The sequence below is a fragment of the Solanum stenotomum genome, chromosome 8, assembly GCF_019186545.1.
Source record: "Solanum stenotomum isolate F172 chromosome 8, ASM1918654v1, whole genome shotgun sequence".
NCBI lineage: Eukaryota > Viridiplantae > Streptophyta > Magnoliopsida > Solanales > Solanaceae > Solanum > Solanum stenotomum.
This window is the reverse complement of record NC_064289.1, coordinates 19,685,166-19,804,763: the sequence shown is the minus strand read 5'-3', so window position 1 is coordinate 19,804,763 and position 119,598 is coordinate 19,685,166. Positions and strand designations below refer to the sequence as shown.

The window sequence follows — 119,598 nt, the reverse complement described above, 5'->3', positions numbered from 1 at the left end:
AGCTGGACCATTAGGATTGAATTGTTGTTGACAAGCACCTTTTCTGGTGATTGTGCGGTGACAACCTCACTCACTAAAAACAAGTTTTGTGGAAGCAAAAAATTCCATAGAAATTATTTCAACTAGTTGGGACTAATATTTAGAATTATTACTGGTGTATATGGTAACATAGAGATAAGTGTGAGATTTATACCTCATTTGCTTGCAGTTAGTGAAGGTCTTAATCTTAATTATTTAGGTCTCAGTCATTAAGTCCATTTGTTTTTTAGGTCTGAATCTTACTCATTCAAATCTTAATCGACAAGTATTTTTTTTTAAAAATGTTTCAACCACTTATTGGTTTGAATAAATTTGAATTATTAAGATATGCAACAAAAGTCTAAGTATCATTAAAATATGTAACAAATAGTTCACCAATTCCATCTATTTACTGCTACCGCCACTGTCCACCATTCTCAACTATTGTTGTTGCTGCCCACCGTTATCAACTACGTACCGCCACCTTCGGCCACAATCACCATTGTTGTCAATCACTACAATCAATTGTCACTACCACTAGCTATCATTTACTATCATCATCATCAACCACCATTACTTGAATTTTTCTCTCTTTGAATGAATGTATGATTTGTTGTTTGCCATGTTGATTATATCAACCAAAAAGAATTATTAACCGTTGGACAAACAACCTCGTCCATTCTGATTAGTTTAGTACGCTGACGACTTCACCAACCTCTGACACGACAACTTTCCAACTGTATAGCACATTGACCTGGACGAGGACACTCTGCAGAGGACCGGGTCCCTGGATTTGTGAGGATCATCAAAACATCTGGAAACATTAAGACTTATCAGATACTATAATAGACAATCTATCAAACAATATAGCAAAATCTATGCAAGCACTTCTATTAAATGTTTAAAGATCAAACAATATGGAAACAAAGTTTTACATTCTTGACTTCTTGGTGAAGAATGAAGTGTTTTTTCAAAGAACATATATGCAAAAGAAATATTTTAATAATAATATATTTTGAAGTGATATTCTAAAATTAAAAATATTAAAAATTAACCAAACCGTACCGATACTGAAGAGAAACCGATATGATTGGGATGGTTTGAAAAAATCTAATTTTGGTTATACATTCTAAAATACCCAAAAAATTGAGATGATATAATTTTTAAAAAAATAACCAATCGAACCATTCCATTGGCACCCCACTCCTAATACGTCCTTCCAAGCTAGGATCAACACAAAGATATGCTTATAATACTCTTTTAAAGCTAATTTCACCCTAAATTGCTATTATACTTTCCAAACTAGTTTCACCCTACATTGAGATGAGCTAAATTAATGGATTGACACAAAGCATGTGAGAGTTCTTCTAATATATTTTCGTGTTATGGAAAAATGTGTCTTGACTAATTAAGTTAACAGTCAAGCTGGCAGAGCAAATAAATTTTATTAAGAGTTAAAAAAAAAATTTAACTGAATATACATATTAGATTAGACCTTTAACTAATGTGTTGAACGTTAATTTATTTTCTACACTATTTTTCTTTTTACCATTACTGCTTTATTATAACCTTGATAGGTCAATTTAGAGTCAACCTAAATGACTAATCTTTAGTTATATTGAGTATTAATCTTTTGTTATATATTGAGTACTTAATTAGCTCACCAAATTGTCAATCTTTGGACATGCTTGTCATGTTACATAAACTTTGGGGCAACATTTGACACTCTAGAGAAGATAATAAATGACTTATGACTATTCTTCCTTTTTAAGACATTAATTTCTTGATTAAACCAATTAACTCTGGATTGATTCCTCCAAAGTAAATACTCCTATAATTTAGTGTTATATTATAGTACTAGTATTGTTTTGATAGAAAAAGTCAACCAGATTAGATGAGCCAAACTAAAAGTGTAGACATTAGCTAACTAAACTTAGGGACCACAAAAAGAGTAAAAACAAACTAAAATTGAAAATTGATTAGCCGAAAATAGTTCATGAATTACCACCAATACCTATAAATATTAGTAAATGTTCCCTTATAATTCTTTCTTTTTTTTAAGAAAAGAGGTCAAAGGGCTAATTAGTTACTTTCGAAAGTCATTTTGATATCACGTCAAGCGAAATGACATAGATAAGATCATTGCTTAAAGAGTTTTATTGACAAATATTATATGTGCATATCTTAGATTAAAAGAAATTAGAAAAACAATCAAATATTATTTATTCAATTAAAGATGACATAGTTTTAGAGTAGAGCAAGTAATGCAATTCGATTTTAGAAATATTATATATCTATCTCTTACTTTTTTAAAATAAATCAAAATCTATACATATAAAATTATATAAATTGACTATGTCAAGCCAAGAATAGTAACAATAATTACTATTATACCTTAATTCCAACCTCGATAACGTTTTTGTTTATCTAAATTAAGAGATTACAATTAGAATAATATATAATTAACTCCGATCTCTCAATTTAATGTAGTCATTTTTTTTAATACCAGTTACTATATATATATTAAGAAACCCTTTCCTTACACTATTGGCATAATAAATTATTATTGATAATATGCTAAAATTAATAAATAATTAAAAATATACCATGTTTACAATTAATTATTGCTATGTAATTAAGGGTTTGCTAGTAGGATCTGTTAAAAAATAATGTATATATTAACTATGCGTATATTATTAACAGAGATGAATCTAGAAATTTAACTTTATGAGTTCTGAATTTTACTATAACTATTTTAATGATAATAATTGAATACTAGTTTAATATTCATGCATATTTAATAAACTTATTAATACTATTTAAGCAATATCTAGTGGATTTGACCGGTCGGCTACTAGCTTATTGCACCTATTATATACTTTTGTAACCTATATATAATTAATGCACCTATTAATTATATATTTAATTTAATTATGCTATGTATATAACTAATACATGAGAAACTCACTGTATTAGCAATATAAGAGATTTTAATGTATGCATTAGCATGATTAAAGGTAGGGGTGTGCACTATTCGGATTAAACCGAATAACCAAACCAAATCAAACCGAATTTTTATTTGGATTGGTTTTTTGGTTTTTCAGATTGGTTTTGGATTAATAAATTACTTTGTTTGGTTTTTTGGTTTGGTTTTGGATTTTAAAAATAAAAACCGAAAAACCGAAAAAAACCGAATTTTATATATATATATATATATATATATATATATATATATAATGTTCAGGCATAGAATTAAGTTGGAGTTAACCACTTTTGTCCCTTTTTGGTTATTGCCTTTCATAATGATTATGTTTATATTTTATGTTTGAATTACATCTATAATAGGTATACTTATAAGTATTGTGTTTTAAGTTTTACTTATGATTTATATTAGAAAGTATATTTAAGGGATTAAATATTATTACTTTGGTTATATATGTTATTAATTATTGACATAACCGAATAACCAAACCGAAAAAAGCCGAACCGAATAGAGGAAAACCAAACCAAACCAAATTTATTTTGGATCGGATTGGGTTACATTTTTACAAAACCAAAAACCAAAAATCCAAACCGAATAGTATAAAACCAAACCGAAAAACCGAATGCACACCCCTAATTAAAGGCATAATTATCTTTCAAAATTGTTATAACATCCTTTTTAATTTTTACCATATTTATGAAGGTATTTTATGAATAATATTTTTATTCAAATTATGTAATGCATATTACTTTAATACACTAAATCAAATAATGCATCAAAAATAATCTAAACGCAATTTATACAAATATAAATAAATTTTATCAATACGTCATATTTAATATTATTCTTATACGTCATAGCCCTAAAACTCTTGACGAGTATACAAATATCCCCTCAATACAGTATAAAAGGACACAAATAAATTCACATTGTTGTATATATATTTATTCATTTCCGCCTCTGTCCTGCTGCTTCTTCAACCTCTGCAATCCCTCCTCACTTTCTCCTTAGCTGCCATTCCGCCATTGACACACCTCTCTTTTTTTAATTCAGGTCCTTTTTTCCCTTCGATGTACGCTTCTGATTTTGTTGTTTTCAGTAATTCCCAATTTGCTTACCTTTGTTTTATCTTTCGGCTTTGTTTTGCTTGCTTTCGGTTTAGGTTTAGGCTTCCGCTTGATGTGGATAATTAGGTTTTTTAATTTCTGATCCTTTTTGGAATGAGGGGTTTCTTTCCTTACTCGTTAATTGTGTTTTAACTTATGGGGTTTGGTTATTCTATTGATTGAGTTTGGAATGTCTATAATTTTATGGATAGATTAATGTGAATAGGGTTATCAGAACTCAGAAGGTGTTTTTAATGTGGATGTTCAGTTTGAGGAATTTTAGGTGATGTTCAGTCATTGATGAATATTTCCGTAGGGGTTTGAAAATTGAACTCAGCATTTGCTAGATGTTAGCTTTTTTAGTGCTAATACAATGAGGGTGACTGATTTTATTAGATAATAAGATCATTTATCGTGGTCTGTATATTGCATTGCTCTTTTTGCTTATGAATTGAATTTTGCGTAAATGTAAGCGGAAGCTTTAGAATTTTTGTGTAAAGATTAGTTAATTTGTAGTGGAGTTTAACTTGTTTGTAATGAAAACAGGTGAAGTTGGTGGAGTGAGAAATGGCTTCAAGCGCAAGTGAGGAGGCAGGAATAGGGAAGTCTCTGGAGGAAGTGTCAAAGGGGCAGCAGCGGTGCCAATCTAGTGAAACATTGGCGGAATGGAGGTACTGTGAGCAGATGGAGAATGGAACTCCGTCAACATCACCTCCATACTGGGACAGTGATGACGACGATGATGGTGGTATGATGTTTCTCTTTTTTGTTTTTTTGCCAACTATCCTTAGAAATTCTTTTTGATCCTTGACAGATGAGGGAGTAGTTTTATGTTGTTTGATTTGGTACTATTTGTTTCGCTCTTGAATTGCTATATTGTTTCCATTAAGATGCATTTGTGGGAAATGAGATTTTTTTAAGCTGAGAGCTCATAGGCTGGGGGAGATTTGAACTTGATTATGATAAGCTGGACCATTAGGATCGAATTTTGTTGTTGACAAACACCTTTTCTGGTGATTGTGCAGTGGCAACCTGACTCTTTTTGGTATCCTTTGTAGCACACATCTCTTTTCGACTGCTACTTCAGTCTTTGCTTGCGACTAGGTTCCAATATGGGAGCTTTTGCTTACAGATTCTGGTTATCAAACTTATCTGGCAAGAATGTGGTGATCTAAATTTTTCGGCAACTCTTTGACAGATTCTCGAGATTTGATTCAGATTCCCTAAAAACAAGATTTGTGGAAGCAAAAAGTTCCATATAAATGAGACCAACTAGTTGGGACTAATATTTAAAATTATTACGTTGCGTGTATGGCAACATATGGATAAGTGTGAGATTTATGTCTCATTTGTTTGCACTTAATGAAGGACTTAATCTTAATTATTTAGGTCTCTGTCATTTAGTTTATTCGTTTTTTATGTTTGAATCTTAGTCATTCAAATCTTAATCATTAAGTGTTTTTTTTTAAATGTTTCAATCACTTAATTGGTTTGAATAGATCCGAATGATAAGATATGTAACAAAGTTTTAGTATCATCAAGATTTCTATTTAAAAATTTCTATAAAAATGATAGTTCACGAATTCCATCTATTTACTGCTACAACCACCGTCCACCATCATCAAGTATCGTTGTTGCCGCCCATCGTTATCAACTATGTACTGCTAGGGCTGGGCGTTCGGTCGGTTCGGTTCGGTTTGGTTTTTTGGTTTGGCAAAAATATGAAACCAAACCAAGCTGAAATAAATTCGTTTTGGTTCGGTTTGGTTATTACAATTTCGGTTTGATTTTCGGTTTAACCAAATTTAATTAATGTGGCCTGTGGGCTGTGGCATCTGGATAATTTTCTGCTTGCTTGATTATAAACTGATCAAAATCTGACTTTCTTAGCCTTAATCTATTTCACCAAGTCTCAACTCTCAACCATTCAAGTTGTTTCTTGGCAGTTAAACAAGCTGGAGAGCAAGATAACCTTCTTTCATGACATGGATAATGTGGTTATTAGGGTGAGAGAACTGTTGGAGAGGTCAAAACAGGGGCTTCTCCTTGAACATAGTCAAATACTTCTCCTTGGCCACTACTGCACTAGTAAAAGATAGTTTGCTGGGTATGATCGTATGAGTCTCTTAAAACTGCAGGGATTCCAAGAACTCCAACATTACATCAATGTCATTAGCAAAAGAAGCATTACACTGAAAATTTTAAATTCCGGATACATCTATTTTAGGTTCTTACATTTCTTTTTCAAAATAACTTCTCATGGACAGTGAGCACTGACCTTCGACTTTTGAGTTGCGAGCACAAGAGATGAGAGATGACTGATGAGAGTTGAGAGACGAGCTGCGGCATACGCAAGTTGTAACTGAGACGAGAGTTGAGAGGTGAGAGTTTGGTTTGTGTTAGGAAAATCAATTTAGGGATTTCTGAATTCTGATTGGAATTTGGGATGGGCATGGGCTGAGATCAGTATTTTAATTAAGGTTGTGGGCTATCAGCTATGGGCCGGCTGGGCAATGGGCATGGGCTGAGATTAAATGAAGGGGGTAAAGAATAGATATATATAATTTCGGTTATTTCGGTTAACCAATTTTTTTAAGCTAAAAACCGAAAACCGAACCGAAAAACTGAAATATTGAAAATCGAAACCGAAACCGACAGAAATAACTGAAAAACTGAAACCGAAATTTAAAAAAAATCTGTTTGGTTGGTTTTTTCGATTTTAACAATATTATGCCCAGCACTATGTACTGCCACCCTCATCCACAATTACCATCATTGTCAATCACTACAATCAAATGTCACTACCACTACCTATCATTTACTATCATCACCCCCAAGTCACCAACCACCCGTCGCCACAGACAATCACAACCATCAATCACCACGTTATATATTGTCAACCACCATCATTATTCACCACAACCACAACTATTACGTCATCCACTATCACCAACTACTAGCATCAACCTCTACTCCCCACCACCATCGCCATTAGCTACTACCCATAACTTACTATTAGCTAACATCTTCCCCAATTGATATATAGTATTAGATTAATTTAGTATTTATTGAATTTTATAATTGTTAATCTTTGAATAGCAACCGTTTATACATTTTAGTGTTAAAAAAAACAATCTTAATTAATTAGTATTTAAATCTTAATACAACATCTTAATATCCAAATGTGTAATTAGATTCACAAATCTTAATCTTAATGCACATCTTAATATTCAGATATGTATTTGGGTTTAGACACATCTAATGCTTAATGAACATCTTAATATTTCAGATGTGTATTCAATTTTAAATATCTTAATCTTAATAAAAACAAAATGAGGCCTTAGAAATCTCTTCATTTAGAGCTCATAGTTTTTCTTTTTTCTCGTTTTTAAACAATGGCAATGGCACCCAAGGGTGTAACCTAGTGGGCAATGAAGTGATTTAGAGTCATGAGGTTTTAGGTTCAAATCCTAGCAGAGACAAAAAACACTAGCTGATTCTTCCCATCTTTTCTAGCCTTGTGGATAGAGTTATTTGGTACATGTTGCCGGTGGGAGGTGGGCAGGTATCCCGTAGAGTTAGTCAAGGTGCGAAATTTTACTGGACACCATGGTTATAATAAAAATGGGCATGTCTACGCCAACTCTTAAGTTATAAGACCAATTATTTAGTATTGGAATGAAATGGGTGTAAATACAGCAAGATGGATGTAGATGATTCATATAACCCATTTAATTTGGGATTGAAGCGCGTGATTGTTTTCATGGTAAGCTCTTTAGCTATCATTTTGGGGACTATTTACTCTCGCTATTTTTTTTTAAAAAAAAACTGAAGTAGTTTCTCGAATTTGAGTGTTAACTGATATGGTGAAGACTTCATAAAAAAAAACTGATATGGTGAAGTGTTAAGCTATGTTGTTCTGACTCTCCAAAAATGTTGCTACATCCATGTAGGATCCTCCATAATTTCACTACTTTTGGAGGATTGACATGCACCCGACGATATTCTTGAAGAGTCTGAGCAACATAGGTGTTAAGTGCTTCAAGTTTCATGTTTTGAGATAAGATTGTCCCGCAATGGACTAATATTATATGTATTGTGTTGACACCTATAATAGATGAATATTGTATTCATTCATTATACCATAAAGTATCAGTATATTATACTCTTCTGTTCTCTTAGTTTCTACACAAGAAGTAAATTGCAAATAGCATGTGGTATTTTTATCTATTAGATATACTTAAAGTATACTTGGATAATTCCCCGTGGGAAAGATATCATCATTAATTGGTATAGAGATAGTACATTAGTACATAATTACCCCCTCCAGTTATAACACTTTTTTCAAAGAGACATTGGAGGTTTGCGAGGGTCCTAGTACCCCTTAAGCAATTTAAAAGTGGTATAAATACCCCATTTTCCAGTCAACCTTACATATAAGAAAAGAAGTGCAAATTACGCACCAATTATTGCTTGCCATGTGTCAAATTTATTTAATTATCTAATCTGTATTTTAATTAATGTTTTTTCTTGTTTTATTTTCCTTATATCTTCTTTTCTCTTTCCTTCTTCAATCTTCATCGTATGCTTGTAATCCCAACCCTTTGTTGCTCATCGCTGGCCATCCTCCGGCGTAGCTACCATCACCACCACTGCCATAATACCACCTCCACTGGTTCTACCACCAAATCAAAATTAACATCGAAAATCAAAATCACTGCCAAATTATACTTTGAAAATTAAAAATCACCACCATCTCCAGCTCCTTACCCCATTACAAAATGATGCATCGTAACTCCATCAGGATGAAGTTTAATAGTACACTTTTACTGCAATATGATGAATTGAAGTTCCTTAATTAACTCGCTACAGAACTCCATAACAAAAACCATAGGAAAAAACAAAGAGAAATGATGGATTAGAGAATAGGTTCACGGAAAAAAACCCTCGAAGAAACAGAGCAGAAGGTAGAAAAGGTAAAAGAAAAAAAAAAGAGAAGCAAGAAGATTACGAAAAAAATGATAAGAGGATGGGCGAGAACCATATTCACTCAAGTCAACAAGAAGATAATGAGATGCACAATTCCGAAACCAAATTGGGTCTTCTGGATCGAAAAAGAAAAAGAAAGAATTGAAAAACTTAAATGAAATAGATAAAGTTAAAAAAGGATATTTCTAATAAAAAATATATATTAAAAATGCTGGAATTTTTTTTTCGCTTATCTCACTCACTGTTGGAGAGTGAAATACACTCTATGCCCCACCTGAGCTCATAAGGTGGTGATAAATACAGATCAAACAACAATAAGAGTGTACTAAGACCTTAGCAACGTTTCAATGTCTCTTTGAAATAATGTTATAATTTGAGGGGGTAATTATGTATTATCTCAATTGGATATGTGGAACATATGTTGATTTTGGTAGTGTTAGCCTCTGCGCTAACTTTCAGAGAGACAACTACCTGTTCCTAAGATGAAGTTTCTTCCTTATACTCCTTATACTTCACCAGTTTTCTACTTGTTCCCTATTTTATGTGCCTTATTTAAAGCCCTTCGCTTTATTTATTTTCTTAACCTTTTCTATTGTCTCTCAGGACCTAAACCGGTTGAGCTATATCAAAAATGTACCTGGAAGATTGATAAGTTTTCACAAATTAACAAGAGAGAACTTCGGAGTGATACTTTTGAGGTTGGCAGCTACAAATGGTATTATTTCTTTGGGAAGAATTGTCTTGTGAAATATACATGTGGAATTGACTCTATGATCTCGTCTTTTAAATGCTTAGAAGGTATAGCCAGATGTGTTTCCCACTTCCCATGCAGTTGTATTGATTTGGAAAAATCATGCATCAGCTGCTGATCTATGTTTATGGCATTCAACTGTTAATTGACTAAACTCTTTTACTTATGTTTTTATTATGTTGAAGTTATTCTACATGGTCATAGGACCACTTAGTCTTTTCTATCTTTCCTATTTGGCTTTCTCTTTTAAGAGGTAAAGAGCAGAGAGTTGCTGAAAAGCTTTATGTGCATTCCTCTTTATTCCTTTAGGCAAAGGGGAGATGTAAGGGTTGTGTTTCTTTTTTAGTCTAGAAGTAGGAGAGGAAAGCTGTGTAACTCCTCCACTTCATCTTTTTCAATTTGTAAAAGGATAAAAACAATGAAGTAAATCCTTTTATTTCCCCTTGAGCTGTTCGGACACAAATGAATTGATTCATATATGACGTGCCCCCGCTCCTTCTCTTTGTCGAAACAAAATATTCTTTAAGTGCTGACTACCATGCTCTTGTTATACTAATATAAAGTAATATGTGTAGTTTTGTCTTTTGTGAGAATAAACTTAAGAGTTTAGATCTGAGATCCATTTTGCTACTTTTGTAACTTTTAGTCGACATTGCCAATTGGCAGGAATAACAGTAGCATCTTCTGTATTCTTATATGCTTGTTTCTCCTCTCATCGAATGACAATTATCAATTTATAAATTAAGAATTTACTGATAAAAGTTCTCTTATCCAACTGTTGGATGCAGGTATATTTTGATTTATCCTCAGGGATGTGATGTCAGCAGTCATCTCTCTTTGTTTCTTTGTGTGGCTAATCATGACAATCTTCTTCCGGGTATGATAATGCTGATAGTGTCTGTCACAGCTATTTTGAAAATGATGCTTTAGCTGAGCTGATGTTTTTCCTTTCTATCTTCATAACACAGGCTGGAGTCATTTTGCACAATTTACTATAGCTGTGGTTAACAAAGATCCGAAGAAGTCCAAGTATTCGGGTGAATTTATTAGACATTGCTTGTGTGATGGACTTCTTGGTTCCCTCCTATCACATTAATATGCTGTTGCAAATTTTTCTGCAGATACATTGCATCGTTTCTGGAAGAAAGAACATGACTGGGGATGGAAAAAATTTATGGAGGTTTCCAAAGTTGTAGATGGATTTCTTGATTCTGATACCCTCATTATCAAAGCTCAAGTTCAAGTCATCAGGTTTATCTCGACTCTTTCCTCTATATAGTTTGGTTTTCCCATTTAATGAATAAATGGGGGTCTATTCATATAGGTAGTTTTACACTGTTTAGTCTATAACACCTTTTTCTGATGTATATCTAATGAGTGTCAACTTAGACATCGGTTTCAACATGGACAGGATGAATTATTAGAAGTACCCTTACTGCCTAGTATTAAGTATGAACCAAATAGTAACTTAAATGAATGTGGACCAAGGAAATAATATCTTTAGTTGGAGGCCTCTATTTATTTTAATTTTTCGGTTTAACTTTTCTAATCAGCTTGTGGACATCCAATCCTCCTCTGTATTCTTCTCTTTGAGCATAAAATTCCATTTCATATAAAAAGAAATTGCTGTCTTCTTAAGTATCTAGTCTTGAGCTCTTGAGCTGTCTCATTTATATTTTTATGGATCTTAAACAGTGATTATCAGATTCTACGGAGATATTTGTGATGCTAACCATTTTGACCTATGTTGTTTATTTGTAGGGAGAAAGCAGAGCGTCCTTTCCGTAGCCTTGATTGTCAATATCGGCGAGAACTTGTTAGGGTGTATTTAACGAATGTTGAGCAAACTTGCCGTCGTTTTGTGGAAGAGCGACGAGGAAAGCTTGGGAAACTAATAGGGGATAAAGCTAAATGGTCGAGGTAGGATGCAAATTTTCTTAGCTGTTTTCCATGTTTTGGAGATTATTGGTGTGATAGCTTCTAGCTTCTTTTTCTATGTTTTTGTTCTGTAATATTTTAGCTATATTATTGGTGGCTACTGACTCATACTCATATATAAGATATATGTTGAATAAGGTTTTGTTCCTCTTGCCTTCTGTTGGTCACTGCCTAATGTCATTTATGGTCTGAATTGTGTTAATTCTTAAATCTCCGTGCTAAACTTACTGACTGCTTATGTATGATGGTGTTTCAGTTTCTGTGCTTTTTGGCTGGGAATAGACCAAAATTCTAGACGCCGCATGTCCAGAGAGAAATCAGATCGGATTTTGAAAATGGTGGTCAAGAACTTCTTCATAGAAAAAGAGGTTACGTCTACTCTTGTGATGGATTCGTTGTACAGTGGGCTTAAAGCTCTGGTAGACCAGAGTAATGGACAGACAGGTAAAGGGAAACATTTAGATGCAGTGGAACAAACAGTTCCTATTGTTTACCTGGAGAAAGACATGTTTGTCTTGGTGGATGATGTCTTGCTTTTGCTTGAGAGGGCTGTTTTGGAGCCGTTGCCTCCGAAGGATGAGAAAGGTCCTCAGAACCGTACAAAGGTGAGTTGCATAATTGCATTCTTGAAACTATATGCAAATATGTCCAACAATTATAGCCCTTGCAAAAAATGTCTAACAATTCTAGTGTTAATTGCGTCACTAGCTTTTAAGTTACTTTTACCATTACTTTTTCATTTTAGGATGCCGCTTCTGGGGAGGACACGAACAGAGATCCCATTCAGCGTGATGAGAGGCGCTTAACTGAACTAGGTCGGCGAACTATTGAAATATTTGTCCTTGCGCATATTTTCAGGTAAATTTTTAAATGAGTTAGTTGCCTTTTCTTTGTCATTTAACTGCGAGGCAATGCAGAAACTATTTCCAGGTCTTTATGGATCTGCAAGGAAAGGAGAGCGAGCGCTCATGTTATATGACATAACTGAGATTGCATTGAATTTGACTCTGCATATCTCTCTCTGAGTGAGCTTGATCTTCATATTACATTAATAGATTGTTGTGGTGGATTATTAGTTTTGCCAGCAGAATAGGTTGGCGCCCCTTGCATTATTAACTGCATTTTCTGCATCAGAGAGGGGAGATGTTGTTTGTTTCTTCTAGTTACAAGTTATGAGTTTTGCTGCTTCCTTTGGCTAGTGGTATTTTGTTATTGACTACAGCTTTTAATAGTTAACAGTCACTTAATTGCTTACATTCTGCAGTAAAATAGAGGTTGCATATAAGGAAGCTGTTGCATTAAAGAGGCAAGAGGAACTCATCCGTGAAGAGGCTGCTTGGCTGGCTGAAATTGAGAAGAAAGCTAAACGAGCATCTGAGAAGGAAAAGAAGTCAAAGAAAAAACAGGTATTGATTTGCATTGAGTTTCATTACAAAAATTGCATGAAGAATCAGATTCATTAATTATACAATTAATCGGCACATCTGAAAGTGATGATACTAGGTCAGTTTCTGTGGCTGGTGGCTCAGATGCTACTAGGTTCATAGCAGACGTACTTACTGAGCAGAGAGCGAGACTAACATACCCAATAGAGAGAAAAGCAAGAGTTACCCCCCTCCCCCCATACACACACACAGGAAAAAAAGTTCCTTTGGATTTTGTTGGCTGTTTTTTAATGGGAGGTTTAGTATACAAAACTAAGTATTCTATCATTAGTTTGCATTAATGACCTGTCACAAATGGATAGAATCCCTATGTTGAGTTTAGCATGCGATAAAATCACTCTCGCCAACTGAGTAGGTCAAGAATTACAACAACATACCCAGTGTAATCCTACAAGTTGGGTCTAAGGAGGGTGGTGTGTGCAGCCTTAACCCTACCTTCTGAAGGAAGGACAATTGTTATATATATATATATATACACATATATATCGCTCTTGCACAATGTAGCCCACAAGCCCCTTGATGTCATTTAGGATAAGAAAGATGATCCATAACTTATCCAGAGAAGGTTAAGCAAGATGCTTCAATTGGAATTTTTTTAGAAAGTATATATGGAATGCTGTACTAAGGAGCTCTTTCATGTATGACCCTGGGTATTTATCCTTGGTGCAAATTTATTTTTTTAATTTTGATTAGCAAGATCATTTGTAGGTTCTGGTGCTATACAATGTAATTGCTCACATCACTGTCTTATTGCTTCGCCTTTTGTGTTATTTAGAGATTTCATTTGTTGCTTGACCAGTCAGAAACTGATTATGCAGAAAAGTGATTATTTGCTAGAAAATACTCAAATGCATGCTACATACAAGCAAACTTAATGTTGAAAATCACTTATTTTCATTTAACAACACATTGAGCACAGTAAAATTTTATCGCGTTTAGTTGCTTACTTTGTACTTCAGTCTAAACAGAAGCGGAATATCCGGAAAGCAAAGGATAAGGAGAGAGATGAAAAACCTGATGTTATGGTGCATGATGAGACTGAAGTTGATGGTCCCATTGGTGAAGGAAATGAGTACATGGCTGAGGTGCCAGGACAAGTACTTGGTAAATCAGATGTACTGGAAGAGGTTTCTGATATTTCTGATTCTCTAGACTCCATAATTCATCCTGATTCAGAAGACAGAAATGCAAGTCCTGTCAACTGGGATACTGATAGCTCAGAGGTGCATCCATCTGTGGAAGCTGGTTGCAGCAGGTTAATTGGCCTTTCAGCTTCGCAGAATGTGATAGCAGGAAGGATAAGTCCTTCCATGATGGATGATAGTTCATCAACGTGTTCCACTGACTCAATTGTTTCAGTAGTTATTAATGGAACCCACAGAGGTTTTCCTTTGATCCAGAAAAAACAGAACTTACCTAGCAGGTAAGGTTTTCTGCTTCCGTTTAAATATCTTTTAAAATGTCTGTCTTTACTTATAATTCCTAGTATTTCAACCTTTTAGAGGGAGAAATGAACGAAGCAGGTCAACTTGTAAGGCAGCTGATTGGGCTAGTGAAACACTTGGTCAGACGTCGGATGTTGTTTCAGATGATGGTCAGATAAGTGATACATCTGTAAGCTGTGGGGCAACAGGATCTGAGTGTCAGGCTACTGCACTTCCTTCGTGCGAACAGCAAGCAACTAACAAGGTTTTCATCTTCTCCCTGTACCCATTCCTTGTTTGCCCCTCCAGACAGAGTGGATATAATCCTGTAAGTGTGGTTGCTGAACACTCAGCAAGTTGAAGCACCTAAATCATGTGTTTCTCTTAGTTCTAAACTGCCTTCTTTTGATAGTTTCCTCTAGGTTTTTTTGACGACCCTCTCCTTTGCACATTGTGGTGAACATTAGATGCTCATCTCCTTCCACCAGTGTTGTGAAAGGCGGTCGCCTCATCGCCAATGGCGAGAGGCGAGGCGAGGCAACCCTTCATCGCATTTTAGCATTGTAGCGAGGCGATCGTCAAAAGGCGACGCCATGGCGACAAAGGTGAGAGGCAAGAGGCGAGAAAGGGGCTGCCTTTTGTATTTTCTTTAAAAAAAGGCGACCAATTTAGGGTTTTAAATGTTAAAAGGTAATTTTAAGATTTTCGTCTAGACTCCTCAAGCGACTAGCTAGACTTTTTTCGACGACTCCAAAATCTAACCAATATGTATTTCTTCTTTTATTCTTCAGATTTCTTCTTCCTCTATTTCGTTCTCCTTCTTCTTCATAGTCACTTCTACCTCTGTTTTTTTTCTCACTGTTTTGACTTTTGTTCTGTTTTTTTCTCATTCAAGTTCCAAGTATGTATTATCTATTTTCAGCTTTTGAATTGAAATATTTTCTTATATGTTATTGCTATTGAGATTTTGATTATTGTGAGAAGAGTTTGAGAGAGAACTTAGCTTGATTATTCCCACAAGCTATTGGGGTTTAAATAGCTAAGTATACATGTCCTAAAAAGGAAAGGAAATCAATACCTAATCACTACAAATCAATATCAAATCAAGCTACCTACTATATTTACATATGCTATAGAAATTAGAATATTCCTAGGATTCTAACATTACCCCTCAAGCTGGTGCATACAAATTATATGTACCAAGCTTGTTACATATATAACTTGTTTTGGGACCAGCTAGGGACATGGTGAATATGTCTGCAAACTTATCACTTGACTGCACGAACCTTGTGACTATGTCTCCTGAAAGTACCTTTTCTCTAACAAAATGACAATCAATCTCTATGTGTTTGGTCCTCTCGTGAAATACTGGATTCGATGCAATGTGAAGTGCAGCTTGATTATCGCACATAAGTTCCATTCCTTTAGTATCTCCAAATTTCAACTCCTTCAGTAGTTGCTTGATCCATATGAGTTCACATGTTGCCACTGCCATAGCCTGATATTTTGCTTTTGCACTAGATCTAGCAACCACATTTTGTTTCTTACTTTTCCAAGACACCAAATTTCCCCCAACTAGAACACAATATCCAGAAGTGGATCGTCTGTCAGCTGGTGACCCTGCCCAATCTGCATCTGAATATCCAACAATTTTCTCATGTCCTCAGTCTTCATAAAGAAGTCCTTTCCCTGGAGCAGATTTTATGTATCGAAGAATGCAAATATCTACATTCCAATGACTATCACAAGGAGAGATCAAAAACTAACTTACGACACTTATCGAGAAGGTAATATCAGGTTGAGTCACTGCGAGATAATTCAACTTTCCTACCAGCCTTTAATATCTTTCTGGATCGCTAAGAGGTTCCCCCAATCTGGTAGGAGCTTAACATTTGAATCCATTGAAGAATCAATAGGCCTACACTCTATCATCCCTGTCTCTTCAAGAATAACAAGTGCATAATTCCTTTGTGAAATGGCAATTCCTGATTTGAATTGAGCAACCTCAATGCCCAAGAAGTACCTCAATAGACCAAGATCCTTAGTTTGAAAGTGTTGGAAAATGTGATGTTTCAATTTTGGTAATTCCCTCATTATCATTGCCTGGGATAACTATGTCATCAACATACACTACCAAATACATGCACAAACCTGGAGCAAAGTGACAATTAAACACAGAATGATCAGCTTCACTTCGAACCATGCCAAACTCTTAAATAACCATGCTAAACTTCCCAAGCAATGCTTGAGGAAACTGCTTCAGGCCATATCCATAAAGTGCATCAATCTGTCCATCAGGCCCAACCTTCACTGTATATACCCACCAACAACCGATTGTAGATTTATCTAGAGGTAGAGGAACAAGCTCCCAAATACCACTAGAGTGTAAGGCAGACATCTTCATCAATAGCTTCCGTTGCCCAAGTTGGTAATCCTGTTGCTTGTATCTCACAGTCCATCGGGCTTGGCCCTTGGGTTATGGACTAAGGTGCTTCTGACCACATTTCTGGTAACAAATCTTTATTGTATAATATTACTTACTCTCATTCCCTTCCCACTCATTACATTAGCTAATGGTTTTCAGACCATGGCAGCCAGGGTCAGTCAAGCCAATCCCTTACCTTTCTTGACTCTAAATAATGTTCTTTTTGTCCCTAGTTGTCCCTTTAGCCTCTTGTCAATAAGTCGTTTGGCTAAGGCTTTAAATTGTTTCATCTCATTTTATAGTGAATTCTTTGTCATACAGGACCTCAGTACAGGAAGGATGATTGGCGAAGGGCATGAGTCAGATGGACTTTATTATCTCAATTCTCACAAATCCACTACAGTTTGCTCAATCTTAGACTCTCCAGATTTAATCCACAAACGATTGGAACACCCTAGTTTATCCAAACTTCAAAAGATGGTTACCTAGCTTGTCCAAATTGTCTAAGTTAGATTGTGAGTCATCTCATTTGGGGAAGCACACCCAAGCTACTTTTCCACGTAGTCCTATTAATCGTGCATAGTCTCTTTTTCATTTAGTTCATTATGATATTTGGGGCCCTAGTAGAGTCAGTTCTACATTGGGTTTTAAGTATTTTGTTTCTTTCATTGATGATTACTCAAGGTGCACTTGGATGTTCTTAATGAAAGATCGTTCTGAATTATTTCCCATATTTCAAACTTTCTGTGCTGAAATAAAAAACCAGTTTGGTGTTTCTATTCGCATTTTTCGTAGTGATAATGGACAAGCTAGGTACCATCTTTTGAAGTTTTGATAAACTAGGGTGTCCCAATTGTCTGTGGATTAAATCTGGAGAGTCTGAGATTGAACAAACTGTAGTGGATTTGTGAGAATTGAGATAATAAAGTCCATTTGACTCATGCCCTTCGTCAATCATCCTTCCCGTACTAAGGTCCTGTATGACAAAGAAGTCACTATAAAATGAGACGAAACAATTTAAAGCCTTGGCCAAACGGCTTATTGGCAAGAGGCTAAAGGGACAAAAAGAACATTATTTAGAGTCAAGGAACGTAAGGGATTGGCTTGACCAACTCCGGCTGCCATGGTCTTAGAACCATTAGTTAATGTAACAGTGGGAAGGGACTGAGAGTGTAATATTAGACAATAAAGATTTGTCACCAGAAATGTGGTCAGAAGCACCTGAGTCCATAACCAAAGGGCCAAGTGTGGTGGACTGTGAGATACAAGCAACAGGAAAACCAACTTGGGCAACAAAAGCTAGTGATGAAGATGCCTGCTTACTTGCTTGATACTGAATAAAGTCAGTGTATTCTACCTCAGACAAAGAGAACAATTGATTGGTGGGATTACATGTGTATTCAGTTTGAGCATTCTTTGGTTTACCACGTAGAGAGTAGCACACCTCACGGGTATGACCCAATTTGTTACAATGAGCACATCTTGGTCGTCGTTTCCCATGCCGATTTCCGGTCTGAGATGCTAGGACAGAAGAATATGCAGGTGAAACTAGACGACATAGGTGGTGCAGCTAGTCGTAACAATCGAGCAAACAGGTCATCCATAACAGGATCGGTAGAGCTAGCCAAAATTTGATGTCGCACTGAATCANTGATACTGAAGAAAGTCAGTGTATTCTACCTCAGACAAAGAGAACAGTTGATTGGTGGGATTACATGTGTATTCAGTTTGAGCATTCTTTGGTTTACCATGTAGAGAGTAGCACACCTCACGGGTATGACCCAATTTGTTACAATGACCACATCTTGGTCGTTGTTTCCCATGCCGATTTCCGGCCTGAGATGCTAGGACAGAAGAATATGCAGGTGAAACTAGACGACATAGGTGGTGCAGCTAGTCGTAACAATCGAGCAAACAGGTCATCCACAACAGGATCAGTAGAGCTAGCCAAAATTTGATGTCGCACTGAATCAAGATCAGATGGAAGTCCAGCAAGTGTAACAATTAGAAACATCTTTTGACGCTGCTCTAATTGCTTTTCAACATTTGGAGTAGTGGGCATTAACTCATTAAATTCCTCCTGAACCTGTCCAAGATAAGTTGACATATCCAAGTCCTACTTTTTAAGGTTAGTCAACCGAGAAATCACATTATAAAAAGGGGATATGTCATTTGTATAGCCCAGGAGCCTTTTCCCAAACTAAGAAGCAAGTTTGGTTGGTTGAAACAATGGCATCAACTTTGAATCAATGGATTTCCGTAAAGACTACACAATGGAGCATCAATCTTCTCCCATTTGTCCCTATCTTTTTCAGTATTATCCTTGGCTTGTGTATCCAAGTGTTCCTTGTCCCTTGCACCATAATTGAACAGAGGAAGACCAAGATAAATAGTTTGCACTACCTGTCAAAGGTTCTGTGGTGATGCCATGGTTTGGGCTGGTGGAACTCACAGATTTAGTGCTAAACATATCGGATCTGAGAGACATAAAAAACAAATCTATTAGTGTTCAAAAATAAAGTAAATTCTGGGGAAAAAACTGAAGAACAAATCTGGAAAACAACTGGAGACGATCTGGAGAACTGCTTACCGTCTTGCCTGAAAAAGTTGCTGGAAAAAAAAAGAACTGCCAGAAAAGTGGCTGAAAAACACAACCTGTGAGGATTCCAATCGTAATGGTGGTACTGGTATACGCACAATACCCCTGGAGAGTGTCGGAATCGCAGAACAGTGAAGGTTTTGCTGGAAAAAAAAATTCAACAATTTTGTTCTCTTATTATTCTTGTTTTCTCACTAAAGAAAGCGTTGATACCCTGTGAAGATGGATCTTGAGCCTAACTCAACCTCAAAAGCTAGCTTATGAGGGGAGGATTGTCCAAGTCCATACAAGGAGACTAAATTCCCATCCCTTTTCCGATGTGGGAATTCTTAACAATTATTTATATATGCAATTAAATTATTATTTTTTGGGTATTAATTGGGCCGAACTTCAAAAAGGTGAGCGCCTTGCCGCTCGCCTCGCCTTGTGGCAAGGCAAACCCTTGTCGCCTTTCGTCGTCCGAAACACTGCCTTCCACTAATGTTTCTTTATAGAACTATGAACAAAGAAATGGAAAAAAGAAACTTGTGGAAACTATCCCGTCTTTTAAGGATGTTCTTCTGGAATATTATTTATCTAGAAAAATGTATTTCTGAAATATTGGTTAATTGCATAGGCTTTTGAATGTTACTTGTTAACTATATTCATCTTTTTGTTTATATGCATATGGTGAGATGCCGGCCTTTCCAATTGATTGACTACTTCAAGGGTGATTACTCTGTAGGTGCTTTGATTATGTGCATATTTGAATTACAATTATCATGCAACGTCGTTTTCTTGCTGTATGCAGAAAGTAGCAGTTTTGCAGCAGAGAAATCTAGTTGATGATAGAGAGAGATCTTCCATATTGAAGCCCAGTGTCCAGTCTCCTCCTAGAAGCCCTCAAAAAAGTACAGTATCTGATGTTCAGTCAAAGGAAAATTTGAAAATCTCGGTCACTAGTGATCCTATCTTGGTCAAAAGTTCATTTTCAGATAGCCCTAAGCTGACTGATAAATCAGGTCCGGTGGTTGTCTCAGCTGAAACTTCCGTGATGTTGAAGGCTGATCCTCATAAAGCTGTAGAGGTAAAACCCTTGAAGAAGCCCTTGCTACAGCCTGCTTCAATTTCAACTGAGAAGTCCCTGTCTAAACAAGTGACTACTTCTGCCACAGCTGAAAGGTCTATCTCTAGACAAGTGCCTGCCCAGTCGAGACCGTTGAGTGCTCCTCTAGCTACTGATCCTAGGCCTGCTTCCCCTGTTGTTTCCATGGTTCAGGTAACACAATTATTACCTCGTTCAGTTAGTGCAGCTGGTCGATTGGGTCCTGATCCTTCACCAGCAACACATAGTTATGTTCCTCAGTCCTATAGAAATGCAATTATGGGCGGTCTTGTTTCTGGAAGCCCAGTTGGTTTTAGTCAGCCACATTCTCCAAGTTCAGCCGTTAATTCACCACATCCATACTCTCAATCACCTTCACTGACTTCTGGTCTAATGTTGTCGCCTGAGGGCCCGGAAAGAACAGAACATAGATCTGCTGGACCAAGCTTTTCTTATGGAATGGCGAATGAGGATACCTCATGGAATGGACAGAAATGGGAGAGTTCTGCAAGTTATAGTAGGTCAGTATCACATCCTTTCGTCTTAAATGACATCCAGGAATCTGATATGTTAAAGCCTGTTAACAGCAGGACCCATGATCATCTTCCATCTGAGCTTCCTGCCTGCATTTCTGGTTGTCAGTCCCAGAGTGTATTGGCAGATGAATTTCCACATCTTGATATAATCAATGACTTGCTGAACGATGAGAATGGAATTGGAAGGGCTTCTGAACCAAACTCAGGCTGGCAAAGATATAGCAACCATCTAAATCGTCAGTTCAGTTATCCGGGTGATATTAGTGTGGCAACTGATCTAGGTCCCTCAACACGCTCTTGTAGGTTTGAGCGAACAAGAAGCTATCACGATGAGCTACAGCATTACTATTCTGGAGGCCTTTATAATAGTATTAGGAATATGATTCCGCAGCCTAATCCACAATTTGTAAATGGGCAGATTGATCAGTTAGTTCATGACCAGTGGCAATTGATGCGTTCTGATCCATCTTTTCTTGGAATGAGAAATGGTCATACTGATACTGGTTACCTGTACCACACCCCTGATTATTCAAATATGGCGTGTGGTGTAAATAGGTATAGAGTATTTAGGCCTTCAAATGGGTTTTGAAAGCTAGCTATTTAATGAGGGAGCTTAGTCCCGAAACATTTGACTGTTCTCTGCCGTAATGTGTCTTTAGGTTTGGAGGCGAGGTTGTAGCCCTTCTGTAAAGAGTGATTCTGCCCTCATATTTTTTAGCTTTTGAAAACGCGTATTGGCTTTTTGATGTTTTAAAAGTTGGTGCCTGACGTCTAATATATATATATATATATAAGCACATTATCGGTAAGGTCTTGACATATAATATATATAGTTGTATAATCTCCAGTTTTTATGATGTTGTCAATGTGAGGATTGAAGCAGGTTCCATTGTGGTAGAGAGCATCTGAAGTGGATGATGCTTCATTCTTTTTCACTGAGAGAATTACCAACCAACTACTCCGACTCTTTGGAAGAATCAACTTACATCTCCCTCCTTCATTTCTTTCTATCATCGTTGGAATTTCTGGTTCGATCAAGACTTAAATAGTCCCATTCGTCTGTGTTATTATGTCTTTTTCTCCTTTTAGTCTTTTGACCATGAAATATTTAACGGAAAAAGATCAAAATTGTCCTTGAACTATGCGAAATAGATCACGTATACCCTTCGTTGCATTTTAGGATCAAAAACACCCCCGCCGTTATCCCAAGAGATCACAAATACCCTTCAAGAGTTAACACCCAAAAAATTTAATGATGTGGCAAGTCATGTGGACTTATCCCTCCACTTAAGCTGCCAACTAGGATTCCCACGTGTAGACCACCGCATCTACACCTCCTGATTCCACCACTGCCGGCACCGGCATCGGCTTCGGTACCATAGCCGTCGGATCAAATCGAACGTCTGCCACCTCTTTTTTGTTAACGACGTAACTCATCGAATCAATTATTGCGCTTTATTTCTAGTTCCTACCATGCCTCTGTTGGAATCAACAATCCTTGCTTCCATTGTGGTTCAATTTTATTAAATCGTTAACTTTTCCAATCGTTGCTCAGCCAACACTATCGATTTTCCGTTGTGAACACAAGAAAAATTATGGATTACTGTTAAAATTTGACTCTAAAAACACAAGAAAAAAAAATCATTTCTATATAATCTTTCTTCTTCTACCGTTTAGCTTCTAATTTTCTTGTCAAATAAAATATTGAAGGAACAAATGGTGGAGCGACCAATTATTGGTACTAAAAATATGATTACGGCAACAACAAAGGCCAACGTAAGATGAGTGTTCACTTTCTCAATTCAATTAATGGAGCCTTCGGACATTACTTGAAACTTTGATGGAGAAGATTCATTTTTTTCTCTCAAAACTAGGGTTTAATTTGGGAGGATGAATTAGGATTTGATCAAGAATAAAAGGGAAAATCCCAGTTGGTAGCTTAGTTGGAGAGATGAGTCCACGTGGCTTGCCACGTCATTAAAAATTTTGGATGTTAACTCTTGAGGGGTATTTATGATCTCTTGAAATAATGGCGGGGGTATTTTTGCTCTTAAAATATAACAAAGGGTATAAATGATCTATTCTGCATAGTTCAGGGGTAATTCTTGCCCCTTTTCCAAATATTTAATAAGCTACTTATAGTGGGAATTAAGCACTCGTAAACAAAAGAGCAACAATAATAATCAATTAGGTTCAGGTGCACATTGTTTTTGACGGGATTACAAAATTGATTGGATTAGAAATGTTTTTTTGTAGTTAAATTNTTAAAAATTTTTGGTGTTAACTCTTGAGGGGTATTTATGATCTCTTGAAATAACAGCGGGGGTATTTTTGCTCCTAAAATGTAACAAAGGGTATAAATGGTCTATTCTGCATAGTTCAAGGGTAATTCTTGCCCCTTTTCCAAATATTTAATAAGCTACTTATAGTGGGAATTAAGCACTCGTAAACAAAAGAGCAACAATAATAATCAATTAGGTTCAGGTGCACATTGTTTTTGACGGGATTACAAAATTGGTTGGATTAGAAATGTTATTTTGTAGTTAAATTGGTTTAAGATAAGTAAACTATATATTTGGAATTAGTAACTAGTGATAAACACGAGTATCCCGGAGGGTGATTTGTTTTAGGTAGAGAACTGAGTGTAGCTTAGTCATAATCTCATAGAATATACGATTTACATCTTGAAAGTGTAATTGAACTCGAAAGAAGGTTTATTGTGAACCTAACCTTAGGAATGTCTAGTGGCGTAGCTACATAGAGTGAAGAGTGGTCAGTTGAACATCTTTCATTAAAAAGTTATATTGTATATATAAAGATATTGTTTTGTATATAAATTAAAATCATGTATATGCATATATATATATATATATATAATTTTGAATATCTAATCTATCTAATAAGATGCAATGAACCAATAGTGGGATTTTTTGCTAAATGGGAAATTTAAAATTCTCAGGGATGGAAATGAGGGAATATCTACAAATACCTGGATTTAATCATATACAATTTGAAGGATTTTGTAGGTTCATTGATCAAGGTTTGACGGAAGAACTTTATAAGTTTCCAAAAATTGAAGATACAAATCAAGAAATAGAATTTCAATTATTTGTGGAAACATATCAATTGGTCGAACCCTTGATAAAGGAAAGAGATGTTGTGTATGAATCACTCACACATTCTTCTGAATTATATGTATCTGCGGGATTAATTTGAAAAAAAAATAGAGATATGCAAGAACAAACAATTTTTATCGAAAACACCCTTAATATAATTTCTGATTTCGCCGCCTAAATTCAGAAATTCAACTTTGGTGTAAAAGTCCAAAGGTTAGACTAGCCTGAATCTTACCAAAAACCACTAGTTCATTACCAAGAAACTTCCCCAACAGGAATTGCCGCAGCCAGCCTAATTAATGTTTCCCGGAAGCTAGTAGGAAGACACCATGACGACACGGACTCAGGATTTAAAATTTATTCATTCTTATAATAACGACCTCAAATTATTAATACATTGCCTGATAAAAGCAAGTATGTTTTTTCTATCGAACTATTATAAATATTCAATGAAAATTTCCATACATACAAAGCCCAAGCAAAATTTACCAAGTTCACGTGACCCATAGCACTAAACTTTATCATCATCAACTACGTGGTACATACATAATCCCACTTAGCTTTATCTCGTACTAATATATTTATAATACGAAATACCAACAAATAAACCTTGAATTTCCTAGTCAATAGTCAAAAACCATAAGAAACCTTGCCTATAAATATATGTTCCCTCTCTCCTTAATTTTTTTAAAAACACAACATTAATTCTTCTTTAATTGTAAGATGAAGAATCTTAAAAAAACCAATTTATTGGTATTCTTAACCCTTATTGTCCTAATTATGTTTTTCCAACCAGGTAAAGGTACTAGGTTGTTACATGAAAAAAATTTGATGAATTTACAATCTCTTCAAAGAGGTCCAGTTCCTTCATCTGGACCATCTGGTTGCACAAATATCCCGGGTAATAGTGGCTCCGGGTCGGGTAATTGCCCACCCATTAATGAAATGCACTTTGCTGGTCATATGTTAAGACCTAGTACGGTTATCGTTGTGTGAGCTTGTTCACATTATCTGTCTCATATATGTTCGAAAAAAAGAAATTGTGGCTGGTAAGCAGACAATAAGGATTCATATCGCACACGTAAAATTAATTAGTGGACATATTAGCAAGATGGTGTCTTGTTTGTTTTGTTTTTTTTATTTTTATATTATTTACTTTGCATTTTGTGGGAATAACTCCTTTTTGGATCGTCTTTTGGGAGGATTTCCAATGTATTCATTTGTTAGTAAATTATGTACAGAGAGATATTCATTTGATAATGTTTGTATCTATATAGTTAATAAATAAATATTTACCAATTTGTTAATTAATAGTATAAAAATTCTTCTTTATATTTCTTGGATCTTCTCCAAATGTGGTAATTACGGTCTACAATTTAGTTGACGGTGACATACAAAATGCATATAATTAATTAACTTAATTTGATCATACACCTATGTAAAATAAATAACTTTTCTATAAAAATACATCTGATCGTATAAAAGATATTTACACGTTGATGATATATACAAATGAAATATTATGCGCAACTTCAGAGAGTTTAAATCGAGGCATGACATTGAAAATTTAAAACATAGAGATCTCACCAAATTTTTTCGTGTTACACGTAAATTAATTAATCTGCGAATGTAGAAGCAACAAAATTGACAAATTCAAACTCTTATACCTAACTAGCATTAATTCTAAATTAAGGTTCTCAAGAATATTAAAACAGTAGATACAATTAATATGGAGTATTACTATTGGATAACATTGATTTAATGAGTCTTTGTTTTTTTGTGGAAGATGACTAAGCATGCAACACAAAAGTTTACTTGCGTATTCAATTTAAAGAACAAAGTCAGATGACAATCAAGAATTGGTAGCTCCATAGTCCTTAATTATTAACTACAATTATTATGAAAACACCAAATTTAAAAAACATGAATTCTTTTTTTGGTGTTAACATGTTAGGGGTCTTGCTTGGACCTTGTCTTGTCCATTCAATCGATGAAACAAATCAGTTTATAGAAGGAGAATAGATCACATAATTGAAAGAATCATTAGCAACAAATTGAATCTGGTATGACATGGTGTACGTAGATAGTAAATGTAATTATTAATTAAACCGCTCTTATTTATAGAATATAACATCTTAGTACATATAGATATTTATATAATGAGTGAGCCTTTTAAAAAAATTAGGAGTAGGGGAAAGAGAAATGGGGTTGGAAATCAAACTCGCATCAACAACGTGAAAATTAGATAACCAACCAATTGAGGTATTAAAATTTCGTGAGCTACAACGTTGTTTTTTGTGTCAACAAAAAACACGAACTCAATCACATCTAACAACATCATTGATCCATTAATAACAACATTTTCTGTCACCAAACGGTTTTTAGTAAATGGGTTTTGTAGTATTGGCTTCAAAGTCTCCTTAGAAAATTTTCTTTAACAAAATAAAAAGATAAAATTCAAGGGAATTGCTTGTAATATAGAAACTCTTTAACTTTATTACGTGCCCAAAATTACTTCCTTTTATTCCTCATTTTTTGTTATGGTAGGACTTTTCATTGGGAATACTTTGATATGTAAACTGGCAGTATCAATTAATTGATAGTAGAAAAATGCAATCCCTTATCTTAAAATAAAGTTTTGAGAAAATAAGACACTTGAAAATTAAAAAATAATTTGTTGCGATTGATTATGATATGAATTAACATCTATCTAATAGCTTGTTTATTGAGGTCAAGATTATTATTGTCTAGATATGTGAGTACGAACGTTAATGTTTAAATTTGGGAGAAAGAATGGTTTTTTTTATCTTGGTCACCAAGTTGTATTTTTCTCACTTAACAATAACAACAAAACCAGTGTAATCTCACGAGTAGGAGGTACATAGAGACCTTACATGTATGTTGAGTCTTTAGCTCGATTATTATATTATCTTGTTGTTGTTTCTGCTTGTTGCCATTGTCTTCTTTTACATCTTTCTTTGAGCTTAAGATCTAATACTCTGGGAATGGGAAAGCAATACACCCGACTACCTATTTAACATTCTATTCTAATTCTCGACCTCCACACCCTCCTCCTATCAAGGGTCATGTCCTCGGTGAGCTGAAGTTATATCATGTCTTGTCTAATCATCTCTCCGTGATACTTCTTAGTTACCTCTACCCCTCTTTAAGCTCATTACAGTCAACCTTTGCACCTCCTCTCTTCATATGGCCAAACCATTACAACCTCATTTCCTGCATCTTATATCCTCCAGGGGGTCGCAACTCCCACCTTAATCCCCATTTACTTGTCTATGAGTTTATCATTATTTGTTGTAGTTGGACATAATGGTAAAATCAGCCTTTTGAACATTAATTCTATATATTATGCCAGTAAATCTCACAAATTTTGTAACAACAAATCCATTAAGGTTCATAGTCCTATCAAAAGGACTAACTAGTGACAAATAGAATAACAAACATACATGAATTTCTCACGAGAGTGATCAAAGTAACTGCTAAAAAGAATATAAAGAATGAAACCAAGCCCCAATGGGGCTGGCAATTCAAGATTTGGTGAAACTGGTGGCAATGGGGATGATGACTATCAGGATCAGAATTAGGAGAACTATAACTCCAATGAACATACATTTCCTGCTGCTCTTTTGATACTTCTTTGCAGTCTTGAGGTTCTTGGCTCCATCATTAACATACTGGGCTGCATTCACCACATGGTGTTCAATATCATCCATTTTCTCTCCTTGTGCCTCAACCATCACTGCCATGTCCAAGAATATCTGGTGCAGCTCAAGCAAGCTCCTTTCTATCTCCTTTGCCGCGTCATGACGGTCCTGTATCTCCACCACTGTTTCCAACACCTTCCCCCTCCCATGCTCCTGCACCAATCAATGTTTGTCAGCCAACTAAAAATCATGGCTTTTATTTTTAATCATGGAATTTGAACTAGCAACAATTTGAGGAGTAAGCTCCAAAAAACTCTATAATTAGGAGTTGCCACATAAATTCTAACTATTGATTTGGTGTCAGCTATATGAATTCTCACTATTGGATTTGGACTAGTACAACAGCAACAATAATATACCCAGTGAAATCCAACGAGTGGGGGGTGTGGGGTGAGATAGAGTGTAGACAGACCTTACAACTATGAGTGTTGTTTCCAAAACACGACCTTCGGTCAAGTGCAACAAATCCAAGTACAAGGTAGAAATTTGGACTAGTTATACTCCAAAATTCAATAATCTAGTGTGGGCTACATGAATTCTCACTATTGATTTGGAACTCCACAATTCTATAATTTGGTGTCAGCTATATAAATACTCGCTATAGATTTGGACTAACAACAATCCACAAACTAAGTTGTTAATCCCTTAAATCTTGAAATATAAAACTTAAAAAATAAGCTACCAAGAAACAGTTCAACAAAAAACAGAGCATTGTTCTTCTGCAGATAGAAAAATTGGGGAATAAACAGAGACAAATTGTTTATGCATACCTGAATTGCTCTAGAAAGAAATTCTTCACCACCTTGACCATTTCCACTAGAAATGATCTTGTCAATAACCTCTTCATCTGGGTGTTCACCAGTCACAGTAAAATATCTTCTTCCAACAGTTTCCTTATACTCAGTCATCATCCTCTGCCTCAGTCCCTGAAAATCCATCATCAGTTCCTTAAGCTTCTTCCTAAGCCCATTAGTCACAGCAGATCGAGTCCTATCGACCAATGTCCCTTCTTTACACCCAGAAAGCCGCCTGTTAATCGCATTGGATCGGTCCATCTCTTCCAGCTGAGATCTAATAGCTCTAGCCTTCTTCAACACAGCTACAATATCTGAATTTATGCCATCACGCATCGATTTCAAAGCTTCAGGTTTGTGCAGGGACTTGCTTTCTTCATTAGTGTCCTGTAACCGACGAAGAATCTCCTTGATTGAATTCATCTCCAATTTCACCTTTTCTGCTTCTTCTAAGAAAGCAGTGAGATTTTGATCCATTTGGGTCATACCCATTTCCAAATCTGGACTAGCTTCAACATCTTTCATGGCGGCTTTCTTCAGATCAATGTAGCTTGTGAAAGATTTTGTCATCAAATCATTCATCTTGAATTGTTTTTTTTTAAGAGAAATATGAAGTAAAGGAAGGAAATTTGGACAAAACAGAGTGAATTTTGCAGTGATTGAAAATGGTTATGGACAATCAATAGGCTATAAAGAGGAAGATTGAGTCATGGGGTGAGATTAAGGAGAAAGATAGCCGTTGGAGGATCTTTTGTGTAACGGCTATATTTTGTTTTGAATAAAATAAGGTTTCTTGGATCCTCATATGTTGTATCCATTTGGTCATACATATTGCAGTCACTTTTTTTGGAAGCCATAAAGATTTGTCTAGTTTAGAATTTTTATTATTTTTAATACAAAAAAACTAAAATCCCAAAAGAGGTCGGTTTTGAACAAAAAAAATAATAATTGAGTTCTATTAAAAAATTTAAAATTTACCACTCTATCTATTTATTGTACAACTAATTATCTATATTTTTCCTTATTAAACGTTCTCCTCTTGTCGAAATGCATAGTCCTTGCGAAAGAAGTTGTTTGAAGAATGTGGAAAGATAATATCGGGAAAAAAAAGGTTTGATATACCTTTTAATTTTGCGGTATAGAATTTATATATCACGTCTTACTAAAGTGGCTCACATATATACTTACTTTATTGTTACATAAATGACCTGAATTAACCTTATTGTTACACAAATAGCCAAAATATACCATTTTCGTCTAGTAAAAGTGAAAACAATTTTTTTTTTTAATTAAATAATATTCATGCAAGGGTACATTAGATCTTTCTAGTTAAGTCACGGGTATATTTGATCCTTCTAGTAAAGTTACGAATATATTTGATCTTCTCACACGTGAATTTTTTCACTTCTTTGATTGAATAACTAATTTGAGTTAGGTTTATGATTATTGAGTTTTTTGTTATTGTTTCATTTTTAGTGTGAAAATATGAGAAATAAAAATAAGTGTAAATGGGAAAAGAAAAAAAAAGGGATAAGGGTCTGAAAAATACCCCAACTTTGGTCGGATTTGTTGTTGCGATACTAAACTTTCATGAGGACCTATTACCTCCCTAGACTATTTAATACCGTATTTTAAACATATATATTTGCCCACGTGGACATAAAAATAATGCAAAATTATAAATAGTATATATACCTTTAAAATACACTATTAAATAGTGCATGGGTAAAAAATACGGTATTAAATAGTCTAGGGAGGTAATAGGTCCTCATGAAAGTTTAGTATTGCAACAGCATATTTGACCAAAGTTGAGGTATTTTTCAAACTCTTATCCCAAAAAAATGTAAGAAACAATTTAAGACCATTTTTTGCGGTTATATTGTTCTTTATTTTTGTATCAGTGAAAAAATCAGGACATCAATGATAAATTTTACAAGAAGATGAGTGAAGAAATAAATTTGATCATCAAAATAAAGTTTGGTCGATGTTAAATACAAAACTTTGTCGAAAGGAATTACATTAGCATATTATGTTACACTTTGTTTGGATGGTTGTTATGTATTGTATTGTAATGTGTTGTATTGTATCGTACGGTATTGTTTTAATGAATATAATGTTTGGATGGATCGTGTCGTCCTCCGTTGTTACATAATGTCACATATTCATAATTTGAATGATAAATCTACAGGAAATTGTAGGGTGTGGTAGAGCTTCTATGAAAAGGTAGGGTAAATGATAAATAGAATTATTAAATAATACGTGAGGATAAAATGAGAAGAAAATATTAAGGTAACGACGCGATCACACCAAATGGGTCATTACACAAAATGAGTCTTTTCGTCGTTATCTAACGATGAATTTAAACAATACGATATAATAAAATTTAAGTAACAATCAAAACAATATAATACAATACAACGGATAACAACCATCCAAACAAGGTGTTAGTGTGCAAGTTACACTCCAATTTTATTCGAAAAAAATAAAAATATAATTGGTTCTTATTTTTTTAAAATTGGAGTCAAATAAATGTCGTAAATGATAATATTGTTGCTTCATGATACTCCAATTAATACTCGTCTAACCTATCTATACTCTTCAACAAGGGGCTTTGAAGTAAGGGGCAATCTGTATTCTCAAGCTAAATATACCATATAATATGAATGGAGGGGTCTTAGTAGTTATTCATATCTAACTGCAAGATATTACAAGAATCTGAGGCACCAAAATAACCACCATCTAATGTCACATACTAATCACCTAGACTTGAAAAGCCTACTCATGGTAATGTAAAGACATTCTAATAAAACTAAAGTTAGGTCGGTGATAGGGACAAAATTTCTTCTTAAGAAGATTTTAAAAAATAACAAAAGTAAACACGCAACAAAGACAAATTATACAATATCTTTTATAAACAGTATAACCTTTTCGAAGTTCAGATGAACCTCTTGTTTGAATTTGTTTTGATTTTCTTACCTTCAAAAGTGAGAATGACATTACAATTTCCAAACATGCAACTCAATTCCAGAAAAATTGCTCTGGACTTCAACTATACACAGAATTTAGTACAAATACCTTGGAAGATAGGGAGGAGTTGAGATAATACAACACAAAAGCCAAATGATTGAAGTATTCACTAGTTCAAACAGTGTGTATACATATCCTCATTCAGTCATTCTCCATTAGAAGAGAAGTATAATTAGAAGCAGTTAGATAAAGAAGCAAAAAAACAAGGATAATTAAAGATGCTGTAAATGGTGATCCTTAGATATTTACTTTCTCTTTCGACCACGACCACGACCCCTTCCCGCTGGAACATCTTTTGAAGTGCCAACATCATCCTTTTTTGATGAAGTGCCAACATCTTCCTTCTCCACTTCTTCCCCACTCATTTCCTCGTCACTTCCCTCATCAAAGGTCTTAGTTCTGTCTGTAGATTGTGCGTCCTCTTCTACTGGCTCTTCAACAGCAGTTCCTTGTTTCGAGAGCTTATCCCGAAGTTCTCTGAGTTTTTTCTTCTTTGAGTTCAGAACTCCAAGAAACTGGAAGTAAAAGGAACACAGGTCATGATCAATCATGGAAGAACCTTTGGGGTGTTCAGCTCCTAAGCCTAAATAAATCATTCCAGAACAAATGGTAGCAGAAAGATCTAGGGATACATATACAACGTTAAAAGAAAGAGCAAAATCAAATAAATCTGAACAAACCCGTGAAAATAATAAACAGAGCTTAGTGCTTGGTCTGAAAACAGCACCTTTGCATATATTGCAGATTCGAATTCTTCTTTCTCTCTGCTGAGTTTCTCGCTTTGTGTTAAACATTTTTCTGCCTCCACCTTCATCCTCTCAAATGACTCAGTTTTACTGACAACTTCATCCTATTTGTATCAAATAAACTCGTGAGAATTTGAATCAAATAAACTTGTGTGAATTTTACCATGTACCTATCTCTTCAGATGAAACAAACAGATAATTAATATTTTTCAAAAAGTGAATTGTATACAACCTCGTTCCATTTCAATCAAATTAAAAAAACTGTAAAAGCATACCACACAAAAGAACCACATAGATTGTTGTTTAGTTGGAAGGCAACTTAAGTGGTAAGATTTTCTAAAGCAGAGATAACAGAAATCATATAGATTGCTGTTTAGATGGAAGGAAGAAGAAGTAACAACATTTTCTAGAGCTGAGATATCAGTAAATCAAAATGAAAGGAAAGAAGACATTCAGTTCACCATGTTAAATATGATACATATAAATGCAGGAACCAATTGTAGTAACTTGCATATTCACTCTGTGTATACTATCTTTTCCTTGCACTGGTGAGAGGTAGGCTAACACCACCTACAACAAAAAATGCTTTCAAATTGTTCTCTTAATATACAAATATTCATAATGGGATGGACTTAGAGCTCTCCGGAAAGAAGGCTCATATGGGACAGATTCACAATTTTTTTACAAAGTCTAGGCATATTAAGGAAAAGCATGGCAACATAGCGTCCACTAAGAATGACACTAAACAAAATTCCAAGTATATTCATTGTTGGTGACTATCATCTAGAAGCTGCAGACCAAGATGATTCCACTTTCATGCTCCAAGATAAAAATGGGCACCAAGCTCAAATGAGAGGCAGATCTTAGGAAACCAATCACTGCAGCAAGCCAGCAACAGCGCAACCAACTATTGCCAGACTACCTAAATCCATAGAGGGTATGAAAGGGAACTGTAGGCACGGATACTGAACTACTACATCCTCCACCAACATTTCTAAGAACAGATATCCTAAAATTCATGGCAAAAACATTAATACTGGCTGTAATGCATATTATGCATAAAAGCTCCTGATCACTTAAGTTCATCTGATTATCAGAGAGTAGATTTTAAGACGGCAGTTTGATAAAATTCAAGTAAACTGAATATGTGCATGGAGTAAATTGTAACTTTAAATAAGACACAGCACAGCAATCAAGATCATTACACTCAGTCTAATATTTGCATCCATGAGGAAGTCCAAGATATCAGCTGTAGTTTTTTTGCTATTAGAAGACGGTTGGCATTTCCACCGCCATTCCAGCTTTGTGCCTTCTTTCTCAAATGTCCATGAGAGCTACAAAGATCAAAGGAAAATAATGGGCTACATGGAAAGCACATCATAGCTTTTCAAACTTGCAATAATACCATAAAGATATATTGATTGCATTGACTCCACCTTAACTAATTTTTTTGCTCTTTAGGACATTCGTTAAGCAATTAAAAGCAAAGATGTGCTAGAGTTGACTAAAAAGCTGTAGAGCACCACAATAGACTTTAAAAAGCAAGAATAACAATCTAAGCAGTTAGTGCACATGGCTAAAATCATATTTTTGGTCAAGGCTCCAAGCTGATAACACACACCCTCTTGCGCTATTGCGCTTAGAGATGGCAACAGTGCTGTGTGACCGTTTGGCAGTTTGACAATTTAGTTAAAAAAATCATCCAACTCTTTAGCTTCATTATGAACACAATGTACTGGGTTTGAATTTCAACTCTGATTGACTAGATCTTCCAGAATAGGAAAACTCAACTCGTCTATGTAGATTTAGAGTCAATTGGAATAGATATATGAAATGTGCACCTCACAACTGCCCTGCTAAGAATTTAAAAAATGACTGTTTCAACCCGCACCCCCCCCCCCCAATCCTGTTCGTTGCACCATCCTGCTAGTGTGTTCCCCGCCCCACCATGCTCTCCGTTGGCTCAAATCCACCCCACCCCACCCCATTGTCATCCTAATTGTCGCTCGAGTAGTATGAAGGTCTTCTGATCGGTGCTTAATGAGAGCAAACTGAACAGCCCTAGGAATCAACTTATCTAATAAGGCTAATGCAAAATCTCAAATCAACTCGAGCAACTCATGAATCAAAAACAACAAATGTGAACCAATTGTTCCTATTACATGCTCAAATTAACATTCATAATGATAAATATCTCTTACAATAATAATACAATATGGGGTTTCATCAACAAGTCAAAGGCCACTGAATGTCACATGATTAAGCTAAAATCTCATCTTTAGGGTGCCTTCTGTTCTTTTAACAAATTACTCAAAAGAGGAAATAATCAAATAATTGAAAATGTGCAATAAACTAGGTTTAAATAAAATCAAGAAAAGCTGACCCTTTTATGCCCAGTACCAGCATCATCAAACCCATAAACAGAACCGGGTTGTTGAAATCCTAAATACTTTTCAGCCAAATCAATATACTCCGAAACGGGTTGATCCCACTGAGATGCTCTCTCTTCAACCTCTTCCTCCGACGCTGCAAAAAAACCCCAAAAATTACACAGTAAAAAATGAAGAATCCTAATTAAACTAAGGTCAGCAAAACAATTAGGAATAGAAAAATACCATGGCAAGTCCAAGTTTTAAGGCCATCAGTGATGAAGAGGTCAAAGTGAGAAGAGAACCATGTGCCTTTCACAAATATTTGTTCCTTATTAGAAATTACCAGTTTGAGGCATGTGTGTTTCGGACTTGCTGACCCCATTAACATGAATGGCTTCTCCTTCTTCAACTCACTCTGTGGCTTCGTGCTATGGAAGCTTTGACAAAATTGAAACTCCCCGCGCCTTATTATTTGAGTCACATTTTGTTGCGAGAAAGCCTTTTAAAAAAATAAATAAATTCGTGATATAAACATATTTGTATTTTATTTGTGATAAGTGGTGAATGTCTATTTTATTTAGTTGGAGAAAATATTAGAGCTAATTACTTAAAGTGAACATGATTTCATGATGGAAAAAATGTAATTATTCCTTGATATTTTTGTCTGCTAACAAGTGTATAGATTTTGTTTATTAATTTGAGGAATCATTCACTTGACCGTTCATGATTCATATTTGTTTCAGAAGAAACAATGTTGTGAAAATGGATATTGATAATTTAAGTTTCATATTTATTGATGGGTAAAAATGATAATTTATAAGAAATGTGTGATCACTAGAACTGAAAATGTTTTTATAGATTTGTTATAATTACGATTGAAAATATGTTAGACAAATTTTGTCTACAATATTTTCATAGCTTGATTTGTTTTCAAAGTAGAAATATTTTTAAAAAGGTTTTAAGCTATTACTATAATTTAATATGATTAAAGCACGTTTAGATTATTGTGTTTGAAATAAAATTAATACCAACTAGTGATCTTAAGGAACCACTGCAACCTAGGACCTAAGTGCGTCAAGCGATACTCTTTCACCGGAAAATTAAGAAAAAGTATTTGCTTGCTTAGCTTAGAGGATCCTTTTTCTTTGCTAAGGGATTCTTTCATTAGCTACGTACATCTAGTAATTCAGCATTTCAGCTAACCATATATTACTCTCATTGTATATACTTGTTTTTTGCTTATAGATGAACCTGATTATCCTACTATGATCAACTCAATTCTACTATTCTCCATACCAAGAAGAATGAAATCCATAATTGATGTGTTATTATGTGATTTAGAAAAAATAAGTTGATTTTTTACTTATTTTTTAATATTTGATAAGTAAGAAAAATATATACTATCTGAAAAATATTTATATGTAATCTAGCAAAACACTATGTGAGGAGATGAGATAGGAAGTGGAGGTTCAAGGGTGATGGGGATGGAATGGTCGAGGGGTGGGGACTAGAGATGTTGGATGAGTATGGGAGAGGACAATAAACTTGGAATGTCACTTATGATTTGTTTTTTTTACTTTCATTAAAGAAGTCACTTTCTTCAGTTTTAAGCAGCTTGTCTTTCGAGAGAAAATATTTTGATCAACCAAACATGATGAAATTGAAAAAAAAAATAGAAAATATCTTCCTCCATACCAAACACACTCTCGGTCTCTTTAGGAGATTGCCTTGCAATTCACACTTCAATTTTTTTTTGAGGATTCGTGCATTTATAAACAATGATAAGAGACTCGTGTAGATAACGTGTTGTTAAATTAATGTAAAAATTAGTATAATATATTAAAAGATGAAAATAAGAATAACAAAGAGAAACAAGAGGGCAGATCTTTCTTATTTCTTCTAAGTATTTTTCAATTCTTCAAGTATTTCTCAGGTGTGTATAGTATGAACTCTTGTAGTGTACATAAAAACATGTAAAAGAATAGTATAAACATGATATTAACCATAAAATTTACGAGGGAAGAAGATTAAGGAGAAAAATTACGAAGATATGATTATTTCTTAAACCGTGGGCATTCACAATTATTAGTTTCATAACACTCCAAGATTAAAAATTATATACATTTTTTTTATACTTAGTATAATAAGGTTCTAACCAGACTAAAGAACTTTGGTTATATATTGGTATAATTAATGGTCCACAGACATTTCTTATGAGATAATTGTTAGTGGAACTCCCTCTTAAATATATATATTTTTTAAAAGAATTAAAAGAGTAATTAGAATAAAATGAAAAGAGTGGGGTTGAAAAATTAAAATTAGCAAGAGGTTGTGAGACTTTATCAAAAGGGTTAGCAAATAGTAATCAAAGATTGGAAACAAATTAAAGCAATGATTTCTTCGACCTTCTAACTATTTATGGTTAAAGAGTCAAGTTTTGGGAATTTTAGCTGTAATCAACTTGGGTTTGGAAAGATTATGCTAATATTATTCATTTGTTTCTTAATGAAAATCTAATAAGTAAATCAGGAATGTAAATCGCACTAGACAATTCTATGCAACAGGTTCGATTCGAAAGATATTAGATATTGAGAGAGATTGATTTCAGATCATCCGTAAGTCATCTAAAAAAACAATTATTTTATTTAAATAATATAATATTTTGATAAAGATAATTTAATCGAACCTTCATAATAATTATATTGCCTCTGACCACAATGCGGATACAATACCCCTTGCTAAATATGTGTATATTTCAACAAATAAAGAAAGCATTACAAGTACATGTATTATTCAAATATATTTTACTTTGATTTAATTATAATATGTATTTTTGGTTTCTATTAAAATATATTATATTTAGATTATTTTCAAAATTATATCATTCTTAAATATAAAATAACAATTCAAATTAGCATAACACATCAATAATTAAATATTCACGACAAATTGGTTTAGAGGTGTCTCTATACTCTATGGTAACTAATAGAAGATTAAATATGTTAAATAAAAAATTTAAAATGATGAAAAACAATTTTTTTAATATTTGAGTGATTAAAAACACAAATTTTCTGTGGATATTGAAAGGTGATTTGACAATTTAATTCTCCTTAATTGGTTTTATTATAATAATAATAATACTTTAAATTACTTTTGTCTTCTTCAATCAAGTGATACAAATCATCAATAATTGGTCTTCCCTACTCATTTTTTTAGCTATTCTTTTTTTTCTAAAAATAAAATTTGTTTTTGAATCCATAAATAAAAATAGTATAAAAAGCTCCTTTTTTTTCTTGTTCTTTCTTTTACCTCCTTCTTTCTGCTATATAAATAAATATTTTCTTCTGTCTATTTGTATTGTAATAAAAAAAACTGCATATATTTTCTGGGTAAGAAGAAGCAGCAAACAAATCGATCTTTTCAAAGGTGAGATTTCTCAAAAATCTTTGTATTGATATTGTTATTTGTGAGATTTTTTAATTTTTGTGAGACTATGATCTATTTGTATTATTCGATTTTGGTTATGATGTTATGTACATTCTGCAGATCTATATAAGAAATCTATTACATTTTCAGCTTTACTTACATATTCTTCGTTAATTTTTTCAATCTTTGTTTTAAGGATTTGAGTTGTAATTTGGTGGGTGTGATAATCTATTGAAATATATGGATGTTGCATTTTGAAATGCGTTTTGAGTTTGATTGCTAATAGTTGATATTTTGGTTGATTAGAATGTAAACATGAGAGTTTGAGATAGAGGTAAAAATATGAAATAAATGGGGGGTGTTGAAAATTCTTAAAATTGGGTTCTAAAAGGATATGAAGATGTCTGATTCTGATTTTCTGTATAAAAACTTGCATTCAGCGCGACCTACAGGGAGAGGGAGATTCTTTATATTGTGTTCCAGGATATAGGTTGTCTTGGTTCCGTAACATGGATCTTTTGCTCACTTTTCACTATTTGTCCATTTTTTTGTAAATTTATGTTTCCAAGTGATGATATTCCAAAGTAAGACATAGTTGTATCACTGTTGTACCTTTTCATTTTTCAGTTAGGTGCTCATTGAATCATTTTCTATGTAATGCATCATGTAGTTTGCAAAATATCTGTTCTGTGATTGTCATTTATACAGACCCCCTTTACACTATCTTTATTCATATGTGTTTACCTGTAGATTTAGGTTTCTGTATGACACCCCACTGGGGTCTGGCCCTTTCTGGACCCTGTGTGAACGGGGGATGGTTTGTGGACCGGGATGCCTTTTTATATGCATCTGTATATGTTGTATAAATAATATAGTTTCTGCTTATAGTTTTGGACTCACCAATGTGTGGAGGTGTTGTGGAGTCTACTTTCCCTTCTGAAGCTTTATAGTATATATGTTCTCCTTGTTTCATTAATTATTGAGAAGCAAAAAGTTCTGGCTCTTTCTTCGTCTTATTTAGTAGTAGGACGCCAAACCATTGATCTTTAACTGCAGTATCCAGCATTATTTTAGTATTACAAGGCTTCTCCATTGCTACTTTTGTTAGAAATGTGTGATTGAAATGATCTAATTTTTTTTAAAAAAATACAGTAGCAATTACCAGATGCTGGAGAAAGCTACTCAGTAACTTATGCTGGAGCGAGGGTCATGTTATACTGAAAGCAAATGTTTTTGTGGAATAAGATAAAACCTGGATCTTAGTGAAATTTGGTTTACTTTCATGAGATTTCTTTGTGTAACAATCAAGGTTTTTAATGGATATCAAAAGGCTTCAATCAGTAATTATCACAGAAATTATATAGAGCATTTGTTTTCTTGGAACAATATGATTTTTCCACCTTGTTTGACAATGTACATTTGGCACGTCAGTATGCTGATTCCTTGTACCTAAGAGTTAATCTTAGCCCTTTTTGCTACTTCACTGAGAAGCGTAACATGCTTCTGGAGATGGGTAGCTTTAAGTTCATTTTATGCACAATTTAGTTCGTCAAAGCGAGGATAAATGTTCCTCTAACTGCAAAATTCACAGTTAACTGTTACCAGATTTTGCCTAATTATTATTTTTTACAAGTATAAGTCCAAGTTTCCATGCACTTGCTTATTCAGTATGCATATGTTGTTTAAATAATAAATAGAAACCTTGATAGCAATATATAATTGAGTCTGCAGAAAAGAGGAAATATTCAATTATTATTTTGATAAATAACTATTTGATTAGTATTGAGAGGTCCTATTTCTAAAGCAGGAGTCCTTTTGATACTAGAACTTCAAATATTTCTTGCTTCACCAACTCCAATGGGACCATTCAAACCTGTTTTGATAAAGAAATTTATGTAGTTTTTGTGCAGAGTCATTAACACAACGGACTGGCAATTTTTCTAGGAAAACAAATAAATCAATTTACTTTACCAATTCTGATGATGGACTCAAAAGATATTCTAGCATGATTAAACCCTTAGTTGTAAATAATGCTTTCTTATTTTATTGATGTTTTTTCAGAGGTTGATGGGGTTAGAAGTTACAGATACCTGTATGGAAAAGGAGCAAGGTGTTTCTCCGGATTCAAGTTACATGAGAGATGGTAATCAAGATGTGTTGCAGTCATCTGAGCATGCCATTGGGGAGCAGAGAACTGATATGCTGAATGAGAATGTTGAAACAGAGGAGCATGAAGGGAAGGACTGCACAGCTGAAATGTCAGTTGATAGCAGACAGGAACAAGATCGACCAAGCTCAAAGGTAAAAGATGATAACGGGAGATCAAGATCTTCCGTGAAATCAATAACCAAATCTGTTGCTGGAAGCTGTAAAACAAAGTGCACTGTTCCCCTGCCATTTGCTCTGGCAACTGAGAGGCGCGCTTCTCATGGAACACGTCCTGTTAGGAATGATGCAGGTGACGTGAGTGCTGCACATAAGCCATCTGAAACAAATAATTTGCAAGCCCCGAGATCTGTACAAAACCAGGTTATTCCCCTATGCTTTATGTGCGTTTTGACCACTGTCTACTGGGTTATGTCATTAAAGGATGAATCCGAAGCACTTGATCTTGCAAAAATGACAAAGTCCTCATTTTTTATTTTACTTCCGCTTTTGGTGAATGAGAAAACTCACTTTTCACTGAGAAGTCAATGCATAATATTGGAGTTAGGTTCTATAGATCATACAGCATGTTCATCTGTGGCTATGATATTCTCTTTCAGGTTTCTTCATCAGTTGCACTTAAGAAGCCACTGCAATCTGATAATAAGAAATATTCTGATGAGGAAGACTCGTCAATTGCCTCTTGGTATGATCTTTCTCCTTTGATCTAACTTTACAAAGTCTTCACTTTCTCTGATGTGTGCCCTTATTGAATTCTGCTTTGCCATTTGATGGTTTCCTCAACAATGAGAAGTGATGTGATCTCAGCAAGAAAATCCAGGGTCACTGTAGCGGCAGCCCCAGTATTTCGGTCCTCTGAACGTGCAGCAAGAAGGAAGGAGGTAGCTGTCGATTTGCACTTCTGCTTAGGACTATTGAAACTGCTAGTTCTAATTCTTCACCTCATTGTTTACCCCTACTTGTCCCCTCTAAATGATCAAAACAAAAAACAACATAACAATAGAAAAGGAACTTCAAGTTCTCCTTGAAATGAAAAATCTAAAGCTTGACCAATTCTGTCTTGCTTTCTGTTTTTCCCCTTCTTGCAGTTTTACTCAAAGTTAGAGGAGAAGCATCAAGCTTTGGAGGCTGAGAAAATTCAATGTGAGGAAAGGACAAAGGTACGCACCGCCTTATGTTGCTGTCACCTGATCCTGGATGTAATTGTGGAATACAGATCAATCAAAGTTATCCTACAAAAACTGAATTAATGAATGTGTTATCAATCAATATATTTTTGATTTCGTTCTACCTTCCTAACTTAGGAAGAGAGAGAAGCAGCTATGAAGCAAATGAGAAGGAATTTGTTGTTTAAGGCAAACCCAATGCCGAGTTTCTACCATGAAGGACCTCCACCTAAGGCTGAACTGAAAAAGGTACTGCATTTTCATCAGCAGTAACTTACAGTAACATCAACTTCTAGTTGAGGTTTACCATAAATTTAATCTGCTGTATTATTGTGACGTTTTTTACTGCTTTTGTAACCTTTGAGCATGTTAATGAAAGTTCACATTAGGTTACTGATCTTTTGACATCCCCTGCTATTTTTCAACTTAACCACCTTATTGTTTTAAGTTCCTTTTCTTTGTCCTGCAGCCACCACCAACCCGTGCAAAATCACCAAAATTTTGCAGAAGGAAGAGCTGTGGTGACACAGGTGACTTGGATAAAGATGTAGGAGCTTATGATAGAGGAAATCAGCATATTCTTGATTACGATGCAAATACCACCTTTGCTTCTAGAAATAGTAAAGACCGTCTCAATAACCGACGGGGTTCTGCTACTTACAACTTTAACAATGAGTCCAATCACGCAGGGGGGACAAATGAGTCATATATGACTGAGAAGCAAGACGACATGAATATGGATATTAGCGTTCATTCTTGAGCCTTTGGTGAGTCATACTTTAATAAAGTGAGAGCCATTGTTTTCTTGTATTTTGCCTCTTGTGACAGCTCTAAGGGTTGTCCATTGACTTCTTATTTAAACTGCAAAACCTTTTTTTTGCAGTAGTCTGTAACATTAATTTATAAGTGTAAATTTCTGTAAGTTATCCCATTACTGTGTAAAGAGACTCATCTTTTATAAAATTTTATATGATTTTTAGTATATTGGCTAAGGTGCACTTGTTACTTATTTAGAATATCCATATTTTGTATTGTAATTTGAAAAGTAGCATTTGCATATTCTTGCTTCTGTCTCGGCATAGTAGTGATTCACTGTTACTTGTTTTCGTCTAATCTTAGAAGTCATTTGCAGTCCAGCCTCATAGCATGTCTGGCAATGAGACTCCAAAAGGAAGGTTGTGAAGGAAGTTTGATGATTTTTTCCATATCCAGTGCGCGAACACAAGGTGAGTGATTGTACTTAGTGAGGGAAAACAAAATGAGAGGCACAGGGGCCATGAAGATGTGCTTTAGTGGTGCAGTAAACTTCTGTTTTCCTCAATTTGGGTAGGAGTAATGATGTAAAGTTTGGAAAGCAAAAGGGGAAGATGTAAATGGAGCGTAAAGCAAGTTATGCTCAAGTGTTCGTGTAGATATTCTGCAAAATGTGACTTTTTAGTTAGAAAGTGACTTACATATGTGGAACCAAAATCACAGTCAAAAAGGTCCAAATCTTAAAATTTGTGTATGCTTTTCAAATCTTGAAGTTAGTGTGACTTTTAAACTTGGTATATATTAGTATTTATATTTACAATTTCAGTTTTATAGTATTGGATTTCTTAAGAGTTGACTGTGGCCTATAAAAAAATTACTAGTATCTGAATCTTGTTTCTCCTTCTAACTGTAATTCCCGAACTAAGGATACAGTGGCGTACACAGGATTTCGTAGCTCAATAACCTTCTTGCAAGGAAAGAGAAACTAGTCAGATCAGATTAGTGCCTATAGAAGATATGTCATTCTTCTTGACTCTATTTACATTTCTTTTTCTTAACCTTATATATGGTGGAGGCCAAAAAAGAAATGTTCTAATATTAATCAGACTATTTACACCAAATACAACCTCATATTCAAATTAAATTATTGTTGAAGTTGACTACACTTGTGTAAAAAGATTCAAAAGTAAATTGAAAACAGTGAATACCTTTTAACACAATTAACATTACTTATTAATATACCCCTCTTCATGGAATATCAACTTTTCATTTCTTATGTCACTTATGGGATAAGCAAAAATATTCTTAATTGAAAACATAAGGGGAGATTGTTATGAATTTAAAATGGAAAAGGAATGTCACATTAATGTTTAACAATACTATAAAGCAGCTAATTACTGGTATATTACTGTTACTTTGATTATTAAGTATATATATAAGTAAATAATAGTCAAACTTATATTTCAATAAACCCCTAATAAATAGTTTCTTTATCGAGTAACTAGATATTATGGATAGATTATAATACATTAGTTGTGTCGATTATTAGGATAGAAAAACTTTCATATTGAAAAACTTGTCAATATAGCCACAAAATGAAACGAAGGTAGAAGAAAAACATTAAAATGATTTTGTAAACGCTTTTTATGCGTTTTCCCAATTTGATATTTTGAAATACAAACACACCTTTAATTTTGTGTGTCAAAATCATAATCATGAATATTTGGCATAATAAAAGTAAAGAGGAAACTGCAAATCATCTGAGTCGCAAAAAAAAGACAAAGTCCGTTGCTCACGTCACGTTATACAAAAAGCCAACCAATATGAATTATGGTAGAAACGTTACGATTCTTCGGTTCTTAATCAGAGATTTTGAGTTTAAATATCTAGGAAAAAAAAATTATATTATGAGTGTCGTATTCAAAAATAAACCCTACAATATGTAAATTCATATTTGATCGAGTTTTAATGTAAATACTCGATGATGAAAAAACAATATAAAAAGCTAGCTATATATATGTGAAACTAAAACTAATGAATGCATGTCCGTTAAGTAACCAAAATAAAGAAGCTCTATTTTTCTTCTATCTATCTCTCTACTCTATATAATTCATAACTATATATTATATATATATCGTCCCCCCGTCATTCTTCTTCGAAAGAAAGAAAACATTTGTTGAGGGGAATGTTGTTTGGTTCGAAATCATTCAACAAATTAAAGTCCATCTCGATGAATTGAATGATTTCGGACCAGGCTTCATTCCCCCCAACTCAAGTTTTTGTTTCAATCTACATATTATGCAGCCAGTTTGCCTATAGTTTGAAGTTGATGATCCCCATTGTCCTCTCTCACAGGTAAAGTGCGGATCTAAGATATATAGTTCTATTCTATTCAATTGAATTCATTATTTTCATCTCAAAATATGTATATTTTTTTTGTGCAAATATAAGATCATGATCTTTACATTTATTTTCGCTTTAAATTTTAGATTCATCTCTATAAGCAAACACACATAGACATAGTTGTTTTGTAGCAGGTGATCAAACTCCGCAATTTAGGCTTTGGGGTTCTTTTTCTATTTGTCAAATTGAATCAGGTGAGGATTGTTCAAGCATTATAACGAGTTCATGTTTTTTGTTTTTCATCAATGTGGGATTCGTTTCATTTATTACTTTTGATGTGTTTTGTGATAGTAATAGTGGTTGTTTATCATTTAAAAAAGAAAACAAATGTGATATTCTTTTGTGAAGAATACAACTTTAGTCTTCTATCTTTCACCAAATTCGTTGAAAAATTCGGTGTGAAAATATGACTAATTAAGTGAAGAAGAAGAAAAAAACAATTTTTATATTATTAGAATAAACAAAGTTAGGTTTTTCACCTTTTAATACATTAGTTGTGGAAAGATGTTTTAAATGGACTTTGCTTGTAGAGAGTTGCAAAGAATATACTATACCACCAAAGATACGATATGAGATTGTTTTTTTCTTAATTAAAATTTAGAAATTTTGAGTTTGAGCTTTGGATATGAAATTTTTTATTAGGGAGTGTTTTTCTCCGAATGAGGTACGAATTTAAAATAGTCGAATTTTAATGTGAATATAGAACGCCCGGAATATATATTATATATGTTGTTTGATTTACGGCTTTCCTAATTATCTCTATTGCACTTTTATGTAATTTTGCATGTTATGGTCTTTGACATGTTATTGCAAGATTTTCTTGCTTAAGAGGGTTGTCCTTTATGTTTAGTTATTTAGACCTCATTACTAATTCCAAAAAGAAGTCATCATTTTCATTTAAATTACGAATCATACCCTAAAAGTGAAATGTCATGGAGTATGGTAGGACCCACGCATTGAGCTTTCCAACTGACACATAACACTTGTGTTGTAATTTTCTTCGTATATTTTTCATTTCCATTTGAATTTGGTGAAATATAATTACTTATTTGTATAGTGTATGATTAGTATTTTTTTAAGTGTTTAAATTAACTCCATATATTATTCATTTGAATCTCGTGAAGGATAATTACTTATTCATATCCAAGTGTATTTGAAGTGTATAAGTTTATTATAATTAAGTAATTTAATGAGTTAATATCGTTCTTAGAAAAATGAATCATTTTCATCAATACGTAAAATAGTATACTTTATACGTACAAGTATCATTTTTAGTATTTAATGGTATAATGTTTTCATTTCATTTATATAAATGATTTATCATTTGGCAATCATCCACCATTCATGAATCAAGAATTTATTCAATTTTAAGTATGCAATACTATGTGTATATGGTCAGTAACTATTTAGGTGTGTTCGGTACGATGAAAATCATTTTTTTAGAAAATGATTTCTAGAACAATAAGTAAGTTTCTTACTTATTTTCTTGTATTTGATCATGCACAATTTTAAAAAATTATTCTAAGAACTTTTGTATACAATTTAGACAAATACTATGAGAGATATGAATTAGATGGAGGATAATGTAGTGGTGGTGGGGATGGGGATGGGAAGTTCAAGGGATGAGATAAAGCTGAGGTGTGTTAATGTTAAATGGGAAAGAACAAAAAACCAATTATCTTAAAGAAAACATTTTTCAAAGATTTACACCAACCAAATATGAAAATATTAATATTCCCTATATCGATTACACCCTTAGATGCATCAACTTTTTTCCTCTAATTTCACATTTAATATTGTTTTAAAAAAACGTTTAATAATATTGGGATCGTGCTGACATAGGCCACCACTACTACTTAACTATAAGTGTGGATAACCACATAGGTGGCGGTAAACATGCCTGCTTCACATGTGTGGTTCCAGACCTACATATACATTTTTGTCTACTTTAATTTGTTTGTCTTATTTTTTAATTTTTTTTTTATATTTAAAAATTGCATAAAAATACTATAAATCATGATAATTGATAACTTCAAATATTTTTTAAAAAAACACATAAAAATTCAATTGCTTATAAAAAAATTTGATTGATTCATAAAATTAATATATTTATATCACATAAAATGGGACAAAGGAAGTAACATGTATTATTTAATTTGAAAACTACGTAAAAAGCATTGCATATCTCAATAATTAACAACATATTGACTCTTGAAACTCTATTTGTGCTACATATATTGGGACAAAAGAAGTAACATATAATATTTCAAAATTACATAAAAAGTACTATAAATTACAATAATTAACAATTTAAAATATTTAAAAATCATATTAAAAATTTAATTCTCTCTAAATTTATCTATGTCACATAAAATAAAATAAAAAAATAATAGATATTGGGTCCATGCTAGCACGGGTGCTTGTGTCTAGTATATATATATATATATATATATATATATGCGCTCATAAAAAAATAAATGTTCACTTATATATGTAGCATAATTTCTTTATATTCAGTATTATTAATTTTTTCGATAAACAGTATTCAATTGATCATTATTAGCTTTATGTACTTTATCAAAAATGATTTTTAGCGGCAATTAATTTGGGGTAATAGTGTAATTGCTGCTAAATATGTAATGTTCTTTTAGAAGTAATTAGCATTCGTTGTAAATATCCCTAAAGCCTATAATAACGTTGGATCAAATGACAATTAACTAATACTGGTAAATAATTTAATACTCTTTGTTAATGTACATATTATTGCCGCTAAAAACTATTTTTGATGTAGTGATGTGGCTAAACCACTGCTTTGGAGCTAGTTTTGGCTATTGTAGGTGTTAAAAAAGTTCTACAAGTATAATTTTATACTATAGATAAACTATTTGAAGGGTAAAATAGAGAATGTCCTCTCCAACCCACCTCCATATTACTTTCTATTCTTCATTTATAGAGATGTAAATAGTAGTTCTCCAAATTTGGAGAATTGTTGAGGTTTATTTAATTGTTCAAAGTTCAAAATTTATGTTTAAATTTTTTTTCATAACTTGCCCTTTCATTTATTAAAGTTAAATATTTTTTAGGAGTAAATTACACTACTTACAAACTTATATTTATAATTTCACAAAGGGTAATACTGAAAATTATGATTTTTTTTCTTAAAATGTGTAGATTACCTTACAAATTCAGTTAATATGGAATAAAGAGAGTAGTGTTCAATTTTAAAAAACATTTATTATATAGGTGTAGTTTAATAAACTACATATTATATTTATTAATTTCTAAATGGACATGATTTTTATTAAACTGACACTTATTTTAGAATGTTCAAAGTATAACTCAATTTTATGATTTGAACATTGACGTATATATTTTGGCCTACTCAGCAAACGTTTGAGTCTGTCATGCATCTTGCACACGTTAAAACGAGTTTGAATAACTTACGTTCTTTTTTGTTTTTTTTGCTTAATGAAGTTTTCGTCAGTGTTCTTGAAAAAAAAAAAAGGATTTCAGAGTGGTGCTTAACCAAAAGGAAAAAAGAACTTCTAATTTGTTTAAAAAAATAAATTGAAGAGAATGACAAGTAACCAGAAAAATAGGAGTGCAAGATTTTTAAAAAAAGTGAAGTTTACACGAATCTCATAGTGTTAAGATCTATTTACATCATATCCATATTCTTTTTCAAATTACAAAAATTCCTTAAATTTGGTAGAATCTGGAAATCCCAAAACGTCTTGATACATCGCATTAAGCGTCTCGATTTCGGGTGCATCCCCCTCAACGTCTCGATACATCGCGTCCCAGTTTAGGATACATCCTGATACATCTTGTCTTGATTTCGAATACATCCCAATATATCGTGTAAAGTGATGTAACCGAGAATAGGTGTAACACCCGGAAAACTAGTAGGTGAAACTAGACCTTACGTGAGAGTTTTAGAGTTTGATGTGTGAGTTAATATTGTAAAATGGTTTCCCGAACTTAGGTTTAGGGGTTAAACATCAAGGTACGACCCCCCAAGGACCAACCAAGGTTCCTTGAGGAGGACCCTAAAGCCTAACCCCCAAGACTCCCCAAAACTGCCCAAGCTGCCAAAAATTTGTGACCTACTGGGCGTAGGTCCATCCACACCCCGTAGCTCTAGCTCGTGGGTCAAGGCCTAGAAAATGAGCTGCAGGCCATGGACCTACGGACCTGCAGGATGGCCAGTAGGCCAACCTACAGACCGTAGGTCATGGGCGTGAGTCATGGCCTGCAATCTGCCTCAAGCTCGACCAAAGGTGAGTTAGTTTAGTTAAATTCTATTTTAGTTAGTTTATTATAGGGTCGGTTTATATTGTTTTAGTAGACCTATATAAGGGTTATTAAGCTATTAACTAACCCTTAACACTTCATAAATCCCCAACTCAAAAATCATAACTAACTCTCCCCCAAATAATTCTCTCTCTAAAACTCCATAGAAGAAGAAGAAGGTGAAGTCTAAGGTTGAAGGGGCTGCCTTTTCTACACAAATTCGTGGATAATCTTCACCTAAGGTATGTTAGCTTATTCATCTATGGGTTCTTCCACCCATAGAGCTCCCTAGTTTCCCCCAATTGTGAAGAAAAACCCCAATCTAGCTAGGGCTTCTTCCCACATTGTGGATTGTGCTGAAGTTTGATTCCAATCAAGTGGATGATACTTAATTATGAATGACTTAGTATTGAATTGTGATATTATGATGATTTTATGTGATTTCCATGATTAACCCTAGCCTAATTGATGAATTTGATATTATGTGGGTTTATGCCATGAAAGGTGAACTTGATGATTCTTGGGTGATCTTCTAGAATTACTGCTATGAGTAGTAATTGATTAAGAATACGAACATATAGACATGAATTGAATTAGAATAATGTGAATATGATGGATCTTGACTAGTAAAGTTGAAGATGAACCTTTATGATGAATTGTGACTAAAATCACCTGATAATGAAGAATGTGATTAGAATACCTTGAAATTTAGGTATGAATGATCATAGTAAGAAGTAAAGCTTTAAGTGTAAGGCTTGTAGGCATGAATGCTGATCATTAGGGTTTTGAGAGTAAAACCAAATTGATGAACTAGGCATGTTAAGGCTTTGAGAGTAAAGTCTATTTGAGAATAGAAGTTTAATGGATAGAGTTATGGTGGAAGACCTTTACCTACCTAATCTACCTTATGAATGCTTGAATGTATGAAGTGATAGAATCACTTGAGTCATGATGATATCCATGTCTAATGTAGAATTCTAGATATGGTATTATGCATGGATATGATATGACATGAAAGATTCTCTCACATAGAGTGATTCTAGGTTGAAAGTCTATTCTCACCTAAAATGAATAGATGTCCTAGGACTATGAGATGTGATGAGGCTTGTGCTGATTTCCCTAAAAGACCTTTACATGATAGGAATGTGAGGTGAGTTCCCTTTCCTAATTAGTTAAGCATGGGGAGTGTGAGGTGATTACCCTTTATATATTTGTGACTCTCAAGGCAAGCGGTGATTATCCATTGGCTTTTAGGTTGATCATGGAGGTGAATACCTATGATCCTTATGTGATGATGTAGAGGTGAATACCTACATTACACATTAAAATGGATATGGAGGCGAATACCTATATCCCATTAAAATCATGAACATGTAGGCGAATACCTAAGACTCATTAATATGTATGACTAGAGGTGGCTCTCCTTAATTGTCTTTATAATTCATTAGTATGTATGACTAGAGGTGAATACCCTTGTCTTTATGATTCCATGATATGTGTGGCTTGAGGTGACTCCCTTTGTCCTTTATGTTGAATTAAACATGTATGCCTTGAGGTGACTCTCCCTTGCATTTATGAACATGAGCATGACTAGTTTGGATTGTAACTTTATAGGCCCCTCCAATACATGAATGACTAAGAGGTGATTCCCCTTGTCTTTATAATGTTAAGAGATGATAAGCATGAATGATGAACCTAAAGTGTCTAGCTTAGCATGGGTAGGATTATGGGGTCTTGTTCATGCATGGCACAAGCTTGCCTTAAGGTGACTCATGAGGCGTTTCTCTTATATGATGTATGCTTGGATAGGATTGTGCTATAGTTGCCTTCCTTGTTATGTTATGATTGACTAAAGGTGAGAGATTCACTTGGTTATGAAGTAAGCTAAGAATGAGACCAATGAGTGGTAAGTATGCATATGGTGACTTCAAGGTTATGCTTAGTGTGAATGGTAATATGGGATGCCCTTCATGCATTGCACAAATGTGCTTGAGGTTACTTAGAAGTATAGTGCTCTTAGTACATGAAGCCTAGGTCTTGACTATGCATATAGACTATGATTAAGATGACCAAAAAGGGATGCTTAGCTTGGATGGTATTATGGGATGTTATTCATGCATTGCACAAGTATGCTTTGGAGGTTACTTGAGAATAGTCCTATTATGGTACAAATGACTAGGAGTGGAATAATGCTTATATGATGCCTATGTTGGAAACTTTGCTTATGATTATGATATTATACTCTCTTATGCTTATAGTTTATGTTTCATGAAGTATTTCATATGATTATGGATTATGTCCTATATTGACTAACCCTTGTCTTATGCTCTTATGATTATGCTAGCTAACATATTTAGTACATTTTGTACTAACGCATACTTTGTCTACATTCTAATCAAATGTAGGGTTTTGGAGATTGAGTTCTATTCTAGGAGATAGGTTTCTAAGGAGCAAAGGAGTTGAAGATTTTGGTGAGTCCTCATAGCTTCGAGGACAAAACCCACTATTTCCTTTATGTCTTTTATTTTCATGTTAAGACTATTGTATGGGCTATGTCCCAAGAGTTTTTTTCTAAAGTTGTATTAGATAGTTTGAGACAAAAGTGTAGTAAAGACTTCTGCTTGCTTTTATGAAAAATATTTCGATTGTATGGATAAAAGTTTTTAAAATTTCCGTACTTTTCTATTATCTTATGTTATGATATGCTAAGGGCTTGTATGAAACCCATTCGGGGTCAAGTACGCCATGTTACATCTAGGGTGTACCCCTGGATCATGACAATATATAGGAGAGAATAGAGATTTTTGTAATTTTTTCAAATGTTTAGAAAATAGATAAAAATAAGTTATGTATTTAGTTAATTTAAATGAGCTTAATTAACTTTTCCACAAATAATGTAAAGGAATTTATTTTTACACTTAATCATATAATCACGTAGTTATTTAATTAATTCATGTTGTATAAATAAACTGTCATGGCAAATTAAATGGTTACATAGTAGCTCGTAGCTCTAATTTTTAGTTCTTTTTTTTGTTTTCCCTGTGCGGTCTGGAGTCCGTATTGAAGCTCTGAGACCTCTAATTAAGGATGAAGCAATCTCATCATTGCATCATAACCCATGTTGATTCTATTTTTTAGTTCTTAATATCATGCTTACTATCGAGAGATATATATATTTTAAGATATACCGACTCATTTCTCCATTTAGACGACGTACCACATGCAAAACCTATAAATTTTGGATCCACCACCACTTACCATTATTCAACAAATTTGTGTAACACATAGTACTCGGTACCAGTGAATTTGTCTCCACAATCAATTAATAAAGATTGATTTGCTCTAACTATTTGTCTATCCCAAATAATAATTAGAAGAATATATAAGTATTCCGTAATGATTGATTATTTATACATAACATGCATTATTGTGGTAAAATGGGGCAGATGAATCTATATGGTAATCAGTATGAAGAAAAAAGGACAAAATATCCCATTAGTGTACTGTTGATTTACAAGAAAAAGTTAGCTCAAATCAAATCAACATGAATGATGGATGGTGTTACTCAAGCATATGTAACTTTACTTTATAATGATGCATGTGTTGTCGAATTTTCTGACTTCTTTTTTTTTATAAGAAAGACGGTCTATTTAATTTATGGTAAATACTTATTCGATTGTATCAAATGTTTATACTAAATCAATACAACTTATAATTATAGGTATAAATGATTTAATGAAGTAACGCTATAACGAAAATAGTTTTTAATGACAATAAAAACTAAAGAGCGTTAAAGCTTTTATCGGCATTAGTCAATTGTCGTTAGATCCAGTGTCGTTATAAGCCTTAGAGACATTTAAAAAGAATGATAATTGCTGCTAAAATTACACATTTAGCGATAATTAAATTATTATTATTAATTAATTACCGTTAAAATCATTGTTAATAGAGCGATAGATTAATTAACTTGCTGTAAACACCGATACAAATGCTTTTTTCTGTAATTATGCTTGAGTCAAAAGAAAAGAGAGACAACTTGAGTGTGTGTGTGAGGCTAAAAGTGGTCCATTTGCTGAATAAAGCCCAAAAATGAATTGGTTCAAAACACGTTAAGTGAACTTTCTTTTTTTGTATAAGTTACTTGAGTCTTTGACTATATATATTACTATATATAATAAGTGGTAATATCTATTACTTAACACATGACAAGTGTTGGATGATATGTGCTTAGATAGTGTTGTACATTCTTCTTTTATGGTTGTACCTTTAAAATTTATATTATTGGACAATTTAACACCATTAATTACTTACTACTTTATTAGCTGAAAAGTTAGATCTCATTTGGGCCCATTTATTATTTATATGTTTTCAATTTTCAATATATGTTGTCTATCTTATTCTTTTTTTCAACCTTTTAATTTAAACTTCTTGAAATTTAATTACCTATTTATTACTCTCTCTATACACTTTTAATTGTTATGATTTCTTTTTTAGAGTCAAACTATAAGAATTTTAACTAATATTTTACAATGTGTTTTTTCATCATATTCATATGCAAAAAATTACAATTTATAGTACTTTTTGTATATATTTTGCATATTTAAATTTTTTGTTTAAAATATCAAATTAATACAATCTAATTTAACTTTGAAAATTATTATATTACTACTATTAATAAGAGTGAATGTGACGAGCTTCCCGTTTATGGAATTGACAAAAAAATCCTCAGATGTTACTTTTGTAATTTCACATGAAAAATGTAATTCAATTGGTTAGTTAAAGGAGTAGTGCAGTTGCATTTCATTTTTTATCTACTGGACTAATTTGTCCCCTTAAAACTACAAATAATTCGCACAATTTTCTGAAAACATGGGCCCCACTTATTACTACTTAGTTGTATTGCTTTGGTGACTGATATCAACTATTCTCTCTCCAATAATATTTCTCCAGTATTGACTTTATATATTTTTTAAGAAATTATAAATAAAAGAGTAATATTACTTATCATTCTTTAAATATAATAAATGTAATGTATTAAAAAATATAATTGAAAAATGACTATAATTAATGATAAGGGGTAAACTATCCATTGATTTCATAAAGTGGACAAGTATTGTAGGACATTCCAAATTAGTATAATAGACAATAATTATTGGACGGATGAAGTAGGATTAAGTATTTCTTTCAGTACTTTTCTCACGTTAATTAATTTCTCTCAGCATTCAATTAGTTAATCTTTAGTAGAATTAATTAGAATACTTTTTACTTAATAATACGCACAATAAGCAATAAGAGGAAGCTTTCGTTGGTCTGTTCTTTTAAGGGTATGTTGCTAAACCATCAACACTGAAAAGTAGTTCTACTGATAATTGTGAAGAAAGCATATTAATCGATTAAAAATCAAAAAGTCGTAATTAAACCCTAAAATATTATAAAGACGTCTATAAAATTTGGTTGAAGCTCAAAATCTATTAGTGCCATATAAATTTGGATAGAGGAAATAACATATATTATTTGAAATAACATGAAACGTACTACAAATCACACAATAATTAGCAACTTCAAAATTTAAAGGACATACAAAAAATTTGATCAACTCTCAAAATTCTACTAATGTCACATAGTTTGGGATAGAAAAGGTAACATATACGTAAAATGTACTATAACTCATAATAATTAAATAACTTCAAAATCTAAAAGACATATGCAAAATTTTCTTGACTTTCGAAATTCTATCAATGACACATACATTGGGACAGAGAAAATATTGAAAATTACATATAAAGTATTATTAACCACAATAATCAACAACTTAAAATTTAAAGAACATACAAAAAAATTGTTTGACCGTTAAAATTTTATTAATGTCACATAAATTAAAATAAAAAATAAAAATATATGTTGGGCCCGTGCTAGCACGGGCTACTGTAACTAGTGATTTAACAAACACAAATAAGGTATTACAATCTAAATTAATTAGAAATAGTATTTTCTCATTATCCGTGCATCGCACGTATACTAGTATACTTAATAATGCAAAATCTGAGGGGTAAAAAGGGAAAAAAGAAGAAGCATTCAAAGTGATTTTTTAAAAAAATGAGAAAAGTATATTTGGAAGCTTGAAAGAGAATTTTTGTTGCGTCTCAACAATTAAAACTAAAAAGCTTTGACTTAACTTTTCACCTTTTCCTTTTTTTCTTTATTTGTATCTTATATCAGCAATGATGTGTGGCACGTGAATAAAGTTATAAATCAAATTATTCCAAAGTTATAATTGAATTTGTACTGCTAATATAGATTCGTTACTTTACATTGGACATATTGTTTTAAGAAACAGAGAAGCTAAAATGCTATTTTTATTTTTTATTTTTTGCTAACTATTAAGTCCTCACTTAAGCTTTAATTTGGGCATACGGGTGTTAGGAAATTTCGTAATAGTAATCTATGATACCTAAATCCGATGTTTGTATGGTTTTACAAATAAATACGTCCATAAGTTATGGAGAATGTAAATCCCACTAAATTTAAAGGATACTTCTTCTAAGTTTTGGAGTATATTTGTAAGTAACGAACATAAACATATAAAAGAGCATTAAAGTCGTTAGTATATTTTTCTTACTTAACTTTCGTGATATATTGTCTTAGCTTTCGAAACAGTACATGTCTACACAAACAATGAATGACATATGAGTGATCATATTCAGACTCAAATGTGATATATATATATATATAATGGTAGTTTGGTACAGGTAAAGATGTGTGGAACACAGAAAATGAACTTTTGAGGTTTTATATATAAGTGTGAAATACAATACTTTTTTTGTCCCAATTTGTGTGACACTTTTTGTTTTCTGAGAGTCAAACAGTTTAAGTTTGATCGAAAATTTGCGCGAGGGATCTTCAATATTTTTGAAATGAAATTTATATATTTGTAAACTACGTAAAAAGTACTATAAGTTACAATAATTGACAATTCAAAATAATTAAAAGATATATGAAAAAATTACAATCAAAGATAGACTTATTTTAGTCTCGAAATCTAAAAAGTACCACATTATTTGGGACGGAAGGAGTAATATATGATATACATTTTGCACTATGTTTTCATCCTCGCATTATTAGCCTTTGTTGTTTTACTTCTTTAAAATTGGGATACTTTTTATACGACTACTATATATGTAGGGGTCGTTTGGTGTGATGGATAAAGGGAGTTAATCTCGGGATAAATTTTGAGCACCCTTTAATTCTTTGTTTGGTTGTACATCATGGGATAACTTATCCCAAGATTAATAATTAGTCCTGGGATAAGTTATTCCTATCTTTGGGTGGAATAGTAATACCGGAATAACTTATCCCAGTATAAGATAGAAAAAATGACAAATGTGTCTCTTTAAACTCTTTCTGTACCTCATTTTTTATATCCATGTAAAATCATATATTATTTTAAATATCATGTATAATAATAGTTATGACCTTCACTACTCCTTATTTTATTATAATAATTCTTCATATATTTTTTAAAAATTACATTATATAAATATAATTTTATTTATGAATTTATTTGACTAATTCCTATGTTTATTTATATTTTAATTTACTTTCCTTACTATCGAATTACATATTTTTAATTGTATATTCTTTTAGCCACTTGAAAATTTATATTTTATATATCAATTAAAATGAGAAATAAAACGAAATGCTACGGTACTGAATACAAGCTTCTAGTGCAGTTTTCTCTAAAATTAGTTTATATTGGTATTCTTTTTAGCTAGATCTTTTGTCTATTTTTTTATTTTTTTTGTTATCTTCTTTTCATCTCATGTACGCTAATTTCAAGAAGAATTCTATTGTTAGTTCACATAAATTTTGAAGGAAATAGTAACATGAAAGATGATTTAAAAATGAAGATAACTTTAGGATTTTACAATTTAAGAATGATACGTGTTTAAATGAAGTAACATAAATAATAAATCATTTTGTACTTTAACAAATTTAGATGAAAATTTTATTCTTAAATACATTTGGTACAATTATGGAAATGCACACACAAAAATATTTAAACTAAATAAGACAAAAAAAATTATTTTTAAGAATAAATAACTATGGCTTGAAAAGAAAATATATATAAAAAAAAACTAAATAAATTGAAGGGTATTTTTGTAAACAAACAACTTATTCTTAGAATTTATGTAATGCATATTGCATTGAAAGCAACCAACCAAACAGTCAATAAGAAATAATCTCAGCATAACTTATCCCATCCTAACTTATTCCAGCATAACTTATCACATCATAAATAATCTCATCATAACTTGTATTCAAACCAAACGACCCCGTAGAGTATAGAGGTTAGAGAAAATATTTGTTGTTTAAGGTTGGTTTGGGGGTGCGGGTGGTTAATTTTTTATAAAAATTGAGATGCATGAAGTCGTATCATAAAAAGTAGTGACGGACCCAAGATTCTCATAAACCAGTGTCAATAGTTATAGTAAGAAAATTAAAAAATATAATTATGAGGCCACAAGACTTGAATACACAACTCTAAGGAACTTTTGCAATCCCTTAATCACTAGACTAAATCTCTCACTTGTGTCAGGGAATGTCAATACTTTTATATATATTTATTAAACCAAAATTTGACCTCTTAATTTTTCGGCGAAAGGGTGTCGCTCACCCCTTTGCGCCAAGCAAGACCGCCCTTGTCCCTTTCCTTTCTCCATTCCGCCTCATTATTTGCTTTGTTCCAATAGAGTCTAAGGCAAAGTGGTTCGTATGCCTACTTTACCTACTTGATGAAAGGGAACGAACAACGTTTTATTTATGGGTTTATGGATTGGATTTCGTCAGCCTCACGACATAATCAGAGTGAGGCTTTCGTTACCGGCAAACGCTTCTCCAAAGGCGACTCTCTCGAGTTTCCTGTTGTTTTCGTCGTTGAAGTAGTCTTTCGTAACGCTACCAAACGAAAGAAGTCACTATCAAACTGTTCGCCCTATTGAAGTACCAAAGGTGCGCTCAACCCGGTGACTAGGAAATGGGTTTGCCCTTAAATTGAAGTGATGAGGTCGGAAAGAGGGAAGTAGGGCTCCTATTGACTAAAGGTTGGTTCTTCGCTTTCCTTTAGAATGAAAGTTGCTATGAAGCCCCTCTCCTTACTGTCAAGTGGTTGAACGCCCCTACTACTTACTTTGTTTGATTCAAAAGGCGAACAGCCCCCCCCAACTAGTTGTATGGGGTGGGGTGCTTGTGAAAAGCTGCTTTAGATATGAGTAATTCCTATAAAAAGGCAAAGTCTGGTATTTGACGAAGATCTTTCTATCAATAGATAGGAATGAGTGTTCGATATAGGGGATAGGATCCATCTGCTCTTTATCTCACAATTTTTTTGTGAGAAATATATATATATATATATCGTTTATCTATCTCTTGTCTATCCATCCTTGATTCTCAAGTCCAATTTTTTGGTTTCTCGAAGCCCCGAATGGAATGGATCGTTTCTGCCAACGAAATGAACGCGGAGCCCGTTCCGAATGCTTCTACGATCCGGAAGTTCTCATGAAGAGAATAAGATGCTGCTCCCCTTCCCTCTTTCTTTTTCCGCTTTGTTAATCTTCCCCTCTAACGCGGGCCGGGAGGCGACGGGCGCGGGAGGAAGAAACCTAAGAGAAGACGCCCGTCTCTTAGGTCCTTTTTTTCGGTGCAACACATGAAAACGCCCTCTTTTTGTCATCCATGCAGCTTTCCAGATTTTGTATTGAACGCATGGCGTAGCTAGGACCCTTCAAATTCTGTTTGAGCCTATGTTCAAGCCAAACCCACCCCCTATTTTACTAAGGATGGAAAGAATGCCCACCAAGTTCAGATAAGAGAATGCTTTCCCCAACCATTAAAGTAAAGGCTCGACGAAGGGAGGGAGGTGCGGCGGGGGAAGGAAAACGCTTTCGGAGATCGAGATTTTATTTTCATCGAAAACGAAGAAGGCCGAGGATGGCCTACGGTGCGTCTTATCTGAAGGGAACACGCTTTTTTGACCGCCGTGGTATGATTGCCGGGCCCTCTCCTTACAGTCAAGTGGCTTTCAGCTCCTCTCCTCGTTCCGCCCTTCCTATTGGGATAGCAGCCTTCGGGCTTTGCCTGCCCTTTCTAATAAAAAATTCCGGCTCGGCCCGGGAAAGCGCTGGCAACAACTGAAAGGAAGGGGTCCATGTAGCTGCTGTGTCCGCCCCCTTCTTAGTCAATGGGGCACAGCAGGTTCNCCAAGTTCAGATAAGAGAATGTTTTCCCCAACCATTAAAGTAAAGGCTCGACGAAGAGAGGGAGGTGCGGCGGGGGAAGGAAAACGCTTTCGAAGATCGAGATTTTATTTTCATCGAAAACGAAAAAGGCCGATGATGGCCTACGGTGCGTCTTATCTGAAGGGAACACGCTTTTTTTACCGCCGTGGTATAATTGTCGGGCCCTCTCCTTACAGTCAAGTGGCTTGCAGCTCCTTTCCTCGTTTCGCCCTTCCTATTGGGATAACAGCCTTCAGACTTTGCCTGCCCCTTTCTAATAAAAAATTCTGACTCGGCCCGGGAAAGCGCTGGCAACAATTGAAAGGAAGGGGTCCATGTAGCTGCTGTGTCCACCCCCTCCTTAGTCAATGGGGCACAGCAGGTTCGGCATCTACTACAAAAGAGAGAATCCACTTCAGTTAACCACGTCTATGCTAGGCAACGTGTGGAATGGCCGAGAGTGGACCTTTTTGGATATATAATCTAAGTCAAGAGTAGAGTTACAGGAAAAGCCGTCTGATGGAAAACAACTTTCACATTCGGTTCAGAGAACACTTTTTTCGTTGAGAATTCCTCGTTCCCTTTCATGTGAATTCCCCAGCGATGAATTTCAAACTTGTGGGGCCCTATCTATTCCATCTCTCGAGCCCCGAAGAAGACCCCCTACCTTTTGGACTCCATATATCTTTTGACTCTATATATGTGGGCACCTGATATCTATGAGGGTTCACCCACCCCCGTTACAGCATTCCTTTCTATTGCGCCTAAAATCTCTATTTCTGCTAATATTTCACGTGTTTCTATTTATGGTTCTTATGGAGCTACATTGCAACAAATTTTCTTTTTCTACAGCATTGCTTCTATGATCTTAGGAGCACTGGCCGAACGTGACACCCCTTGGCCAAGGGTGGGTCCGCCCCTGATAAAAAGTTGATCTTATAACAGCGGTGACAATTGATAGTTGTGGAAGATGATAATGATAACTAATGATAGTGGTTGACAATATATAGCGCGGTGATTAATTGTGTTGATTGGTGATTATTGTGATAATGATTGTAAATGATGACTAGTGATATGGTGATAACTATTTATAATGATTGACTATAGAAATGATTGTTGTTTGTGAATGAATGAGATTGATGAACCATCATTTTGAAGAAATTTTTAAATAAACATTTTAATGATGTCAAATGTTATGAATCTTAATTATTCAAATTTATTTAGACCTATTTAATATTGATTGAAAACATAAAACAAAATTTCACGTAATAATTAAAAAAATTATAACTAAAATTCCAACATAAAAAACGAGCTTAATAACTGAAACTTGAGTAGTTAAAACTAAGACCTTAAGTGCAAGTAAATAAGATTTTAATACATCAATTAAAAAAATATAAATATAAAATAAAATTGCCATTAAAAATAATATTTGAGCGGGGTTAGCTGGAGCGAAGAATATTTTGATTTTTTATTTATGTATAAGAGATGTTATTTTTTTAAAAAAAATTCATATATTATTTTTTGATATTTTAAATTTAATAGTTCGTCACGATTTATTGTCGGTGAGAAACAGTTTTTATTCAAAAAATGTTAGCAAATATTTGATCGACCGAATATCTTCCGAGCAAAAAAGCATCTTCTTCACTAAGTTCCAAAATATAAGAGAAACTCCTTAACATTTTGTGTTTAATGGTATTATTTCCTTTTCTTAGTAGGTTTTACACTTACTTTATTAACTGTTAGGTTAGGAATAAGAGTCTGAAAAATACTTCAACTTTGGTCGGATTTGCTGTTGTGATATTAAACTTTTATAAGGACCTATTACCTTCCTATACTATTTAATACCATATTTTAAACATATATATTTGTCCACGTGGACATAAAAAATAATGCAAAATTATAAATAGTAATGTGTCCACGTGGACACATATATACCTTTAAAATACACTATTAAATAGTTCAGGGGGTAAAAAATACGGTATTAAATAATCTAGGGAGGTAATAGGTCCTTATGAAAGTTTAGTATCGCAACAACAAATTCGACCAAAGTTGGGGTATTTTTCAGACCATTATCCCTTTATGCTATGATCTTCATTGATTGATATTTAAATAGTATCGTATATTGTATTGATATTATTAAAGTTGATAATTTCGCTTAATTGATACACGCTGAATTGGTATTATTAAAATTTCTTGTTAAGAAATTACTCATCAGTCAATAATATTATAAGAGTATACGTATCTTGTTGTGGTATCATTAAGGTTTCTTATTGAAAAATTACTCATTAGTTAATAAGACTGTATGTATATTTTTATAGTGCTCTTGTTTTGAAATTATCCATCAGTCAGTGATATTATAAGAGTATATAACAATATATATATATATATATATTGATTTAGTATCAATTAAGCGAACTTATCTCTCTTAAGATATCAATACAATATATGATACTCCTTCCATTTAAAAAAGAATGGTCTCATTTCCTTTTTAGTCAGTTAAAAAAGAATTACCTCTTTCTTTTTTTGATAACATTTTAATTTCAGTTTTCCACGTGGCATGTTTAAGGCCACAAGATTAAAGAACATTTGACATAACTTTAATTTAGGATCACAAGATTCAAAAATCTTCTTTATTTTCTTAAACTCTGTGCCAAGTCAAACTAGATCATTCTTTTTTAAACGGAGGAAGTACTTATTTTATATCAGTTAAGCGAAATTAATAATACCAATACAATATATGATACTTATTTAGTATCAGTTAATCAAAATTAGTTAGGGATATATAGTGTAATTATTTAGTGGGTATGAATATAAAGAGATATATGTTAGTACTCCTTCCATCCCATTTTATGTGAGGTAGTTTGATTGGGGACGAAGTTTAAGAAAAAAAAGGAAACTTTTAAAACTTGTGATCCAAAATGAACGATAGAAATTTGTGTGGTTGTATACCATTTTATTAAGGGTAAAATAGACATTTTATAGTTAAATTGTTATTTGATATAAAAATGTATTAATTTTTTTTGGACTGATTAAAATGAAAAGTAAGTTACATAAATTAGGACAGAGGGAGAGGGAGTAATTATTTTGCTTTTATGAGATTTTTGCTTAATTTCTGTTATTTTTTAATATGTTTTTATGTGTGTAGTTGTTAGGTTAATCATAGTAAGATATTGCATGTGTTTTTCCCGAAGCTTGGGCGTAATCGCACGCGCCATTATCCAGTTTATCTGAGAGTTCAGATCTTGCCACGTGTATTTCCGTACAGAACAAAATAGCATCGGTTTCTATTTTCTCCCTCTTTTTAATTTTTGTTTTGTTGCTTTCTTCTTCTTCCTCTTGTACAAAATTTAACTCTTCAATCTGCAAAAATCTATGTAGATTCACTCCAATGCAATCTCCAACTACCTCTTCAATTCTGTAAGAAACAAATTCTTGTTCAAATTTATAGTATCAAAAATGGAGGTGGAGAGGTGGGTTGGGTTTGTTGAATTGATAAACAAGCCAGCTATAATGGAAACATTCGTCGACATTTTGGTTTGCGTTGTACCGATTTGGGTTGCCATCATGATTGGATTGTTGATCGGCTGGTCTTGGCGACCTCGTTGGACCGGCCTTGTATTTTTAGGACTCCGGTCTAAAATCAACCGCTTTGTTTGGACCGTTCCTCCCGGGTTTGGTGCTCGCCGACTCTGGTTAGCCTTTACTGCTCTTTCGGCCTTCTCGGTTGGTAGGAAACTCTGGTTTAATTTCCAGGGGAGGACACGTAAGCCTTCGGCGCCGGCGGCAGCGGATTCGGGTTCTGTGTCGGCGGATGAATTTGGATCGTCTTCAGTGGTTTCGGGTCCTGGTCTGGGTTCGGTTTCTTTTGCGCAAAGGAACGATGATACCATAATCAGGTATGTTGTTAACTTGATCTCATTTTTTAACATATGCATGTTTTTATTTCTAGGGTTTCGATTTGAGTTGGATGTAAATGTGTTTTCGTGCAAAACGCTAGGAATTTTAGGGATACTTGCATATCTGATAATGAAACTAAGATTGATTGCTATATTTTGTTTTATTCGTTATAAATGAAGGCAAACAAACTTGTTTATTGTGCTTTTCTTTTTTCTGTGAAATTTCGGCTTCATTTATTGACTACAAGTTTACTGTTTCAATGATCTTTGAACGGTCTATGCTGTTGCTTGTAAAGTAACTGGATTCGACCAGCTATAGTTTTTCCTATTTAATGGGAATAGGAGGTCATCGGTTAGTATGCATTTACACTTGGGAGTAGATGGAAAAAGTTCTCTAGTACAGAATCAAATCTGGGGATCGGTGCGTCTATGTTTGCTGTTGAAGAAGAACACAAAGGCCCAATGAAGTTTCTGCATTGTATTTGAGCTGATCATAGCTGATTACAGTGCTTTACAACACTTTATAATCAGCCTGTACATTGTACTGCAAGTGTTTCTGGGCCACCTACGTGCAGTTAATATATTAGGATGATTGAAAGAAAGCAATGTATTTTTAAAAAAATGAACTTGAATTTGAAGAAAGTGCAGTGCTTTGAATTTGAACTTTGAAAATTGTGAAAGTTGTATCTTATGTGTTTTATTTCAAAGTGTGATGGATATTTTGGTATGTCACAAACTTGAATGCAAGTCACATAAGTTGGTATAGACAACACGTATGGTATTGTTGGTCAAAGGTGGATATTGTTTTGTAGTTACCATTTCATAAAAAAATTCTGCTTAATCTGATTCTTCTTGCTTCTGAGCTTTAATTTTGACACGCAATAATGCAAATGATACAATCATCAGACTTCCATGAAAAAAACAATACAATCATCAGACTGAAGGTAATTCTAATTTCTAAACTCTCCCTAGAAAGGAGCTTAGTTTCATTCAACTTTATGTAGGTTTTATCTGTAAGATCAGGATCTGTGCTCGGCTTTTTTATTGTTTAGGGGGTGTTTGGAAACTTTGGATTGGCTTTTTTTAAGTAGTTGATAAGCTAAAAGTCATAAGTTGGTCATACCCAATTTTTGGCTTATGGCTTATTTTTGTACTTTTTTGGCCTAAGAGTAAGTGCTTAAAAGCACTTTTTTGTCTTTCCCAAACACCTCCAAAAACAAAGAAGAGCTTAAAAGCCAAAAGATACTAAAATAAGCCAATTCAAACATCCTCTTTGAATGAAATGGCGGTGTTCAGAAAATGAGGATCAAACCATCTAATTTTCAGTGTGAATTCTAGCGTTAATTCCTTTTTTTTGGTTGTAAAGTTTATGAATTGAAATTATTATTCTTTCATTTCATTTGCTTTGCCCTAATCAAATGCCCTAGCAGTATTACTATTGAAGTTGGTTGTTCAAATAAAGTTCCTGAGTTTAGTTGTCATAAAACTGCAGAAGATTTATATCAACTCATGTGAGAAAATTCATTAAGGGGCTTTATGATATTGAGACTTCACCCGTTAAGGAATGGCTTATGTGAGACTGACAATTTATGAAGGAGCTTTAGAATAATGGGAGTTCACACCTTCTTAAGGAATGAGCACCTGCAAACTCAATAGTTCCTATTCTATAGATCTTTGTGCTATACTTATACTGTTAGTAGCCCTTTGAGTCTTTGTTTTCCTTAAATCATTTGAACATTCCAGGTCAAATGGATCTAAGAGAATTTTTGAATGCTTATTCATTAGGGTATTGGTTTTGAAAGGTCTTTAGAGACCTAAGGTTGTGAGCCTTATAAATTATTGAACTATCCATATGTAAAACCCTGCAATCTCACGTGTAAACCTGTGCCATCCTTATTTATCGACAAAAAATGAAAACAAACTCATCTCATCTGTGCCGTGAATAAAGCGTTTGCGTGGAAATGCCACCGAGGTCCATATTTGCAATTTGTGATGATGCTGGGAGTTGTGGTATTAATGTGACAAAAATAATTACCTTCTAATCCACATTGAGTCACTACCTTCCAACTGATGCACAAGTGCTTGCTGATTGTTAAATAAGTTTGGTCTGCGACTTGTGTTCACTTCTGTGGTTGAATTGGATAATAACAAGTCAAGCTCATACACATACTTATAATGCCCAACCCCCACCCCACCCCACCCCACCCCACCCAAAATAAAGGTTACAAGTTCACGAGTGAAATTAAGTGCATTGTTCTGTACAGCTATTATTGTATCAGATGTAATGTACTGTAGTTATGACAAAGTGGTATATGTGGATGCTTATTTTAACCCAGATTCATTTACCTCTTTTTTCCACCTCTTGATATTGGAAGCCGATTTACTATTTGAGGGGTTAGAAAAGAGTATTTGCTTTGCCAAATGGGATTGCTTCAGGAGCAAGAGCACTTCGCCATTAATCAGGAGGGTTGGAAATTTTGAGTCACCAAGGGAGAAATATGGAAAGGACAGTGGTTGATTTCTGGGCGTGGGTGTTTGTGGGGTGGAGTTTACCATACTAGAAAATAGAAAAAGAGAAGGAATAAGCCACTAAATTTCTGTTTCTTATGTAGTTAGAATTTCTTTACCTCTATGAGTTTATATATTGTAATTCTGATAATACAAAATTGCTAGTTTTGTTAGACTTTCTCTTTCATCAAATTGTATAAACTGTGATTGTTCAAACATCTTTGGTTCCTTTTATCNCCAATCGCAGCCTTCTAAACTCGGTGGATAATGGGCCCGCCCCTATTGTAATTTTGATAATACAAAATTGCTAGTTTTATTAGACTTTCTCTTTCATCAAATTGTATAAACTGTGATTGTTCAAACATCTTTGGTTCCTTTTATCTACTTATTTATTTATGTTATACCAGTCGTTTTTTTCCCTATTTTTGATCCTCTGCCGAGGGTTTAAAACAGAGATTATGGATTTTCTCAAAGATACAAAGATCAGGCGCCCAAGGGTGTGCCTTGTGGTCAATGAAGTGGGTTGGGAACCATGAGGTCTCACGTTCAAATTCCAAAAATACTAGGTGATTTCTATTCATCTGCCCAAGCCTTGGTAGGCAAAGTTACCCAATACCTGTGTTGGTAGGAGGTATCCTATGAAACTCCCGATGAAAGCAAAGGCTTTGTGCTGTACCCGACCGCCTAACTTCTCTTAGGTGCAAAGCGTAAGCCCTTTCACTAAGTGCTTCCCCATTTGGGGAGAAGATTAAACCCCGGATCTGGTGCCTCTTCTCAACAAGAGATTCAAGGGAATAGCCTCTCCGCATAAGTTCAGTAGTCAAGGTGCGCGCAAGCGGGTCTAGACACCATGGTTATGAAAAGAAGTCTAAAGATCCCACCAAACCTCGTTGCAGCTTTAAACAACTGTTTACCTTTCTGAAAAACTGAGTTGTTTACTTTTCGGTTGTCATATTTTTAGGAAATGATTTGCTTCATATTTTACAAACTCAAGACTTGGGGGCGGCACCTTTGCCTTCTGCTCGTGCTAATTGCGAGATGCATGTAAATTATGGCAGTGACTTATAGGGCCATTTGTTTGGGTAATCGGAAATTTGGGGGAGTACTTTGTGACTGAACTCTGATTCTTGATTCATGAGGGTGCAGCCCATATGATCCTTACAGGGGACTGTTCTGTGGCATGCTATTTGGATATTCATTCATCATGAAGCTATACACTAATGTCAGAAAAAATCCATAATTTTTAATTCCAGACGCAAGCACTATCATTACACTCATATCTCTGAGTTTCTTGATCTTAGCAATTCTCTTGCCTAGTCCATGTGCATCTGCAATACTTTTTCTATTTACTCCTGGAAAGATGCCCAGAACCGACAATCATGATTTCTTCAATAATTATCCGTTTCTAGTCAATCTCTCTGCCTTATCCCTCTCCCTCAATATCCTCAACCAGTCAGTCTGCTTTCTTATTCACCGGATACTGGGTCCAAAGAAGCAGTACCTTCATCAGATGAGATTTTGTTTTGATCTGTGCTATCGTCTTTCCATTAATTGAATGCATACCTACTTCTTCACAGATTTCTTACTAATCTTGTTAACACATCCTGAGGAAGTTTAGAGTTGGAGACCCGTGATTGTGCACAAACTTTTCCTGATATCTTCTGGTATGAAGATTAGGAATCACGTGTTGGTGTGGCTGTCAGGGTTTTGGTTCAGCGGAAAGACACAGCACATTATGTGTGGGTTGGGCATACTTCATGAGTTTGAACCCTGCCACCACCAGCTGAAGCTTGTTATTTAAGTGGGAGCGGGGAGGAGGGGTGGTGCCCATACTCCCCCCGAGTTTCAAACTTGAGTGCCAACTGCGATTGGGTCAGTTAACTTGCAGAGGATTTCTCAGTTACAAATAAATTACATTTTGTCTGTAGCATATTTTGCTTTCCTTTGTTGTTTGATGCAATAAGTAGTTTCCTGGAATTGAATTAATCTGGGAAGAAATCGTAATTGACAACTGCCATTGTTCAATGTTTACGAGAAATGGAGCTGTTCAAATTTACCAGTAGTTCAGTATAATTTCGTGATGCATTAAATACAGTCTTTATCTGCAAATCATGGTTCTGAAGTATATACGAAATTTAAAAGTTTGTCTTCTGCATTGAATTGGCCTTTTTTCTGTAGTATTGAACAAGATATGAAAGAGTATTTGTGTTATTACAGTTCTAGGGAAGAAGTTGGTTGATTTAAACAAGAATTATATAAACCTAATTAACTGTCTCCTTAGAAATTGTGTTGAGTGTTGCATGATCAACTCTATATAGAGCTTCTTTACTGGCACATTTTTCACCCTTTTAGATTATTTTTGTCCCTTCATATGTTTAGAGACATGACAGCATCTACTCCATTCCTGCAGCCATATTACAGGATCGGAAAATGAGGACATTGTGACAGAGAGAGATCTGGAACACTTTCTACATCTACTAGATGGAAAGGATGGAGAGATGGCATGGCAAACCATGATGGACCGCTCTACTTCAAACTTCACATACCAAGCTTGGCGGCATGAACCCGAGGTCAAGTTTACCTAAATTGTGATATGGTTTTTCTTCAGCATTTCTGGTTTTAGAACCATTTTTCTTGAGAATTGCTTGATCCTAACTTCTACATTCATCACAAAACTTCATAAGCTGAAAGGCTGAGAGGGTGTTGGCTAAGCTTATAAGCTGTTTAGATTGACTTAGAAGCATTTTTGGGCTGATCTATGCGTTTGTTAAATATCAAAAGTATTCTAAGCCAAAATCAACCAAAAATCATAGGTTGATCATCCCTAACTTGTGATTTTTCAGCTTATAAGCACTGTTAGCTTGGCCAGATTTACCATTTCATCCTTGAGTATTTTTCTAATTTCCAAAATACCTTTCCTAAACAAAACCCTAACTTTCTCTTCACTTAGTATATCTCGTTCACCATTTTCTTGAAAAGAATAGCTCTAAAAAATATAAATTTTTTGAAAAATTTGTAAGGTTATTTGTTCATTTTTAGCAAAAGAACCGCTTATCAACATATTTTTTTACCAGATACATCAACTACTTATCATCAATTTCATCACTCCTATCCAAACACACTACTGTCTTTTTATAAAGTCAACTGTGTATTTATTAAGTCAGTTTCAGCATTTAAAGTTTGTTAATGGTTACAATCAGCTTAACCCAAATGGGCTCTAAGACTGATTAGGATTCCTCAGAAACTACTATCTCCTTTTTGACCCGTAACGGAACTGGTATTTGGAGCTTTAAGTCCAGCTTTAATAATGTCACAACTTAAGAATTTCCGTAGCACAACACAATCTGCCTGAAGCTATTTATATGTTTGATACTTTAATATGACGTGTCTAAGCCATGTTCTTTAAGCAGCTCAATTTCCATTTGATGTCTTGATGTTCCAAATGATCCAAAGGCTCAATTTCCATTTAGGTTCAGGTTGCTTAGGTAAGGTTTCTTGTTTTTGGGGCAAACTGTAGAACCCGTCTGCTGATAATTTAGTAGATGACATGATATCAATTTGCCTTTTTCATATAACTTATAAAAGCATGAATACGTAATAAAACTTCTCTTGTTTCATAGAACTGATTGGTTTCTGGTGACAGACTCGCTGCTCTTAAGCAATGAGTCCCTTGCGGACACAACTTTAGATTCTCATTTTAGCAACCTCAGAATATATCCATTTTTGCTTGCTGGATATGTCTTCAGTATTTTTTGCCAAATATAGGGAGGTGGGGGGTTGACATGTTTTAGGGATATGGGAAACACTTCATATTATTATTTTGACATGGAAAAATAACGTCATAGACCTAGCTTGAGGAGACATGTGTCTCTGCTTAAATTGCTGCTTGATTTTGATGTTTTTGTTGGTTGTATAACTGTATGGCTACATATTTGATTGATTTATTCCTTTTGCTACTTTCAAATCCTCATATGATTTTTGAACTATTACAGTTACATACTGGAAAAATACGTAAGTTGGAAAAAGAGTTCTATTTTTTCATTTGCTGTGATCCTCTGCGAACCAGACCATTTTTATGCTCTTTAGCTAGATACGAATATCCGATGTTGAACTTACTGGAGTAAGTATAAACCATTCTCTTCTTTGAATCTTTTTAATCTGTAATTCTCAAGCCATAATTGCTGGTGTATTGCATGATTTGCAAGGTGACTTTGCCTATGACCAAAGGCTCTTTATCCATACGATTAATTTAAATTTTCTTTGGAAGTTCTCTGTTCTCTCTTGGTGATTCTAAAAGAACCATTCTATTTGTCAGATGGGCCCAACAATCTACCGAACCAAAACTGTTTTTGAAGATGCAACTCCTGATTTAGTCAGAGATTTCTTCTGGGATGATGAGTTTAGGCCGAAATGGGACCCAATGCTTGGTTATTTCAAGATATTGCTGGAATGGCCACATACAGGATCTATGATTATCCACTGGATTAAAAAGGTGTGTTACTCATCGAAGCTATCTTAGTGTTTTTGTGAGAAACTCCTTACGATGCATTTCTTCCATTAGGTTCTGCCCTCACATAATATATTTTTGTTGCTACAGTTCCCGTTCTTCTGCAGTGATCGTGAATATATAATCGGTAGAAGGATATGGGAATCTGGGAAAACATATTACTGTGTAACAAAGGTGAGCTATAGAGGACCACATGTGAATTTGATTGTTGTCTGAATGCTTCAAAAACAAGTTTTAAATGACTGCTCTGTCTATACAGTGATTTTTATTAGTGTTTCCACCTGACATTTTTCAGACCTTTATGACCTGTGAAGTTGCTGTGTCTAAAACCTTTAATTAGTTTCCATGAAGTTCATAAATTAACTTACTTGTACTGGGACTAAGTTATCCTATATTACATCTTGTAATGATGGCTTGTTAGTTGGGTTATGACAACTATATATTTTTCTCAAACCATGTAGCCACGCATCATATTCACATCTTTAACATGATCTTCCACAGAGTGTACCATACCCATCTCTGCAAAGACGTGATAAGCCTAGGCGTGTGGACCTGTACTTTTCAAGCTGGATTGTTAAGCCGGGTAGGTAGCACCATCACCCACGGATGTTTAAAGGGACACTAACTTTGCAAATTTCCTGTTGCCTGTTGCATAAGTTGATTTACTCATTGTACTCGTGAAATGGTTGCAGTGGAATCAAAGAAGGGAGATGGACAGCTATCTGCATGTGAAGTCACGCTTCTTCACTATGAAGATATGGGCATCCCTAAAGATGTTGCTAAATTGGGAGTTCGTCATGGAATGTGGGGAACAGTCAAGAAGTTGCACAACGGCTTCAGAGCATACCAGAATGCAAGAAAATCAGAGGCAGCAGTTTCTAGATGTGCTATGATGGCTCGGATCACTACAAAGATCTCGCTTGATGAAAGTGTTGATGCTTTGGAGCAAGTTTCTGCTGAAGAAGATAGAGCTGTGGAAATCCAAGGCCAAAGAGGAGATGGTGGGATTGACTGGAAATGGGTGGCTATAGGAACAGTCGCTGTAGTTTGTGGCCTTCGTTCAGGTATGATAGGAAAAGCTGTGCTATTTGGAGCAGGGCAAAGGATTGCTCGCAGAGGCAGAAATGCTCAGTGAGGATTGTAGCAATTCTACCTTATTATTGTATGTATGCATGTATTATTCTTTATTGGTTTTAACATTAAAGCCTACAACCATCAGCGTGGGGAAAATAATTACTCCATGTACTCTTGACATAAAAAAAGAGAGACCGTTCCTTTACACGGATCGACAACACAGTGTTAATGGTTCTTCTGGCTTTATTATTTTATTAGGTTGAAGAATGGCTCTGCCGCTTAGAGCAGAGTTGGTGCTTGGTTCAGTTTGAGTCGTTTTTTTTTTCTTTTCTTTCAATACAGTCGCTCAACCAACATATTAGTTTGCACTAATTCAATTAAATGTTATATGAAGTTTGTAAAATAACAAGTCAATAGACGTAGGAAGCATGACAATCTTGTCTTTGTATGCAACAAATGAAAATGGCCACCAACCATCCTTACATCCATCCACTGTGGGATACATTTTTGCAAAGCATAGACCCTTACTGAATAGGGCAACTCAAAAGAGGAGAACAAGGGTTCTTCTCACAACTAACCAAGAGATTTTAGTGGAATTGCCACATTTGAAATTGAGCACAGTTTTGGAAAGAAATAACGCACTTATTTCTCAAGAAGACGTGGGAAACATGAACGAACGAAATAAAAAAGATATAGTAACATTAGCAACAAGAAGAAAATCAATACAGAAGTAAAACACACACGCATAAGGGAGGTGAAGCTTTAAAACATAATACACAAGTAAAATGATCAAAAAGACTTTAAAATAAATAATTGAGTCATTACACACCATAAAAGTAAACAAAAATTGTATGATGGCAGTTCTTCCAAAATGGCTTGTCGCCTGGTATTCTAACTGAACTTTTAAAAATTCAAAATGCATTCTTCTATTGAGAAGCAGTGGGCTTCACATAGACTCAGGAAAAGACGATTGTCACTGTTCGCATTCTTCTGAATATAACAGGAAGAAACATGTATGAGCACTATCACACCTACAGGACTCTGGACCTAATTACTCCAAGTAAAACCGATTCCTTGCGCTTTACAAAGGGATTAACTAACCACAAAAGCAGGAAATCATAGTAATAAAACAGTAATACTGTAGAAACGGGTGCAGCAGCAGGGAAATACTACAGAAAAGGGCAAAAGGTGCAGCAGCAGGTCTCACCTATGAAATTCATCTAAGATTTTTAGTATCCAATAAAGCAAGCACATGTCCGAGCACTTGACTCATTCCCTCATGCTATCATTGTCATCTTCCGCCTCACTTAAATCAAGATCAGCTAACAATTCTTCCAATGGGACAGAAGGAGCATCGTCGCCATCAGTCACAGATGCCATTTCTGATGGCTGATACTCCTTGTTACGATAAAGAGATATGTTGAACCTCAAATCTGGATTCTCCTCTAAATCTCTTAAGAATTGTTCATACTCAGAGTTCATCTTCTCTTCATGATCTCTACCCTTAACATTGTCATCAATCTCCATATTGAGAGATTTCAGCTTCCATGAACGAGGCTTCCCACGCTTCTTCTGCCATTTCTCTTCATAGCTCTTCTTAACCAGTATTACATCTGGGAGAACAAAGCCTTTATACTTATCAAGCTCACTATCATTACTATTAGTAGCATATAAGTCATACCCAAGTGCATAATCCCCAGGATTTAGAAGATGCCCCAGATGTGTTCGTACGTTGAAAATTGTGTCATTCTTTCCAAAATCAGATATACGAGCTACTTGGGCATCTGCCAAAGCGTACTTAGATCCACCAATATTGACCTCAGAAGAAACAGCCTCAACATCTAGAACAATATATTCCACAAGCAGCCTACTAGAAAGTAGTGACTTAAAAGACACCCTCCAGTATTGTTCCGCATCCAGAAAACAGTTCCTGAGAGTAAATGGGTCAAGTAAAGCAATGTGGTTACTCACCTTGGTGCAAATCACAAGTGGCCCTAGATTCCCCAAACTATTTGAAACTTTTGGCGGAAGACAAATCAAGTCCTCACGACAAACTGGGGAAATTTCAACTGAAAAAGTATACTTATAGTGGTAATTGTTGCTCTTGATATCATGAGATACTAGTTGTTTGTCATTACGGCTCCGACTGGGAACAACTTTTCCTATGAACTCCACAAATTTTACAGCATGACTCCGATTAGAGAAAAACATATCAATTCCTTGATCCATTTGCTTAATCATTATAGCACGAGAAGCAGCATCATGCTTAAGAATAAGCTGTTCCAAATAGAAGAAAGTTCGCCTGTGAGTAACGTGCTGCCTTAGTTGTACTGCAGCCACCCACTGATCAGGATTCGCCTGAACCCTCGTACAAGCTTCACACATTTGGTCTTGGATAACAAATTCAACTGTGTAGGCCTGCTCAAGGATAGCGCCGTGAAGAACCTCTTTCTGAACCTTCAACTTGACTTTGATTCTCTTGGAGTGAGGTTCAGTCCAAATGAACTCTGCCTGCACTAAACGGACTTTATTCAAATTCTTCAACCTCTTCACACAGAATGTCAATAGCTCCTTTGATTCTAATTGGGCTTTAATCCAAGTCCTTGGAGGTTGCAAATAGCTATCACATTCAGGGCAATGGCATATGATAACATGCTTCTGGAGACCTTCTGTTATGTCAATTTCAGACCTCAAGCAGTTGGCACACATATTGGCAGCATTTGGTTGCATACTTATACCACATTTGCAGCATAAAACATTTCCAATTGTATGATGCACGGTAAACATGCCTGTGTCTTGTGCCATGGCTGGTAAGAGACAGATAAGACAGCAGCAGTAAGCAGAAAAGGACAAAAAAGATAATGAAACATGCACAAACAATTTAAGGTTTACCAAAATCAAACAAAAAATAACAATTTTAAGTTACAAAACCACCTAAAAAGTCTACAGGCTCCAGATTAGCGTAGTCGGGAACAAGCTACTGGGAAATTTAGTTCCAGTAATCTCAATGATATGGCTTCAAAAATAAGTGAAAAAGAAACATAAAGGTGCAATCCTTTCTAAAGCCATGACAAGAGCTTTCTATTTTTCAGTTAACCTTTAGTCCAAGGAAAGAAGAAGCACAAATAAGTGCAACTCTTGAACAGAATTGATTTTAAAACTTCAAACTTCACCTAAATTTTAGATTCCCCATTAACAATTTCTTCTAGACAGCTTCAACTTTATCCTCTCCTTAAGGGCGAACATGGAATATACATACAAGTTGAAAAATTCATGGCTCTTAAAAGCAGAAACAGAATTTATGGCATCAAATCACTAATTGAGAAATATTTATTTAACCTAAAGATAAAAACTTCAACACAATGATGAAACTTACCTGAACAAAGACAGACGCGCAGCAGCGGCAGCGATAGACGGACGAGTTGCAACGGCGGCAACGACAGTAGGGGAGTTAAATGTAGAACCCTAAAATTAGGCCCAAACAATAAAGAGTGAAACTCAAAGCTTCAGTGATAAGTTGATGACGGCTGAAAAGGACAAATTATGTAATTAACACGATTATTAAATAAAAACGGAAAATGGCCAAGAATACCCTAATCTATTAGAAATAATAACTCAAAAATATCCCTTTTATTTTTACTTTTTTAATCTAAAAATACTCTTTTATTAAAAATATCCATCTTTTGATCTAAAATGCTCTCAATCCATTTTTTATTGAATTGAATTTTTTTATTTGTTCTAAAAAGACTATTTTTTATTTATTCAAATTTTTAAGATTAGTTCATCTCAAAATATTTAAATCTAACGTAAAATAAAATAAATAATTTATTGTATATTCTCTAATATGACGACATTAGGAATGCTTTCAATGTCAGTGAATTTTTATTTTATTTTTAAATTCAATTATTAAAAATTAGTATTACATGTGACCATAATTATTTGTAGGATGATATTAAAACTTAAAAGTACAGTATTTTTCCTAATTTCCAAGTTTCTACCCGTCTTTTTAATTAATAAATTTTTTCATTATTTTGTACAATATAATTTATAAATATCATTTTTAAAATTTCAATTTTTTTTGATTAAATATAATTAGTACGTAAATGATTGAAGTTAGATTAATTTTTCTATTGTTAACAAGAAGCAACAACATAGTAGCCGGGATAATAGACTAATTTTTCTATTCAACAATCATTAATTCTTTATGTTAAAATTTATTCATATCAAATAATTTATAATTGTCATACGTTATTTATGAAAAAATAAATTAAAAAAAAGTATTAACTACTGATATAATTAAATTTTAACATGATGATTTGAATATAATATAAAAAATCAATTTAAATAAACTAAAAAATTATTTCACAAATTAAAACAAACAATAATAATGTATAAAAAGTAAAATAAAGAATTTATTGTGTAAAGATGAAGAATAAGAATTTTATTGTATTCTTTTAAGTAAGAATTTTATTTTTCATTTTACACAATAAATTATTTATTTAGACTTAAATATTATGACATGAACTCATCTTAAGAATTTGAAGAAATAAAAAATTGTCTTTTAAAACATTAAAAGATGTACATTTTGGTCCTTTACTCTAAAATTAACATATTTATTGAAAAAGTGTGTTAATCTAATCATGAATCCTATGTGGCTAACATAATTCATTATTGTGGTCTTCGTTGTTAGCTCCGGCAAAAGAACTCCATAAAATTTTACATCATTATCTCTACTTTTTCAACAAAATTTACTATTTTCTCTTTTCTAAAATATTTTTCCACTCACATAATATCCTTTTCTATTTTAAGTAGGAGAAAATAATAAATTTTGTAGAGAAAGTAGAGACAATGGTATTAGATTTCAAGGAATTCTTTGTTTGAAGCTAACAAAGAAGACAATAATGATGTATTTTGCTAGCCACGTGAGGTCCACGGTTAAGTTTAACACTTTTTTTATTTTGATAAATTTGTTAGGTTTAGAATAAAGGACCAAAATGAATACATTTTGTTATATATTAAGGATCATTTTAATTAAGTGAAAACTATTAAGAATCAAAATAAACACATTTGTCATATATTAAAGATCATTCCGATTAAATAATCTATATTAACGATCAAAATAAAGTATTACAAATACATCAAGGACTATTTTGATAATTTTCTTTGAAAAAAACTTCACCAAAATTTGAAAGGTAACGAGTGGAAACCAAGGAAGACATCATGGTGTTCAAAATCAATGAATTGGGTCTCAAGAATTTGCTGGAGTATTTCATATTAGTTTGCTTAAGGTATGCTTGGGTTTTGTCATAATTGCCATTACTCAGTCATATTAGAAGTTTTATAGATAAACAATCAGTTATGTAAGTTTTGATCTTTATGTCACTTTATAGTACTCTAAATATGTCAAATTTCTTTTAATAATTCTTCTTAAATAAAAATTTTACTTTTTCTACAAATAGTATTTAAAGAGGAGAACAAAGATTCTTCCCACAACTAATTACGAAGAAAGCTTATTTCTCGAGAAGAGATTAACAACAAGAGGAACATCAACACATAAGTAAAATGGAGGTGAATATTTAAAACATCAATACAAAAGTAGAATGACTTCAAAAGGTGGAATTCTTTCTAAAGCCATGACAAGAGCTTTCTATTTTACAGTTAACCTTTAGTTCATGGAATGAAGAAGAACGAATAAGCGCAACTCTTGAACAAAATTGATTTAAAACTAGATAAAACTTCAAACTTCACCTACATTTTAGATTCCCCATTAATAATTTGTTCCATCTTTCCTTGGACAACAGGAACAATAAATAGGAGAAAACCATGACTTTATGCTCTCCCTGGGGCTGCGTATCCGTCTTAGGTCCCACACTAAATTCGAGGATCTCTATTTTAAAATAATAATAGAATTATTATATATATTTTTAAACAAAAATAAATAAATTATATTGTGTCTTTCTTTTAGTTCGTTTTGAAACATTAAAGAATGTTTCTTTCTTTTTTGTCAATTTTTAAATTAAGCTTCCACCTAACTTGTTTAAGACCTCAAGATAAAATATTTTGGTATATATATATATATATATATAAATTTGGATTTNGGGCTGCTCAATGCCAAAAATGAGGTATCCGTCTTAGGTCCCATCCTAAATTCGAGGATCTCTATTTTAAAATAATAATAGAATTATTATATATATTTTTTAACAAAAATAAATAAATTATATTGTGTCTATCTTTTAGTTCGTTTTGAAACATTAAAGAATGTTTCTTTCTTTTTTGTCAATTTTTAAATTAAGCTTCCACCTAACATGTTTAAGACCTCAAGATAAAATATTTTGGTATATATATATATAAAAATTTGGATTTCAAAAATAAAAAATAATGGGAAAAAAGTCTGAAATATATTCAAACTTTGACCGAAATTATTGTAACAATCCCAAACTTTGGGCAAGACTTATTACCCCTACACGATTTAATAGTATATTTTAAAGATATATAAGTGTCCAACTGGACAATTTATTATTTATAATGATCAAATGGATTTGAAATACTTAAGTTACTTTTGTTTCAACTAAGTTATGACGCATTTATTTTCTTTATCTCAAATGTTAATTTTGCTTTCGTTTGTTGTATGAACCCTTTCGAGTCCATGGCGAACTTCCCTTCTTTGCATTCTCAAGATGAGCCATAGAGGATCAATTTTTTTCGTCATCAAGTCAGTCTCCACTTTCTGTTTGGGTCATTGGAAGCAAAATGTAGGCTGAAAGTTGAAATATAAGCCTCCAAAAGTTGAAAAATAGGTTGTATACACTAAATATATACATTGATATACAGGTTGAAGATAGATGTACAAGGCTGAAAGTTTACACTACAGGTGTTGAAAGTTGAAGTGGGCTGTATACATTTGATATACAGTAAAAATAACCAAAATACAACCTATATATAGTATACAACCAGTGAATACATAGATTTCAAGGGCAAAAATGGGGCAAAAAGCCCCCTAAAAGTTTCAGCAACAGATTTTGATATTATTTGGCCAAACCCGTCTATATTTGGCAGCCCTTTGTTAGTTTTAGGACAGAACGAAAGTTGAGTCAAAATCTCAAAGAAAAATCAGAAATTAAGCCAGAGTGTTGGCCCAGGCGGACAGAAATAGACTTGGGTCCAAAATTTTCTCCCAATTTTTTTATTTTTATGACTTGGTTATTTGATGAAAAATCTTAAAGTTAACTCAATTCGCCAAAAATGAGTTATTTTTGTTTTTAGTTATTCTTAAATTATTTTTTTAGTAAGCACTTGTCTTTCTATTCATTTGATTTCTAAAATACTTTGAAATTACTTAGTCATATTTTAGACAATATTGTTTCCTTTTCCTTTAAAAATAATTTAAGTGTAAAAAGTTGATTATTTCCTTAAGTAATTGAGCATGCCTACTTCCTTTAAGTTTTTAGCCAAATATTTTAAATCGTCGGATAACCGTGTGTTAGTGGGCACTTCAAGTGCTTAAAAACCCTTCTTGAAGTGTTGATGTGAACCCCGAACCTCCCTTTGGTATTTCAATTGATTTTCATGTTTTAAATCTTTTGAAATTAAAGTTTTCTTGATTTTTCTTCAAAATTAAGTGGTGATTCAAAATAAAATAACTAAAAACAGTAGTTATAGAGCCTTATTATGTCTATTATCTTTTCTATTTCTGAAATTTTCTCTTAATTTAATCATGAATCTTATGTGGCTAACAAAATTTACCATTGTTGTCTTCTTTGTTAGCTCCTATAAAAGAACTCCATAAAATCTTACACCATTTTCTCTACTTTCTCCAACAAAATTAAATTTACTATTTTTTCTTTCCTAAAATATTATTCTATTGACCTAATATCCATTTTTATTTTAAGCAAGAGAAAATAGTAAATCATGTTAAAGAAAGGAGAGACAATAATGCTAGATTTCATAGAGTTCTTTCTTTGAAGCTAACAAAGAATATAACAATGATGGATTTTGCTAGCTATGTGAGGTCTACCGTTAAATTTACACTTTTTATTTTGATAAATCTGTTAGGTTTAGAGTAAATGACCAAATTGTGCATACATTTTATTATACACCAAGGATCATTTCAATCAAATGAAATATATTAAGGATCAAAATAAACACCTTTATTATATATCAAAGACCATTTCGATCAAATGAAATATATTAATGATCAAAATAAAATATTGTGATCTTTTCTTTGGAAAAAAACTCCACCAAAATTTGAAAGGTTAACAAATGGAAATCAAGGAAGAAATCTTGGTGTTCAAAAAATTATTAGAGTTCAAAATCAATGACTTGGGTCTCAAGAATTTGCTGGAGTATTTCATATTAGTTTGCTTTAGGTATGTTTGGGTCTTATCCTACATTACTCAGTCATGTTAGAAGTTTTTTAGATAGACAATCAATAATGTATTTCAACTTTTATTTTGTCACTTTATAAAGGGTCTAGGTGTATGCTAATTTTTCATGCCATATTATAAATATGCCCGAGCCAATTTTCATGTTATATTATAAATACGCTCGAGCCAATAATGACATCAATGCATCCCTAGTAGAAATTATTTCTTTTGTAACCGATGATGCATCTTCGGAAGGTCAATCTTGCCAAATGTCAATGCCTTTGCTTCCTTCAGACCTCACCACCATGTGTCCTATATTTTTTGGCACGTGCTTAAGTAAATTTCACTCGATACAATATGATTTAATATTCTAAAAAAATGATAAGTATGTGTCCGTTTAAGAAATTTAAGTTCTTTGAATTTCACTCTATTATATATGAGTGAACCCTATTTTGGTTTAGTTCGTTTCAATCAGAAAATATGTAATAAAGTTGAGATTTATCATAAATCTAGTTAGTTGAATGCTAATCTGTTGATTTTTGCATTGGATAGAATTGAGATAATGACAATAATTGATATAATATCTCAATGATTACAAGTGGAGCGACAAAAATCAATTAATAGAATTAAATAGAATTTCACTATCTATCAGATCACAAATAATTTTCAACCAAAAAAAAAAAAAGATCACAAATAATTTCTTAAGTTGCTTGTAGTTAAAAAATAATTTAATTTACACTTGTATAATTATAATTTAATATGGTACACTTATTATACATTGTTTAACATTATTATACCGTGATGATAATAACAATTGAAAAACAACAACATTGTTCTTTATTTTCGTACATTTTGCTTTTGGCTAAAATAAAAAAAAATTCAACCTAGCTTGCTCAAATCTTCACTAAATAAATTCAAAGTTTAACAACAACTTCTCCAACAAATCCCAACCACAAATTTGTTACAATTTTCAATAAATCACAAAACTCATTTGAGAGTTTTCAAGATTTTAAAAACTCTAATAATGGAGTTTTAGATATATACTTTTTTCACTTTAATTGACATAGTAGTGTTTAAATTCATGATGATAAATTAAACACAAATATCATTTCCAATCAGTTTCTAAGCTTCAAAGAGTAGAAAAATCATATTCTCAAATAGTAATTTCAACCACTGATTTTTGAATTCGTCAATTCTCAAATTATTTTTTTAATTTCTTCAACTTTTGTAGCATTATTTTTTCTTTTATTTGCATAACCAAAAAATTAAACCAACTTTATTTAGTTTTTTTTAATCATTACGTGCATCCGATTAACTAGTAAGTTTATATTTCTTTATAGATTAAGTCTTTGTTTATATTTTAAAGTCAAGTCAATTGCATATTGTATATGTTTTAGAAGTTTGTGAATATTTTATTACTATTTTATTCTTAGTGATCTCTAGGTGATTACGCACTATTATAAATTGCCTCTAATCAAGTCAATGGAGTCATGCTACTTTATTATTTTTGTGTTTGGAAGTTGGCACCTAACATACCGTGTGAGTTGTATGATGATGACGAGTTTGATTTCACATTTCACCTTACTCTCTCATTCATTTTTACTTGTTATGTTTAGCACACTTAATTTTTTAAAAAAATTATATGCCTATTTACTACACTATTTTTATTAATTGATATTCAGTTTTACATATTGAAAATGATATGAGGAATAACTAATTAATTCTAAAGATAAAATATGAAAATAAGAATAATAATTATCTTTGGATTATACATTATACTAATTAATTTGTTATATATCAAATCAAGCTGGGTATAATTTGTCTCCAAACCAATCGGACCCTCTCTGTGTATATTGTGTTAGTTGGAAAATGAAAAGTTAATTAAATATACTTTCAGGTCCATCACCACCTCACCTCAATAAATAAATAAATGAGGGAAAATTATGAAACATCCAAAGATGAGCTGACTCTGAATTTAAAAGGAAATTATAGAAAACTTCTAGATGTAAATTGTAATTATCATTACTTATTGGTTATATTTGAAGTGAAAAAAGGGAGTAACTTATTATATATTTGTATATATTCAAATACGTCAAGTTTTAAGATAAATTAAAAGTAGTTTTATTTAATTTATTTTTGTTAAAGTTGACCTTTAATAAAAAAAGATATTGTTTTGATTGGTGACGGAGATTTAATTTCCGCATTATCTTGTATTTTTTAATGTTCGGTTGCTATTTTTTTCATAAATAATATTTGCATGAATTATATAAAATTTATGTATTACTTTATGCCAGATGCAATACGAAACTATATTGAATGAACCCTCTATTAAGTTATGAGCCTCTAATAACTGAAAATTTGAATATAAGAACTATGAGGCCTTTTTTGAAAATAGTTTACATGTCATATAGTGCATGTGCTTTTTTTTTTTAAAAAAATAAAAATAATTCTAATTAATATCCGTTACTTATATTAAAGTCTGATTATTTTAAATTTACGTTGCGTAGGACTCATTTGGGAAAGCACCTTCGGCTTCTCCCCCGAATGTGTATGTGTTGAAACAGCCACATTACATACAAAATGGAGTAACTGATAGACAGAGAGATGACACATTTATAGATGTTATTTTTATTTATATGAAACTTCATTATTTTTTGAGTAAAAGAACAAATTTAGCAACATAAATATATAATTGACAATTCTTGAGCCAAATTATTTTTCCCCCATTACAGGGAAATTAAGTTTAAAAATAATAGTATTATTAAAACCTAAGAGAGCTCTAGCGATGTGTAATTAATAACACTAATTTTTTTTTAACATAGTTTCCTGTAATGGGGAATAATCATTTGGCACAATAATTGTCAATTTATATATATGCTGCTACATTTGTTCTTTTACTAAAAAATAATGAAGTTACGTATAAATAAAAATAACACTCTATCTATAGATGGTTTTTCGATAATGAAGTTACGTATAAATAAAAATAATGTCTATAAATATCTTTTTAAAAAATAAATCGTACACCATATGATAAACTTTTTCTCCCCTTCAATGTTCATTGTTTAATGGGAACATTATTTTATAAAATTGCATTATAATGAGTTTTTTAAAGACAAACAAAAAGTCATAATGATTTAGATTAGCTTAATTAATTTAACTTACTTTAAATACATGTTGTTTAATCTTGTTTTTTCCTAAATAATAGTAAATACTTACAAATATCAAAAGTTTACTCCCCTCATCACAATTTATTTGATTACTACTTACAAAATCAAACAGTCGTTGGATACTTAAAAATAAAGTGCATCTTTTGCAAAAATTGCTAAATATTTGTTCAAGCTTTCGATTCTTTTACTATCTTTTTAGTGAATTTTTTTTTTCATAAACTTCTAAATTTAAATGATTCATTCTCAAACTGATCTTAACCAAAGGTCAAAAAGGGACATGCCCAATGTATGTATCAGCTGATGATGAAAAAAAAATATATATATTCTTTTCTTTGGAATTTTTGAATTTGAAATTGTGTTAGGCAATAGTATTTGAATTTTTATTTTTTTTTTAAATTTGGATATGTAAATTTTTATATATATAAATATGATCTATATCTTCAATTTGTAAAAACTAGAAAAATAATTCAATTTAACTTTTACAACTCCATTATAATATAAAAAATAAACAACATTATTAAACAGTGAAAGCAACCATGATTTTGTCTCTCATAACATAACCGATAAACCAAAATTTTCACTATTGAAGTAAGTTCAAAACATAATTTTTATCAAACTGCAAGGTCTAAAATAAAAGAAGTTTATTTGGTTGATGGTTGAAGTTGACATTTTTGTACTTTAGTTGGTGGATAAAATAAATGGAATGGGTTTTGTAATAAATAAAATAGCTGGATAATATTTAAAATAAAATGATAATAAAAAAAAAAGTAAAAACACCTCTTTTGTACTCTCACATTTAAAAAAAAGGAAAAATGACGAATATACTTTTTTATCGTAAATGACACACAAATACCATCCATCATATTTTTGGGACACTAGTGCTTCTGTCGTTCAAAAACTAGAGCATATATGTCATTTACTCTAATGGAAGACTAAATAGGGACACATTACACAATCTTATCCGTCAATCTGATATTTAATAAATGTCGGGTTGGTGAATAAGATTATGACACGTGTATGTCTGTTAGCATAAATGGTATATATGCTCTAGTTTTTTGGACAACAGAGGCATCAATGTCCCAGAATTATGACGGATGGTATATGCATACCATTTACCATAGTTTGGGTATATTTGTCCTTTTTCCAAAAAAGGATGACCTTTTTTTTCAAAATACTTTATTTTAACTTTTCACGTAGTATATTAAGGCCATAAAATTGACATAACTTTAATTTAGGACAGCAATTAAATATTTGTCAAAATTCCAAATAAACTTCATATTTTAANTGACACACAAATACCATCCGTCATATTTTTGGGACATTAGTGCCTCTGCCGTTCAAAAACTAGAGCATATATGTCATTTACTCTAACGGAAGACTAAATAGGGACACGTTACACAATCTTATCCGTCAATCCGATATTTAATAAATGTCGGGTCGGTGAATAAGATTATGACACGTGTATGTCCGTTAGCATAAATGGTATATATGCTCTAGTTTTTTGAACGACAGAGGCACCAATGTCCCAAAAGTATGACGGATGATATATGCATACCATTTACCATAGTTTGGGTATATTTGTCCTTTTTCCAAAAAAGGATGACCTTTTTTTTCAAAATACTTTATTTTAACTTTTCACGTAGTATATTAAGGCCATAAAATTGACATAACTTTAATTTAGGACAGCAATTAAATATTTGTCAAAATTCCAAATAAACTTCATATTTTAAAAATTCACATTTTCTTCGGGTCCACCACACCCACTCTCGAAAAATAAATACATAAACAGATATGCCAATGATCACTTATTTATTTTCATCTTTCAAAAGGATGAGTTGACTCCATCATCCATTTTATCTTACCCCATTAACTTATGTTCATCATTATAATTCATACTCCACCACAAAATAAAGTTTAAACCAAGAAAGAAATTTCAACTTTTACTTGAAAAAAGAAAAATCAAACATGCTGCCTGAAATGTAACCCACTTAGTCCCTTCCTCTACCAATGCCGTCTTCAAATATCATCACACACTTTTTGTTGAATAGTCCAAAGTTTTTCTAATTTCTTTATCCTATATATAAACTTGTTTTTATATTTTTTTCCTGCAGATGGAAAAGTATATCTACTGTGCGCAAGTAGTGTTGTAGGAATAATCTCAGCTTTCGCCATGCATCATCTTCTCAATTTTAAATCTAAATCTCCCAAATTTGATGATCAGATGATAAATCAACTTTGTCCTATTTTCGACACCAGTACTGAATCTGGGCGCGCTGCTGGTAGACTCGAAAAGTTTTCTCATTACGTTGGTGAGATGATTTCACTTTCTTTCCATATATAAATTATTCTTCTTTTTCAATTTGATTATATTATTATTCAAAAGTAATTATGTGTATGTAGCAAGGCAATTGGGGTTTAAAGATGAAAGTGAGTGTGTTGGGTTATGTGAGCTAGTACAAGAATACTTGAAGAGATCCAAAGGATGTGATAATAGTATTTTTGAATACTTTGCAAATGAACAAGATGCTGAATCTTTGTATGTCAAATTGGAAAATGAATTAGAGAGATGCATTCTTGCTTATTTTGCTTTTCATTGGAGTAAAGCTTCTATGTTAATTACCCAGGTATATATATGTATTCAAGGTTATTTAACTTTTTTTTATAGATCACAAACTGAAAAAAGTTGTTTTTTGTTGAAGGTATTGAGTGTTGATTCTGAGCAGAAAAGACTCAAGGATTTGGTGATGGCAGCTACAAGGTAGTAATAATTGATTGATTATTTAAAACTAGTATTTTCTAATTTTGTGTATGTGGGGACGACATACAAACCTACTACATCCAGATAATTTCTGACAAATAATTGAGATTTCCTGTTTTTAATTAAAAGTTTCAACTACTCATTGATGAATCGTATCAGTAAATTTTGGATATTAGAGGATAAAACATGCGTCAAAAATAATAGTCACTCATTATCATTGAGAACACAAATACTTTCACTTGAATATTAGAAACAAAAAAAAATTGTTTATCACCAATTAATGGAAAATTATTCTGCAAAATATGATTTTTTTTTTTCATTTTTTTTTTCACCGAACTAAGAAAACAAATTCTTATTGAAATAGTGGAAATTTTCATAATTATATAGATGAAAATATTACTATTTGATGATCAACCGGGGATTAAAGGAATTTTCAATGATTAATCGAATTGCATTAGTTTAATAGTATTGAATACATTCCGTATATTATTGTTGATCAAATGGCATTAATTAACATTTATATTTCCTGTCAATTCTGCAAACTGTTTTTCTTTATTTGTGAAAAAAATAAATAAGTGTATATAGGCAGCTACTGGTCCCTTTAGTGGAAGTGAACTTTGAAGTAGTCGATAACAACATTTCATTATGATAGTAAAAAAAAATATATATATATATATGATAATTCTCAATACACTTCATTAATTATTAGATCGATTGGATTGTTTTCAATTTCAGGAAGCAGAGATTTGAGAAGATAACAAAAGAATTGAATGTGACTAGGGTATTTTCTACGCTGGTAGAGGAGATGAAGGCGATCGGAACGGTATCATCTAACGACGGTAATGGTGAGTCCAGATGTACGGACGTGATGGTGCCAGTTGCTCACAGTCAAAGAAGTCCAGTGCTCCTCCTTATGGGTGGTGGAATGGGAGCTGGCAAAAGTACTGTCCTTAAAGACATCCTCAAACAGTAAGTAATTATTACTCACTCACCTAATTTCATATATCAATATCCTATTGTCATTGTCATGAGTCATGGACCCTAAACAAAATCTTGTAGTGTACTGTGTATCAACTTGGGGGTAGGGGCTAAATGGAAGAGGAGATTACTAATAATCAAACCCTTTAAATAGTCAATCAATTGAATAACTAAGATTTTATGTGTCAACTATCCAACCATCACAATAATATGTTACTATCTCACAACTTGGCTAGATTTCCTTATTGTTGGGCTGAGAATATCAAATATTGGTAATAGGCTACTACTTAGTATAACTTTATCAAACTAAAATCACTCAAATTTTGACTAATTTGGCAGGTCATTCTGGTTGGAAGCAGCTGCAAATGCAGTGGTAGTAGAGGCAGATGCTTTCAAGGAGACAGACGTAATATACAGAGCCCTTAGCTCAAGAGGTCATCATAATGACATGCTTCAAACTGCTGAATTGGTAACAATTAATACTTCTACTTATGCAAACGCGCGATTCCCAACAACAATAATTAAATTTATTTGAAATATATATTACAGGTACATCAAAATTCAACAGATGCAGCATCTTCTCTGCTAGTCACAGCTCTTAACGAGGGGCGCGATGTTATAATGGATGGAACCTTATCATGGGAGCCATTTGTTGAGCAGACCATAGTCATGGCAAGAAATGTACACAAACATCGATATCGAATGGGGGAAGGTTACAAGGTTGCAGAGGATGGCACAGTTACTGAAAATTATTGGGAACAAATTGAACAGGAAAAAGGAGAAGAGACAGCTAATAAGATCATTAAACCTTATAGAATAGAATTGGTGGGAGTTGTATGTGATCCTTACCTAGCTGTTGTTAGAGGCATCAGGTACGAATAATAATTTTCTAAAACTTTTTAAAATGTTAAATTATTTGGAACTGAGACGTGGTATGCAGGCGAGCTATAGCAACAGGGAGGGCAGTTAGAGTAAAGCCCCAATTGAATTCTCACAAGAGATTCGCAAATGCATTTCCCAAATACTGTGAACTTGTTGATAACGCCAGGCTATACTGCACCAATGCCTTAGGCTCAAAACCACCGGTAACATTCTTATCTCAATCGTATTTACTGCATATATTCTACCCTTCACATTGGATATGTCTTCGTTGTTGCAGTTAATAGCATGGAAAGATGGAGAGAACAAAATGTTGGTGGAACCAGAGGATATCAAGTGTTTGGAAATGGTGAAAAAACTGAAGGAAGAAGCAGAATCAATTTACGAGCTGTACGAGGGAGATGATGTATTGTCTCTGCAGACTCCTGGTTCAGTCTGGAAAGACATCGTTTTAATACCTACAAGGTCTACTCTCCAACAAGAGCTCAAAACTGCAATTCTAAAAATTGAAAACAGGGGAAAATAGGTGTTCCCCCAAAATATGAATTCAGCAATAACTTCTTATGTAATTCTTCCGTGAACTTTATTTGAAATGATCCAAGCCACCGATGTTTCTCATGTTCATGTGTCTTACAACTTATACCTATTACTGCACTCAAATACATTAATACAAAATATATATAGGGGAAAAGGCATAAATTACCTCCTGAATTTGTGTCGAAAAGTTAGTTATACGTTCAAACTATTGTGGCGATCTATTACACATCTAATCTTGTTCAAAATGATATTAATACCCCCTCTGAAGACAATCTCGGTTGTGTAAAAAAAATGTGTTGTACACGTATTTTCATACATAAATAATATTTATTTTAATTTTTAAAAATCTTTATCTCTTGATATTTTCTTAAACTTTTGCAAAAGAATAAAGATTTGGGCATCTTCCTCCTCTTACCATACATTTCTCTTTTTAAAATCTGTTTCTTCTTCTTCTTCTTCTCCATTGTTCATAAATTGAAGGAAAAACTAAAAATTTGAAGAGAAAATAGGAATTAGTAGGTCAATTATGAAGTTAAGAGATGTTGGCGGCGGCGATAGGTGATGGGCAACACCGTTGTTGCCGGTGGAACAAACAAAATTTTCAGATCTGTAAAATTCTTTAAAAATCTTGATGACTAGTATGTAAATCAAGCATTTCATTAGTATTCTTTGTGTGTAATGATTAATCAAATATGATATTGATGATTTGAGACATAAAAATGACATTGTGGTGGTTGTAGGTAGTCCTCCGGCGAGAATAGAGAAGACAAAGATGGAGAAATCATTTTCTCCGATGAACTTTTGATAAATTTAGGCAATATAATCATGAATTTTATGCATAAATGTTATAAAAATTTCAATAGAAATCATTATCTTTCTCGTGATTATTTTTCGGTAATCTTCTCTGGTGAATCCTCAGGCGAGTTCGAACGAAAAAATCATGAATTTTAAGTTGAAAATTATTAACTTTTCTTTGGAAGTCATCATGTTCTCCACTCCTTTCTATTTCTTTTTAGAGTTCCTCTTTAAGGGTAGAGTGTTGAATGAGATTCCATCAAACAATCAATGGTGATAAATGTTGTGATACCTTAAGAAGAAGAAGAACTCAAAATTAAGAAAAATGTAAATGCTTTAAAGAAATTGGTGCCACCAATAAAAAGATTAAAAAGGAAAGAAAATTGAAATAATAAATGTATTAAAAATTAGAATATATAATTATATAATGACCAATAAAATAGTGTCATGTGTTCAAATTTGTCATTCTAACATATTTTTTTTCTTCTCACGCACCTTAAGGAAGGTGAAGACCATTTCTTTGTCATGTCACGTTCCGAGAGGGTATTAATATCACTTTGAACAAAATTAAGTGTGTAATAGATCGTCGTAATAGTTTAAGCGTGTAACTGATTTTTCGAAATTCAGGAGGGAATTTATGCATTTTCTCAATCTATATAAATTGATATAAATTTATAACTAATTGCAGCTACACTTAAAAGTATATTGATACGTCATAAATAACAAGAAACATGTACGCTTCAATTGGTTCTCCAAATACATTTTGGTGATGAATTTACTTAAATACAATATATATATTATAAATTCATAACAGTGAACAGATACACCTAAATATATGAATATAAGGTATATACATGTGCGTTTGATTCCTTGAAAAAATTTGTACAAAATCAGCCTCAAATTTGTACAAAATCTCTCAAATTTAAGATATGAACTCCTAATATATCCAATATTTCAAAAGATCACCAATTTAAATCTACTGACAATTTTATAAATTCGTAACTTGAACTTAAGCTTCAAAACTTTTCCATGGCTACCAATAGTTTCATAATTCATCACGAGCCAATAACGATGACGCTTTGTCGGAGCAAAGGAAAAGAAGTACAACATCGTTGAATTTCGAGGGAAGGGGGAGAGGTGAATGCGGCTAATTTGGGGTTATAAGTTACTCCCTCCATTCACTTTTTCCTAAAAGAAATTTTTATTTTTAGTTGTCACTTTTGACATGCCACAAAAGACAATAATACTTTTCCATGTTTACCTTCAGCATTAAATACTCTTTCTTCAAATTATTTTTCAAGATATATTACTAAACATTAAGGATAGTTTGGTAAAGTACCTATATCAATAATCATTTTCTTAATGGATGTGCCAAGTCAAAATGTGACAAATAAAAGTGAACGAAGAAGTAATTTGTAAGGAGGAAAGAGAAAATTGACATTAATGATAGATACAATGGCTAAAATTAAGCCTAAAAGTAATATAACTAAAAGATAAATACTGTCCAGCCCACCCCACCACCCCAAACCACCACATACGCCACTCTTTTCAATTCCAATACTATAAATCCTAAACAATCTGCCCTAATTAACTCAAAAACAATCGCAAAACCAATCGAAATAATTCATGGAGAACCTACTATCACGTTTTCAATGGAGGAAAGGCAAGACTTTATGATTGAAGAGGGATTGCATCAAGCAGTGGTGTTTAAATTATCCCATGGTGCGCCAGATTTGAAGGTATTAAGGTCAATTTTACCGAAACATCTTGGTACCAAGGGCAACTGTTTAATTGGCTTACTTGCTCCAAGACAAATTTTGTTGAGATTTGATCAATATGAAGATTATGTACTAGCATTATCTCGCTCAGTTAATTATCTTCTCTACAATGGAGAGGAGCANGTTTGCATAATTGCGCTCCATAGCAAATTTTATGTTTGCTATGGAGCTTTTGATCTGTATAATTCGCTACAAACATTCAATTTTATACAAATTGTTCAGTTTTGTATAAATTCATTTATACATTGTCATTTGTATAATAAGATTTGTATTTGTATAATTATAAGTGTATAGAACGAAAATATATGTATTTGTATTTGTATATACATTTTCTCTCACGTTAACAAACAAAAACTCATATTATACATTTTATATCGAAATATATAAAATGACTAATTGTATACCGAAAATGACTAATTGTATATCGTATTATATGACAAAAAAAAAGGGGATGTTTGCTGTGAATTACAATTAAAATAAACTATGACTATAACATTTAATTTGAATTAATAGTTTGCTATTTCATACAATTTTGCTCTTTATTATACTATGTAATTTTTTTCCCTTAATTTAATAATGTTGGAACAAAATTCTGGGCCTGAGTATTGCAGCTTAGATCCAATGGGCCAATTACATACCGGATCAATCACTAATCCTTTCTAACTCCCAAAATCTCTCATCCTTGTTAAGATACAATTTCGCCGCGAAAAACCCTAGCTACTGAGAGAGGTTGACGATTCCATCTCCACAGCCATGGTTACTATCTTCAAACATTCACATTTTCGCTCTTTCTGTGTCAATTCAGATGCTTTTGTATATACCTCTGTGTCCTCATTGTTGTTTGCTTTACAGGCCGATGTTGAAACCGATGTGACAGCAGGACAGCCCAGAAAGAGGACGTTCAAGAAGTTTAGCTACAGAGGTGTCGATCTCGATTCTCTGCTCGACATGTCCACTGACGAGCTCGTAAAGCTCTTCAATGCTCGTCCTCGCAGAAGGTTTGTATAGACTCATAAGAGAAGATTAGCACAACCTTAGTTAATTTAAACATTTTCATTTTGACATGACGACTTTTAGTGTTACGCCCACCCTCTGCCGAATTGTGTACAAAAATGAATTGTTTGATACAAGTGTCTTTTAGTATATGATTCATAATTAGGTTGGTCTGTCAAAATTGTCTTCATTTATGACTTAAACACTGAGAGAGTGCAACTTCACTACTGATGTATTTTTATGTTACTGCATAATCAGATTATGTTTAGTATGATATGTACTCCCTTTGTTTCAATTTTTTTGTTGTGTTTTGACTTGCATATAATTTAAAGAAGTAAATAAGACTTTTGAATTTTGTTTTCTTAAATTAAAGATATGTCAAATGTATCGACATATGGAAAGTTGAGATTAAAGAGTTACCAAAATAAGGAAAGACACTTTCTTTTTTGAAACAAATTAAAAAGGAAAGTAGGACAAACAAATCGATATGGAGGAAGTATTAGCTTATGTGCACAGTTTCTTCAAATGTGTGGAGATATTTGTTGATGCTTCTTGCTAAGTGGTTTTTATTTGTTGTAGGTTCCAAAGAGGTTTGAAGAGGAAGCCAATGGCCTTGATCAAGAAGTTGCGTAAGGCGGTAGGCATATCAGTCCCTTTTCAGTTGCTTGTCACATGAATGGAATTTATTTTCATCTTACGTTTAGTGACCAACTTTTATATGTGTTATGATTGATATTACTGCTTAAGTAGTTGCTCTACACCCTTCTCGGCGTCTGGATATTTTGGAATGCTACATCATAGAATTTGATAAAGCTTAGGATAGTCATTCAGCTGCACATAAATGTATCTAGCTTTCTTTTGATGATCTGTGATAGCAAAGGTAGTCTTTTGCATGGTTGCCTTGCATTGATATGACAAATGGATTTCATGAAGAGATAATTACTTATGGTCTACATTTTATTGGACGGTCATGCATATTGTTTTTCCATTTCTTTTAAGTGTTTTGATTTATTATTTTTTCAATTTTTTTTCTTCTATTTTACATGTGATCATTTTACTTTGCTTACTTAGTTCTCTCTATGGGAAATTTGTCATCCCAAAAGCTTATGGTTGCGCACTATGCTAAGATTGGTCCTGGAGCTGTACCTTAATTTTGATTTACGGTGGAGTATGTATAATCTTTAAGTTCTGCTTAACAAAGACCTTTTTGTACTCAAATCAGCATACTCCACAATGTATGAATATCTCCACCAGATAATGAAACCCTCTATTCATCTCTTGGTGCAAATCAGTGAAACTTTTACATATCCAAAAAAGCCCAAGTTTATGGATAAGCAAAATACAACTGTGAAAAGATCGTATAAGGTATTGGCTGCCAGGTAAAACGTCTTTAGTGCAAATTCCTTATGCTGGAGTTTAAATAAAGGTTTGAACATATGTACTAACAGTTTGTTCAAAGAAGACTTCTGCTAGGCTGATTTTCCTTGGCATTCTCATTTATCTAGACGAAGGTTGGTTTCAGATAACAAGCAATCCAGTTTGATGTGAAAAGCTGTACTTGACAGATTTTGGTAGAGGGAAAAATCATTTTATCAAAAAATCATTTTTGTTTTCTGTTTTTGGTTGAATTTATTTACTTTTGTTAATCTTTGAACTTTAGACTTGTTCAATAGAACCTTAATTAGTTGCTCCTTTCGGCTCATTCTTCCCTGCAAATTATAATAGCTGAGGCTGAAATTTCTTCCAACTGAGTTACACCTGGATAGCATCATAAGGTTGAACAAGGAATCACCCCTGCTGGCACTTCTCCTGAAATTTTGCTCTGGCTGGTAGTCCAGCGAGATTTTATGTATAGTGCGAAACCGTGTCATAGTGTGTTTTAGTTGGGTTTTTGAGGATTTGTCTGCATTGCTTTTCCTGATTGCTGCCAAGTGAGGGCATGCCCTATATTTTCTTTCTCCTCATGTTTCAACTGAAATGACAGTTCCGTAGATTTATTTGTATTACTATCTTTATGTCTCTCCAGTCTTGTATGAGTTCCATTTGCATATATAATATGGTGTACTTTGTTTAGTCTGCTACCTTTTTCATTTGAGCATTTTAATGCAGAAACGTGAGGCTCCACAAGGTGAGAAGCCAGAGCCTGTCAAGACTCATCTGAGGAACATGATTATTGTTCCTGAGATGATTGGAAGTGCCATTGGGATTTACAATGGGAAGACATTCAATCAGATCGAGGTCAAGCCTGAGATGATTGGCCACTATCTGGCTGAGTTCTCAATCTCATACAAGCCTGTCAAGCATGGAAGACCCGGTATTGGTGCTACTCACTCATCAAGGTTCATTCCTCTGAAGTAATATGGGATGTTAGGTTATCTTGTGCTGTCTTTTGCTACAATTTTGAAGGTCCTCGATTATCAAATATTTAAGTTTGGAATAGCTGTGGTCAGCTGATAAATATCATTTTATTTGTTTGTCACAACATTGTTGTCTCTTAGACTTATTCTTTTTAAATGTTCAAATCAAGAGGGCATTTTGATGCTCAAGTTCTCTCTCCTGATTTCATAGCACTTTCAAGTATTTTCCAGATTTCTTAGCAGTTGAATTATGGTGTTGTGCGAGAACTTTCTGCAATATTTTCCCCGTTTGTGAATATCTCTAAGGTTGTGTGTCCGATTTACCAAGGGAGCAAAAGAATGTGGGAGCTCGTAGGGAGAGATTAAAACAAAAAAACTGGTGCGTCCTGGGACATGTTGTGGCTGACCTACTGGCCAGTTGCTCTGTGCCTAGCTGTGAAGTTTGATTGATGAAGTTTAAGATGTGGAATTAAAACGTCCTAAAGGTTCCGAAATTTTACAGTACAATCTAAAATGGATGTGTTCTGAACTGTTAGGGACCTGTTTGGCCACGAGAATTATTCGACTTATTTTTTTTTTGGATTTTTTCACTTTATTTGAAAATCAGCAGTTGGCCATGAAAATTTCAGACACAACGTGAAGTTGTATTTGGAACCCAAAGTTTTGTTTCAACTTTTTTCACTTTTAACTATCTTTTCTTTTTACAAATGTTTACCCTATTTAAAAAAAAAAGAAAAAGAAAAGTAAAAATGACCCCATTTAAACAATAGTTTTGATGTTCTACTTCTTATCTCTTCTTTGATTAGATGGAGGCTTTCATCAATTCATTGAGTTGAACAAACTTGTATTAGATTTGTATGGTGGGGGAATTTTGCATTTCTTGATATTTTTCTTCTGGTTCCTTTTGGTGCTCCATACTTAAATTAAGGTGCGACTAAGTTTGAATTTACTCCAAAAAGTTTTACATAGGATATAAAGTGTTTCCAAACAAAGATAATTTTGTATTGAACTTGTGGATGAATGGTTGAGCAATAGTTTAGAAGATAATTCTATCTGGATACTTTTTGTCAAAGATTATCTTTGAGAAAATATAAAAAGGAAATATGACAATTTATTGAGTTGGGGACAGATGTTGAGACATGTCTTCAATTTGCTGGATTTGTCGTGATTTTTTCCCCTTTCTTTAGTTTGATTTTTATCTTCTAAGAAAGTGATTATAATTCATGCGCACTTTGGTTAAAGTGCATATAACCGATTCGACTCTTGTCTAAAATAGGCGTTTGATCATATAATTCGGGATCAATCGGTGTTGGTAGAGTTATTAGAAGTAAACAAGGACATATAATTAAGGATTGTGGTGGAGTGGAAAGTACTTCTTTATCCTCAATTAGAGGTTCTCTGGGTTACAAAGTCGCCTTTGTTAGGAAACGTTTCAGAAAAGAAAAAAAATGAAGTTATGTAATCGATTCTAAATTACTCAATTGAATGGGTCATGTACATTGAAAGGAGATTATTGAAGATATTCAATGACAGACGGCAAGTTTTGATACATAGAGTATTTAACATTGCTTTAGAGGAAGACAATTAGGAATCTATAATTTTGATGTTCCTTGACTTCTTGTTCAGGCCAGATGAGGTATTGTTTTTTTTTCTTCTATTTTTTTCACTTCATTTTTTAAAAACTTTTACTGTATTTTCTTTTTTCAAGTAAAGTACATTCAAACAATCAAACTATTACTTGCAAAAAATATATAATCAAACACAACTTCATTTTCAACTCCTAACTTCAAAATTTTCAAATAAAGTGATTTTTTTGTTTGTAATAATAATATATAATAGCCCGTATATGAGATCTGATCTATGATATTATATAACTATCGTCTAATTTGAAATGTTTTTCTTTTAGAGCAGATGATTTTATTATGTTTCAAACAAATTAATCAAGTTGGATAATTTTACTAATTTTTAAAAATTGAAGGGTATAAACCCCATTTTCTTAAAAAATATTTGATTTCAAAAGATTTCTTACAAAAAATTATAATCAAATACAACTCAATCCAATTGAAGGTGTAATATGTTTTGGTGTCAATGGCATGTGCTATGCTGGGAAGGTGTCTAATGAGCTAGACTATGAGTGAAAATTTGACATTAATAATTTGTATTGAAAAATCTTAAATACTGCCTAAGTATTACTTGAATAGAACATACGTGACCAAATTAAAGTGGAACAAAGACAATAGTTAGTTATTCTATATCGCTCTCAACCTGAAGAGATGATTCGTACCATATTTAAAAAAATAATTAGTTATTATTTATTACTATGACTAATTAAACATATTATTTTTTCCTCTCTTGGTGGGGGGTGGGTGGGTGAATGGAGGGCTTTCTTGGAGTCTTCTACCAGACAATGTTGCATGTGCAAAGGTCCTTCACCAAAAATATATATATTACTCCCCTACTATATGTGAATGCACACATACATATAATATAATAGGTAGCTAGTAATATATTGAACGAAATTTGTATGTACACGTAGCTGCAAATCAAAGAATATCTCACATTCATAAAATCACAAAAATACTTCAAAGGCAAGTATTGGAATAAGATCTTCTACTATCATTGAGATCTTTTTGTAATTTTTAAATAGGATTTTGAAAATCTTACCAAATCTAACCAATTTCAAAGAAAAATCGATACCAATTACATGGCTTACAAATATCTACTATAATTTTAATCACACATAATAGATTAATGAAATTATAAGAAGTTATAATAATTCTTTTAACTGACTGAACTGAATTATTGACTCTCGGAAAGCTAGCTGAGTCAAGAGACCTCTAATCGCGAATCAATCATATGATTAGAAACGAATCCAGATGGCTTACTTGAGAAATATGGTTTATTTCATCTAATTATTACTTATATTTTCGATATTTGTGTCTTAGCTTGCTTCTATCCTTTTAGGACTACTTCAATTTCAATTCTAGTTTTTGTTTGATCGTCACTGCTTTCAGATCTCTATGTATGTAAATAAATTTCTTTGGTACTATATACCATAACATAAGGAAAAAGTGAAAGTGAGATTTTTTTTTTTTTGTATAAACAAGAAGGTGGTCCTTTTAATGTTTAGTAAATGAATATTATATTCAAATCCGATTTTCACTGTCCAATGATTATAATTATTTTTATTTGTGGTACATATATAATTCTTTCCTAATGTCTGATCCAAGAAAAGTATAATATAGCAATATCAGTGAGTAGTTAATACTTAATTTGTTCACATATATGTGCTTGTGTAATATTTCTACGATATCATTATGGCCAAGTAATTATAAAAAATGTTCTTGCCCTAATCATTAATTTGGATAATCCTCGTTTGTGGCATTTAGGAAAGTATTCCAACGTCGAAGTATACAAATATTTAATTTTAATAGCGTCATTTAATTTAAGAATAATTTCAGAGATCTTCCTTGAGATTTTGACTGATAACACATTCCTTCCTTGTGGTATCAAATATTACATATACCTCCCTTCTTCTTTGATAACAAGTGTAACAAAACTAATTTATAACTTAAAATGGACAAATTTACCCTTAATGTTCCAACTTTCTTTAAAAACAAAATATAATAAATTAACTTTAACTATTATTAAAAAGGCTACACCTTTTGATATTTTAGGTCACACTTTTCTGGGGTGGCAAAAAGCCTAAAATATTGTAGTGACTTATTTTAATTTGCTCGCTCTTTTTTTCCCCCCTTCAAAATTACTCCATTAGAGAAGATTGATAATCTTAAATTTACAATTGATAAACTAAAGTCTAATCGACGAGGCAGTAAATAATCAGTTAGAGTAGGATAGTAAAGTCAAACTCATGATATTGCAAGAACAAATTATTTTGCTTTTAAGACTATAATAAATGAGAATAACAAGACAGATCTATTACTTTGTTCTCTTTATAACGTTATCAAATTTTGTATATATATATATATAGAGCAACTTTCACATATAGCAAACATAAAATTTATATTTGTATGCTATAGCAGAGTTTGCATAATTGCGCTCCATAACAAATATATGTATGTATAATTCGCTATACATATACAAAAAAAATAGTTGTATAATTCGCTATACATATACAAAGAAAGCAGTTGTATAATTCGCTATACATATACAAAAGAAAACAGTTGTATACAAAAGATCAATTGTATAATCTGTGTATGTATACAACGAGAAAGAGAGAAAGGCAAAAGAAAACTGGGCAGGGAAATATTTGTATTGTATAATTATAAGTGTATAGGACGAAGATATATGCATTTGCATGTGTATATACAATTTTCTCTCGCTTTATACAAACAGAAGCGCAATTTATACATTTCGTTTTTATTTGTATAAGCGAGAAAGGCGAGCGAGATCTGGGAGAGGGGAGAAAGGGGAACGAAAATATATGTATATGCATAATTTCCTCTCGCTTTATACAAACACAAACGCATTTTATACATTTGTGTTTGCATAAAAGCGAGAGAAGCGAGCGAGACTGCCACCAAACGAGAGTGGCGAGCGAGATTCCACCGGGGAGAGTGGCGAAAATAGCAATAGTTTGCTATAGGGTACAATTAAATCAAAGTATATTTATAGCATTTAATTTGAATTAATAGTTTGCTATTATGTACAATTATCCCTATATATATATATATATATATATATTTTGAAGGCCCATTAACGGGCCCAATATAATTAATTGTTTTTTCAATTTTAATTTAATTTTATTTTACCTAAATTCACATCTTATTTTATTATAATTTCTAAAATTTCCTACCATTTAAAAAAATTACGAAAATTCCCTCTCAGATACATCCCTATCCTCTGTAAGATACATCACTATCTCCTCTCAGATTCATCTCTATCCTCTCTCAAATACATTTTATCCCCTCTTGAATACATCCCCTATCCTCTCTTGGACATCTCTCCCTTCTCGGATACATCCATATTCCCTCTCGAATACACCCCTCCCCTCTCGGATTCATCCGTGAGCTATGTGTCTGCAAGTTTCCTGAATAACAATGTATCACGATCGATGTATCCGCATGTCTGCTGATGTATCTGAAAATTTTTAATTCTAAGAATTTTTTGTAATTTGAAAAAGAGTAGGGATATAATGTAATTAACACTTAACACTATGAAAATTTATGTAATTTTTACTTTAATTTATGTGACATATTTTTCTTTGTAATCAATTTCAAAAGAATGATGCATGTATTAATATATTTAATAACATTTTGACTTTAAAATATTCATTTTATTTTTAGTAAGATGATTTATAGTCATATGAACATCTATGGTTTGTTTTAGACCATGAGTTTTAAAAGTGTTTCTTTTTAAAAAAAAACTTCATGTTAAGTCAAATAAACATTACATAAATTGAAATGGAGTGAGTACAAACTTTAGATCAGTTTTTATATTTATAAATTTAAGTTTTTGTAACTATTTTGCCTTTTTAACAAAATTTAAAATGAAAATACTAAAGCTTTTTCACAATTATTTTTTATAGTATTTTTTTTATCAATACTCTGTCGATAATAACCAAAATTTTAATATAAATAAGGTAATGAAGTAACTTAATTTTGAAATTCAAATATTGATATCAATTTAGAAAACATTTATTTTTAAGTTGTAAAACATTCATAATCTAATATTTAATATGCTCCCTACTCTCGACGAATGACACTAATCTATATATAATATAAAGCTAAATGTAAAAAAGGTGACATGAAACCTCTCTAAGGCCTCCATTACTAATTATCATTTTTCTCATTTTTTTGACTTTTTTTTCTCTATTTTATCTTATTTTTTAATTAAAGAATTAATCATATTCTATGTAGTAATCATATTAATTTAGTGTCTAATTATTACATTAATTGCTAATTATTATATATATTATATTAAAGAATGGAAAAGGTCACTAACTGAAATCAATAAAGCCCAAAAAAACAACCTTTTTCCGTTATTACCCCAACTAATCAATTCATAAAATCTTTTATTGCCCTTTTCTTATTCATCCTTTTTTTTTCTCCTCACTACATTTTGTGCCTTTTTCATTATTTTCTTGCCTTAATATTTTGCAAAAATTAGCTATAATTTTATTTATTTTGTTCACCATTTAACCATTAATCGCTTTTTTCTAATACCTTTCTCCATTCCTTCTTAAAGATATTACTAAATTACAATTAAGACATTAATATCAATATAAGTTACAATTTAAATGACTACTATATTACTCTTTTAATTTATATCATTCAATAAAGTTACAAATTTATTGATTATTATAATTACTAGAGCATATCATCTTCACCAACAATAAGAATTTCTTCTTCTTCTTTCTTCATTTTATTTATACTAAAGTACATCACTTTGTTTACGGCTAATTTTATTATATATAGATTATTTGTCACTAACTTCTATTATTTAAAGTGTAGAAGATAAGATGAGCATATGGCAATTTTGGGATTCCAAATTCAAATTCAATTTTGATAAGTACTATATATAATTTATGTTACTCTTCTCATTTTAGTTTGTTTGATGTCTCTTATTTATAGTGTTCTTTCTTATTATTTTTTTTCATTTGTGTTGTTTTTTTCCCCTCATTATTATTGATTTTACTACACTTATTATTCCATGCATTTTTTTTGTGAATAAGTTTTATTGTTTATAATGGAAGATGCATATGATAATATTTAGGGATTTAAGTTTAAGTTTGATGAACAAATTGTTGGGTTCTGAAGGGTGATTAGGGCGTCATGCGGAAGCTTATAATTTGCAAATCATATGACGATAAATTAGACGACACATAAAATTATACTAAAAGAAATATATTATTGTAGGATATGACCAATTGGCCTACATAATTAAAAACTAATCAAAAGCATAGAAACTATAGAGAGAAAATCTCCCCATAAACAAAACTCTCTAAACGACTACATTGTGGATGTTATTGTTATTGTGTTAGAAGAAACAAACCTATATTTATAGAGTTCTAAAACCTTTCCTACTAGAAAAGGAGTCCTAAAAGGAGAGAATAAACCAAATATAAAATAATATTATATTTTCCTTTCAAGAAAAGTAAAAACATTTATGGTAATGTTTTGTTTTTTTCTTTAAGGAAAAATAAATCTTAAATTATGGTAAGAAAATCAGGGCAAAACCCTAACACAAATCAGTAAAGAATCCCCTCAATTACTAATTTGTCCATTAATCTTCAGTGGTATATTGGATGTTGGTTATGTCGACAAATTAAATATTAGAGGAAAGGATCATCTTCCTTGGTACTTCTACAAAGATTCTTTTATTTATTAATTAATTTTAATTTATCCTTATACTAATTTTTTGAAAAAAATTTCAGGTAAATTGTTTTTAACCTTGAAGGCTTAAATCGTTTAGTTCATAGACCTTCAAGATTTTTTTTATTGATTCAACATTGTATATGTTTTTTTTCCTTCACAAAAAATGAATTTAATTTTTGTGTTGTTATATTAAGTTGAGAATAATAAAATTAATTTGAGAATTCAAGAATTCCAGATTTTTTGTTTATGTTTACCTTTTAGAATAATTTAGAAATATTAACTAACATATAGCTAAAGTTAAAGGAATATTAATTTATACATATAATACTTTGAGTTTAATTTATTTGAATACTTTATAGTATTTATGTAATTGAGGTTATGTATTTCTCAATCTATTCATTTTATATAAATAAAATATGTCGTATATTATAATTGTAGTAAAAATTAGTCAAGATAAAAAGTGATTTATAAATATTTTATAAGCTAAGATTAGTGAAAGGTGAAAAAAAAGGTTGATTCATTATTAAAAAGAAGAATAGCAACTTTCATAAAATATTAAAAGGAAAAAAAATAAGTATGAAGAGACTATCATATTTGTATGAAAGAGTAATTATTTAAAATTGTAATTGATCCTACTCAAATCTCAACAAATATTTTAGAACTATTTTTATTTGATGATCAAGGAGATAATATTGTTTAATGTTTTGAGCTTTCTAAATTTGATTTAATATTTGTATTTGCGAGAAAGATGCAAACAAAAAAAAATGTGTACAAACAATGGAAGATAGATTTGAAAAAAGTCATACAAAATTATAAAAGTAAGATCGATCACTAACTAAAGTTTTCATCAACAAAAAAACTCTTGAGAAACATTAGAATATATTTTATGATGTATTTTAATTTATTGACATGTGATCTTCATAATCTAAAATAAATAATATATATAGAAAAGGAAGCTGATCAATTATAATTATCAATATAATTCTATATCATAAAAAATATAAAGAAAAGTTAACTAACAGAAAATTTTAATTTTTGAATTTTCCCTTAAAATTAGTTGAAGCAAAAAAATGAACTAACTTAATTATTTTAAAGGAAAAATACTGAAAATATTAAATAGGCAAAAATAAATAATTGAAAAGGGATGTGGAAAAATGCGGCACCGATAATCATTTTGAAATGTAACTAAAAAAGAGATAGAATTACATAAATACAATAAAATTATCCAAATGAAAAATAATAGGAACAAAAATAGAACAAGAAACTCATATAAACAAAAAAAAAAAAAAGTAAAAGAGAGAAATTTCAAAATGTCAACTGTCAAGAATGAAACATATATAATCAATTAATTTGTTTTTTTTTCTTAATTAAGTTCCTGAAATTGTGATTTGTTTAGAAAGGTTTAAATTGTCAGATTTGATTGCATCAATGTCTTACTATTCTTGTCACATTTATATCTATAGTAAAGTTAGATATAGATAAAGTGGTGTGGTCACTTTTTATGATCTAGAAAGTCATTTATTTATTTATTTTCATTAATTAATATAACCAATAATTAAAAGAATCTATTATATTTATTACATCTAATTATATATCTCATGAGTTATAAAAAAAACCTTTATCGTTTTGCATCCTCTATTTATTAATATGTCTCATCAATTCTTTTTACGTAATTTTTACATTACATATATTTTAGCTAGAAGAGTGATGTAACACTTCTCTTTTCCCAAAAATAGAATTTATTTATTTATTTTTATTATTTTATTTTTTACTTTTGATCTCATTTTTATCAATAATTAATCAGATAAATTTTTTTTTATAAAATAATTCAAAAAAATGATTTTTATTGTTACATATAATCATTATCCACAATTATACAAAGAAACGTGTCTATGACCTTACAATGGAAGTTAAAACGGACAACACCCCTCAATACCTACACTTTTAATGAAACTATTGACATGTATTGGTATCAATAATCTTGCAAATAGTATGTGACTTCTTAACTTTCGAAGCTAATGATTCAACAAGTTAATTTGTAGATATCACTGTTCAAATACTATACTTATTGAGAGTATGATAAATAAAATTCTTTTGATATATTACTACTATTCATATTTCTAATTTGAATTCTTGAATGAATGTAAATTTAATATGAGCTCGATACATACTAGAGTTCACTTATAAGTTGCAATGCATTGGAGTCAAGTAGGCGCAGGAGAAAATAAACAATTGTGATGTAATGTGCTTATGATGTTCTTCAATTCTGAAAGGACTTGCGATTTCACTTCTTTGTATAATTTAATACGATTTCTTTTGTAAGTTTTATTCTTTGTGAAGCCTTATGTACAAAACATATTTTTTTAGACATTTTATGTCTTAACCATATATTTTAAAGGATAAGATTCTTTAAGAGCAATATTTTATTAAGAATAAAATATGTTTATGTATTTATCAAGAAAAAAAGTTTTGTTTAACTATGGATGGTTTCAGAAAAAGTAGAGGCAACCACAGAATGATTAGAGGGGTGATTACACTGGAAATGGACATCTTTAACACTAATTTAATTGAGTAAACATAATGTATAATTTTACCTTTATAGGTTGATATCATAAAAAAATAACTCTGCATTTTAAAAGAACAAAAAACAATTGTTAAAAAAAATGTTTTCGTAAAAAATATATATTAAATATATTTACATTTTTAAGCATATAAGCTTATATATATTTCAAAATAAATGAAAGGAAAACTTATGTATAGATACACATATAGATGAAGAGTTCAACTTATTAAATCAAACTTACCTTTTTTAATTAAAATAAGGGAGAAAATGGTCAAATAACCCCCTAACCTATTAGTCAATTCTCAACTAGACACCAATATTTTACGGGGGTCCTATTACCCCTTAGATCTTTAATTTTGATATTTTGTAGCCCTTAAACACTGGCATGTCCAAGAAAGTGAATACACTTTCCTTAGGAGCGTAGATACTTATCTAAAGCATATAATCTGCATTTTAAGTCCACGTGTAAGATGAAATCAACCTAAAATTAAGGCTGCCAGTTGTAGCTTGCATTTTTTTGCCATTTTCTCGAAAAAAATCTTCTTTCTTCTTTCTCTTTTCTGCCATTTTCAAAGCTTGAGTTTTATCATCTTCCATTTCAAAGCTTACAATGGTATCTTCCATTTGAAAGCTTGATGTTGTGGGGTTCGTAATCCTCTCTAATGCTCTCCAATTTCAAATTTAGTGTTCGAAATTTTTCTCGCCTATCAAAATTATAAATTTTTTGGGTACCGAGATTCATCGATAAGGTTTGAAATTTCTTCTCCTTGTCGATGTCCATAATATAAGTTAATTCCCTCTTCACTCATAAATTCCATCACTAAATCTACCCCTCAAGATTTAAAAAATTGTCAATTTTTACTCATTTGGGTCACTATAAATACGTGTTCTTCCGCTAATAGAATAAGCTAAGCAAAAATGAATGTTTGAAAAATTTAATTCTTGAAATGGTAAAAAGTGAAGTACTAAGAAAAATCATTTCTGAATGTACAAAAATTACTTGTCATTGGAGTTGTATAAGAAAGATTGATACACAATTGAATCATACATACTATTGGTTAGTTTGAAATTAGAAATTTCATTCTAACTTAAAAGAGAAAAGTAAAGGAAGTGGCTCACTGGATTTGAAAATATGAAGAAAAATAAAAGTGATAGAAGTGGGCCCCGCGCATGTATACAAACATGTGTATATATCTGGTTAATGACAAAAGATCAGCGTTTAAGGATTACAAAATATCGAAAATAAAAGGTTCAGGGGGATAATAGGACCCCCGTAAAGTATTAGTGTGTAGTTGAGAATTGGCTAATATGTTAGGGGGTCATTTGGCCATTTTCTCTAAAATAAGGTGAACAATTTTAGTGATGTAGCTTTTTTTTCCAGAAGACCTACGATTCTTAAGCGATTTAAAATGCCAAAATATATAAAACATAAGTACTAATAACAAACTAAATTAAGAATGAAATTTGATATATTTGAATTAAACATTACAAAGAATTTTTAGAATATTTTTAACACTCAATTATTCTAAAAATTAATTATTTGACGAATTTAGCGAATTATTTCTAATCGCGTGAAGCGCGGTTAAGTTCACTAGTTTATCATAATCCAAGATTGCAAGAAGTAGAAATCAAGCTATTAGTCTATTATATGAAGGTCAATCCGTAGTTTATCTATTGTGGAAGTTTCGTAAGTATATGATATATAATTCTATGTCAAATTAATTTTTGATCCCATATATTTATACTATTTCAAAATTTATCCCGTTTATTGGTTATGTGTTTCTTAAACTATATTTATGCAGTCATTATTTTGTCTTTTTTTTTTTTAATTCTTACATTACCAACTCTATTTTTTTTTAAATCTCTTTAGAATTGTGATATTTTTGTTTTCTTATTTAAGTCACAATTTTTAAGATAAAATAAGTTAAATAAAACTATATGAATACTTATGTTTAGAAAACATTATATATAATTTAAAAGGAAATTACATGCATGGAAGATTGTAGGATTATACTGAATATATTGTAGTAGTAATAAACATAGATGAACGATTCGAATTGTCAAGAGTATAAATGTATAAATATTTTTCAGATTATTATAATCAAACAAATACAAATTGATTTTTAAAAATAAAATAAAATGAATTTGTGGGGCCACACATGAAACAAAACTTTTTGTGACTCTTGAAAAGGAAAATTGGATTCTCCTAGAAAATTATTTTGACCATTAATTATACACTTATAAATTTATAACTTTGCCCATAAATAATGTTTAAAATTACATAATTGCCATTGGTCGTCCTAATCATGGCTCTTCTATATAATAGAAATAAAGTCAGTTTGGGATCTCCAATGACAAGTGAACATGCATTTTCGGGTCCAGAACAAACAAAAGAAGGGAAAGACGGATGGTTGAGACAATGTTTCGTTTTCACTAGAGTATGGAGCTTCAAATTAAAGAACTATGTTTCATGTGGGAGGACGAAAACTAAGGAAGGTTGGTTCTAAGAGCGGCAAACAAGATAAATAAGGTGTGTAAGACAAGGCCAAAGAAGGTAGCATAGAAGAGATACCTCATTTATTATAAGATAGGTCCCCACGTCCTTTCTTAAGAGATGGAGCAATCGTCACTCGACAACTCAAAGCTGACCTATATAACCCACGTACTTGCCTACTCGTCTATTACCGGCGCCTATTTGTATCCAACTACAATCTATTCCCTTATAAAAGAAAAAAGGGTCCTCGACCAATCCTCAATCGACAACAACGTAACTCTGGCATTCTAGCAAAGTAAAATCTCTTCCCCTATCACTTGATTGATCTGATCAGACACTTGCTCTTCCCAACTTTTATATATATAGACAACCAATAGCATTGTACTAATGTTTCGTGACTTTCATTTTAGCATCTATTTTTGTTATTTAATTTTGTGTTTTTGCTTTTGCTTTTAGTTTTTTACTTTCTGGAGAAAAGAACAAAAAAGTAACTTGAAATTGACGTGGAAAGGATAAATTTGTCAATTCTAGATTATTAAATAGTTTTGTTACACCTATTATCAAAGAAGGGAGGTATATGTAATTTTTGAAAAATGAGGAATGGGTTATAAATCGAAATTTAGGACCGATGAGGTTTTTGAAATTATTCCTATAATTTATTTTTGCGCTTATACCGACGATACAAAATTCAAACCCACTTAATGTTCCATCCCTTATATGTACCAGCCAAAATAGAATTATTTAATTATAATGGAAATTGCACTAAATAAACAAAACATTAAATAATTGACGGGGAATCTCCATCAACATGCACATGACCTTGTTCCCTAAAAAACATAGACTTCATGATAATAAATAATTCCATAAAATAATTATTGATTATTATAAATAAAAAGATGAATAAATTAAAATAATCAAAATGCATGATACTAAAATTTTGGTTACTCGAAAAAGAAGAAGAGGAAACAACATTTAAATGAAGGAATAAAACACTCAACCACTAAGACAGCGATGACAAGAGCAACAAACCAAATTAACAACAATAACAACATATCGTAATTCTACATTTGAAAGATTATTCAAAAATTAAATAGTTAAAACAAATATAATAATAAAAATTCATACTGAAAATATATAATGAAGAAGAGAATAACAACAACGATAATCGAAACAGAAACAAGCAAAAGGAAAATAAAATAATAAAAGTTGAGGGACAATAATTAAACAAAGCCTATTAGAAATAAACAAGCAAGACTAGTATTTTTTTGTTTATTGCTTCTTGTCCAATTACAAATGTCCAAAGATAATTATCTATATATTTATATACTACTAACTATCAAATAAAAATACAGACACCATGGAAATTGATTGCTTCATTCTTCATCAACATTTTTGAGTCTCCATATATGAGTTGCTGAAGTAATTGCTCAGCTCCTGTTCTTGCATTTCTCCATGGCTCTTGGTGCTGAAATTCAAGAAAATATTAATTAGGGAAAATCGAGAAAATACTTCACCCTATCTCAAATATTAATCATTTTGATAAATCAAATTTGTTTCCAAATATTTGAAGTATATATAGGATAGTTGAGACAAATAGTTGTATAACTAAGGCTATTTATAAATATTATTTTTCACAAGGAAATATATATGTAGACAATTTTTAAAAAGAGATACTATTATAAACGGGAGGTAAAAAGAAAGGAAATACTCCTACCAAGTCCAATGGCTTCTGATCCTTTCATTATGCGTAAACGCTTGCATGAATCAACAAACATCCTGTAACAAATCATAATGTCACAAAAATTAGTCATAGTCATAAATCATAATTTACTTAATTAGTAGGATGAAAGATTGAAAGTTAAAAGTTATAATCATCTATCGTTCACTATCTATAATAGATTAATTTACGTTACAACAATTTAAGTTTGCATATCTCCGATTCGTGAACTTAGATAAATATTGATAAAATTGTAAACTTACTGCCAAGGTACATCTCCAACAAGCATCCAGTCCCCATCCTTATCTTCATAGGTAGGTACATAGTCAGAACTATTGAGGACATCCATCAGTTTCCTCTCATTCATAAAATCTATCATTCCTTGGGACCCATAATTACCTGCATATATACATACAATTAATTAACAACCTACCTACCTAGCTATCTAGTGGAATTAATTATTACTAGTAAAAGTAAAAATAAAATAAAATGTATCACTATATTCAAAGGCTAGGCTGTAATATCACACATATGATCATCATACTAACATCTAACTTTTCCCTTTATTTTTTTCTTTTGAAAATGCATCAATTTATAGCCTAGCTAGCAATTAGTGGACATTATCAGAATAGAATTTTTTTTTTTTGTTATTTGGAATCTTCACATATGCTATTTTCTTCAAAAAGTTTACATGCATTTAGGATTTAACAAATTCTATCGAATTCAAACCTGATACCTTTAATTAAGAACAAGGGGAGGGTATAACTTATACCACCTACTATAACTATTTCAGTATATTTAATATGTTAGTATTATTGTACGTTGAGTAACTCATAATAACCTAGTGATGATAAATAATTATATACTGTCACTGCATAAAAGTTAAACGGAATAGAAAATTATAGACGTACCCATAGTAAAGGAGCTAAACATCTTGGTCAAAGAATCAGAGAGTTGTTGGTAACTTTTGTACATCTTTAAATCTACCTTACGAAGGTAAGGTGCACCATCCATGGAGACCTTCACAAATGCTATTGTTTTTTCTCCCTTCTCACTAATTTCTACATTATTGTTCCCTTTTTGACACATTATGTTCTTTCTGAATGATCTTACTGGTGGCCACCCCACCACTTGAGCCCTGCAATTTAAAATAATAAATTTTAAGTCACTGTTCATGGAAATTGTGTTTGCTTTTCGATGTTTAGTTAAACTATTACCCTCATTACAGAAAGGAGGAGGAATTAGTTTGAAAATTCATCGCTAATCTGTTGTAGCAAACGAATTAATGATGAATTTCTTTTGTTTTATAGGAGTAATTAATATAATTTCTGTCTTTTTTTTAAATTTATTTAATTTAATTTCTTATTTATTCTTTTAATAAAAAAGAATGTCCTATTTGTATATATAGTTAGTAAGAAAATTTACATTTAATTTAAAATAACAAGATTCAAATTCTTGGTTAAATTTTTAAATTATTTGTCTGGTCAACTAAGGCGCATAAAATGAAACAAAGAGATTGTATCCAATAATATAATTGAATCCATAACTTTTAAGTACTTAGAGCTGAATTAAAATTGTATCTAAGTAATGTAAAGAGGAAAAAAGACTCACTTAGTTGGTGGCTTGAGATTGGAAGAAGTATTGTTGATGTTGATAGAAGGATTATCGAGGTTGAGTTTGAGATCAACAGTTTGAGAAAATCCTCTTTTCTTAATATTGTGATCTCCTCCAACACCAGGCATCCCCAAACATAACTCAGTTTCCTTGAGATTCAAGTCCATTACTTGTTTTTCTTCTCTACTATACAAAATAAATAATGATACTATATGGAAATTGAAGAGAGAGATATGTACTCACACAAAGTTTTGGAATTAATAATGTATAGATAGTGCTACCAAAATAAGGGGTGCATGAATATTTATTTCAATTTTGTTATGAAGTTCCAACGTATGGACCTCTGACACGTGGATGTTGATCAACTTGGGGTATTACTTACAAGGCATGTTATGAAAAGAAGAGTTAAATTGTTTTGTTGGAAATTATAAGTTAGAGTACTTGTTTGAGATAAGTGGTTTTGGGTAATGCTAAATTACCAGAAAATTTTAAAAAGTGTATAATATTTTTTTTATTTTAAAATAAAGTGATCTTTTTTCTATTTTTTTAATTAAAAAATATGAAAATTAAAAGGATAAAAATGTTCAAAAAGGTAAAATACCATTCTGGCCAAAAGGATTTTTTCAGTTATTTTATCATGTTGTTTCATTCAATAATAGTTGTTCACTGTACTATTTTGGGATGTTTAATAATAACTGTCCACTTTATGAAATCAATGGATAATTTTACACTTGATTTCTAATTTACCCTTATCATTAATTATAGTCATTTCCCTATTACATTTATCAAGACATTGTATTTATTATATTCAAAGAATGATATAGTAAAATTACCCTTCTATTTATAATTTCTTAAGACATACAAAATCAATAGTGGACAGAGTAAAAAAAGTAGTAATCTGCTGTTCTTTTTAGTTTTTCTTATGAAGGGTTATTTGATTTTCTATAATGACAAAAATGGTCTCTTGTATAGGGATTAGTTCAAGTTAAAGTAGTTAAACTCTCAAATATTTTAATATATAAATAATCTGTTAAATTTGAGAGGAAGCCTTGAAAAATAATAATCTAACCATAATCATAAAAAAATTGGATCAATTTCTCAAAATAGCAACACACAAAATCTGGGACTAAACACAAAGATTGCAAAACTTACACCTTAATTGAAGGGCACCACCATTCTAATTTCTAGATTCTAAAAAATAGATGAAAAATAACAAAAACCGCCTTCAATTATGAATTCCCACTAAATTCTATTTTTTTTTCTCCGTTAAAACTAACAGATAAAATTTATTAAGTATTTTTCAAAAAGATCAGAAGTGTTTATTTTTGATAGACTCACATATTCGAAACGGCTTAAAAATATATGTAAAGAATTACTTTAAATCTATCTCAAAATTGATTTTGTTATTTTCCCAATCTTATATCGTAAAGATTCTTTTAGACTATCAATGTACAAAAATAAACTTACCTAAAAAATCCGTAATTCTAAAAAATATGTATTTTTCTTTTGTTAGGGATATGTAAATGTTAGTACTAATTATTATGATACCCTAATGATTTGTCTTTTTTTTAAAAACATATTTTCTTTTAATTTATGTCAAGTAGATGGGAAGTTTTTTATTGAATTTATTTTTGAAACAATGAAAATAAGAAAAAAAATTAGACCATCTCTAATCCAACACCAAATTTTACACCAAATCCTAAATTTGGTGTTTTGAGCTTCAACCTACACCAATTTTTACACCATATTTGATGTGTGAATAGTGTTACCCTCTATTCATCACATCAATTCACTTTTTGAATATTTTAATATTATTTCATTATACAAGCTTTTAATTAAACATTATATAAATTGTATGTTTTAAATAAATATCTTGTATATTTGATTATTTTTTTATGTATTATTTTTATAATATTAATTTTAGATATAAAATTTAGCCTTTTTATACATTAGTTTTTCTATATATGACTATTTTTAAAATTAAATTTATGTTAATTCTACTATAAATTATAATTGGATATAACTACAATTAACCTTCACAAAAATTAAAAATGCAAACATTGCTCATTTTAAACTACGTAATGCATTAATAGAGCATTTATGGGAGCACCGTAATGATCTTGAAAGTTGAATATTTATGTAGAATTTAAAATAATTTTTTCAATTATGTAATGTTTATTTAATTGTATTTCATTAATGATTTCACTTTTATTTGTAGTATCCATTAATATATATAATGTATAATATTTGCTAGCAATTTATATTATATTTAAAAAATATGGTACAAAATAATTTTATATTAAACGACTATAAAAGGAAATAATATGAATTATATATTGTGAATGTTTTAGAAAGAATTTGTTTTATAAAATAAGAAATAATAATATAATAATGAAGAGAAAAAAATATTTTTTTTTAATGTAAAATCTGATGCAGTGGATTGGAGTTGATTACATAAAAAATAGTATTAAAATTTGGTATTTGGGTTGGAGATGCCTTTAGGAAGGAAATGCAATGATTAAGGTAACAATGAGCCTGAAGTGAGCTAGTAGTGGTCCAATAAAGAGCCATGATCAATCAACTCACCAATGTAAAATATTGACATTTATAAGCTAAAAAAATAAATAAAAATAAAAAAGAGAATATTTTCTTATTCAAATATATAGTCAATTAATTCACGTAGGACTTTTTTTTATTCAGGTAGGAATTGATTATAATGTATCGTCACTTGCAACTTTATCCATGTGTTCCTTTTTCTTTTTCATCACAATAATCATTCATCAATTTAGGTGAGTTTTTAGTCTGAAAAAATTATACATTTTTTCATTAATTAAAAATTTTATATCAAATTTCAAGTCAAATATAATTAAATTTATAGAGTATATTTATATTATCAAATGCACTAAATAGAAAAAAAGATATAGCAAGATAGAAGAAAGTTAAATAAATCCTCAGATACATGTGAATCGAGACAGGTAAAAATAAAAAAATATGAAGATGAAAAAGGTGAACTCCAAATAAACATAAATTACAGAGTGGGAATCCAATTTCTTTTTTCCTTTTCTTCTGCCAGCAGACAGACGCGGCATTCTCTCTCCAATATATATATATATATATATATGTCTGTCTATATATTTGCATGAATATATATATAATTTTCTCTTTGATTCCATATAGTAATTAATAACTAATAATCAATGGGATACATATTGGAGGCAACATATACATATATCACGTACTGAAACTATGATTTAATACGTGATATATACGAGTCAATTATATATTTAATATTTGTAATTTCAATTTCAAGTACTTTGATGCAATTCATTTGTTCTTTTTACCCCTCCCCTTGGTGTTACATTATATTGACATTAAATGAAGATGGCAACGTAATTTCATAATTGAATTCTCTTTAATATTTAGGTTGACGATATTTTTTTCTTCAATATTTTCATCTCAACATAAATCTTGCTTTTCTTTCAAACTTTTATTTGAGAATAATTTATTGAGCGCGAGAGTCTATTGCAAACCTCTCTATCCTGTACAGATAAGCATAAGGTTTGCATACCGTCATACACCACTCATTTTCCCCAAATTTCATCTATAAAAATATATTAAATAGCTTATTGTTGTGTTACATGAATTGATATGTCTCTATCTTGCTTTTTATCTCCTATTCTACTAACAACTTCACGGTAATTCTTAATTAACTCAGTCTAAATTCTAAAATGATCATATGCATCACTAATGAAGTACTCTTTTTAAAAAAACATCATCTAAATTATATTGTAAAACCATTGAAGTCAAGTTCCTACTTCTTGTTAGGTCCCTCTTAATTTGTCTTTTGATCATAACATGAAATTTAAAGCTCATGTACGTACTATTTGTTGAGTTGATGATCCATTGACCAAACAATTAATCAAACACGTATGTAAACAAGAATAAAACTTTTGACAATATTAAAGCACACTTTTGACTCCGTCAAATTAAAAGAGAAGTAACAAAAATTATAGCTTACATTTAATATATTCTTGCTAAACTATGAATATGATGACACATCCCTTCCATCCATATGTGACACATTTTTCTTTTTAACTTATCTATAAAGAGAATGACACATTTCATTTTACGTACCCTAATAAAATGATTTATTTAAATCACAAGTTTCAAAAGCCGTTCTTTCTTTCTTAAACTTCAAGTCCAGTCAAGCACCAGAACATAATAAATAAACTAGTATCCCACAATATATTTAGTACATGTCTTGTTACCTAGCAAAAATAAATGAAACATTTGTCCAAACTCAACTAGAAAAGAAATGGAGTAGTACTTACTATGCATGAAAGTTTTTGGGGGGTGGGGTATAGCATGTTGTGTCAAAATTTCTCTTACAAGACACATGAATATCAATCAGTATATAATTCGTTTGTAAGCTTTTTAGGGCATGGTAATGACTTAGAGACAGGTCACATCTCAAAGAGATGGAAAACATCCCTAAACCCTAGATGTGCCCTTTGTTCAATCAACATCCCCCTCCCCAACCCCATGCTCTCTTGTTTCTTTCTAACCTAACATAAAATGATATTAATTCATGACTCTTCCAAGCCACAACTGAATAACAAGTCATCTCACAACCCAAATTATATACACTTTCTTTGGAGTAGCTTAGGTAGAGTCAAAATCACACAATCCAACAATTTCATTTCTGATTTGTGGATAGCTCGATCTTGGGGCTCAATTGAACTCTCCTTATTGAAAATTGTACTATATGTGTACGTAAATAGCTAGAGTGAAAATAATTATATATATATAAGTTGTTAAATTATCTTTATTGTTGTGAAGAATCTCAACACTTCTATGTAATATATAGTCACTTCTACTTTAATTTAAATATTGTAGAGTGCATGAAAGGTGAAGTTAATATTTAGAAATTAAGAGAATTTTATTTTTTAATGAATGTGTTCATTTTAGGTGGAGATTTAGACTCAATGATTTGCTATTTTATTCTGAAAGAGAAAAGTCAAGAGTATTAAAGTTGGATTAGTAAAGATTTTGCTGCAGCAAATGTGAAATTTCTTATAAAGAGCAAGATACTTATGTCGCAATATCAATACACTCATTAATTTATTTTATTTCAACTGTCATTATATTTTCACCAACACCGCTTAAATTATTTTTGTAGTCCGGCCCTTTCTATAAAAGCTTATACTTTGTTTGGATGATTGTTTTATAATGTATTGTATTATATCGTATTATATTGTTTTAATGAATACAATGTTTAGATGGATTGTATCGTTCTCTATTGTTACATAATGTAACATATCTATAATTTGAATGATAAACCTACAAGATAAATAGGGTATGAGGTAGAACTACTACGAAAAGGTGAGATAAAAGATGAAATATGATTATTAAATAATAAATAAAGGCAGAATGAGAAGAAAATATTAAGATAATGACGCGATCACACCAAATTTGTCGTTACATCAAATGGATCTTTTCTTTGTTACCTAACAATTGATTTAAACGACACGTTACAATAAAATTCTATTAAATAACAATCAAAAGAAACGTTATATTTAAACTAATAATATAATATAATACAATACAACGGGTATGTAGCAACCATTATTAGTGTCCTCAATTCTGAGTTGGAAATAACAATTGGGGCAGGGCAGGGTAAGGGCATACCCTTAACAAGGCAGGACAGAGAAACAACTAAATGAGACGGAACAAGATAAAATCTATTTATTAAAAATACATTATATGGCGCGGGGCAGGTAGTGGGTCAAGTGTAAAAGCAATTAAATCCTTCATCGTGTAACTTATATTTGTACATTATTGGGCGGGGCAGGGCTTAATAGGGCGAACACATTAAAATAATGAGAAGAAATGATAAATAAACATAAATTGGGCGGGACATGACAGGACTTAATAAGGCAGCACAATTTTTTTTGAAAAATGCTAAACGGAGCAATGTAAAATAGGTCAAAATCTTAACAAATCAAGACTTGCCCCGCCCTAATTCGCCGTATTGCCCATCCCTATTTTGAGTTACCCCCATTAAATGTGGAACAACTTTTTTATACAGAGATATATGGTAAACAAATTTATACTGTAGATTATTATATTAAATAAATATTCATTAGTGTTGTGTCAGTAGTTGGTGAAATGATTTTCGAATTGTTTGTAGATCGAAAGAAATTCTAAAACTATTTGTTTCTCTTGTTTTTATTTTATGAAGTAAAGACTGGCCTTCGTACAAATTTTCTGAGTTACTGACATTTTGTTTCTTTCTCAAAGTGCTGATATTTTTTTTCTTTTTCGTTGTTTGGAATAATTTCAATTTGCAAAAGGATGTGCTAATTATGCACCTTATGATTCCATTTTTTTAAATAAAAAAAACTGCTCTTTCCGTCTCATTTTATGTAGCACTATTTAATTTGACACTGCGTTTAAGAAGAAGAAAAAAGAAGACTTTTTGAAACTTGTGGTCTAAAATAATCCATAGATATTTGTGTGGTTGAGAATCATTTCATTAAAAGTCAAATGGTATTTTAAAGTTTAATTATTTTTAATTATAGTAAAGCGACAAAATGAAACGGAGGAAGTAACATATAACCCTTCACGATCAAGTTTGATATGGTAATATTTAAAATGTAGCCAAAACTTATTGATAACAAAGTATAATTAAATTGCTATCGTAGTACAAACATACACGACCAATATATCTAATTTAAATCTATCACAAAAATATAATGCTAAAGGATTTTACTCATAGAAGACGAACAAGCTCTTAACTGCAATAACTTCTTCGAGAGACTCTTTATGCAGAACTGGAAACACTTTGATCCTATTTTCGATTTTAGCGATACTATTTATTTATTACCATTTATAGCATACATAACAATATTATGATAAATTTGCACTTACATTAAAAGTGAATTATCCAATAAAAATGTATCACAAGTGTTTAAAAATATATTAGGCTTATTTGGTAAGAAATTGACACAATATATTATAAGTGTATGATAATTGTATTATCCATCAATAAAACTTGTATAATATGTGTTTTATAAATTGTTCTCTGCAATATATATTAAAATTGTATTATAAGTATCAAGAGAAAAAAAAAATGTTATCCTTAATATAACATATATATGTAAGTTTCCTATAATTAATCTGTTCATTTATCAACTCCATCTCGCCAAAAACCTGCCCATTTGACACGCCGTCTCGTTTGTGTTTTGTTGTTTATCAAATTGATTACGCCTTTTGAATGGACAAATAATGAGGAGAGAAACTTTTTGGTTTGACAATATATTTATGTATGACAAGCATAGATTTCTACTATCTCTAGATATTGAAGTAGAAAGGCAGGCATGCATTTAGGCTAGCTTTAATAGACCACCTAACAATTAGTAATTGTTGAATTGGTGGATTCATTGTTTGTGGACATGGTCCTAACTGTCTAAATCAAAATGGGTTGGTCCAGTAAGTATATATGTACACGAACTCAACATACATTAATTGTGAAAAGGAAACTATATTGCATAACTAACATTCCTTCTACTATCACATTCACTCCATTGCTCAATCAAATAGGAAAATCACACTACTAGAAACAAATGTTTGTCTCACCGTGAATCAATATATAGGACATTTGTGCTATAGAAAATGATTTTCTCACTCATTTCCCATCAAACCAACTTACTGGGATAATGTGTTGTGTTGTGGGTAGCAGGGTCTCATCGAAATAATGGAAAACTTCTTAATTTTTCCACATGAAAACATTACTATTTTTTCTTTTTTTCATTGATTCAATCAAAATGTCTATGAGATTCAGTTATTGAACATTTTTCAATAGGAAATTTCAGTGAGAAAATAGTGATGTTCTAGTAGTGAACATTTCCTTTTTTTATCACTCTTGCATTCATTGTCATCCATAACCAGACCACTCATTTCACAAGCCTCAAACTAAGATCATTTACCATCAGAATAAATAATTTTGGTAGCAAATGACTTCCATCGTGTCAAACATAACAAAATTAACGTATCAATACCTCTCACGATAGATTGATTTCCTTCGTATCGTCAGAGTCCTTTGCATATAAACTTTAGTAGAATAGTTAATATTGTTAACGCTCCTCGTTTCGTATCGATTTTATTTGTTACTATATCTGAATGTTTACCATTTTTCCATGTTACAAAATGAATGGGGGCATATAGAAGATCAAGAATCTGGGCCAGGCCCAGGCTGTTGGATTTTCCAACAACTTATTGTACTTGCTTAATGGGCTGTTGACAGCCAGAACGGGCCATAAAATCCATCTGCTAAGTAGGGCCCAAAATGATGTCTACCTAACAACGCGTCTGAATTTAGGCCCACACGCAGGTATGGGAATATGTACGGCAAAAATTTCACAGGACATCTTATTTGGTCGTCTCCATTTAATTTGTATTCATTTCTTAAGAAATTTCTATAATATTAGGTAACTTCAAATAATTTAACTTGTACTCACTATATTTTGACTGGTATATGTATTAAGTATAATTACTTGAGACAAAATGTTGTTTTGCATCTTTTTCTTGTTCGATCTTTTATTTAAGATTTGAGATTACTATATATTCTTCGTTTATTGATCTTGGATTTGAATTGAGTTTGTTTCGTTTTTTACATGAAACAATAAGTATATGATGGTTGGCACTTGACAAGCTTTAAATTAAAACAAATAGATATTGTTAGGAAAACATAAAAATAATACCAAATCACCATTGTTGCAAAATGGAACTTAATCTCAATTAAAACCCAGAGAGATTCAACAATTATATCAATTTCTAAAAATATTTAATCGTAAATTAAAGGGAAAATGTACAAGTACCCTCTGGACTATGACTGATATCCCAGAGACACACCTTAACTAAACTAAGGTCCTATTACCCCCTGAATCCATTTTTTTTGTAATTTTGAGCACCTTTTTTGCTTACGTGGCATTCAAATATCTCCCACGTGCCTCAATCGTGTGGAGTCACGGAGTGTGCTACATAAGACAAAAGGTGTACAAAATTAAAAAAAAAAAAAGTTTAGGGGGTAATAGGACCTTAGTTTAGTTAAGATGTGTTTTTGGGATTTCGGTCATAGTCTAAGGGGGTACTTGTACCTTATTCCTAAATTAAATTATTATTGCATATTAGTTTAACATTATTATGAAAACACATAAGCTACACATTCTAGATCTGACCTCAATATAATTATGTAAGCAACATGGGGTATGACTAGGAGTGGCAAACGAGCGAGTCGAGTCGAATATAAGTCGATTAAAAAATGAGTTAAATAAAAATGGATAATTTATCCGACTCGACTCACATTTTAAATGGATAAAAATGAGTTATCCAATGGATAATATGGGTACTCATAGTTACCCATATTATAATTGAAATCTTGTTAAAAGCTTTGAAACAAAAAAAAAAATTAAGTTTTTTTTATCACTTCTCTCCACCCCCTACTAGCCCCTGCTACCGCCCTATCCCAAAAAAATGTAAAAACAATTACCACTCCACCCCTACCAGCCCCCCCTACCGCCCTATCCCAAAAAAAAGTAAAAAAATTACCACCCCACCCCCTACCAGCCCCCCCTCCACACCCCATCCCAAAAAAATATTAACAAAATTTTAAAATTTTTCATTAAAATTTTTAAAAATATTCTTTTTAAAAAATTACCACCCCACC

The 119,598-nt window shown here is 32.2% G+C and overlaps 9 protein-coding genes across 21 annotated transcripts in view; 5 read left to right on the top strand and 4 right to left on the bottom strand.

Moving 5' to 3' along the window:
- The window catches only part of LOC125872405 (TNF receptor-associated factor homolog 1a-like), a 32,124-nt gene extending 10,099 nt beyond the window's left edge, over window positions 1–22,025 (top strand). For 3 of the 9 annotated variants that reach the window (XM_049553128.1, XM_049553131.1, XM_049553133.1), the window contains exons 2-13: window positions 4,654–4,855; window positions 9,700–9,811; window positions 10,636–10,724; window positions 10,816–10,884; window positions 10,969–11,098; window positions 11,609–11,767; window positions 12,042–12,390; window positions 12,531–12,643; window positions 13,050–13,191; window positions 14,190–14,653; window positions 14,733–14,919; window positions 20,469–22,025. In XM_049553128.1, coding sequence (XP_049409085.1) covers window positions 4,675–4,855; window positions 9,700–9,811; window positions 10,636–10,724; window positions 10,816–10,884; window positions 10,969–11,098; window positions 11,609–11,767; window positions 12,042–12,390; window positions 12,531–12,643; window positions 13,050–13,191; window positions 14,190–14,653; window positions 14,733–14,919; window positions 20,469–21,887 — 3,414 coding nt within the window. In that variant the 5' untranslated portion in view covers window positions 4,654–4,674 and the 3' untranslated portion in view covers window positions 21,888–22,025. The other 6 variants (XM_049553135.1, XM_049553134.1, XM_049553127.1 and 3 more) reach the window with 6 other exon arrangements.
- A 5,771-nt stretch (window positions 22,026–27,796) lies between these two features.
- On the bottom strand, window positions 27,797–29,543 carry LOC125875121 (syntaxin-related protein KNOLLE). The gene is made up of 2 exons (XM_049556206.1): window positions 28,907–29,543; window positions 27,797–28,289 (listed from the first exon to the last, which is right to left on the bottom strand). The coding sequence occupies exons 1-2, from the start codon at window positions 29,510–29,512 to the stop codon at window positions 27,960–27,962; spliced, it is 936 nt and encodes a 311-aa protein (XP_049412163.1). The 5' UTR covers window positions 29,513–29,543; the 3' UTR covers window positions 27,797–27,959.
- A 2,506-nt stretch (window positions 29,544–32,049) lies between these two features.
- On the bottom strand, window positions 32,050–35,558 carry LOC125875183 (DNA repair protein XRCC4-like). The gene is made up of 5 exons (XM_049556281.1): window positions 35,319–35,558; window positions 35,087–35,229; window positions 33,909–34,037; window positions 32,685–32,807; window positions 32,050–32,472 (listed from the first exon to the last, which is right to left on the bottom strand). The coding sequence occupies exons 1-5, from the start codon at window positions 35,461–35,463 to the stop codon at window positions 32,203–32,205; spliced, it is 810 nt and encodes a 269-aa protein (XP_049412238.1). The 5' UTR covers window positions 35,464–35,558; the 3' UTR covers window positions 32,050–32,202.
- A 2,787-nt stretch (window positions 35,559–38,345) lies between these two features.
- LOC125874636 (protein WVD2-like 3) lies at window positions 38,346–43,388 on the top strand. Of its 4 annotated transcripts, none has more exons than XM_049555607.1 (8): window positions 38,346–38,501; window positions 40,563–41,030; window positions 41,267–41,352; window positions 41,461–41,548; window positions 41,756–41,827; window positions 41,972–42,082; window positions 42,303–42,600; window positions 42,971–43,388. In XM_049555607.1, the coding sequence occupies exons 2-7, from the start codon at window positions 40,569–40,571 to the stop codon at window positions 42,591–42,593; spliced, it is 1,110 nt and encodes a 369-aa protein (XP_049411564.1). In that variant the 5' UTR covers window positions 38,346–38,501; window positions 40,563–40,568; the 3' UTR covers window positions 42,594–42,600; window positions 42,971–43,388. The 4 variants fall into 4 exon arrangements, with proteins under 4 accessions (XP_049411564.1, XP_049411563.1, XP_049411565.1 ...); XM_049555606.1 differs by having other exon boundaries at window positions 42,966–43,388; XM_049555608.1 differs by having other exon boundaries at window positions 42,953–43,388.
- Window positions 43,389–62,882: 19,494 nt separating this feature from the next.
- LOC125872970 (uncharacterized) lies at window positions 62,883–71,813 on the top strand. The gene is made up of 6 exons (XM_049553792.1): window positions 62,883–63,452; window positions 68,371–68,530; window positions 70,276–70,452; window positions 70,558–70,641; window positions 70,969–71,050; window positions 71,160–71,813. The coding sequence occupies exons 1-6, from the start codon at window positions 63,013–63,015 to the stop codon at window positions 71,600–71,602; spliced, it is 1,386 nt and encodes a 461-aa protein (XP_049409749.1). The 5' UTR covers window positions 62,883–63,012; the 3' UTR covers window positions 71,603–71,813.
- A 652-nt stretch (window positions 71,814–72,465) lies between these two features.
- Window positions 72,466–75,056, bottom strand: LOC125873305 (uncharacterized). Its single transcript, XM_049554212.1, has 2 exons — window positions 74,918–75,056; window positions 72,466–74,348 (listed from the first exon to the last, which is right to left on the bottom strand). The coding sequence occupies exon 2, from the start codon at window positions 74,344–74,346 to the stop codon at window positions 72,811–72,813; it is 1,536 nt and encodes a 511-aa protein (XP_049410169.1). The 5' UTR covers window positions 74,347–74,348; window positions 74,918–75,056; the 3' UTR covers window positions 72,466–72,810.
- Window positions 75,057–85,183: 10,127 nt separating this feature from the next.
- LOC125874206 (calmodulin calcium-dependent NAD kinase) lies at window positions 85,184–88,290 on the top strand. Of its 2 annotated transcripts, XM_049555050.1 has the most exons (8): window positions 85,184–85,380; window positions 85,472–85,695; window positions 85,771–85,829; window positions 86,565–86,798; window positions 87,147–87,276; window positions 87,357–87,679; window positions 87,748–87,892; window positions 87,967–88,290. In XM_049555050.1, exons 1-8 carry the CDS (start codon window positions 85,242–85,244, stop codon window positions 88,210–88,212), a joined length of 1,500 nt encoding a protein of 499 aa, XP_049411007.1. In that variant the 5' UTR covers window positions 85,184–85,241; the 3' UTR covers window positions 88,213–88,290. The 2 variants fall into 2 exon arrangements, with proteins under 2 accessions (XP_049411007.1, XP_049411006.1); XM_049555049.1 differs by having other exon boundaries at window positions 85,188–85,380; window positions 85,472–85,829.
- A 3,130-nt stretch (window positions 88,291–91,420) lies between these two features.
- Window positions 91,421–94,349, top strand: LOC125874629 (40S ribosomal protein S15-like). The gene is made up of 4 exons (XM_049555594.1): window positions 91,421–91,552; window positions 91,649–91,794; window positions 92,369–92,426; window positions 93,899–94,349. The coding sequence occupies exons 1-4, from the start codon at window positions 91,550–91,552 to the stop codon at window positions 94,145–94,147; spliced, it is 456 nt and encodes a 151-aa protein (XP_049411551.1). The 5' UTR covers window positions 91,421–91,549; the 3' UTR covers window positions 94,148–94,349.
- A 13,359-nt stretch (window positions 94,350–107,708) lies between these two features.
- Window positions 107,709–110,150, bottom strand: LOC125874987 (auxin-responsive protein IAA14-like). The gene is made up of 5 exons (XM_049556037.1): window positions 109,869–110,150; window positions 109,169–109,395; window positions 108,521–108,656; window positions 108,255–108,316; window positions 107,709–108,005 (listed from the first exon to the last, which is right to left on the bottom strand). Exons 1-5 carry the CDS (start codon window positions 110,036–110,038, stop codon window positions 107,968–107,970), a joined length of 633 nt encoding a protein of 210 aa, XP_049411994.1. The 5' UTR covers window positions 110,039–110,150; the 3' UTR covers window positions 107,709–107,967.
- Between the last annotated feature and the right edge of the window lie 9,448 nt (window positions 110,151–119,598).

What these genes read in the sequence shown, in the direction of transcription:
- LOC125872970 (XM_049553792.1), top strand. Translation starts at nt 63,013, where the DNA reads ATGGAGGTGGAGAGGTGGGTTGGGTTTGTTGAATTGATAAACAAGCCA. An exon ending in CTTGGCGGCATGAACCCGAG is followed by an intron (nt 68,531 to 70,275) that starts GTCAAGTTTACC and finishes TCTATTTGTCAG; the next exon opens with ATGGGCCCAACAATCTACCG. An exon ending in AAGCTGGATTGTTAAGCCGG is followed by an intron (nt 71,051 to 71,159) that starts GTAGGTAGCACC and finishes AAATGGTTGCAG; the next exon opens with TGGAATCAAAGAAGGGAGAT.
- LOC125874987 (XM_049556037.1), bottom strand. Translation starts at nt 110,038, where the DNA reads ATGGACTTGAATCTCAAGGAAACTGAGTTATGTTTGGGGATGCCTGGT. An exon ending in AATCTCAAGCCACCAACTAA is followed by an intron (nt 109,396 to 109,868) that starts GTGAGTCTTTTT and finishes TTTAAATTGCAG; the next exon opens with GGCTCAAGTGGTGGGGTGGC. An exon ending in GTTTAGCTCCTTTACTATGG is followed by an intron (nt 108,657 to 109,168) that starts GTACGTCTATAA and finishes GTATATATGCAG; the next exon opens with GTAATTATGGGTCCCAAGGA.
- LOC125873305 (XM_049554212.1), bottom strand. Translation starts at nt 74,346, where the DNA reads ATGGCACAAGACACAGGCATGTTTACCGTGCATCATACAATTGGAAAT.
- LOC125875121 (XM_049556206.1), bottom strand. Translation starts at nt 29,512, where the DNA reads ATGAATGATTTGATGACAAAATCTTTCACAAGCTACATTGATCTGAAG. An exon ending in TTCTTTCTAGAGCAATTCAG is followed by an intron (nt 28,290 to 28,906) that starts GTATGCATAAAC and finishes TGATTGGTGCAG; the next exon opens with GAGCATGGGAGGGGGAAGGT.
- LOC125874636 (XM_049555607.1), top strand. Translation starts at nt 40,569, where the DNA reads ATGGGGTTAGAAGTTACAGATACCTGTATGGAAAAGGAGCAAGGTGTT. An exon ending in GACTCGTCAATTGCCTCTTG is followed by an intron (nt 41,353 to 41,460) that starts GTATGATCTTTC and finishes AACAATGAGAAG; the next exon opens with TGATGTGATCTCAGCAAGAA. An exon ending in GTGCAGCAAGAAGGAAGGAG is followed by an intron (nt 41,549 to 41,755) that starts GTAGCTGTCGAT and finishes CCCTTCTTGCAG; the next exon opens with TTTTACTCAAAGTTAGAGGA.
- LOC125874206 (XM_049555049.1), top strand. Translation starts at nt 85,242, where the DNA reads ATGCATCATCTTCTCAATTTTAAATCTAAATCTCCCAAATTTGATGAT. An exon ending in AAAGTTTTCTCATTACGTTG is followed by an intron (nt 85,381 to 85,471) that starts GTGAGATGATTT and finishes ATGTGTATGTAG; the next exon opens with CAAGGCAATTGGGGTTTAAA. An exon ending in TGCTTCAAACTGCTGAATTG is followed by an intron (nt 87,277 to 87,356) that starts GTAACAATTAAT and finishes TATATATTACAG; the next exon opens with GTACATCAAAATTCAACAGA.
- LOC125875183 (XM_049556281.1), bottom strand. Translation starts at nt 35,463, where the DNA reads ATGTTAATGGGGTCAGCAAGTCCGAAACACACATGCCTCAAACTGGTA. An exon ending in ATGCAAATATTAGACTGAGT is followed by an intron (nt 32,808 to 33,908) that starts GTAATGATCTTG and finishes TGATACAAATAG; the next exon opens with GATGAAGTTGTCAGTAAAAC. An exon ending in AATCTGCAATATATGCAAAG is followed by an intron (nt 32,473 to 32,684) that starts GTGCTGTTTTCA and finishes TTTTACTTCCAG; the next exon opens with TTTCTTGGAGTTCTGAACTC.
- LOC125874629 (XM_049555594.1), top strand. An exon ending in AATGCTCGTCCTCGCAGAAG is followed by an intron (nt 91,795 to 92,368) that starts GTTTGTATAGAC and finishes TATTTGTTGTAG; the next exon opens with GTTCCAAAGAGGTTTGAAGA. An exon ending in TCAAGAAGTTGCGTAAGGCG is followed by an intron (nt 92,427 to 93,898) that starts GTAGGCATATCA and finishes ATTTTAATGCAG; the next exon opens with AAACGTGAGGCTCCACAAGG.